Genomic DNA, 142,842 nt, shown 5'->3' with positions numbered 1-142,842 from the left:
TCTCGTTCCCAAGCATACAGTCTGAAGACCCTTGCACGAGGAGATACGAGAACCTTCCAGCAGCATGGTTCATAATAGAGAAAGCCTGGGAACGAAGCATGTGCCCCGCGGAGGCCGGATATATTAATGAATTGTGGTGTCTTTATACCATACATCGATGAGCGTAAACAAACTGTTGTGCCTCGAAGAACGTGGGTAAATCTCATAAAACACAATCATGAGGGAACAAAGAGAGTCATGAGGGAACTGTGTATATTCAGTTTAAAAATAAGCAAAACTAGGTAACTGCTTATTTCGGGCTAGCTGCGTTTGAGATAAAACATACAGAAAGCTAAGGGGACGAGGGTCACCCGTGGGGGCTAGGGGCGAAAACCCCAGTTGTCAAAACAACTGATTGGGACTTGAGTGTTTAGTTTATGATTGTAGGTACACGTTTTAAACTGTTTCTATATTCTATATACATTTGGGGGTGTGAATGATTTATTTCACGGTAAAGAATTAATGTCACCCAGGGGGCGCCTCGGTGGCTCGGTCGGTTAAGCGTCCGACTTCGGCTCAGGTCATTATTTCCCAGTTCCTGAGTTCGAGCCCCGCGTCGGGCTCTGTGCTGATGGCTCGGAGCCCAGAGCCTGCTTCCGATTCTGTGTCTCCCTCTCTCTCTGCCCCTCCCTCGCTCATTCTCTCTGTCTCTCAAAATAAAGAAAGAAACATTCAACTTTTTCTTTTAATATTTTTTTAAATTCAAATCCCAGTCAATAGGGATGCCTGGGTGGCTCAGTCGGTTAAGCCCCTGACTTCAGCTCAGGTCGTGATCTCACAGTTGGTGAGTTCGAGCCCCGCGTCAGGCTCTGTGCTGACAGCTCGGGGCCTGGAACCTGCTTTGGATTCTGTGCCTCCCTCTCTCTCTGCCCCTCCCCACTCACACTCTGTCTCTCTCTCTCTCTCTCTCTCTCTCTCTCTCTCTCTCTCTCAAAAATAAACAAACATTAAAAAATAGAAAATAATAAAAAAAGAACTAATGTCACCCAAATGAGCACGGGCCACTTGGGCAGCCCCCACTCTCATCCACACTGCCGTGAGCACAGCAGGGGCACCAGGGCGGCCTCTACAGAAGAGCCAATTCGACCAAAAGTCTGCGGCAGATGGAAACGATGTGCAAGATGAACTTTTTGTGCAACACACAGCAGAACTTGACCTCGGCCTATACTCGCTCCTCGGGCCTCCTTTTCTCTGCACGGCGCCTACATACGCTCTCTTTCTCCCATCTCCAGCTCCTCCGGAGCCTTCAGGAAGCCCCTCCGTCAACCCTGAGGATCCACTCTCCCACCTCGGGCGGCCCACCGACCTGCCCGCTCTCGCCCCCACACAGGACAGGCCGACACAGGCAGTGACACAGAATTTTATGTCTCATCCCCAAAATAAATAAATAAAAAACCCCAAACCGGTAAAGGTCACGACTAACACCTTCCAGAAAACAAAAGCACAGGTGCGTAGGGACCCACTGGGGTCAAAAAGAAGCAGACATCTGAGAAGCGCTGACACGTGAAGCCGCTGAGGATCTCAGGAACGAGCAAGCTCGTTCCAGTGTCACTGGAGAACAGAAGCCACCGCATCCTTCCCTGGTTAATGGTCTCACCTCGTTGTTCAGGAAGAAACCAGAACGGCTGGGTCTGCAGCCCTGCGTCTTCCTTGTAAACCCACCCGTTGAGCCTGTCTTTCTCCAAATCTCCCCAAATCAGTGCACGGCCATCCGATGACTCCAGTCGGACACGTGCCCGGTTCCCATTTTATCACCGTTCACACCCGCACACCGGATCACATCCGCCGGTCTGGTCGATCTGTATCTTTAGAACATCTCCAGCCCACATCCCATTATCCCCAGACAGCAGCGTCCCCCTCCCCGCCATGATGCCTCTGCTCTGGGCCAGCCCGCATCTCTGTCCACAACCTCACTGGCCTCCCCAGCCGTGGTCCCTCATGTGGCCCTTTGACCCCACCCCGTGGCTGGGGGACCCTGGTGCTCCTGCTGGAGAATTCCCAGTCCCCTCCCGCCTCACCAACTGGCAAAGACTTCCTGTTCATCCCAAACAGAGTGGGGACAGCTGTCAGTCTCTTTTTATTCCCTTCATAACACACTAATTACCAAGGCAGCCACCCCATTTCCTGTTTCTGCCGCTTTCCCGTCTGTCCTGTCAGTCTCTGCTACCTGCACACACGCCTCACGAGGGTCAGGACCTCGTGGGTCGTGGGGATCATTATTCTCCCGGTTGCTGGCACCGTGACTGGCATAAAGGGCTGCTAGAGGTGGTGACAAGCGAGAAAGTGACAGACCCGTCATAAGCCACAATAAAATCACTTCAGCCTCAATTAGTCCTTCGCATCTTCTGTGTCAGTCGTTGTGTGGGGGACGGAGAAATAGGGACACGCAATACCGCGCGGGGGACGCCATGTCAGGATCGCACAGGATGTGACGGAGGGAGGGCACCGGGTCCCCACGGGCCGGGTGGGGAGGGAAGGCGGGAAAGGTGACACAGAGGAGTCCGGAGTTCGGAGGATGTTTTAAGTCACCAGGTGCGGAAACGGAGGAAGGACATTCCAAGTGCCGAGAAGATAAAGTGTCCCGACCTGAGGAGACGTTGCCCCTCATGGCTCTTCTCATGGAACCCCACCCCAGCCGGACCTGTGTGCGCCAAGGACACAGATGCTGCCCTGGGGACGCTCTCCTGTCCTTAAGCCCAAAGCAGACACAGGTGCCACATCTCAGCCCTTTGCCACCAGGGGGTCCCGTCTTTATCTCAGACAAACCCAAATGTAAGAAACAGGCCACCCCCTATAAGACACGGGCCACCCCTGTAAGACACAGGCCACCCCCTGTAAGACACAGGCCACCCTTGTAAGATACAGGAGACCCCCTTTAAGACACAGGCCACCCCCTGTAACACACAGGCCACCCCCTGTAAGACACAGGTCACCCCTGTAAGACAGGTCACCCACCTGTAAGACACAGGCCACCCCCTGTAAGACACAGGCCACCCCCTGTAAGACACAGGTCACCCCCTGTAAGACACAGGCCACCCACCTGTAAGACACAGGCCACCCCCGGTAAGACACAGGCCACCCCCTGTAAGACACAGGCCACCCCGGTAAGACACAGGCACCCCCCAGTAAGACACAGGCCCCCCCCGGTAAGACACAGGCCACCCCCTGTAAGACACAGGTCACCCCTGTAAGACACAGGCCACCCCCTGTAAGACACAGGCCACCCCCGTAAGACACAGGCCACCCCTGTAAGACACAGGCCACCCCCGTAAGACACAGGTCACCCCCTGTAAGACACAGGCCACCCCCTGTAAGACACAGGCCACCCCCGTAAGACACAGGCCACCCCCTGTAAGACACAGGCCACCCCTGTAAGACACAGGCCCCCTGTAAGACACAGGTCACCCCCTGTAAGACACAGGCCACCCCCGGTAAGACACAGGCCACCCCTGTAAGACACAGGCCCCCTGTAAGACACAGGCCACCCCCTGTAAGACACAGGTCACCCCCTGTAAGACACAGGCCACCCCTGTAAGACATAGGCCACCCTCTGTAAGACACAGGCCACCCTCTGTAAGACACAGGCCACCCCCTGTAAGACACAGGCCACCCCCTGTAAGACACAGGTCACCCACCTGTAAGACATTTCTGAATTATACCATTTCTGAATTACACTCAGTTAAGATGTTTTCCACACCAAAGGCTTGGAATTCAGCTTTGAAAACAAGCAAAAACAAATTATAATTAGAAGGACCTTTAGAAATATTACTGTTCACCCTTCATTGAGACTCAGACCCATACATTAAGACTAAACACGTAATCAAGACGCTTGTGATGGTTAATTTTATGGGTCAACTTGACCGAGTCGTCGGTGCCCAGATATTTAGTCAAACATTATTCTGCTGTGTCTGGATGAGATTAACGTTTGAAAGGATGAGTTCAGGACAGCGGACCGCCCTCCCCAAGGTGGGCGGGCCTCACCGAATCCATCAAAGACCTAAGCAGGACAAAAGGCAGACTAAGGCAGAATTATTCTTCTCTGCCTGACAGTCTTGGGGTCGGGACATCAGTCCCCTGCCTTTTGAATTTCTACTTGGGCTGGAACTTCCATCACTGACTCTTGATTCTCACACTTTCGGACTCAGACTAGCATCATACTCTTGGCTCTCCTTGGTCTGAACTCGGTCTCTATCACGGTGTGAGTCAATTCCTTCTAGTAAATCTCTTCCCCTCCCCTCCCCCCCCTCTTTCCCTCCCTCTCCCTCTCCCCTCCCTTCTGTCTCTCCCCCCCCTCCCCTCCTGTCCTCTCTCCCTCTCTCCCTCTCTCAGGCACACACACACAACACACACACCCCACTGGTTCTGTCTCCCGAGAGAGCCTACCCTGTTGAACGGCCTCCCCAGGGAACCACCACACCAGCCTCCACAGCCTGCACCATCACCCAGCAGTTCTAGGGCTGGTCAGACAGCACGCCCTTGGCCGCCTTCTCCAGCCCGGCCCTGCCATTGTCCCGTGGGGCTCTGGGTCCGCCCGGGAGGCCTGTCCAGACTCCTGCCTTCTCCCTTCTTTGCCTTTGCCATCTCTCTCAACCTTCTCTTTCCTTCGGCTGCAACCAGGGTCTTTCTTCATGTGAAACGACGCAGCCCAATACCGTGCTCGGAGAATAACCGCGTATTATTACAGCTAGTTCTCCGAAGTAGCCAAGGGTTTTGTCGACTTCTGACCCAACCGTTCGCCCCTTCTGAGCTCACTTCCATGCACATCTGGCTTCACATCTACGGCCATCTATAGAAAACCACCACTCGCCCATGTCCTAACCCCCCTGAGCCTCTGCCCTTCCTTTGCATTCACGCCCCTCTCCCCAGATTGTAACTCAGACATGTCAACGGTCAGCGCTCCCCACTCTTGCCCAGGCTGCTGGAGAAGATCACACAGCTATCAGCTAATGACAGCAGACTCGCGCTGCACAAACACGCGTTTCCTCCTCGGCTGACTCCAGATGTCAGTAATAATTACGTCAAGATTTCTCCACTCTCCTCAGATATTTGATCCCTCTACATCTGAGTTCGGTCTCAGAAAATTATTTATATTCCTACTTCACGGAAGATACAGAATCTAATTTTCTAACTGCAGTGGGTCAAATAGTGGCCCCACAGTAGACACCCAGATCTTCAAACCTGGGAACCGTGACTTTTATTTGGAAAAAAAAAAAATCATCTTTGCAGGTGCAATTAAGATAAGGATCTCAAGGTGAGATCGTCCCGGATGTAGGGTGAGCCTTAAACCCAGTGGCGGGTGTCTCTGTAAGAGAAAGGCAGAGAGAGGTCTGGGACCCGGAGAAACCAGCCATGTGGAGACAGAGGCAGGGATTGGGGGTGTGCAGTCCCAAGCCAGGGAACTCCTTCGGGGAAAGCGACACCTTGATGATACGTTATCGACAGACTTCCAGCCTCCAAAACTGTGGGAGAATAAATCTCTGCGGTTCGTAAGCTATCCCATTTGGGGTAATTTGTTACGGCATTTCTAGGAAACTAGCAACACCGACCGACTTAACACCTGCCTCCAGGCCACCCTGTCCTCTCTCTCTTCAGTTACAAGGACAGAGGTGGAAACGTCCTGTTTAAGTCTCCAGCTGGGCTGCAGATCCCACAGCAAGACCTTGGGGTTAATGGCACAAGTCTCAAGACAGATGCCAGGCCCTGACTCCCAGCCCGCCACTTAACGCAGGACCTTGGTTCCTCCCACAGCCCACCCGTGCCTCAGTTTCCTCATCTCAGAAAATGGGACGCTAGCAGCAGTCCCTCTCAGCGAGGCTTTGTAAACGAGACGATGCTCTTAGAATGGTTCCTGCATACAGAAGGGCACAATAGCTTTCCTATTAATTCTGGCCGCCTCCTTAGGGACTCAACCACCTACTGACTACTCCCTCTTGATCCTTCTTTGCGCGAGAACTTCCACGAGCAGCGAAACGTTCTCAACCACCCCCGTTCCAAAACTGACACCTCACTCCCTCATCACACCCGCCCCTTCAGCTCCCACCGCCCACACCCCCAGACTCCAATTCGCGAGGGAGAACGTGGCTTTATAAACTCCCTGCGTCCACGTCCTCACCTTTCCCCACTGTGAACTCCCAGAACCCCTCTGCCTTGCCACTGGGACCGCACCCGACGAGGCCGCCTATCACTAAATCCCACAGAAAACACCAGTCCTCTTTTGAGCAACATTTGCACGGTGCCACAGGCACCCTTTCGAGAAGCTTCTCTCAGCCGGCTCCACAGCAGCCCTCCTGGTTTTCTTCCTCTCTGACGGGCCTCATTTGCTGGCTTCTGCCTCCTGTAACGATTCCTTAAGTGATGGGGTCTTCGGGGCTCCTTCTTGGCCGTTCTTCCTTGTTCGCTCTACATTCCGCGAGCCCTTGACCACACCCCGCACATCCATTTACTCTCGACAGGTGGGTGACTCCTAACTTGTGCCTCTGGCCCGATTTCTCTGCAGAGTGCCAGGTCCTCGCTGGCATACCTGCCCCCCTCCACGTGACAGGTCTCAAATTCAGCACATCCAAAGGGGGAACACTCGTCCCCCAGGCCCTTCTGAGAATCTGCGTCTCATCCTGTACTCCCTGTTTCACGAAGTGAAGCGTCCGTTCCCTCCTCTGCCCAACACAGAAAGCTGGGTGCCATCCTGGACCGTTCTCCTTCCCATCCCCCTCTCACAACCAATTTCCAGCAAGCTTTCTCCACCCATGCAACCTCTCTCAGATCCGTCAACTTCTCTCGGGCTCCACTGCCCTAATGTAAGCCTGGCCCACATCACACATACTTTCGAACTCATGTCTGATCAGGCCTCCCCTCCACCCTGCTCCAAATGTCAGCTAGAATAACCTTCCCAAAATAGAAATCTGAGTGTGGTCACCATCCCCTTACACATACACACTTAAAATCTTTCATTGGTTGGTATTTGCTCTATTTTTAAAAAAATTTTTTTAACATTTATTTGTTTTTTGAGAGACAGGAGAGACAGAGCATGGGCAGGAGAGGGGCAGAGAGAGAGAGGGAGACACAGAATCCGAAGCAGGCTCCAGGCTCTGAGCGGTCAGCACAGAGCCCGACCCGGGGCTGGAACCCGGGAACCACAAGATCATGATCTGAGCCGAAGTTGGACACCTGACAGAGGGAGCCACCCAGGCACTCCTGGTATTTGCTCTTAATATAAAATCTTGGAATAAAATCCAGAGGTGGGGGCCAGGGCGAGCGAAACGGGTGAAGGCAGTGCTGGGCATGTAATTTACAGCATGGTGAGTATAGTTAATAATTATTATATTGTGTATTTGAAAGTTGCTACGAGAGTAGCTCTTAAAAGTTCTCATCACAAGAAAATAAAAATCCTAAGTATGTGTAGAAATGGAGGTCAACTAGACTCATTGTTAAGGGAAAAAAATCCAAACACTTTAAAAAGGTTTATCAGCCTCTCCACAATCTGACTCTCAGGCTTCTGCCCCATAGCCCACCTGGCATCTCTGTGTTCTCGCCTTCAGTCACGGGTTAATACCTCTTCTTCCAGGAAGCCCTCCATAACTCTCTGGCTTCCAAGTAGTCCGTGACACCGTCTGGACTTCCCCTAGCAGAGAACTCAGCAGAAGTCTCGTCGGGATGATAATCAGTGTTTTCCACACTATACAGCAAGCTCCGTCTGCCAAGACCAGTCATGACCGCCTCGTTGCCCCCGAAGCCCCCACCGGCTTCCAAAACTTCTGTCACAGAGCAGGCACTTAATGGAGACCAGCTGAGCAAATGAACGAACACCGCTTTTCCTGTGAATGAGTCAGTACGTCGCTCTGACTGAATTCCCTATGAGTCATGACTGAATTTGTATATGTAAAATGACCATAATTAAGAGTTATTGACTGAATTAACGGAGAGGAAGCAATTAGAGCGATCTGTCCCAGAATTCTCCCATAGTGTCAGTTAATTTGAAGGAAAGGAATTACGGAATGAAAAGCTAGACACCAGGAGCAGTTTCGTCGTGGGACCTAAGCGCCCTGGAGAAAAAACGTTAACGGACACGGCATTCTGGGCCAGTTAGAATATAAAAAAGATCACTTACAGCCGACTAGAAGGGCCCTGAAGGGCCAGCTTGGACACCATGAAGAAATGCGCATCTAGTTAAGGAAACGAGGAAGGAAGTTGGGCATAGGAAGGGCTGGAGAACTAATCCCAGATCTGAGAAACTCCGAGAAGCACATCTCATAATCTGGACAAAGTTGGCCTCTGTAGCCTAGACTTCCCACACCTCTAACCAACACTCTTTTTCTTCCCCACGCTCTTTCCAGGTAAATCTGACATCTTACTTGTCGTCTTTCAAAGATGGATCACGGATGAGCTTTACAGACGACAAATGCCCTGAAACAGGGGACGTGTGGTCTTTGGCCAAAACCAAGGCAGAAAAGAACGCATTTTGGTGTTGCTGCTTTAACACAAAGGAGGAAGGTAAAGGGGCATCTACGAAAGGCCACTCCCGAATCAGAGGGTGCATGCCCCGGGCGAGAACGTGGACTTCCCAGAGAAGGAAGGCTGGAAAAACCCGGCTGGCGACGTTGCGAGCGCTTTCCAGCAGGTGGCACCCTGAAACAACTCATGCAAAACACAGGCGCCCACGCCCGTGAGTCACATCTACATTTGAAGCATTAAAATCACCTCCCTTTTGAGATCTATACATTCTGATCACACGCTCGGGAGATTGTGGAGTCTGTGGCCTCCGTAAAGCACACACACACACACGCGCGCGCGTAGACACATTCCCCCGCCAGGCAACAGAGTGGCAACGATACTATATTATGCAAGCAGATACTAACAAGCCCGACGTACAAATGTGCACATGGAGGTACGCGAACGAAGTCTGCTTCTCCGGGCCAATCCGTCTCCTCCAAATGAGCTCTTAAAACCGTCCAGTAAACACTCCACCTCCCTGCTGCGTTCTCACTCTCTGTTCACAATGACTAACCCGACACCGTTCCACGCTCTCTTCAAACATCCACCGTCCTCCTGGTCCCACCTTCTCTGACAACTCACTTTAAAAGAAGGAGGAGGACTTCGGGGAGGATGGCGTGGACTGGCTCCGCCATCAGGTGAAATCTCTTACCTTCCCGACGTCTGATCTGCACACACGTCCCTTTTCCACCCTCTGTCTGTGCTGGAGCCGTAATAAAGGGGCACCTGCCAGCTTCCCAGAGGGGACCCCTTCCCGCGTGCACGACATCCGTTCGCCTCCACCTTCTCACAGACCCTGGCGATCATCCGTGCCTCGCTTCTCTCTCTCTCCCGAATATTCAAACTCTCCCTCTCAACAGTTTCCTTCCCTGTGGATTTCAAGGGGCTCAAGTCTCTGCCACAAACTAAACGGGTGGAGGTCCAGATACAGGCTGGCCGTGAGCTGATCGCTGTCGAGATCAGGGACGGCCCCCTGATGCTCCATCCAGTTTACTTATGAAAGCGTCCGTAATCGGACACCTTAAAGTAGGAAAACAAGAAAGGTTTCCTTCTTTGGCTCCCCCCTGCCCTCCAGGTCACCAGCTTCTCGGCCAAACTTCTGAGAGTGGCCTGGACCTTCTGAGCTCGTCCCTGTCGCGGTCGGCTGCGGTCTGGTTTCTTGTCTTGATGTTTCACAGACGCCGAGACGGCTCCCACAACCAACTGCCACGCCACTTGACCCAACGGTGATGTTAGTTATGACCGCTCTGGACACGTCAGTAACACGTGGCACTCCCCCAGACGCCTCCGTGGGCGCTGCCTCCCCGGGCTTTGGGAGCCGTGCTGTTCCCGGTTCCTCTCCTCTCCTCTGTTCCTCTTCTCGATGCTGGAGTCGTCTTAGCTCGACCCCGGCCCCTCTCACGCGGCACCTTCCCCCAGCTGACCTCACTCGCGCTTTTGGCCCCAAGTCCATCAACATGCCGCCGACTCCCCAAATCAGATCAGCAGGTCAGACCCGACCTCATGCAGACCCGACATCTCTTGGTCATCTCAGAAGCACCTCAAAATGAGAAGCCCAAAACCGAGCTCACCGTTTTCTACCCCAACCTGGCCTTCTTGCCGTGTTTCTTATCCCGGTCGATGGGACGAAAGCCAGAAGTCGTAGAGCCTCCCCGGACAAGCCCTTCCTTTTTCTATCATTTCCAATATGTCACCAAATCCTGCACATTTCAGCTCACACGTACCTCTACAACCCCATCTTCTTGCCTCTCTCTCCACTGTCGTCCCCACCAGAGCTGCCCCAGCACTCGGCACTGCTCCTCGGTGCCACCCCGGTGGTGACTCTCATCAGCTCCCCCTCTCTCCTGGCACCTTCCACTCTGTTCTCTGACCTGCAGCCGGAGCCAGCTTCCTAAAATGCAAATCTAATCACGCAGTTCTTTAGCTTAAAACTTCCGGTGGTTTCCCCCTGTTTTTCAGAAAAGGACAAACCCCGCTGTAGTTCCTACCGGGTCCTGTGGGATCAGCCCCCTGCCTCTCTCTCCGGCTCTCCGACTCCGCTTCACGTCACCTTCCTTCCACCTGCCCCTCCACGGCGTGACCGCCCTCGCCTCTCTTCATCCGCTCTCCGTCACCGCAAGACCCTGCCACCCCCTGTTCCTCTGCCTGGGAAGCTCCTTCCTGCATTCTCTGCCTCATTGTTTCCTACTGATCTTTGGGACTCAACTCCAGAGTCACTGCCTGGAAGCGTTCCTGGCCTCCGGGAAGAGGTCAGCTCCTCGCTGCAGACTTGCTCTGCTCCAGGGATCACCCTTTCACTCACAGCCACAATTTTTAAAAAATTTTTTTCATTGTATTTATTTTAGAGAGAGAGAGAGCAGGGGAGAGGGGCAGGGGGAGAGAGAGACAGAGAGAGAGAGAGAGAAGGAATCCCAAGCAAGCTCAGTGCTCAGTGCAGAGCCCAACGTGGGGCTCGATCCCACAACCACGGGATTTTGACCTGAGCCAAAATCAAGACTCGGATGCTCAACTGACTGCGCCACCCAGATGCCCCCGTAGCCTCAACTTCATGTGTGACGATGTGTCTCTTCTGCCCGGCAGAGTATCCCAGCACCTGGCCCAATGCTTGGCACAAAGTAGTTACTAACTACACATTTTTTGAATGAGAAAATGGATTAGTGTTTATTCCCCGTCAGGTTTCCAGCTCCTTAACCTTTCTCTAGATTCTCTTGTCTCTAGATTCTCTTCCCCTTCATCTCTGAGTGGACGCTCAGTTCATAAGCTCATTTTTAATATGAACGTATTTCTTTGCTTTTATAACTCGGGCACGCCAGGCATCACTTTTACTGTCAGAGTTAAGACCGGCTAGTTATCTTTCGTTCTTAACAAGTGCAGATCTAAGAAAGTAGAACCCAAAGTTGGCACTAGAACGTAGCACAAAGCAGAAGACCTGAAGGAAATGCCAAACTTGGCCAAAGCCACCGGAGGCTCCGCTCCTGACCCCTGGGGGTAAGCCACCGCCCTCCTCCGCTGTCAGGAGCACACTTAGGGACAAGTGTTTTGAAAACACTGTTAGAAGTTTGCGCATCTGGGGCGCCTGGGTGGCGCAGTCGGTTAAGCGTCCGACTTCAGCCAGGTCACGATCTCGCGGTCTGTGAGTTCGAGCCCCGCGTCAGGCTCTGGGCTGATGGCTCGGAGCCTGGAGCCTGTTTCCGATTCTGTGTCTCCCTCTCTCTCTGCCCCTCCCCCGTTCATGCTCTGTCTCTCTCTGTCCCAAAAATAAATAAAAAACGTTGAAAAAAAAAATTAAAAAAAAAAAAAAAAAAGAAGTTTGCGCATCAATAGGAAAGAAAAAAAGTCTCGTATCCCTACAAGATACATGTACTTGGTTCCACGCCGTCCGCTATCCTGGACGGTACTATTTCTCTCCTCAAAAGCGGCCTGCAGATGTAGCCAAAGAAAGAAAAGATAACGAGGGGCTGTGAGCGATTCCCAGGTGACGCTCCTCGGAGACCAGAGGTGGGTCTTCCGCAGGGAACGATCCCAGGAAGGGCCCCGGCCAGGACCCCAGTGGCCACGTTCCGGTCTCTTCTCCCCGCACCGCGGGGACGGACACACCTGCCTCATCCCAGGCTTCAAGGCCGTGCATCGCTCACAAGAGAGGCTTCACAGGTCTGTTCCCCGTGCCGCACAATGACTGCTACAAGGCAGGGTCCCCACAGTGACCACAGGGGAAGACGTGCTCTCGGAGGGCAACTCTATGCATTTCTCCCCTCCCCCCCACCCAGCGATCCACTATGCCCGGGCATCTCCAAGGGACAGCAACAGGTGGCCCGTGGCCAACTCCCTCACATCCTCACCACGGTCTCCAGGAAACGAGGCTGATGGCTGTCCACAAATAAAGGAAGCCGGCATGTGTTTTGGCTCCTACCGTGTGCCTAATTATCCAGACACTTCTACATTTTCCCTCGTTTAATTCTAGGTGTTACTTGGCTGCTCTCCAAATGAGGAAGTCAGGGCTCGAGACGCCTGGTGCACGCCCAGGGTCACACAGACGGCAAGCAGCCAGACGTCAGACAGAGACCCAGGTCCGTCGACCTCAGGCGGTCACCTCTTCCCCTAAGCGCCTCTTCCAGCGCCTCCTATCACATCCCCATCCTCCCCCCGTTCTCTCCAGGGAGCCCTCCTCAGAGCTCTCCGTGGAACGGCATTATCATCACAGAGGCATAGAGATCCACCTGCTAAGGAGGACACTGAGAAGTTGAAAGACATCCTGTTCCATTGTAATTTACAGAAATCGCTAAGGACGTAAACACCGAAATAATGTTTGGGGGAGGAAGTTCCATTTGCTACGCCTTTTAAACACAAACAAAACGAACATTTTTGCTAGTAGGTGACAACCGTTGTAATGGCAATAAATAAAAGTAATTAGTTCTCAGGCAAAATGTAAGTGATCCAGGCCCGCTCGGCTCTCCAAAGCTGATAAATCACTTTTGTAGGTGGATATTGTTCCAAAACCCTCCTCCGCTGGTGCAACGGGCACCAGCACTTGGGAACCACAGCGCCACGCCTCCCCGCTTCCAGAAGGCTTTGCCTCCAGCAGACCTGCAAACACGCCCCTGTCCCCAACCACACTAGTCTCCACCAACAGCCAAAATTAGCCTTGTAACATGGAAACCAGATCCCTGCACTCAACTGCTCAACCCCACTGATGATTCTCATTAACACAAAGGAGAGCCTGACCTACAAGCCTGACGTGTGGAATTGCCCCGAGGAAGTGTCTTGAGAATCTGCTGTAACTTCTGGTAACAACCGGGCACCACAACTAGCTGTAGGGGAAAGGGCCCCTGGGGCCCCGCGTCCTGTGATGGGCAGGTGCACCTCACACAATGGAGATTCGCCTCCTGTGGCGAGGTTCTTCTGGAAGACCTGCTGGAAAGCTGGCTGATGGTATCTGGGCCTAGAATTTCACTTGCTTTTACATACAAATGCAGAGAGCTTTCTGCATGGTTTAAAGCGTCCTCAATTACGCCTGAATGCAAAATGCTGCAATCTTTGCGAGGAGATTGAATTTATCTTGATCACAAATTTATCAGCAGTGCTCACCAGTTTGAAAAGCCACAACACTGCTGGTACGTGACATCCCTCGTGATGCCTAAGTCAGCCACGAGGCGTGCCTGCATTGGTCTGCGAATACGTGATAGCTGTCGTACCACAGGCGATTCTTCGTGTAAGTGTAAGACTGCCAGTGTGCTGTACATATCACTTATTGTACATTTCTCTCCTTTCATTTTTGTCTTATATTATAAAGACATTAAACTGACTTAATATTGTGCGCAGGAAGGTTACGCTACCTATGAATTTCGTCCCAGGAAAGTAAAGAAGTGAGCAAATACCAGGCGTGCTATGCAAGGCAGAGTTGGGCGTGACAGGGCTGAGAACGTCACCCTCTATGACACGCCCCATAGGCAACCCTGAGCCAACCTCCCCATCTCTCCCTCCACTCCAGCCACTGACCTCGGTGCTTTCCTCCAAAGCCATCCAGCTGGCGCCCCACTAAGGGTCTCTGCTGTGGCTCTTTTCTCTGTTTGGACCGCCCATTCTCTGGTCTAGTTGATCTCTCTGGTTTCACTCATTCTTCATTCAATGTCACCTCCTGCGAAAGTCTTCCGTGGCCACCACGCCTCACATCACTCTACCTTCTATCATCAGTTAGGTTCTTCCAGCAGGTACATTGACCTACAATTCTATCATAGTAATATTCGCTCACCCAACCCTCATCTCTGCCATGGGAACACGCACTCCATGCGGGAAGCAGGCAGTGCTAATGTGGATCCTGGTGGGTCATGGGAAGTGGCACGACATGGGAGCTTGATGAATATTTGTAAAGTTAATGAATTCATGCATGAAGATACTGCTTGTGCCCCTGATCCCTGAAGCTACATTTCTTTCTCTCCCATCTACATAATTTATAGCCAATCTAAGTCAGCATTAATTCTTTAAATATATCCATCAAATGCCTACCATATTTCAGGCACTGAGAATACAATAATAAATAAGACACATCTTGCCCACATACTCTGTAATTAATGACCACCCCCAGCACCTCTGAAGCATTTGAGTCCTCCAGGAAAGTGACTTTCAAAGAAACCACCGATTTCTACTGTAGAGTCTGAGGCTCTTTACAATACAGCCATTATGATATTCATAAATCAGAAGTCATCCCCCACCTATTCAGAAGAAGCTATTATCACACATAAAGAAACTTCTACCAAAGTGAAAAGTCTTGCCCCCCAGTCCTTATGATACCCTTCTTCAAGTTCCCAGGATACCCCTTCCTCAGAGACTGAGGTAGCTGAAGGCTGGGTGATGTGTGAGTAAGTGGAAGCTTCTAGTTCCCTTGAGCAGTGGAGCTAGCAGGTACCTCTACCTACCCGACTGAGATGAAGCTCCCAGCTAAGGCACAGAGAGAACGGTTGCTCTCTGAGGGACCCCACCTGCACAAAGGTCCAATCTATCCTCTTTCTTGGGGAGCGAAAGTCAATGTCGGCCCCAGATGTGGCTCACCGCCACCCTGGATGTTCTGGACAGGGGCTGACCATTGAGACCCTGACCTTTCCCTACTCTGAAGCCAGGCACGCTTTCCGCACGCCAAGGGGAGACAGAAAGCAAGCCCAGAAGTGACATAGGCTATATATTTGTGCAGAGTCGTACCGTGGACTTTCTCATTCAGTTTGCCATCTGGAGGACACATAAAGCAACCTTGTCACTATAAATCAGCAGTTCAAGTTCAGAGAGGTGTTCTTCAACCAAGATCTTCTAATTCCCAGGTAGGAAATGGATGTGGCTGGCTAACATCATGTTTGGGGGCTGTCCACAGGCTTCAGTCCTCACTGGTATCGAGCCTCACCTGAGGGGCTGGGGCTACATTGCACCCTGATCAAACTTTTGAACAAATCTCAATCCAGTGCCCACTTGGGCACACGTCCCCTCCCCGTTTCCACCCCTAAGCCCTCACCCCCACAATTTCATGAAGCCTTTATTCCTAGAAAACCTCTAGAACGGAGCAAGCCTTGGAACCAGCCATAATGCATGTGCACCGTTGCCCCGACTTTGAACAGTGATAGAGCGACAACCTTCCTACTTCTTATGGTGGACCAGCCACGTTCCAACAGAACGATGAAGGGGACCCGGGGTGACATAATATTCTGGACGTGGGTGAAAAAGGTGACATGGGCCCCTTTGCCAAACTCCCTCCCCACCTCATCCCCCACGCAATAATTTTTCCCCTCAGAGCTTAAAGCAAAAATATCTAGGATGAGCAGGGCTAACAATAAAGAAAGACTCCAGAAGGGTCTGCCCAGGAATTTCTGGTCCACACTGGTATCCTCCGAAGGGCACATCCGTGGGGCTGTTGGAGGTAGTGAATACCTGAGCTGGTGTTCTTCCAAGAGGACTCAGAAGGGTAAAGCCTTGTGGGCTCTTCCTGCGAGAATTCTAAGTTCCTGTAAAGCACTATCCCACTTCAAATGAAGTTCAGGAGTTTCAATTTGCTGCAGACGTGCAGGTGTCCTAAAGGCTCCCGCCAGAGTCCTCCTATCTGCCCTATCAGCTCCCACCTCTTGGCATGGTTTGGCGGCACCCTGTGTGGACTGGCCCCCTCACCCCGCGCCAGCTTCCTGGAGCCTGAGTGCAGGGCTGCGTCCGCTGGATGCCCGTGCAGAGCCCCACGTAGGAGAGATACTGACTCCCCACCCCAGCAGAGGGAGGAGAGCTGTGTGGTGTGTCTCAGGTTTCCTGGGTTCAGCTGGGGTGGAGGTCACGTCCAAGCATGGGCGGCTCGCTCTAACTAACAGGCTGGAGCTGCAGTACGCCAGGGGGAGAGAGCCCGCCCAGCCCAGAGTAGAAACCCAAGCTCCCAGCCTTGCTGAATGTGGCCATGAGATGAGGCAGGGCAGGAGAGCAGAAGGGAAAGGAGGACGAGGAGGGCTGAGATGTCCTGATGGCGACGGGGAGTTCCGGAAATAACACCCACACGCCACCCTCAGAGTCTGCCCTGCAGACAGGAAAGGCTACCAACTTTTTCCCCAGGCACGGGAGACCTCGGAGTTTCCCGGAAAAGTCCATCTGCCACGGATAATCCGTGTGCTGGTGTGCAGTTTACTCCACGAAGACAGAGCGATGACCACATCTCACCTTGTAGACGAGAAAGTGGGTGAAGAGCTTTAGCACGGAAAGCTCCAGGAATGACAATGATGGTGAATAAATTGTCCTGTGCATGACCCCACCTGCCCCCTGAGCCACCCCGGTCAAGGGGACCCTTACCGTCGAGGACAGCTGGACGCTTCCTCAGGGGCATATGGGTCAGTCTGCCTGTTCGAGTTCTCAGACGAGAAGGAGGGAACCGCAGTGGTCCCCGAACCCGTGCCCTGGCACCCTGGTCCCTGCGTGCCAGCGGATGGTCCTAGGAGGCAAAGGATTCAACGGCTGTGTCAGTCGGGCCGAGCAGAGAGAAGCAGCAGACATCTGAGCCTCTGCTAGACAATGAAAATCCGTAAGGGAGGAACAGAGAAAGCATGAAGAGGGAGGGAAGGGAAAAGGAGAGGAGGTCCACGATTCCCAAGGAAAGAGGTTTCCTTTCTCTTCCCCAGAGCCTCCAGGGAGAGATAAATGTAATCATCAACCTAGCGTGACAGCACGCAAAATAAAAGAGGCACCTGCCAGGTGACCATCTCTGCCGGGACTCGAACCCGGAACCTCTGGATTAGAAGTCCAGCGCGCTCGTCCATTGCGCCACAGAGACCTCACCACACACACAGCATCAGCACCAGAACTGAAAAAGCACATACCTTCTGCATCACCAGCCATCTCGGGCATCCTGCTCTCTCGAGCGGTGGGGGGGCAGGGACAGCTGGAAAATCTGGAGTGGAGATCCACCCGCAGGCTCCGTCAAAGCTTTTCCCAGTACCGTGGGTCCTGGGTCCTCGGAGGACTGGAGGACCGGGGCGGCAGTCGTTTTCAGTCCCAGAAGCTCTGATGGGGCAGGATGGAGCTGGAGCCTGGGCCCCTTCCTCTCCATCCCCAGGGAGGAGGCAGGAAAGGCTCTCTATTCTCATGCTAATTAGGCAAAGCTCACCCAGCCCAGCCAGGGAACCAGGGACCAGGTCTACCGCCACCCCTCTCCCTCGCTGTGGTTTCATCCCACCCGGATGCTCTCAGACAGGGGCTGGGCAGAGCTGGGGGATCCAGGGAAGCCCTCCTTTCCCGAGACAAAGGACCTGCTCCCGTAAAGAGACAGCGTGAAGGCGGAGGCAGCACCAGGCGGGGAAGCCGGGCTCCGGGACACGGGTCCAGCTCTCAGCCCTCAGAGCCGCACCCGTCAACCCGTCAAGCCGGGGAAGAGATAGCCAGGGTCTGAGGTGCTATGCCTTCAGCATCTCCCCTGGAATTATGGATGAGGAAGAGACGGAAGTGTGGTGAGTGTGTGTGTGTGTGTGTGTGTGTGACAGAGAGAGAGAGGAGGGTGAGAGTGGCAGCTCCCTAATGAAATACAGATGGTCCTCACACAGCCCTCGGCGATCACCTACCTGCTCCCCTCCCCCACCTTCCCTAGCTCCCAGTCTGCCCTCCTCTCTTCCCAGGACCCCCAGATTTAAAGATTGGGGCTTTCTCAGCTGCTGGGCTTGCCAGAGGCATCCGAGGACAATCAAATGGGCCGGCCCTCCCTAACCACACACAAAGACCTCCACACCCAGCCCAGATCCAGGAAAACAGTTCCTAGTTTTAAAAGCCTCCTTGGGAGGCTACAGTTGCTAATCACTGTTGGTCACAGTGTCCCCCCCACCCCGGGGCTGGTTCTTCTGAATGTCTAATCCAAGTCGTTCCCACCTCAGCTTCTGCCCTTTTTCTCTCGTTTGACTGCCAGCCACATTCAGGGGACAGTTGCCCTCCGTGCTCCCAATGGCAATGCAATGATTTAAAGACCGACTCGGTGTTCCCCACCCCACTCCCACTTAAAAGGTTACAATACAAGCAGAGAGCTGACTCCCCCACCTTCCCTCTGTGTGTGCGTCTATTTCCAGCACTCGACACCATCGACTTGACTCCCATCACAGTCTAAGGCCATTCTTTCTAACCCGCGAGGCCGGCTGATGGTCAAGTGAAGGACGATGTGACAACACAACGTTCTTGGACTGGAAGATCTCGGAGGGCCCTGAGAACTCTAAGACTCACCCTCCCCTGGCCGTTCAGTTCACACAGCCCCAAGGAGGAGATCTGGGCAAGCATGGGACCAAGGTGAGTCAGTCAGGTCAGGGGGCCAGGAGAAGACCAACACCTGAGAAGAGCCAGCCACCCAACCAAGCTTGCCTTCCCCGCCCCCAGGACCTAGAGGCAGAGAACAGGCCTTTCTTAATACACCTGCCCTAGACTACTCCAAGAACATGACACGCAGAACTCAAAGCTGGCCAGCTATCACAATACTTGGGTTGACCAGTGACAAGATGCCAGTCAAAGGGCTAGTCAGGAAGCCTCGGGTGCCTGTAGAGGGAAGCTCAACCTCCCAAGCCAGCCAGGAACCACGCGAATGCAAAACAGGTCCTCAGGACATTTCCCATCAGGCTCCACCAAAGTTCTCTTAGGCGCAGACCCACACCCCCCACTCTTCATAAAGATGGCGTCCTATACCCTAATCTGCCCGTCCCGAGCTTTGCCCAAAGGTCCGTTGCCTCTGAAGAGGCCACGTGTTCTCCACACCCTGAATGAAGAGTCCCAGCTCCCCAGCACTTTCCAAGGGCCTCATTCATTGCGTGCAATGCTCTTGCTTGGTGCTGGGGATACGACGATGAGGGAAAATAATGGCACGGTCCCGCCCTCAAGGACCCTGTGGGCAAATTGCAGCATAGGAACTATTCTGAAGGATGTACAGGAGAAAAGCCAAAATCCGTCTTATGGCCCACCGAATAAGGTGTCAAGTTTTCCAAGATTCAGCTGCAGTAGCAAACTGCAGCTGACTTGCCCCGAATCCCTGTGGAAATGAACTTCACAGCCTTCCACTTCCCCAGGGTAAGTCGGGGGCAATGATAAGTGCCATGGATAAAGATTAGCGGTGACCTCATAGAGCAAGGTGTCGTCCCCTTCCTGCCTCAGTCCCATGAGTCACAAGTCTTGCCTCTGGTGCCTGAGTTGCCTGCTGCCTCTTGAATAACCTTCCTTTATCTTTCTTTCCCTCGCCCCCACAGCAATCTCCCCATTCTAGCAAAACCCCCTTCCCAGGACCCCTTCTCCTCACAATCTCTATCAACACAAATCCTCTGGACTGTCCAAGGTTTTTCTCAAATAAGGGACGTCTCTGACTTATCTAGCTTCACTTTATCATCCATAAATCAGATAAAGCTTCTTGATAAGGGTGAATAATGTCTCCAAACTGGATTTTTAATTTAAAAATGAGGAGGGAAACCATCCAAGAAAGCCGTGGTTGTAACGAGGCAGGAAAGGTGAAGTTAAGTCATTCCCAGTGATTGAGGACAGTACGTCTTCTTTTAACCTAGGTACACCATTTGTGTTCATGCAGACCCTGGAGAACATGAGTCCATTCCTTTTCCAAAAAATGTTTCGCACTGATTTAATTCTCCAAAGATCCATGACTCAAACATTACTCACGCCTCTAACTGAATACCACTCTTTGACCCCACAGACACACCGGTGATGCTCATACATTATTTCATTCATAAAGTGTTGCTGGGATACAATATGATAAATGCCAAAAGAAAAAAGAAAAAAATCTCCCGTTGGCCCAGGAACAAATACAATTAAATCCTACACCCTACTGTGGTCTTGCTCACAGCTTCCCTAGGGTGCCTGTACCCATCAGCCTGTGTTTTAAATGCTAAGGGATTCAGATGGAATGAGACAGTGAAATAGACGTTTGGACCATACAGCCCTTACCCATGATAGCCTCATCTTGCTGTGCCTGCTCTGTCCCAAACCTATTCCTTCACATCCACGGCGGGCACATCCTCTAAAAGTGGTATGTCCCTACTTCAGCAACCTCCCTATTTTAGCCCCCTTCACCCCTCTGCTAAGCACCTTCCAGGGAGGCCGCAAAGGAGCTCTGAGAAGTCAGAGCTTCCTCTAAGAGGGAAGAAGTGCAATGATCCAGGTAATTAGTGGGCCTGAGAATCAAGCCAAAAGAGGACAAATAAGGGCAAATTCTACCTGAATCATCACATCCTAGATTCCAAGTCTAGCCCAGCACAATGGGTTATTCTCAAGATTCCCCAGGGGGAGACCTGGACCCAGGCTGTCCGGACAATGGACTGTACCTCCAGGGACGAGTCAAGGTCAGAGGAGTCCACACAGAGGTCCACCCTCAAGGGAGTCTGGGGAATGGTGAAGAATCCGGAGATGGAATCCAGGAAACCGTAGAGAATTCTAGACAGTGTGTTCCAAGGATATAAATTCTCTCTTCGGTCAAGAAGCACGAGGAAGCCAGCAGCATTTAATGAACAGACAGGCAGCGGGCCGTCAGTTCCCACCAGCTCTTTCTGGGAATTTGGAGGGAGACGTTCCCTCTGCTTCGCCCCAATTTCCCAAAGGTGAGTTACTTCCCGGGGCTACCTACCCCTCGTTCCTCCTCTGCTCTCTCTACGCCTGCGGTTCTGACCCTAAGCTACGATTCTCACGTGTTCAGTACCAACTCCCCGGTCCTGTCTTCTTACGGTGTCTTCTTGCTGTCGCCTCCATTTCTCGTCTTCTTCAGGGCACATCACCCTTAGTCACGTCCTGACTTACATGCCCCTCCCACTCTGTCCGTACCTCTGCACACTCCTGTCCATGCCCTTTCTCCCCACTTGCCGTGTGCACTTGGCACTCTCCAATCTTTCCCCCACTGGGTCTACTCTGTGGCGTGCCCCGTTTCTTGGCCACACCCCCACCTGTTCTCATCTGGGGTCCATCTGTTCCAAACAGTACTGTCCACACTCCCCACTCCTGGCCTCCAGCACGCTCAGCCCGCTGCTGCTGTCCCTGTCACCGCGCCACCAGCCACGAGGCTGTCTGCTCCCCAGGCCTCCGAGCTCCTCCAATGTCACACTTGCTCACCGTGCTCTCGTCGCTTGCTCTGAAGTCTTGACACGTTCCCTCCTTCACCATCAGGCCCTCTCTTCCTTTCCTCTAGATTTCGGGCTCCAGGCTTCTTCCCTTTCCCCCACTGCCCAGATCTCTGCCGCTTCCTAAATCTTCGGTCTACGGTACCTGTTCTTCTGAGTCTCCTTACAGCCCATCCATACGGTGCCAGATTCCTGTCCAGAATGACCTGCTGGTCCTTCTCTCCACCATGACCACCTCCAGAAGTCCAAGGAGCTCCAGGCCGTCCCACACACCCGTGTCTGCTTTACCTGCCCGGGACTCCGTGCTCCATGCGCTACTGGCTTTAAAACTGGGGGCCCCGATTGGGCCTGTTGATCACCCGGCACTGAGTGGCCACGGGGACGGGCTGGCAACCAGCTTCCTTAACCTTCAGTTACCACAGTGACGTGGTCCCTAAGAGGGCAGATATCCTAGGCCAGAGGCCAAAGAGCCGGAAGATGGCCCCTTAAAGCATCAATGACTCTGGTCACAGGTCCAGGGGCGGGAGAACATCAGTTATGCCCACTGTTAGGAGTAAAGGGGCTTTCTTGGTCTCTGGCCTCTACCACAGCTCCTCTCCCCGTCCAGCCAGGAAGCAGCCTTGAGGGGAACATCAAGTTCACCTTGTAGAGTAGAGCAACTCCACAGCAGCAAGAGAAGAAAGGTGTTCTGCCACCACACATCAGTTTATACCAAACGTGTGACCGTGAGCGTTTCAATCCCAGGGACCAAACCCGCCCTCGCACAGGGGCCTCTGAGAAATCAGGAGGGTCTGCAGCTCGTCCTTACCCAGCAGCTAGTCACTGCCCACCTGCCACGCAGGACTGGCCCTTCTCAGAGCTGTCCCCACACCGAAGACGGGGTGCAGGGGAAGCATTTTGACTTTGAGTAACCCAGTCGGTTGCCCTCAGGCTCCTCCCAAAGGAGATAGTTGGATTCTCACGGTCCTCCCTCCTGCTGTCTGTCAAGAGTCTAAGAAACAGTGTTAGCAGGAGGCATAATGATGATAAAAGAATTTTTTTTAATTATTTATCTCATTTTATCATCAGCACTCTCCTAGATTGTGGAAAGAGTGACGACCGTGATCTTCCTTTTACAAAAAAAAAACCTTGATCAAGGACAGGCCGTGGCTGGCCCAAAGTCATCAGCCGGGAAGTAGCGGGGGCTGGGCTCTGCCACAGGCAGGCAGGTGTCCCTGGATGGTACCTGCTGAGAGACAGGGCACCCACGACACCAGTCCCGGACCTTCCCCGCAAGTCTCTTCCCTACCCTTACGATGGAGGGGAGGTGCCCCAGGGACAGGACAACAAGGAGGATGGGTGGGGGAAGGGCAGCACCCTAGATGGAGGGCAGCACCTAGTGAGGGTGAGCGAGCCCCCCAGCCCGTGGTCTCCCCCCAGTGGCTCATTCTCTCTTGAGTCACCAAAGGTCAAAGCGGAGGAAACCAACGTCTAGATAAATGAGATGCTTTCCCCAAGGACAGCCAGCTGGTCTTCCACAGCGCTGCACCCAGCCCCAGGCTTGCTGACCTCTACTTCAAGGCTCTCCTTTTGCTACCATGGGGTCACCCCAACGGGGTTTTCTATACAGAGTGTGGGGAAGGGGACGGTATGTTTAGCCTTCAGTCGTCCCCGGAAACGGGACAACCAAAAGGATCAAGGAGGCTCGTCCTGGAATCACTGAGTGCTAAAAATGGAAAAAGACTTTTAAATAATTAAGTTTCATTTTTGACCTTATGCCTTAGCTGAATTTTTACCACGCGATCGTATTACTTTTATAAATTAAAAAAAAAAAAAAACTGGTTTGGAGATTAAATTGATAATGCTAAGTGGGTGAATGTTTGCTCTTTATTTTGTGTATTTCTGTAGTCTATAATTTTTGTCAACCCTCTCCATCTGTAATTACATAGATTAGTAAACTCGTGCCCATAGAAATTAAATTACTTATCCAATATTACAAAAATAGACTAACTGCTGTGGTCCACTTGGAAAAACACAGACTTCAAAGGCAGGATTGAGCAAGGTTTGAGTCCCAGTGCGTCAGCTTACTGCGTGGTGAGGAGCACCTAAATGAACCTCTCTGAGACTCGGATTGCCTGTTTATTTCAAAATGTGCACAAGTAATGCCTGCCTTCGGAGGCCACTACAAGGAATAGATGAGGGGAGGTGGCGAGAACCCCAGGGAGCCTCACGCCTGCAGTCTCCGTTTTCACAGAGACCGGGCCGTAGGCTCAAGGTCTCCCTTCCTCCGCGACTTCAGCCTCGCTTGTGCCGAAATGTTCTTGCTCAGGTCCCTAACCGCTTCCTGGTCGTCAGGTTCAAGAGTGTCGCTTCACCTTTCTGCAGCATTTCGGGCCACACCCATCTGTGTTCTCGAGAATATTCACTTCCCTGCTTCCCAAGGGCTCTCCTCCTCTACCTTGGCTCCTCCTTCTCTGTCCCCTCACCGGGCCCTCCCCCTCCTTCTTAAATACCCGTGGCCCTAAGAGCAGAGGTTATCAGACCGCTGGCCCGACGGTCAGCAGCATTTTTATATTATTAAGTAGAAAAGAAGAGAAATGGCAGGACAGGATAGGGCAGAACAGAACAAGAAAGAGAACAGCAGAACATATCAGCCTCTAAGAAGAGCGTGCGTCATTTCCGGAATGTTCGTTCCAGTTACTCCTACAGGTGTTTGTGTAGACTCTTGTGTTCTAAGTCACAAGAAAATAAATGAATTGATTTCTTCTGTGGGTTGTGGTCGAAGGCACTGCCCTAAAGTATGCGTGGCCTCTCTTCTCTTCTCCTTTCTCCCCAAATGATCTGAAACAGCACTGGCTGTGATGAGCCAAACATGCCCATTTCCACACCTGCGGCCAGACTGGAATATTCTGCTGCCTAGACATAACACTCCCTACATGACTCACGGGCACTTCGACGGTAAAATGTACAAATCTGAACTTACATTTCCTCGTAAATCCTCTGCTCTTTATGACCTCCTAATTTACTTCATGGTAGCACCATCCACCTACTCGCTTATTAACTAATTTATTCTGCAAATCCACGAATGTGTGCTATAGGCCACGACACGTGCTAGGCACTGGGAACACAAAGACGCGGAGGAAGACGTCACATCTGTCCTCAATAAGGGCACGGTCAGAGACAGAAAACAAACAGAATCCCAAAACAAAGCTGCCCAACTGTGGAGACACGTCCAGCATGCTACGATACTGGAGAACGCGGGCCCGAAGGTCTGAGGAGGTTTGCCCGAGCCACGGACGTAAGCTGCACAAAGTCAGAACAGTTGTTCACCGGAGCCAGAGGAGAGGCGGGGCCAGGGCGTGTGTGCGAGCATGTGCATACGTGTGTGCGTGTGTGCACACATGTGTGTTGGGGACCCCGAGGAAGAAAGGAGCACCAAGAAGAGAGGACAGCGTGATAAAGCTACACCTCACGCCTCGTTCCTGTGTGAGAAACTACAAGAAATGCGAGTCACTGAAGCCCGGAGTCCCAGGCAGGGGGTGACAGCCCGTGGCCGGAAGACCAGATCGGAGAGACCTTCGTACGTCACGTTAAAGGACTTCAATTATAATCCCGCAGAAGCCAGAGGCCGTGAAGGGTTTTAAGGAAGCGAGAACTGTGTTTCGGTGTGCATTTCACATAGATCACTCTGGATGCATGGGGTAGGTAATTTCGAGAGGGCCCAGCCAGGAGGCTTCAAGGTAAGTTATCACAGAGGTCTGCACCCCAGCAAGAGAACTGGCTACACACAGCGAACTGAAGGGAGAAGACGAATTTGAGAGGAAACTATGAGGGAGACAGGCTGGTCATCCAGGGCGGGGTCCGCCATGACGCCTTCGCACAAGAGCACGCTCAGGATTTCAGCAGCGGCTGTGATCAGCCTGTTCCCTCTCTGCAGCCCTGAGATGCACACACCCCCACCCCCACCCCCCCACTCCCACCCGCACCCCCGTCTCCATTGCTGCTTCTGGCCCACTGCAGACAGCGCATCCTTCGAAGGCAGGGCTATTCGAGTATTTGATTATTTTTTTTTATTTCTTTAACATTTATTTAAAGACAGAGAGAGAGAGACAGAGTGCAAGTAGGGTAGGGGGAGAGAGGGGGACACACAGAATCCGAAGCAGGCTCCAGGCTCCGAGCTGTCAGCCCAGATTCCAACGCAGGGCTCGAACTCATGGACTTTGAGATCATGATCTGAGCAGAAGCTGGATGCTTAACTGACTGGGCTGCCCAGGCATCCCTGATTTTTAGTTTAATGTTTATTTATTTTTGAGAGAAAGAGACAGAGACAGAGCGTGAGCAGGGGAGGGGCAGAGAGAGAGGGAGACACAGAATCCGAAGCAGGCTCCGGGCTCTAAGCTGTCAGCACAGAGCCCGACGCGGGGCTTGAACTCACAGACCGTGAGATCATGACCTGAGCCAAAGTTGGAAGCTCAACCGACTGAGCCACCAAGGCACCCTAATGTTTTATTTATTTTTGAGAGAGAGAGGGAGACACAGAACCCGAAGCAGGCTCCAGGCTCCGAGCTGTCAGCACAGAGCCCAACTCGGGGCTCGAACCCACGAACTGCGAGATCATGACCTGAGCCAAAGTCAGTTGCTTAACCCACGGAGCCCCCCAGGCGCCCCTATGTGAGTATGTTAATAACCCCTCAGTTTTCTCTCTGCAAGTGGCCCCTTCCCCTTCCACCCATCTGACGCATGGCCGACAGAGCAATGGTGATCTTTCTGGAAGGCAAAACCCCTTGATGATCCTCTGGAGCCCCGAGAAGACCCTGACGGCCCATCTACAAGTCTGATTCCTGCCCCTCTTTCCAACCTCATTTATTACCATTCCCCACCCACCTCCAGCCTCATGTTGCACAATGCCAAAATACTTACAGTTCCGTAAAATTAAAAACACAAAAACCCCCAAACTGTTCTGGTTCCACACTGATAAGCCCAGGGATGTGCTGTTTCCTCTTTCTGGAATGCCCTTCCCTTCTCCCCACTCTCACATCTGCCTGGGGAGCCGCCCCTCCTCCTTGAAGAACCAGCCCAGTCACTTCCCTTTCTGTCTTCCCCATCTTCCCCGAGGTCCACCACTGCCCTAGCAGACTGGAGTGCACCCATCATCGCACCGTTCCCGCCCTTGCACACGGGGCTCTTAAAGCACGGAGCGCGAGGGGCTGTGTCCTGCCGGGGCAGGCAGGGTGGGGGGCAGGGGGCGGTGAGGAACTCCAGCCCCTTCTATCTTGTCAGTCTGAGCAGCATCTATCTGGCAGGTCCTAGCAGCTCAATATACGTTTGCTGGGGGAAAATAAACAATAGCTAGAACAGGTCTCTGTCCTCCTGGCCCGGAGACTGTTCCAGAATACCACACTTCTTTCTTTTTAATAGTGGAAGAATTAGAAGGGAAGTCTTAGAAGGGGACCTGAGAACTTGAGGCTTTTTCTGCTGCTCTGCCTCCGGGTGGTGTTGAAACAGTCCACTTTCTCCAGGGCTCCAGTCTCTACACGCAGGGTCCTGAATATTCCCCACGAGATGGGTCCCAGAAGCTTAACCTCAACACAGCTTCGGCAAAACTAATCTTCCTCCGTCCCCAAACACTGCACCCCATGAAGACTGTCCTTACTCCGCAACTGCTTTCCGTGGTTCAGCCTTTTCCAGGTCAGTCACTCACACCCCCAGACTGAGAGCAGGCCTTGCCCTTTCCCTCTCTCGTTCCCCACAACCAACACCAACCGCGGCACCTCCTTTCTGTCCCAGTGCCGCCAACCCAGCTCAGAGCTGCTGGATTTCGTTCCTGGATTTCTACTGACATCGTTCCACAGATTTCCTTAGAAGAAGCTTCCCAAATAAATTTTTTACAGTGCTGTTTACTTTCGTCATCTTTGCATCCTGCGTGGGGCTCGAACTCGCGACCCTGGGGTCAAGAGTTGCACACTCTTCTGAGTGAGCCAGCCGGGTGAGCCCCTAAAATCTGCTCACCACAGAAGCACATCCTCACTCTTAAAAAGTGAACTACATCACATAAATAATCATAGCCCCCCTCCCGTATGCCTTAAACCTCACGCCCACTGCCGAAATCATAGTTTTCCAAGCTGCATATGTATCTGAATAATAAAATCACTCATCAGATAGCTACCATGTGCCAGGCTCTAGACGAAGCACTTCAAATAGATTCATTTATTTAAGCCTCACATTACACAACCCTAAGGGAAATGTACTATTTTAATCCGCTCTACTCGCCACACACAGAAAATAAAGTACTGAGAGGTTAAGCACCTTGTCCAAAGTCACACAGCCAGTAGGTAGCAATTCATATCCTTAAACACACATTCACGCGTAGATGAAATGGACCAGAGGCACGTAGGTTGCTGTAGGCTTCTTTCCCGTTACACAAAAGGGGTAACAGCACGCGTATTTTCTTGGTATTTTCACCTAACAATACATCTTGGTTATCTTTCCATGTTGGTATGTATAAATTTACCTCATTCTTTTTAACTGTTATGTGTTATTACAGAGTACGGGCACAGTGTAATTTATTTAACCAATTCACTATTGATGGGTACTTAGGATGTTTGCCATTTTTCACTACTGGAAACGATGGCATGATTCACATCCAGGCACATAAATTACGGCGCTCGTGTGTGACTAGACGTACAGCACAGATTTGTGGAAACGACACCGCCGGTATTTTAATTTTTAATTTTGATACATTCTGCCAAAACATCTCCAAGACAACTGTACCAATTTACATTTTCACTGACAATAAATGAATTTGCCTATTTCCCCAAACACTTGCCAACACTGGATATGATCCATCATTTTAATTTTTAACAATCTGACGGGCCTTTGATACTTTTTTAACAATCTCAGATCTCTTTGTTACTTTAACTTGTATTTCTCCAAATCCAAATGCAGCTGACCATTGTTCAGATGTTTACTGGATGACTGTATTTCTTCGGAAAATTCCTACTCATATCCTTTGCTAATTTTCTATTGGATTGTTTGCTTTTTTATGGTATTTATTAGATACTTTGCATGTTACCACGTAATACTTTGCTGTATGTATTGTAAATAAAATGTTTCCAGTCTGTCATTTACTTTTAAATTTTGTTTATTGTATCTACAATTAATCTTTTTTTTTTTTAAGAAAAACTAAGCAGTAAAACTTGTCAGTCCTTTCTTTTTTTTTCAACGTTTTTTTTTTTTTTTTTTTTAATTTATTTTTGGGACAGAGAGAGACAGAGCATGAACGGGGGAGGGGCAGAGAGAGAGGGAGACACAGAATCAGAAACAGGCTCCAGGCTCTGAGCCATCAGCCCAGAGCCTGACGCGGGGCTCGAACTCACGGACCGCGAGATCGTGACCTGGCTGAAGTCGGACGCTTAACCGACTGCGCCACCCAGGCGCCCCAGTCCTTTCTTTTATGGAGTCTGGGTTCTTCGTCTGGCTTGGGCATGTCTTTGCCACTCCGAGAGTAAACATATTTTTCTTGTGTTTAGCAATGTCCTTTGGTTTGGTTTGTTTATAAAATTCAGTACTTCCATCCGCTGAAATTTATTTTTGTATACGGTGTGAGGGAGGGCTCGACCTACCCCATCCCAACTTGCAAACAGATAACTGATTATTCTAACTCATTAAATTATTTAACTCATTAAAACAGCCCAACCCTCAGTCATTGATTAGAAATGTAGTATATGATGTACTGTATGATTCTTCATACACTAAATTCCCACATTAGTTTGTGACCATGCTCCCTCTCCTATTCCATCAGACTATTTGTATATTCCTGGGAAATACTTCAATGTTTTCATTGCTGTAATTTTAAAGTCACTTAGCATAGCTGGAAAACCCTCTCCCCAACCCCCCCAACCTCCCCAACCTCCCGAACCCTATGTGTTTAAAAAAAAAAAATTGTGGTTATTCTTGATTTTTCTTTTCTAAAGGAATGTTAGGATCGATGGGGCAAGTCCCATAAAAATAAAATACTGGGACTTAGCATGGGACTGCGCTGAATTTACAGATGACGAGGGAGAAAAAAATCAACACCTTTGTTGTTTTGAATCTGAGGACTAATCTTTAAATACCGACTCAATCACATAACATCCTGCCACAAAATTTTTCTCACTGACATTGGGAGAAAGATAAGACTCTTCGGTATCTGGTATGCAAGTCCTACCCTCTCAAATCTAGTTTAGAGCCAGCTCACCAAATGCATTTCTCCCTTTGGTCTCACCCACAAAGTTTTTCAAACAGAACAGCGCACTTACTGTATCCTGGACCCTCCGTCCCTCTCGCCAGACAAGCTACGCGATTGGAAGGCGGTAGCCCACAGACCCTTTGTTTTCTTGTCTTCACGGCATAGTCCTGGCGCTCTGGGTCTATCCAAGGTCCCCCATTACCCTGGGCAACGCAAGAGTAGTTGTATTTTCCCTCACTGACTTAAAGAGATCCGAATTTAAGGGCAAAAAAGAGGGGAGATCTATGGTTAAACCCCCTCCGGCAACATACTGCTCTCTCAGCACCCGTGGGTCAGAGAACCTGCCGTCGTGCACGGTGACGAGGCCTTGCTGGCACACAAGCCCTCACCGCGGCCCCCCCAGAGCCTCTTACAGATGGGCCGCGTACTCGAAGGGATGTGGAAAGAACCGAGATAACATCACCCGACCACAGAGGGCTGAGATTAGCCTCGGATGTGCTTGATGCGTGCTTGATGCTTGATGCCACTTGGGGCCCAGACGCCGGGAAGAGGCTGCATTACGGCAAAGCGACCACACCGAGGGAGCAGAGGATCGGGAATGGCCGGGGGTCAGGGTGGCCACACGAGGGCAGCAGAGAGCTGGCGAGACAGCCGCGCGGGGCAAGCGCCATCAAGGAATCCGAAAGGGAAAATCCCGCTCCAGGTAGCACTTTGATGGAGTCAGCGGGCACCGACCAAGAATGTACGGTCCAGCCAGGCAGGTGGACAAAGCCCCTCACACGTCTGCTCCGGGGTGAAGGGGGCACAGGGAAAGGTAACTTACGTGTACTGAGTTCTTAGGAGCTTCACACGAATGTCCTCCCCCTTCGCCACAAGCCGGCAGGACAGTCCACGGTAGGTCTAACGCTTAGCAAATGAAAACCCTGGTCTCAGAGAAAGGAGGTGCCCGGCTGGTCCACCCTCAAGCACAGGCGAGCCCGGCTTCCAAACCCGTGCTTCTGCCCTTCCTGCACGGTCTCTTCAATGAGCCAGGGACGGCTCCTAGCACTTGCTTAACTCTCCTAGAGCAGGACACGCAGTCACTCCTGGCCCATGGTAGTCTGTCCCAACACTAGCCGGGGCTCCCAGGAACGGAGTGAGAATATACCCTAAGTGCATCTGCCCCCGTTTCTGGCTCAGCCACAGCAGCAGCAGCAGCAGCCGTGGTCAGCCTGACACATGTCCATATGTGCACCAGGGGACAGCCGCCCACAGGGCATCTGGGGGCAAATCTGGTGTCGCCTGGGGAGGCAACACTGCTCTAACCATAGCAAGCTCTGGATTTCGAGGGCTGACCAAGACATTAGGACCAAAAATGGACCACACGTGACCAGGAATGAGCCAAAGAGACAGTCTGAAACCAAGAACAGCAGAAAAAGCTACAAAACAGCTAGGAATAGCCTCTCGTGTTGAAATCGCAGCCATCAGGCATGGCCTCATTCACCTACGGGGACCTGTTCGGAACCCAAGTATCTAAGGAAAAAGGATCAGAGAAGAGGTTCCAATGAAAAAAGAACTGGCAGGAGGTGAGGAGTGAGGCCACGTTCATAGCTGACACCCAGGAGGTTGAGGGGCGGTTGACGGACGGTCTCCGGGCCTCCAGAGGCTGGTGAAGAGGGAGAGATACCTTCTTCTGCGAACCAGAAGGAAACACTTTAAGTGGCAGAGGGAGATCTACTCTGGGCCGAAGGAAAAAGTTCTTGATTGCAAAACTCAGAGCGTAAAACCAAAGACTCTCAGCGTGATGAGTGAGACCGTTCTCTTCCGTGCGTTTAGTCAAGCGTTTCTTAAGCACCTATTATGTGCCAGACATCGTCAAGTGCGATATCCTTTGGCCGCTGGCAACACAACTTTGCTCCAAGCTGACAGAGCCTCCTCCCTGCTTGGAGATTCTGTCCACAGAAGAAGCGGCACGGGGGACAGAGACAAACCAAAGATGCATTATTAAGATGGAAACCGAACACAATAGGTGGTCACGAGGCAGCGGGAAGGCCCCTCTGGGGAGGTAACACGGAGGCTAATGTGTGCAAGCAGGAGCAGTTTCACACGGCGCAGAGAGGCAAGGCTCCAGCTCGGGAGGGGGCGGCCAGCGCAGAGGTCGGGGGGTGTTAGAGACAGATACTCCGGCCGGGGGGAACCGGTGCGGCCAGGAGCCTACAGGGGGTCAGAAAGACAGGACAGGGCCAGGACAGGGGCTTTGTAAACACGGTTAGCGATCACTGCAGAGGAAGAGTCAAGAAGACCACTTATTGAAAAACCCAGGTATTTTCTGCTTTTTACACACCTGCATTCTAACGAGCCACTGACACGTAGGGTTCGCTCACGAGTCAGCGAGGAGACATGGGCTGTGGCGTGTGGTTTCTCGGGGCCGTCGGGGTCTAGGCACCATCTGGGGACACTCGTTAATAGCAAGGCGGGCAATCTTCGTTGTGAAGTTGCAGACCCAGAATCTCCCGGGCCCCTGCGGTATTTTTCACAGGCGGCTATACGGGCTTGCTGGAATGAGCGGGCACTTGGGAGCCACACCTGCATGAAGATCTCAGCTCTACCTGTTAATGTGTGGCTCAAAGGAGGTTACCACATTCCCCGAGCCTCCTCGTTCTCATCTGTAAACTGGGAATCATCACGACCGACAAGTCGTGCGTGCGAACGAAATGATCTAGCACATGCCAAGTGTTGGACACATAGGAAGCACTCCGTGAACGTCGAGTGAACAAGTGTGTGCATGAATATATGAACTCCATGCATGAATTAAAAGCTAAATATACATGTTCGCTCTTTGCAACGCTTGCTCTTTTGAGCCTGCAATGTTCTCTACCACCAGCAGAGAGCCCAGGATCTCAGGGAGCGGAGGTGGGGTCCTGGGCAGATACCGGCCTCCACACTCTGCCTCCTACTTAGCCTTTCTTCTCTCTTCTCTGTTCCACTGGCCTAGCTATTCTGAACCACCACTACCCCCGACTCCTTCCCCCCCTCCCCTCCCCTAAAATATAAAATAACTCACTCGGCTTTTCTTCCCCTCCAGTCGGCCCTGAAGATGACCCCCCCCCCCAGCTGGTTGCTAGGGAGACGGTCCGAGTAACAGGTGCCACTGAGGTTGGTCTGTTGACCAACCCTTCTCAGTTGGTCCAGGACTTTCCCATCTTGACACTGCAAGTTCCGGAAGGCGCCTCAGTCCCTGGCAGGCCAGGCCAGCTGGTCACCGTACTTACCCCTCCCTCTACACAACCGCAAGCTGCTGTGCTTCAGGGCACTGTCCACACAGCGTACGGACGGCTGGGTCCTACAGTAGTGTCCTGGGTGTTATCTCCAGCCTGCCCACAGCATCAGACAAGCCCACACTCAGCGGGTCCTACTCAATGTCACGGTGCTGTATCTGTGGTGCCCACAAGGGTCAGGCTTCTGAGTCCAACGATGTGCACCCTCCAGTCCATCCATCCACCACTGCCAGAGTTATCGCTCTAAAATGCAAATCCGGTGCTGACATTTCCCCGCTGAAAACCCTCCGATGGCTCCTCGTCTGCAGAATTAGGAACACTCTCTGGCATAAATTCCTTGAACGATCCAGCGACAGAGGGCCGTGCTGCTTCTGGCTTTCCTGCTTTCGCATCCACCGCCCCCTCTTTTGCTAATGCCTCCATCCTTTTTATACCTGGTCAACTCCTCGCCCTTCCTTAAGGTTTCCCACAGATGTACTCTCTGCCTCTCCTGGGGTTCTGCTGGGCCACATATGGAACGGCACCATAGTATTCATCCCAGGGTGTAGCAAGTATGTGTTTACACGCCGATCTTCCCTACTGGACTCTGAGTTCCTTAAAGGTTAGCTTCATACTTGCTCATCTCAAGAGCCCAGCACCAAACACTGACATTTTGTTATAGCATTTTTTAACATTCACTCCTATCTTATGATTCTAAAAAGCAAACCATTACTGTCAGACTGGTCTTAATTATCGAGTATTTTGCATCCCTGGATACGCTCCTTTCCCTGACTTTTGCATTTTTCCCCACCGTAAAATGAGGCTCAAAAATTGGGTGGAAATTGGACATGGGGTGAGAACATCTACCGATCATTCTATTTGGTGATTGAGAAAAATAAAACCTGGGGGTTTACAGATCTTTTTTTTTTTTATAGACTGCAGCAAAACAGCTGGGTCAAAACACCCGATTTCAACTAGCATTGCGCGTTGGACGTAAAAAACCCAAGAAACTACAAATGAATGAAGCAAGGAAGGATCAGGGAGTTCTCTCCTTGGACATATGGTTTTTTGTGTTCTTATATCCAAGCACCGCTGTCCACCAGGGGTGAGCAGAAATTGACAACACTCTTGTTTCATTTTGTTTGTATTAACAAATAGACCAGAGAGCCACTACTCAGAAATTTTCTAGAACTCCTCTTTGAGGAAGCAACATATTAGTCAACCTGGAAGTCATTTACTCTGACTTCCCAGCCAAGTCCTGTTTTCGTATTACCCGATGTGAACCTCCACTTATCCATAAGACTTGGATCCTAAGACATTCGGCTATTTTCAAAATTAAAAGCTATCCTCCAAGGATGAAAATTTTCCACAACTGAATATACCCAAAAGGATGAGGCAAGCTCTCAAGTCAATTCCAAGAATTACAAAAATGTATCTTGAAGAAGTGGATGGAAATATGTTGCATGCCTATTAGAATCCTTCACCTTCTTTTGGACACATTGTGTCTTCGTGAACACATACTGAACTGCAGGGGATATGCCAGCGAAATGTGGTTATATACATGTATACACGCCTGGAGAAAAGATGGTTTATCAAGCCTACGTGTTTATCAATACATCACTTCAGCTAAATTCAGTAGAATCAACAAAGGTTCTACTCTTTTCCTGTTTCTACACTAAGCACTGAGAGTAACAAGATTCATGAACTATCATCCCTGCCCTCAAAGAGCTCCCAGTTGGCGAAGGAAAACATACTGACAAACCATGGCAACCCACAACGTAACAGTGGGGGTTGGGACGGGACGGGAGGGGGGTGGCTTATATCGCACATACTGATAGCACCTAGCAAGGAGTGATTATCTCTGGCTAGAAAACTTCACAGAGATGGTGGCACCTAATCAAAGTTTGGATAGATAAACACCAGCACTTAATGAGATGGGCAATCCAGGTATAGGAAATAGTATGTGCAAAGGCACTGAGGCCTGAAACAACATAGCGTGTTTGGGAAATTACAAGCCATTTAATATTGCTGGGGCACAGAAAAAAAGGACAAGGAGGCTGAGACATTCGTTGCCGAAGCTGCAGATACCCATGTAACCGAAAATATGTATTTTTGTTCGCAGATGATTCTGTGTGTCTACTGTGTCTCTGAAATACATCAATCAGCCCGTCGCTGAAGCAATAGTGGCACACACATTTACGGCGTGATTTTATTTTGGCCTGAATTTATCACAGAAACCGTCCCCGGTTTCGGCTCCTACTTGCCCAGCCCGATTATGCATACCTTGCACTCATCCCCCTCTGTGTGCCAGTTGTCCTGCCCTGTCTCCCCTTGCACTGCCTCCTCCCAGATCCATCCGAGTCCTCCTACTGTCTCTCGGGTCAGCCTCGTCTCTAATACCAAGCAATGCCTCCTCCTTCCTGCAGGGAGGGAGCTCGCATGACCTCTTCTGAAACAAGCCTCCGGGCTAAGTCCAGGAGCTAAGCACAGAGGCTCTGGAGTAAGACAAATCAGGTTCCGAAACCCGGGTCTCTCAGCCAAGTCTCTGTGCTCTTGGGCCAGTCACTTGGCTTCTCCAGGCTTTATCTCCACCTGAGGCTCAGACACGACTGCACTTGTGCGTTCAGGGTAACGCACGCTGCCCAGAACGTTCGGGAACACCAAAAGGAATACTAAATAGAAAGAAGTTCGTGTAGCACCTGGAGCATGGTTGCCCTTTTAACAGTCGCTGTTAATCATAAATTCAAATTGTCTAGTGATTCTCATGCCTAAGTCATATGCATACACAGGGCGATTTCATGGGTAGGTATTGACCTTGACTTTGTCTGTTCTTCTGATATGCTGTGGGAGGCGGGGCTGCTGGACAAATTCAATGCCAACAATGTCCCCGCCGCCTGAGGTTGGGGGGTGGGGTGGAATTCAGCAAGTCTGGGAAGGAAAAGGAGGCTTTTCTTTTCAGTGTGTTTCTTTCTATAGTTTGATTATTTATTTTAACTTTATAAATACACTAATGTTTTAAGTGTTGGTGGGGTTTCTGGGCAGGGAGATTTGGACTTTTTGTTGCTTTATTTGGTTTCCATTTTGTATCGCTAAATACAAAAAACAAACAAACAACAACAAAAAAAAAAACAACCACCTCAACTAATAATCCAAGAAACGCAGTATTTTAGAAGTCATTTGAGAGGTGCCCAGGTGGCTCAGTCAGTTAAGTGTCCGACTTCGGCTCAGGTCATGATCTCACAGTTCGTGGGTTTGAGCCCCGCACGGGGCTCTGTGCTGACAGCTCGAAGCCTGGAGCCTGCTTCGGATTCCGTGTCCCCCTCTCTCTGCCCCTCCCCCACTGGCACTCCGTCTCTCTCAAAGATAAACATTTTTAAAAAGTCTTAAAAAGGAAGTGATTCGAGTCTGATTGTTTAGTCGGAACGTATTCGTTGGCAGAAAGGGGAATGAGCACAGGTTTTAAGGGCAAGAGGACCTTAAACAGTGGATTTGGACCCATTGTTAACAAATGACATAATCTCGTTACACCTTTGTTTCCTCATGTGTGTGAGGCAGCTAACAATTCCAACCACAGGAGGGTATTTCCAGAACCTCGATCAGCTACTGGGCGTGTAAAGGACCCAGTGCAAACTGTGGCAAACGACGGGTTCTCGAACGGTCCCTGTGATCATTATTATTATGTGCGTGTTGCTGTCCTCATCGCTGGGCTCTTAACAGGTTAGAATAAAGATGCTGGTTCAAATTGACAATTAACTTGGGGTTGGTATTGGGATTAATAGTTAGAGTCTGTAATAGATTAGGGTTAGGATTGAAATTAGAACTCAATTAAGGTTAGAAAGAAAACGTACACTGAGGTTATTATTGAGGATGGGGTTAATTAAAACTGGATAATGGAAGCAGAAAACAGTATGAGGAGCACTGGTTTAGCTGGGTGGAAAATTAAGAAGAAAAGCAACGCGGAAACCCACGTGGAGTTTACGGAAAAAGGAAAAGTCATAGCGACAAGGATTCGCAGAGCAGAACCGAGCCCGGTCTTCCGAGGGGCTTCCCACAGGTGCGGTCACCCCCTCTTGGTGAGTACCTAGTATTCACCCCACTCGGCTGAGGCCCCCTCCCATCCCATAGCAGGAGCACGAGCAGCGAGCAGCGTGGGGAGAGGAATGTCTGGGGCCCACGCAGCTGCGGCCAGCCCAGCACGGGTCCAGCCTCACATTCCACACCCCCAGCTCCCCAGGCCGTTGCTGAGTGGACGGGGCATCCAGGAGCCAGAACCCGCCTTCGCTCCACCCTCCTTCCCTGCTTCTCCCCCCCCCCCCCCCCCGGTGTCCGCTGTATCGACCAGCTCTTTAATCCCACAGACAACCCACTCCACACTTTGCGCAAGTCTCTTAGAAGTGCATGTTGTGTGTCACAGCGTCTCCGAGTGGAAAGTCACCGTACGATCACAGTCCAGCGTGGATACTTCGACTTTACCTATTTACGTGACGGGGATCGTCCTGGTAGGTCAGTCTTGCTCTGTGAAACTCTGCTCCTAGTGAAGGGGAGCCTGTGAGCTGCGGGGCTGTGCATTGCACAAAGGACATTAAAATGATTGCAGGCAAGGCGTGGTTCCCAACGGAGACATCCACATCTGCGGGAGAAACTACCCTTCCGCTCAGACGCACGGGACTGAACAACTCCTCAATTCGTACATGGCTCGGAAGGACTGACCATGAGTCTCCTCGTTCCTCCGGCCCCCGAGGGCCCTCTCTGCCTCCTCTGTCCAACATGGGTAGCCCCTTTTCTGCACAGCTGTGTGAATGCAGGAAGTCCCTAAACTTCTCCGGGCCTTCCCTTCCTCATCCGTTCACCAAGGGGCACGAAGTAGGTAATCTGGAAGGTCTCTTACAATTCTCACACTCTTTCATTCTACGATTCCAAAAGCCAATGACTGCTTCGTATTCCCAGGGCCGAAAGTGCTGCCACACTGATACCGATGATGCAGAAAAGGGGAAAAGAGCCAGTAGGAAAAGAGGGTTGCATTCTCATTCGCTACCTCTTCATACCGTCTCCAAAACGGCTCTCTTCCTACCCTTGGTCTTTATCCCACGCGGTTACGGTAGAGGGTGGGGCCAGACCAACAGCCGTTAGAGAATTAAGTGAGGACAGGCAGACGGGGATCGCGGTGGAGAACCAGATGGAAAAGACGATTAGTTGGAGGCGCTTGGGAACTAATCCCCTATCCTGCCGTCCCCATCCCGCACCCCTGTCACTCCTGCGACACTAACCTGTCCTCTCTTAAGCCCAGCCAGATGATCTCTAAGGCTTCTCCTAGCCGCAAAGATAATACTCTTTAGCCATCAAGACCCTTTAACCAGGAGAGCCTGATCCTTCCCTCTGAAGCCCCATTCTCTCTGAAAACACAGCCGCTCTTTCTTTCTCTCTACGACTCAACTCATGACAACCTGGTCCCACCACCATCTGAAAGGCCAGGCTCCCTTTCTGGCCTCTCCTCCTCTTGCATTCTGGTCTGCACAGGCTTCAACCACACTACTCTCTCCGTCGTCATCTCACAGAGACTTTTAAGATGTCAGGGAGTCACTGAAATAGGAAAGCAAGCAAGTCAGACAGCCCGTGATAGCCCCAAACTTCTGCAAGTAAGTCTAACTAACTCAGGAAACACGCAAGAGGCAGGCACAGCTCTTCCCCCAGATCACAGAGAGATTCTAGAAACAGAAAAACAGTGGGGCAGCGTTCTGACCACCTTGAAGGATCTTCCCAGAGAATATGCACTGGCCTCTCTATCATCGGCTAACATTTATATGGAGCTTTACCAGTTACAAAGCACTTCCCACATCCTTGTCCTTGAATTACTAGGTGACAGACATCTAAGTCCATCACAGAGGGCTGGGAATGCCCATCTGAGAGGAGGAAAGATTACCCAAACATTAAGGATTAGCATGGTGAGGCACAGTGACCAGTGCAGAAAAGGGACTGACATCGGAGTTAGAAGACATGTACTCATGGTCTCACGGGACCAGAAGACGCTTCAGAGATCCTATCGCCCCTTAACCTAACCACCACTGTGTTTTCTACTGATGACTGGCAGTATAGCCTTGGGAGGGTAGTTAATCCACCTTGGACCTCAGCTGCACCTGTACAAGAAGGGGTTGGACCAAATATTTTTACAGAACCCTAATATATCTAAAACTCTTTGATTCAGAGAGTCTAAAATTTAGGAATATCCCCAAAACTAAGGCTGAGCAACGCTGACTTCGAGGGGCCTCTCTCTGAGATGCACCAAGACCCTTCCAGAGACACTCAGGTCACAAAGAATACGGCCAACCCCAGAGACGTGGGACTCTCTTCACCAAGCATGAACCCCCTGCCTCTCCCACCCATTCTATATATTGGCCTCAGGGACAAGAGCCACACTAGCCACTGAGGCACTGCTCCTGAAGAGGGCATCTTCCTGAGGGTCTGCAGATCAGACCATTCACCCAGGAACCTGACTGACTAAAACTTGAGAAGGAAGGGCACGGTCCTCTGAAAGATTAAGAAAAAAGAACAAATATTGGGAGGAAGGGGAGGACAGAGAGGATGAAGCGGGGCGGGGAGGGGGGACCCTTCGGAGTTGCTTTGTAGATGGCTTGGCTGGGCAAGAGTCTGAAGTGAAATCAGGTGTCAGAGGGGGAGTCACTTCCTGGACAGGGGATTGAGGGACTGCTGATCCCCGTGGCCTGGAGGTTTGCAGGAAGAAGCCTTTCAAGGGAAATTGCCCGGGGCCGCACACTGTTGCTGGACAGAGGACTAGGGGCTCTCGGGTCAGAGGAACTAGGGACGTGTGTGTGTTTGGGAGAACGGTCAGGGTAACTGGCCACCCAAAGGGAGATGTCGCTGGGCACGCTGTTGATAGGGGATCCCCGGTCGCCAAAAGAGGGAGGGCGGGGCGGGAGGATCTCGGGCCGGTGGGCACGCCCTTGCCTGGGCCTGCAGTGGCCGCTCTCGCCAGCTGGCCCAAGGCCCTGCCCGGCTCCCCTCCCTCCGCCCCAAGCCTAAGAGGGGCGCGCGCAGGGTCCCACTGCTGAGCCAGCTCCCTCCCCGGGCTCCCCACCCGCGCCGGGCTGGCGGAGCTCCCGGGGGAGAAGGTGGAAGGCACCACGAGGGCGCGGAGGGGGTGCGGGAGGCGGGGGGAGTGGGGAATGCGGCAGCTTGGCCCCCCCGCGACCGGCCCAGCCCCCCGCCGCCCCCCCTCCACCTCCAACCGAATGGTTCGCTCCGAGCGCCCTATTTAATCCCCGCGACTGCAGCAGCGCCCGGCTCCCTCCCGGTCCCCGCCTCGGCCCCGGGCTCCGAAGCGGCTCGGGGGCGCCCGGTCGGCCAGCGTCGTCGCCCACCGCCTGCCCAGCCCCCCGCCCCCGGGGACCCAGGCTCGCCAGCGCGCGCAGCGGGGAGCCGGCCGGGACGCGCCATGGGGGGCCCCTCCGCCCTGCCCCTGCTACTGCTCCTCGCCAGCTGCGGGGCGCCCGGCGGGGCCAACCTCTCCCAGGACGGTGAGTTGGGGGTGGGGGCGCCGGGGCGGGGGCTCCGATCGCGGCGGGGCGGGGGCGGGGGGGGGGCGGGGGCCGCCTGTGGGCTTTGTCTGGAAGCGGGGGTTCGGGTCGCCGCCGCCGCCGCCGCCGCCGCCGCCGCCGCCGTTGTAGCCGGGCGGGTCCGTCCGGGCATCCGTGCCGCTGTGCACCTGCCGTCCGCCTCGCGTGTGCGTGTGCACCGGGCCCGGGCGGCTCGCGGCCGCCCCGGGTCTGGCCGTGCGGCTGTCCGTGTGCGTGTGTCTGGGTGTGCGCGTCTGTGTTGGTGTCTGCCTGTGCGTTTGTGTGTCAGTATCTGTGTGTATGTCTGTGTCAGTGTGTGTTGGGGGCGGAGTGAGATCTGTCGCCGTTTCGGTCCGGGCGTGTGTCGGGGTTTGTGTATGTCTGGAGGGGCTGGGGAGCCGGTGCAGCCCCCCCCCAACTGCTGTATGCAAACATCGCTGCCCCCCCCCGCCCGCCCCCACCCAAGGCGCAGCTCCGAGTGGGCAGGGAAGGGTCCTGGGTGAGGCTGCCGAGGGGGGCGTGGGCAAGGAAGGGGGGGGCTTCTCCTTGGAGCAAAACAACAACACAGGGCGGGGGGGTGGGGGGGGGGGTGCCAGGATGGCAGTGTCCCTAGCGGTGGCAGCAGCTGGGAAAAGAAGCCCAGACAGGAGCGGAGGAGGTGGGGGAAGGTTGGGCAAAAGGAAGCATCAAGATATTTGGGAAGGAGGATGCCCAGAAAACCCAAGGCTGTCCTGGGCTAAGCATGGATTTTCCCAGATTTGGGGTGGGGTAGCTCGCCCAGCCCACTTTGCCCCAGGTGGGAACTCCAGCCTGCTCGGGTTTGTAAGGGTAAGAGACAAGGGAGAGAGTGGGGGGGAGCAGGGAGGCGGGGCCAGGGTGAGGGGACTTGGGGAAGAGCCCCTCCCGCCCAGGACCCGGCTATGTAGGTCAGCGCTGTGGGGGCCCCCTCAGCTTTCTTAAAGGCTGCTGACGGCTCATGGGGTGGCAGGGGACAGTTTGTGGGGAGCCCAGGAAGGGAGCCACGGCTCACAGCCTCAGGTCCCCGGAGGTGGGAGGGCAGGCAGTGGAGGGACTAACGGAATGCATCCTCAGACCAGTCAGAGGAGGGCTGGGCTGCGGTAGGGGGGAGAGGGGACGGGACCTCTGCGGAGCACAGGGATGTGGGGAGAGTGAGGGGGAGGGTGGTGGCTATGCCCGGCCAGATGCCAACGAAAAACAGAAAGAACCGCAGGGGAGGAGAAAGGGGAGGCGGCTCCTGGGCTGTGGACCCAGTGGCCAGCAGGGATGGGCACAGGGCCAGGGCGGGGCGGGGGTGGAGAGGGGAGGGGTTGAAGCTGGGGAGGATGATGTAAAGAATTTCATCTGAAGAAAACAGGCGAGCAGCCTGGGTGCTGGAGGAATCACTCCGTCTCCCCTGACCTCCGCTCTCAGGCCTGTCTGGGTCATGATAAAGAAGCTTCGGCCGGCGTGAGCACCCTGGGGGTCCATTCCCTGGGGCTGGCTGACTCCTTCCACCAGGTACCCATCAACAGCCTGAAGGGAGTCACCACTGAGACAGCAGCCCCTCCCCTGGGCGGAATCCCCCTTCCCCAGAGGACCACACTGAGGACCCTGCTGGCTGAGGAGGTGAGGGGGGTGGTCCCAAGGGCCAGCCGGGTGCACGGCAAGGACAGGCTTCCGGGTGTATGTGCCCCAAGAAGGATCCTCTTCTAGGCCTTGACTTCCAGCTGCAGCCCCCGCCTTCTCATCTCGCTAGCTGCGTTCACCATAGACTGTGTGACCCAAACTGCACCTGCTGGGCAGTGGGGACTGACAGCCCCAGGCTGGGACCTAAACAGAAAGGAGTCACCCCAGAAAGCTGGGAGCACTCCAGCTCTGGATGTAAACACTGGAGAACAGAGTAAATCTATATCCTAGCCAAGTCTTTCTTCACCAACCACACGATTTCGTCTTGGCCCTCAATTTGGGGGCCCAGCCCTCACCCAGATGTAAGGTTGAGAGGAAGAGAAATCCTCTGTCCTCGTATTTATAAACACTTCCTAGCAGTGCTTGAGGGGGAAGAGGGGAAGGCACTAACTTTAGAATGGAGAATTTCCAGAGGAGAGGTTGGGAAGTCAGGGATGGGTGGGGAGGGAGGTCTGTTCCCGAGGCACAGTCAAATCGAGCCTCATTTTCCTCGTAGAGCATTATCTGTCTCGATAATGGACATCTGTTTGATGTGCAATGTCTCAGGACTTACTGATGTGGAAGACACACAGCCACACACGATCTTTATCTAAATGAATTCCACCTCTTAGTTTCCAGACCTAAGAAGGGCCTAAGAAGCTCTGATGTGGGAGGTGGGAGTACAGATTTGATGCCCATGGATGGTGGTCTGGATGGCCATTCTGACCAGGGTCACGCCAAAGATGTGCCCAGTGCCCCTGATGTGGCCTGGGTCCCCTGGCAGGGAGCCAGGCAGTACATAGCTTCCCGGATAATGTTTGCCCCAAACAAGGAGATGCGGTGTGAAAGTTTAAGGACAAGATACCCTAATACACTAATGTCTGAGTAGTCAAGGGTGCGTATGGAGTGGCTCTTTCTATGCAGAAAGAAAACAGACCTCATGTGCGGCTGGGGTATATAGCTCCCTAGGGTACAGCATCAGGTTTTTAGGGTTCCTAAAGCTGAACAGGGACTGAGAGGCTACAGAAGGGCAGCAGACGATCTCTGAACCTGACCGTGCATGCTGTGGCTAGAGGCCCAGGGCCACTTTGGACATTCGGTTTCCCACCTGCTCCTTCCTTCTCACATTCCTCCACTAGCACCGGTAGAGGCTGGCAATTCCAGGTTTGCTGGATACGACACCTGTGAACTTCATGTGTCCTGTGCTGAGCTCTGGTAAGCTCAACATTCAACACTGTGCACAGCCTTCCTTGGGTTCTTCCTTGTCAACTTATTTCCAGCACCCTGTGGGTTGACCTAGCACAGAGCCGATGGGTGGACAGCCTGCTTTGCTTCAGCTCATAGCAATTCAACCTTGTCCCGCACTGCCCCATACATGAATATCTTTCCCTTTCCAATGACCTTCCGTCCACTGCCATCCATTCTTCGGCCCCCTGGCCAGGTGCCCAGCGGAGAGCTCATGCCCAATGTGCCAAGAAGTCCAGCAGGCGTTCACTCTAGAGCTGCCCACGGGTCTGCCTGGCAGGCCTGTACCATCCTGCTTCTCCCTTCTTGCAGCTGTAACCGTTCTGTCCCCATGCTCTTCCTGGTTGCAACTCTAGCCCTTGGGAAGGACAGATGTGCTCTTCCCGGCACAGAGAAGTTGAGGCCTTCAGAGAGACCCCGGTACAGCAGAACTTAGCTAACTCCACGCAGAACCAGTCTGTCTGACCAGGGCCCCAAGCTGTGGCTCACTCACTGGCTACCCAGAGCCACACCCAGAACTCTGCCCTGAGCCTGAGCTCTCTCTGGGGCCAAGCAGCACTACTGTTTTACGGGGTTCCTTCCAGGACAGTGGTTTTCTCACTTTTATTTTTAAAGATGTGAAATTCCTTCATCACACAAGTAAACCAGACCAAAGGAGAATTACTCTTGCTGAAAGACAGAAGACAAACCTGTAGCCCTTTCACCCTTCTCCCTGCACCCCCCCCACCACGAACACTGCCTAAAATCCCTATGCCCTGGGGCTCTGCCACACCCAGCCTGGGGTCCTCCGCTCTAACCTGACAGCAAGGGAGCCAGCTCGCTGGCCTCAGGCTCTCTCTCTCCCTCTCTCTCTCTCTCTCTCTCTCTCCTTCCTCTCCCAACTGAGGAAGACTGGAGACCCAAGTCTAATTTCAAGAGTGCCTTGTTGGAGATATTCCCTGCTCAGCTGGAGAGTGACTCACAGTTCTGCAGCCATAAAATTCCACAGATGGCATCTTTTTGGTGTTCTGGTCACTTTGAAACAGCAGACTGGGTAGCTGTGTGATTGCTCTGTAAACCCCTAGATTTGATTTGGGGACTCCTTGCTCATACACCTTGCTTGGAGTCCACATGATATGCAGAACGGGACCAAAGGCTGCTTGTCCTTCCTTAAGTCATATGCTAGGAATAATATCTTCATAGTCATCGCCAGAGAGCCCTGGGGGGCTGTGAGTAGTCACATTCTTTGTTGTTTCCTGCTCCGGTAGACTGCACCCTGGCTCTACAATCTCTGTTTTGTCATCTGCTTCTGAGTAACAGAATGTCACCCAAGGACAGTAACCTGGGTTCCAGATTCTCCAGGAAAGCAACTGGTGGCCTGGACTACCTCCTTACTGACTACTGAGTGAAAAATCCCCAGGGCGTTAGAAAGTTTGGGTAATTGTATCTTCGCCTTCCATCCCTCATGTTAAAATTTAGCATTTCCTGATTCACCATTGGCTATAGGCCCATATACTGGAACATTTTGTTTCCTGGATGAAGTCATGTCCTAAAGGTCTATCCATAAACTCTGACAATAGCAATCCCCATGGGAATGCTTATGAGCGATCAAGAGAAACAGACCATCAGAAAAAGAGCCTGGAGAGGCAAGCCATCAGAGAAAGATTCGGGTCTCTAAAAACTCCATCAAATTAACAATAAACACTCCATATGTAACTGTAAAGCAAAAAAAAGAATAAGTCTCAGAGCCAAAGGCCAGCCTCCTCCTCTAGGATCAGCAGTAGTGATGAGTCTTTACAAAGTCAGAACCAGCTGATGTTCAGTGTTCCTATAACCCGAGAAAAACCCAACCCAATCCTGTTATAACTAGCCCTGAGAAACCAAGATTTCCAGAGTCTTGAACACATGAAACCGTTGAGATTTTTGCAAAATAGAGGCTTAGTAAAGCTACATATTCTTCATTGAAGGAACAAGTACTGAAGAGAGAACCATTTGCCCCTTTACCAAAATTCCTCTAAGTGTGAAGAGACTGACCAAATGTCCCAACGACAAATGCCTTCTTAAGAGGACTGATCCACCCCTCTTTTCCATGCACGATGAAGACTGGACTATTCACAGCAATTGTGGGTGCTTCAAGGCACACTGACTTTGATACACCTCATACCCCATCTGGTGATAAGCACACTTTGATTTTCTCATGCCCTAGTGTCTCTGAGGAGACACAGACTTTGTGGCACTATTTCCCTAATTAGAAGAGATACTGGTTAAAGCAAATGAAAACCCCCTCCACCACCACTAATACCTACGTAATTGCCGTAATTACTAAGGTACGTGTTGACAAACTCAGCCTCGTGGCAGTCTTCACTGTTTATATAATTTTGGGTGTATATGTGACAGGTTCAAACAAAGCACTTAAGGAGGCCTTTTAGAGCAAGTGATGGGTATAGCATGATCCTAACAGTAGTCCTGATGTCTGTTCTTTCAGTTTGACTCCTGGAGAGCTAGTGCCTTAACCCATGATCCCTGTTCCCCTGCTCTTTGCAGAACAAACTGGAGCTTTGAGCTCTCCATGGTGCTAACCCCCCACAAGCCACCCCAGGCCCTTCTTGCTGCTCTCCGTGGTCCTGCTCTCCCTCCACCCATCATGATCTCCACTCTCTAAGGTGCAGCTCCTTCCCTCCCCCACCAGAAGCACACACGTGAACCTGGCTATGATCCCTGACCTGCTCGACTAGAAAGAGGGGAACAAGCCTTGAGATATAGATATGAAAGGTCCTCACAACCATCTATACAGCTGTAGGAAGGGGACAGAACGAGCAAGTAATACTGAGGTTGAAAAGATGTGCTGTTTGAAATGCTCAGGAGACCAGGGCCTACAGTGACCTCAGATGGCCTCTGAAGAACTGGATGTTCCGCCATAAATGGAGTCACAAATTAAAAACAGAACTACACATAGTTATGTTTGAGATTGACATGGTATTGCTCATAATCTGGTGTACCACATATACCCTATAAATGTGGAATGCAAACTGAGCCCTACTCAATTTGTTAAGTACGCCCTTCTTAGCCTGATGACCAACACAAACTGTCCTTTCATGGTGCTAATGTTCTCTTTTCCTTCAACCTTAGCAGTAAATATAAAGATAATACACACTCATGGGTTATCTGAGTAGATAACAGAGGACTTTAATATATGAGACACATCGGAAACAAATATCAAAACCCTGACTCACGCCCCCCATCTTTACAACCATCTTGTACAGAACTAAATGGCTTTAAATACAACCATCCTACCCCAGAGTCCAAGTCCTTGGCCGAATCTCAGGAAGCGCATCTTTAAACCGGACTCGGCTACTCTTTCGGGGTATCTGCCAATAAGCTGATGACGTCAAATGCGGCAAGGAGCCGAGAATGCTCAGCCCCTGCCAGTCTGAGACTAGATAGCCTGTTCCTCCAATAACATCAGAACTACACACGCTGATCTTCCCCTAAATGTTGATTTCCCCGTATCAATTTCTTAGTCATAGTTCGTATAAGAGTTAACACTTGTGAATGACCTCCAGCAGAATCCAGTTGGGGGGCAGGCTTCCAAGATGAATCTCCAGGGCCCTTCTTCCATTTCCTCCTGTGAAACAAGGAGAAACTTCATTCCTCAAGGACAGGTAATGGAAGTGATTTATCTCCATGAGCGAGCCTTCAGGAAGACAGACTTTGGGTTACAGTAACAGCTGGAGTATCTCCTATCTACTCTTCTCCCTGAGCCCCCTGTTCTCATGAACAGCAGACGTGTTTCAGAAAGGATTCTAACGCAGGTCTTCCAACATTTTGTTTCAAAATGCGTATCATTCTTCTACGTGAGCTCTTACCTCTGGGATTCCTTAACCCTCTCATCTCTCTGTCTCCTGGAGATCTCCAGGAGAATGATAAGAAGCTAAATAATACAAGGAACTAAAACGTAGTCTTCTCTAAGGGTTTATTTTCCCTTACCCCAGCTAGACCTGCACTAATTGTGTATTGATTGCTAATTATAAGCACCTTTGGCTCATCTACTTCCAGTTCAGGGTCAGAAGGGTCAGAAGCATCACCTTGCCCTAGGGAAAAAAAGAAAAAGAAATGAAGGCTGCTATCTCAGCCATTCATCTCCAAGCTAACCACTACCTAGCTCTGTACTTCCTTCATGTAATCCCGGATATTAGCAAGGCAGGCTGGAGAACGAGTACTTCCAATGCCAGATTTCCTTGTGAATATGCAGATCCTAGCTTCCTACATTTATTTGTCTTCTTGTGTTGCCCAGATTCTTTGCTTCCAATCCTGACTCTAGAATTCCAGCCAAACCCTCAGACAGGGTACAAAAGCTCCAGAGGGTGAACAGGTTTCTTGAGTCTCTGACTTAAATACCTGAGACTTCTTAGAAACCCAGCAAGACTCTAATAAATACATCGGTGACAAGTAACCTGAGACTTAGCATGGCCTAGATCAACCTCTGAAGAGCCCAGGGCCAAGTTCTCCTGTTATTATGAAACGATGGGCCAGTTTGGCCATCTGCTCCTAATCATTTGTCCTTCGGCAAATGCAAAAACGACAGGACAATTGTACTCATTCTTACTCTTACTCTAATTCCTCAAGATGATGAAATCTTTCCAAAGATGTATTATATGTTTTCTCCTCTCATCCCTATCCTATCATCTCAAACAAATATAAAAACCACCACCACTAAGCCCCTGGGCCTCACATATTCTCATTTATCCTCCACGGCTGCTTCATGCCAACTCTCTTCTGGTTTCCAAGCCCTGGAGTCCAGTGTCAGTGACAGATGGCCTGAGCCTCAGCCCTGGGGAGAAAAGGATTCTGTCCCTCTCCTGGGGAGTCTGAGCAGAAGAGGGAGCTTGAATTCTGCTTTGGGGAGAATCTCTGAGTTTAAGCCATATGGTTTTCTGGAAGTCAGGGGTTCTGACTAATAATGGGCTTGTGAAAAGGGCTCTGTATCTGGGTCATAAGAAAGGCTGTGTATTTGTGTCAGAAAAAAAAAATAAAAACAGATATGAATAGTGAAAGCTGTAGCCTGTCATGTGTGTTGAGGGGCACAGGCTGAATGAGAAAGAGGGTAACTAGGTTGGGATGTATACACATCTTGGAGAACAAAGTTGAGTACATACCCTCGTCAGAGAGAAGATACTCAGTGAAGGCTTAAGAAAAGAACAGGAGATCGGTGGGTCCCCATTCTGGGGACTGTGAGGTCTGCAGACTCAGAAGAAAGTGTCTGTTTCACAGAAGTGTTAGAATCCCCCAGGAAGGCACAAAGTAAGGCTAATCGGACAATGTGCCACCCTCTGGAAAATACATTTTTTAGGTGAGAAACGGGAAAGGGAAGAGACTAAATCTGTTAGGATGAGGGAGGGGGCTGGAGCGGTGTAGGCGTGTGGTGCAGAGCACGGTTTTCTTTATGTCACGCTCCTCACCGCTGCCCTGAACCTGCCATCCACACCTCGACTCTGATCACCCAGTGAAGGGAAACGGTAAAAACAAGTCCGTAAAACCAGATCCAGCAGAGATGAATCCTTTCTTGCCTGACTTCTAACAAATTAAACTTTTTCACAGCATTGTTTCCCCCCACACACACCAAGCCATCAGCCTGAAATATCTAAAGTAGGACATAACGAGCAAAGCAGATAAGTAAGTTGAGCCTGTTGAGAAAGGGGGTCCATCCACGCCCTTGAGCAGGCACAGAGGGTCTGCGGCCGGGACTGCGGTCTTTCCTCCCCAGGGCGCCCACTCTTTCTCCCCCACGCCCCTGCCCTACTTTGCCCCTTCCCAGTTTACGGGAAAGCCCCTTACCTTCCCGTAAACATATTTTCCCATGAGCTAGACAGAATTCTGCCTTCACTTACCCCACACTGCCTCTGTTACATTTCCTTTCCCAAGCATTTTCTAAGATGGGAGAATGTTTCCCAGTTCTACGCCAGCAAGGTAAATTTAGGGAAGGAGCGTGAAGTGTCTGCGCTTGGTTCAGGGGGACGTGTAAGAGTTCAGACCAAGTCCGGCTTCCTGACTGCTGCATTAGCATGCAGACCCCGGGTCGCACCTGTCCTGATGTCTGTGTGTGTGAGCGGGAATGAGGAGGTGGGGTCAAAGGGCGCTCCGAAAACGGCTCAGAGCTACCATCCACGGGAATGATGTCATGCCCCGCCTTCCGAGCTGCACAGACCCCGGCCCCCTGCACAGACCCCGGCCACTCTCCCCCAAGCTCTTCCTGAGCCATCCTCTTTGCTCTGCCCCATCCCCTCCCAGCCTCTTAGTGCAGAACACTAGACGCTTGTCCAGAGAACACAGCCTAGTCCCGGAAGGACAAGAGCTAAGGCTGGGAAGGGGCTCTTTGGGGATCAGATCCCCTTCCTCTCTGTCTCCCAACTGCAGTTCTTGCTACAACACAGTATTGGCTACAGAGGGGCTTGTTTTGGTTGGGGGCCAGCCCAGGGCTCCCTCCCAGTGCTAATGCACCGAGAACACTGACTCAATAGCAAATCAAAGCAACAGCTGTCCCCACCTCCTTCTCTGCCACCCACTTCTCAGTCTCCGCTCCTCGGAATCTTAACTAAGCCTCTGAGGGGCCCCCTCAGCCTACCACAAGCCCACTTCTGCCTCCAGATTATTCTCTCTCCTCAGCTCCAGAATAGGACACGCTCCTCTGCTTTCTCCTCTCTTGGAGCCGGTTCCCTCCGCACGGTCAGCTCAGCATCCCGCAGCCGGCCCCACCAGATGCCAGCACACGCATGCGCACACAGCCTGTCCTCAGTCAGCCTTTTTAACAGCCCCGGGCATGGCAGTGCCTTCTGCCCCTTGCTGCCCTCTTTTGTGAGAGCCGGAAGCGGCCAGTCAGGCCCTGAGTCTGTGAAGACGCCCTTCTTCACAGCTGCAGGAGCCCCCACCCCACCTCACTCCGCCTCTAACCTGCCTGGCACTTAGGAGCATTTCCCTCCCTTGAGGTCTGGGGTCCTGGGGGGCCTCACTGCAATACACAGAGCCCTGGGGAGCGGGGGGTGCGGGGTGTATGTCACTGAAAGTAAAATCATACTAGCTGACAACTTAGCCTCTGAATTCATTGGCCCACAAGGCTGCTATCAAATGACAGGAACCACGGGAGATGGGCTTCTAACCACGGCTCCCAGACACTGCCTGTGTGACCTTGCATGAGTTCCCTAACCTCTCTGAGCCGTGGTTTTCCTTCTTTATTTCTTTTTAAGTTTATTTATTTATTTTGAGAGAGAGAGGGTGGGGGAAGAGCAGAGAGAGGAGGACAGAGAGAAAGAATCCCAAGCAGGCTCCCCGCTGTCAGGGCAGATTTCAACGTGGGGCTGGGTCTCACATACCGTGAGATCATGACCTGAGCCGAAATCAAGAGTCAGGCGCTCAACCCCTTGAAGTGTCCCTGATTTTTCTTCTTTAAAATGAGATTTGCGGGGCACCTGGGTGGCTCAGTCAGTTAAGTATCTGACTTCAGCTCAGATCATGATCTCACAGTTCGTGGGTTCAAGCCCCACATCGGGCTCTCTGCTGTCAGTGTCGAGCTCTCTTGGGATCTTCTGTCTCCTTCTCTTTGCCCCTCCCTTGCTTTCTCTCCCTCCCTCTCTTTCTCTCTCTCTTTCTCAAAAATAAATAGACATTTAAAAAATGAGATTTGCCCTGGATGCTACCTCGCATTCTTATCGGCTATAAAAGTCTATGCTTCTAAGAATGATAGAGGGGAAATATTTGGGGGAAAATTAGGCATAACAGGAGGAGGAGAGGAATAACTGAAGTGTGGCAGTAGGGAATCAGAAAGGATATCAGTTCCGTCCTCCGTCTGATGGAATCAAAAAGATCTTAGGATTACCCACCTCTGGCCATTAGGGGTCAGTAGAAAATGACCAGACATGCAAATTGATGGCTGGGTTTTCGGAAATAGACAAAATATATTTATTCATGACATATCGAAGCTCGCTACTTTTTTTCTAACATTCGGATACAGCAAAACATTTGGAATAACTAAATTTGTTTGGGGTGGGGTTTTGTTTGTTTCTTTTGGGGGGCTTTTTTGGTTTTAGTGAAAAGAGGGTTAACACACAGATAAGCTTTTTGTTTTAACCCCACCCTTACGCCCACCGCAGGCCAGCTAGCCAACTAACCCAAAGATTCCCTCCTCCTCATTCAGCCTGGAAAAGCTTAGCCACACACCATTCCAAGCCCAGGAAACAAAAGCCTTTCATTTTCAACGACCTGGTTAGGAATGAACCAAAAGGCATCTATCTGCCAACATTCAGCAATAAACCTACTGGAGCCTGGATCAGCCCCTTCCAAGCCCGAATCTCTTGGATTATCCAATAGTGCAGGATTCCTGGTTCTGTATGTCTGAACCTCGTGGCCACGCTTCACCAAGCCACGGGGCAAATCAGCCCGACAGGCCCCACTTCTAGTGAAGGCTCTGTTCCCCACCTCTAGTTACCATCTATTTTCACACAGATCCCGCGTGCCTCCCGGGACAGTAAAGCAAAGCTGAGAGAATAGTGCCTTCCAGGCCCGGGAGGCTGCCAGGAGCCAGAGGGAACGGAGATAAACAAGGCTCCAGGAGGAAAAGCCAGACAGCAACAGAAAGTACGGAGGGAGGCAACAAGGAGAGAGGTCCCAGGGGCCCAGCCAGAGAGAGGGTGGAGGGAAGGCCTAGGTGAGGGAGGCCGCGGGTCGCTGCAGCGGGGCCGAGCTCTGAAGCTCTGAAGCAAGCCTGAGCTCCAGCACATGTGAGCTGAGCTGGGACACCCCTCAGGAGATCCTGCAGCCTGTGAGGGGCCAGAGGCCCCTCCCCAAGGAGCAACAGAACGAGCAGGAAATACACCTGGAAAGACAGACAGTCCCAATTGACAGAGTAACTCCCACCGCTTGCGGCCCCAGCTTCTGCCCGACTGCGCCGTGGCACGCTCGTGGCACACTCGGGGCACACTCGGGGCAGGACAGTTAGAAAGGGATGGAAGGCAGAAGCGAGAGAGCAGAATCCCCAGCAGCCGCGAGAGCAACTTGCGAGTCGAGTAAAAGTTAAGAACGAAAAGAGTGCCTTGTCTGATCAGGGTATCGTGTTCGAAAGTGACGCTCCCCAGATCTTGGAGTGAGCACCTAAGTCAGGGCTCCGCCGGGATTGGCCCACCGTCCTCCCAGTGCAGAATCAGACGCTCACAGTTAAGGAAAACGTGGCTCTGGGCAAAGAGAAAAGCTCCAGGGGCCGAGTTCCGTGATTTGGCCACGCCCGTTCTCTTCTGCGTGTGAACCAAATGTACACAGGGATTCACCACGTAGCTCAGGTCAGGGACGAATGAGAGCAAGATCACCCGGCCCGGGGGGGAGGAGGGGGCGGTGGGGGGCAGCGAAGGGTGTAGGAAAACGATCCTAAAAGTGGGTCCCCTCAGTATTTTGGGCCACAGCCCCCAGCGTGTTTTTCCCTTGGAGATAACACTCCTCCACCCACCTGTCATGGTAGTCGTGAGGAATAACAAGTAGGCTGGGACGCAGAGTATTTTTAACTCTGGAGTTACAGAAATGCTGAGTCACCATCACCATCATCATCACCATCACCATCATCAACTCCTACTCGGGGAGCTGGCTTTCTCTCATCAGGGAAGTGGCGCTCTGGACCCAGGCACCAGCAAGGCCAGCAGCGGTCACACGAGAGAGCTCCGTCCCTGTCCCAGCACCCCGCACGTGCACCTGTGACCATGTCACAGGCCAAAGGGCAATGCACCGTAGGTTCCCACAGCAGACGTGCAGGGGAGACATGAACCAAGCAATCAGGGGGTAGCTACGCTGGCACCTTTTCAAAGACTTCCCTCCCAGCATCACTTAGAGTGGAGACACGCTACGTTTTCATTCATTCGTGTCGCTCGTCTATTTATTCAACAAATATTTCTTGAGCACTTACTATATGCGAGGCATGTGCTATGAGCACAACACGAGTCACGGGTGTTTTCAAGGGCATATCAGTAAGTCTCCAACAGCCGCCTCGGCGGCTCTTAATGGGAACAATCAATCAGAAGGACATGGAGGGGGGGATGAAAGGGCTACTTTGTCCTTTAAAATACCACGAGTCCTAAAGATACTGGAACGCTTGGGTAAATAAACCAAGAATTAAGGAACCCCCAAGGCAACTGAGGGCAAACAAGACACTCTTTTTGTCTTCAGCCCAGACATCAGACTGCTAGGAAAACGTGAGGGGATTCCGTTAGCTTTAACTAAACACATCTGCTGCTGGGTTAACTGAGAAGTCCCCCGTTGTAAGGCTCTTAGGGGTGAAGGAAGGATCCCCCAGAGGTATAGATGAAGACACATGAAGAAACCCGATTAACAATGACATTCAGTGGGCACAAATCATCCTATCACCACACAAGCGTCCGTGCCCATCTCGCTACACTTATTCTGCTCGATCGCAGGCGAGCAGTGTGAATACTGCTTAGGTGACCCGCCCCTGGCCAGCGATGGCAGAAAGGAACCTTGACCCCATAACTCCTGCACCACCAGGACCACACACGCGAAATGCACGCTTCTGCAGAGGGCGGTGGTGCAGCAAAGCTGTGCAGAGAGTCTGGGCTTTGCAGTCGGAGGGGTCTAAGGTGGACAGCCATCCCATCCCCACGCTCTCCGGCTCCATCATATGGACGAGTTACTGAACTTTTCGAGTCTTAGTCAACTCATCCTTCACATGTGCATAATAACACCTGTTAAAAGGGTTGTTCTGGATAATGAATATAGAGCCCTAACTTGGATCTTGAAACACACAAGGTGATCAGTAAATATCGATTCGCCCCAGAGCACAACATTAAAGTTTTCTAGGGCTTCAGCCTCTGGATGATCCACCCTCTTCCTTGTCCTGTTTCTTCCTATCCTGTTTGGTTTTTCTGTTTCCTCTCCACTGGCAGATGTTGAGCCTAGTTCTTACAATAGAAGATGCCAATCACCTCTGATTCATTTAGTAACGATGTATTTATTAAGCACCTTCTATGTGCAGCATGCTGCATTAGGGGCAGTTCTGAACGCAGAGACGAACGGATGTCAACCCTACCTGCAGAATCTTTATCACTTAAGAGGGAAGCCAAACTTGGAGCACAACACAGAGTGATGCATAATTTAAGACGAGTACATAAAGTGTTGTAAGTCAGAGGAACCAGAAAGTGTTTCCATCTGGGACAATCAGGGAAGACTTCTCAAAGGAGATGCCACACAGAGTAGGTTTTAAGCACGGGAAGAGCTTAACGCAAGGAAGGGTGGGGAGCATTATCAGCAGGGCTATGGCAAGAAAGGAATGTAGGCAGGAAAGCCAAGGGTTTCTAGAAAGACCTCAGAATGGCATCATGCCTGGGATACGGGTGGGGTAAAGGAAAGACAAAGCTGAAGGGCATGGTCACATCAGACTGTCCAGGATCTTGAAGGCCAGGCTAACACATCTGGATGTGACCTGCAGACAACGGGAAGGCTTGTAAGCAGGAAAACAATAAGGCACATTTGGCTGGAATTCTCCTCACTGCTTTTCCCTGCGAGGAGCCTGGGCGCCCCTCACTGGTGGCTCTGTGGTCCAGGGTCTGCATTTCCTTCCAATGACCCTGCCTGAGCAGAACGTTCGCAAATTCCACTGCAAAGGCCATGCCACCCTTTCAGATTGCTCCAGAGTTCTGCCTTCCAGTCGGGAGTCCATTGGAGGAATTTATGCTGATGTCATAAATGGCCGGCACAGTCTGAACCCAGAGGCCCAAGACTTGCGCAGCCCAGGTCGTAACTTCTGCTAGTTACCCATGTTTCTGTTAATAGCATTGCAATCGCTCGTCCACCGCCAGGAGAGTGGCCATTCAGAATTTATCATTACAGGTGTACAATCTTATAAACCCAGTGAGAAAACTTTCAGGCATACCACCCGATAGGTTTCAAGAGGAGACGTGAGATCATAAGTCCCTTTCAGAATTAGAGGGAGAAATATCATCCCAGCAGGGAAAGAAAAGAAAAAAGAAAAAAGAAAAGAAAAGAAAAGACAAAACACCTAAAACAGCTCTCTCTTCATCAAGTTCTTAAAACACGCTACAAACCAGACTGGAGTGAATTCCACGGACATCTGGATGATAGATGCCATTTATCGGAGCCTATTCCTTTTAGTGATCAGTCCCCTCACCTGAACAATGGAGTCTGCTCTGAATGCCCCACCTGACCACTTCAGGTGTTCATCCTATACAGGGGAGAAGATGCCGGCAAAATGTAGGAGGAGGGGAGAGATGAGAAAAATATATGCAGGGAGAAAAGCAACTGAGGAGAAGGCAGCCAGAGAGTATAGACGAAAGAAGGAACGCGGAGTGGGGACTGAGTCCACACTGTGGGCAGCCCCTCCTCTGCCTGAGGGGGAACAGCGGAGCACAGCCCCAGGAGTGACAGATGAGCCACCAGGCCAGAGCCCATCGAAGGCGCTGAGAGGCCTAAGGTCACTAAGAGCTGAAGACACAAAGGTGAATAAGGTCGGTGGGTCGGTGGGTCGGGCCCCAGCTGTTAACCAGCTGGAAGTTTAGACCAGGTTTAGCCTGATAGGTAAACAAGTGACGGCAACACAATGGGTGGAAATGCCACACGAAGAAAAGAGAGCTGTTGAAAAGGCTTTGAGAGCCCCAAGGGAGGCAGAGCATTCTTGAGGGGTGTGCTGATCCAGTCCCCGGATCCCTCAAGACCTCCTCTCCACGAAGCGATTCTGTCGAGTTGCCTGGGCCTCAGGGTTGTTTTGACATTAAATGAACTCGGGGCTGAAGACCCATCCTGCAGACTGAAGGTCCTGTGCCAAAGTAGGAGATGCCTATGCGCCCCCGCCCCTGCCACCGTTCACGTGCGCAGAGGCCTGGCTAGCGCTTCCTTTGTGCCCAGAGAACCGGTCCTGGGGGGCTGAGCACTGAGCCCTCCCCGGCTTCTCCCAATCCACTCCACCATCCCAAGCTTTAGTGCAGCCAGTCTGGCTCTCCACCGTGTGTCCACGCGCCCCCAAACACGCAACCTGGAAAATAAAGAGGCAACACTCACCAGCGTCAGGGTGCCTGCAGCCTCGATGTCCACGCAAGGCGGCGGAGTCGCTGCTGCTTCTCAGGGCCCCTGAGCGGCCACCTCTCCTTCGGGCACCCTCAGCCTTCTAGCCTCTCTTCACCAGCACTTCGCGCGCCCCCTTTGCTGCCTGCTTCTCGCTAAGGGTCCCCGGTTTCCTGTCTTCTGTACTCCCCCCTCCCAATCCTGAACGCTTCTCCTGCTGGAGGAGAGTCTTTTCTCAAATCTCCTGGAGGATGTGTGTGGGGTCCAGGGAGGCCGGCGGTGACCCTCTGAAGCTCTCTCTCGGGGTCCTAGCCCAGTTTCTCCCCCTAGCCTCCCCTTCCCTCCCCTCCCCTCCCCTCCTCCTCCTCCCGCCCCAGTCCCTTCTCCCCTTTCCTTCGGACCTCGCAGTTCCCCACCTCGTCCTGTCCCCTTTCTTCAGGCCTCTTTCTCGGGCTGGGCCCCCACCCCCGCCCCGCATCCCCGGGCTGCGGTGCCCCGTCTGGTGGCCGGGCGCCCGCGCCGCCGGAGAAGTTCCCGCGACTCCCGGCCCGGGACGCGCCGCCGCTCCCGACTCTGCTCGGCAGCCGATGACGTCACCGCGCTTTGCGTCCCTGATTGGCTGCTTGTGGCTTGTGGCGGGAGACTCGGGGCCGGTTCGCGTGGCGGGTTCCTTTGTCCCTCCGCCTCTTCAGGCGGCGCCGGGGACGCAGGCCCCGCGGGCTCTGTGCAGCGCTCGTGCGGCGGGTCCAAGGGCCGCCGGCCGGGAAGAGAGGCGGTGACTCGGGCCCTGGGGTTTGTGCCGGGGCGGGCAGGGAGCAGGGTCCGGGAGACCCAGCGGGCAGGGGGCGGGGCGGGAGGAACACCGCGAGGGGCGCCCCTGATACCGCAGGTGGCGGCCTCCAGCCCAGCGCGGCCCCGTCTGCACTGGGAGGGGCCTCAGCTGGAAAGTAACCGAGCTTTGGGCTTGGGATCCGGCATTTCATTTCCAGTCTGCGTCCTTCGGCTCGTGTGACCTTGGGCAAATCACTGCACTCTGCGTCCGCGCTGCGTTACAGGAATGATAAGACCAGCGGGTGTGTTTCACAGGTTTATTAAAAGGATGAAGGGTGAAAGTATTTCCTGATTATTAAACCTGCTGTTATTTTAGTACATGACATGGTGTAGCAGAAAGAATCCCGGCTAAGGAAGGAACAGACTTTCATTTGCTGGCATGGCCCTCACCGAGTGACTTTTCACCGCTGTAGGCTCCTTTGCCCTCACCTGCAGAGTGGGAGAACCGGACCAGAGGATCTTTCAGATCTCCTTGGGCTCTGACATTATATGGCTGACTGGTGACCCTTAGCACCCTCCTTGCAAGTGCCCCGCCTCCCGGAGGAAGACCTCACTGGCTTCCTCAGAAGGGATCCCGGGGAGAGCCCGCTTTCCAGAGGGGCCTGTCCTCTCCCCACCCCCAGCAACCAAAGTGTCCCGAGGGCAGCAGCCAGTATGTAGGGCTCATCCTTGATGGAGATTCTCTCCCCAGGCTACTGGCAGGAGCAGGATTTGGAGCTGGGAACTCTGGCTCCACTCGGCGAGGCAATCAGCTCCACAGTCTGGAGCAGCCCTGACCTGCTGGCCAGTCAAGGTGAGAATCCAGGCCCCTCGTGACGATGTCCCTCGGTTCCCCCCGCCACATCCTCACATCATCTCCCACTCGTGCTGCCTCTGCCCTCTGTCCCCACTCCCCTCATTACCGCACAGCGCCTTCTCCCCTCCATCTGACATTTTAGCTCTAGTTCCACACCACCGACCCCTCTCGCGCCTACGCCTCTTCCCCGACTCCAGTACAGAGACCTCTGCATCTCTACACCTTTTTCCAGAAATAAAATGACGCCAGGAGGCGTGTATTACTCAGGACAAACAGGTTCTGGAAGACACAACTGAGGTAGAATTCTTCAAAGGGACCCAGGGAGAACAGGATTACACGTCAACACTTGGTATATGGCTGGCAGTAAATGAAAGGTCTCCCAGCCCTTTTCGTTCAGATATTTCAGGGATAAATCACGTCCCAGTTTACTCCGCCAGCTCCGTCTCTGGCTCACTGATCTTAAAAATCGTAGTTTTAAGATTCAAGTTAGGTGGTTACCGGAGGAGCATTCCAACGGAAGGGCCACTTGCACTGAGAGAGTCAGACCGAGTTCCAGTCCCACCTGGAATCACTGATTCTAGAACGATCGTAGGCAATCACCCCACCTCCATTGCCTCATTGTCTACATCCGTAAAATGAGGGAATCGGATTCCGTGATCCCGTAAGATCCCCCTCGGTCCCGTTATGATTCCAAACACGAAAACCAGCGGCCAGACTTTGTGCTCCCGTGTGTAGACAGCCCCCCCTGGAGCAGGATTCCTGTTGTCAACCCCAGCACAGGCCACCTGGACTCCTCAGGGGCCCCTTCTCTGCGAGGAGCATTCATTATGCATTTCTTGGAAATGGAGCTCCGGTAGCCAAAAAAGAAAGGAATACCAGACAGGGCAGGGGTAAGGTCAGCGCCGTAGGGAACATGGGGATTGTTTAAAATTACTCAGTTAGGGACTGGAGGAAGTAAGTCTCTTGGCCTCCTAGTCAGAGAAGAATGGTGCTGGTTCACTAGGTGAGTGCCACAGAGGAGATGCTACAGAGGCTTGGGAATCAGAGCTGGAAGGCGTTGTTTATTTTAGTTCTGTGGGGGTCACTGCCATGGGGGGTCACAGAAAGTCCCGGAGACGAGGGAATCGACCCTGGGAGCAGAATCCACGCCGAGGGAAATACGGAACCACGGTGGTGGAGGAGGAAGCGAGTGTCACACGGGAAGGGGGCCCGGCTAAGCCAACTAGAAGGCACATTTGGGAGTCAAATGGCCCATCCATCCAATACCTTATTCGTCCTTTCTGTTGTTGTTTAATTTGACTAGAGAGGGGTGAGAAAGCGTTGCCATCGCACGGAAGGGAAAATCTTAATCCTTTACTCTTTAAAATAACACGGGGTGGGGGGTGATTCGGGTTTGTGTGTTGAGAGGCGGGTTGTCCTGATCCTGGAAGAAATGTGAGTTACCGATGCAAGGAAGCTACCGTGGGAGGAGTGGCAAAGTCTGTGCCAAAATGTTTCGGTTCTTCTGTTTTGTTGAATCTTTCTTGTTACTTCTTGCACAGTTTTCTCAGCTCCCTCTTATGTCAACGAATGGGGGACCCGAGGCTGGCTTGGCCCCTCCTCACTTTTAGTTTCGGGGTTATTCGTCCCAAGCGCCTCTCCTGTCCTCGCTCTCACCTGCAGCCGGAGGCAGGAAGGGAGAGCCTGGAAGGCAGGTGCGTGTGCGTGCTTTCAAAGTGCCGTCTCTCAGGAAAGAGACGCGCACAGTGCTATGTGTAGATTTGGGCACCTCTATTCCTCTAAATGCCGTGGCCCTGTCCGTTCACTCAGCAAACATCCGACAGGTGACTGTTTCTCTGTGGATTGCAAGCAAGAGGAAATAAGGTCTGTCTCCCCTTCCCCGCCACCTCTGTTCCTTCCCCCCACCGCCCCACAACGACGCCTTCAGAGAACGCAGACGCCTGGGCCTTGGACGGTCTGGGTTAGAGGAGGTGGTACTTTGGCCCAGAAGTGGGTGGCGGGGCAGGGCTTCCCCACGAGGCTAACCCTCTGGTGCTCCTGCAGATAGCCAGCCCTGGACGTCCGATGAGACAGTGGTGGCCGGTGGCACCGTCGTGCTCAAGTGCCAAGTGAAGGATCATGAGGACTCATCCCTGCAGTGGTCTAACCCGGCCCAGCAGACTCTCTACTTTGGGGAGAAGAGAGGTAGTGTCCCAAGTTTCCTGTCTCCGGGGAAGGCGGGGTGGGGGGGGGGAGGGGGGGAGGGGTACTGTGGGCTGGGGCAGGTGCACCTGCGGTCCGGAGGCTGAGCGCCAGGAAAGCACACTGGGCTCTCCAACTGACTCCAGAGAAATCTCGGCGTCCCAGCTCTGACCTGAGCCGTGCACGGTCCTACAGGGTCCCGGCGTGCCTACACCCCAGAGGAGCCCTAAGATTTAGCCTGTGTCAGTGTTGCCCCCACGGACTTGACGAGGAAGCCCACAAGATCCAACTCTGCTGTTCTGAGCGTCCCTGAGGCCGCTGTCCCCGGCGGCTCAGCAAAGTGGCTGGGACAAAAAGGCGGCTCCGTCTCTGGAGCCGTGTCCCCTGCCCTCGACCACACTAGACCCCTTCTCCCCGAGACGCTAGCCTGGGACTGGGAGGTGAGCATGACAGGTGCCGGTGAAAGCCCCGCCCCCTTTCTGCCAATTTCCCCAGCCCTTCGTGACAATCGGATCCAGCTGGTCAGATCTACTCCGCACGAGCTCAGCATCAGCATCAGCAACGTGGCGCTGGCGGATGAGGGCGAGTACACCTGCTCCATCTTTACCATGCCCGTGAGGACCGCCAAGTCCCTCGTCACCGTGCTCGGTGAGGCTCCCCACCCCAGGGGCTCCGCAGCACGCTGCCTGGCAAACCCAGCTCCTAGGTGAGCCCCTGAGGCAGCCAGGGGCCAGGCCAGGTCTCCAAGCATCGGGGAGAAGTTCAGTCCGTGCTTCCTTTGCCACGGAAGGAAGTGCAAAGCGCTCTGGGTTCTATCTAACCCTTTTTCCTCTACTTACTGTTTGCTCTGGGGGAAACCCCTTACCCTCTCTGAGCCTGAATCTCCTAACCTACGACAGACAGATGCTAACATCCATTCCACGTGCCTCCCAAGACCGGAGGAGGGAAACACGGGAAGTGCTTGCTGCGCATGACTATAATGTCCAAGTAACCGCAGCTGCTTACGTGCTCTTCTCCGGGTCCTATATTTCCATCTCCTTCTCTCCCCCCTGGAGCTTCCCACCAATTCTTTAGCCACCCAGCCGCGCGGTGGAGTGTCAGGTCACGCATCGGACCTTCCCTACTGGTCCTTAGGGAGGAGGTCAAAGACAAAGATGATTTCTCTAGTCTTCTACCCACTCTAAACCAAAGCAGGACCCAGGTATCCTGACCCTCAGAGAGGCCATCTCTGCAGGGAGAGCTGAGGTCACCTGAGGGTGCCTCTCCTTCCTATCTTGGCCATCCCCCCCCCCTCCCGCTCCATGGCAGGAATCCCGCAGAAGCCCATAATCTCTGGCTATAAGTCATCATTACGGGAAAAAGAAACAACCACCCTAAACTGTCAGTCTTCTGGAAGCAAGCCTGCAGCCCAGCTGACCTGGAGGAAAGGTGACCAAGAGCTCCATGGTAAGACCCCCCTGCTTTGGGGTTCAGGAGGAGGTGGCCGGGTGGGGGAGGAAGAGAGGCGGGCGTGTCTCCGTGTCTGTGTATGTGCACGTCCTCAGAAGGAGAAGGACAGATATTCCGTGCACACTCGTGTGTGTGTATGTGTGTGTTAGGGCTACGTTCTCCCTGTGTGTCCATAACCATTTCACAACTCTCTAAGTGTGTCTAAGTTGAGACTCACCATCCGTACGTCTGCCGTGGGGCCCACACTGTATCTGTGCGTTAGGGCTCACTCTGCGCCCGTGTGTGCGCGTGTGCGTGTCTGTTCTGCACTCCAGGGGAACCAACCCGCGTCCAGGAGGATCCCAACGGTAAAACCTTCACCGTGAGCAGCTCAGTGACCTTCCAGGTTTCCCGGGACGATGACGGGGCCGACATCGTATGCTCTGTGAACCATGAATCTCTAAAGGGGGCTGACAGATCCACCTCTCAGCGCATCGAGGTTCTATGTATGTTGTGGGCTTGTGGGTGGAGCGGGGTCAGGTATGAGCTGGGGGCGGGGAAAGGAAAGTGAGGTGGGCACAGGTAAGTGAGGAGATGACAGCACGAGGTGACAGCACGAGGCCAAGGGCGGGCAAGCTGTCCCGTAAAGGGCCCAAGAGCAAACATGTTAGGCTCTGGGGGCCGCGCGGTCTTAACTAATTCACTCTGCCGTTGCTGCAGGAAAACAGCCGTAAATGGTATGTAAACAAATTAGCGTGGGTGTGTTCCAATAAAACTTTATTTACAAAAACACGGAGCTGGCAGGATTTGGCCCAAAGGGCAAGTTTACCAAGCCCCGATCTAGGCCAGGCGTATGCAGCCAGATTGTAAACTGTGGTGTACGTGTGACAAGTCAGGAGTCAGAAGATGCAGGTTCTAGTCTGCCCTCCCCCACTTACAGGTCATGGGGGTTGAGGAAATAGCCTTACCCCATTGAGCTTGACTCTTTATTTGTAACATGAGAAAATGAACATGGCGGTCACTGAGGCCCCTTCTGAGACCAACATACTGTGATTTCCCAGATTTTCCTGGCGGTCCTTCCCGTCTGCCCCAGCTGTGGTGTTCTTGGGATTCACAGTCACTACCCTGAGCCTTTCCAAGGGTCCCCGTCTCTCTGTGGAATCTGCCTTGAGTACGGACGGGGCACATCCACCCTCACCTCAGGAGATTTGGAACTTTTCCGAGTGGGAGGAACTAAGATGAAAGAAAGTACAAAAGCAGAAGATAGTTACTCTTGTCCTAGGCATTTCTTGTCCTAACTTATCTAGAGGCGGGCCATTTTCCTAAAATAATCCCAGTGCTTCATCTTTTTTATGGAAGATCCAGGACCGACATCGGTGCTCTTCAAACTAATTGCTAGACCCATTGCTGAAGCCCATTGCTGAACGTGAGGCAGGTTTGGGGTGACGTCACTTCCGTTGGGCAGACTCGCAAGCTGGAGGCAGCTGGCCCGGATCCCAGCTGTGGTGCCACCAGTGACTAGCTGTGTGTCTTTCACCAAAGCTCGCCACCTCTCAGTGGCTTTTCCCCTTACTTCACGGAATTAACGTGAGGATCGAGGGGAAAATATATGAAACAACTTTGTGAACTTCTATATCGCTGTGAAGTGCCTCTCTGCTCATTAGTTATGAGCGTGGGGACCCCTGGCCTTGGGGTCGTTTCCCCCAGGCCCTGGTCTCTGTCCAGGGCTCCGAGGGCCCTCCCCTGTCTGAACCCCAAAGACTTCTCTATTAGGTAGCAGACCATCTGGCCTCTAGGCCCAACTGCGATCAGCAGTCAGTCAACAAATACTATACCCCAGGCACTGTGCTAGACTTTTCTGTGGTTGTGGGACCCTGGAACCCCCATTCTCTCATCTGGCCTGATTCTTTTTGTCCTGTTTGATCTGATGGAAACACGTCCATTAACTGGGTGTTAAGATTGGCTCTGTCCTCAGGGGAAGCTTGGCCTCTTTATCTGTTGTTCTAAACCAGCATCTGGTTGCATTGTTCTGTGAGGCCATCTGGACCTAGCATGCTAGCAGCCCGATGGTGCCAGTGGCAGATGCCATTATTCCGTCACAGAGCCCATCTATATCGTGTCAGTGCCTTTTTGCAGCCAAAATATGACCCCTGTCTCTTGTTGTTGCAAAGCTCTTCCTTCACTTTTGGGCTGACCACTAAAAATGATGCTCTGTGTGCAAGTGTCACTCCCGGCTTAAACTCCCGTGCAGAGCAGAGAGGATTGAGCGATTGTGAGCTCAATAAATGATCAAGTTCAAGTTCACTGGTTCTGTCAGAAATGTGGATTACGTCCCATTTATGTGCTGGGCACAGGTGCACCCGTGAACCCTCCTCAGCTCCCTGTTAGGATGCCCCTTCGGGTCCCACCAAGCACAGACCTTCAGAAATCCTACCTCTACGAGTTTGCAGTGCGAATCTCACACACGTTCAGTAGCGACGGTGGACTTGGCTTGCAAGAGGCAAAGGGCGGAGGCCCCATCCCTGGTCCCGTAGGCGCCTGAGGGGTAAAGCCTGTAATACACGGCTTGGTGACGGTGACATGGTGGCCCTCTCCTGGACGCTGGGACAGTTTTGCCCTGACATCACTTCCTTCTCCACAGACACACCAACGGCGAAGATTAGGCCAGACCCTCCGCATCCCCGCGAGGGCCAGAAGCTGTTGCTTCACTGTGAGGGTCGCGGAAATCCCGTGTAAGAAGATCCACTTTCTTCCTGCCCCTGCCACCCCTCTGTACCTCAGACTGTGATCTGCCCTTAGAGTGTCCCCGTCTCCCTCCTACCGTTGCTCCCCTGTCCAGCACCATCCATCCTCTGACTGTTTCTCTTACAAAGCAGCAGAAAAGGTCACCCCCTGGCTGTCCCCGAGGTCCCCAGGGGCACCAAGCCACAGTCAGACACAAGTTAGAAAATCTCCTTCATCCTCAAATCGAACCCTCCCTCCGAGCAGCTCGTGTCTGTGGCTCCTGTAACTCCTTGAGCCTTCGTCAAACTGTCCTTGACTTCCTTTGCCCAGTTATTGTTTTTGTTCCCCTTCCGTCCCCCCGGCCTGCTCTCCCCCTAACACGTGTGATTTCTCTGCCTCCACAGCCCCCAGCAGTACCTGTGGGAGAAGGAAGGCAGTGTGCCCCCGCTAAAGATGACCCAGGAGAGTGCCCTGATCTTCCCCTTCCTCAACAAGAGCGACAGCGGGACCTACGGCTGCACGGCCACCAGCAACATGGGCAGCTACAAGGCCTACTACACGCTCAACGTGAACGGTGAGCCCCCCTCCGTCCACCCTGCACTCTGCCTCTCCATCTCCTGAGAGCGCCCCTCGCCATGCACGGGGCCAAGTGAGTGGACAGGAGCCCGCCATGGGAGGGCCTGGGCCTCGGCCTCTGGGTCCACTCTGGAATGTGTAATACGGGACGATCAACACAATAGCGGGCTCTGGTCTGCCTCTGGTTAGCACTGGCGGCCCACATGATGCCGTCATTGCACCCCTGCACTCCCCCTCCCCGCACCCCTACACCCACTCTGGCAGAGGCCCCAGAGTCTCTCCGGGGCAGCTGTGGGGGTTTCCCTGTCCAGTGGGCTGCCTCTCCCGTGACCAGGATGGGAGGCGTGCCGCTGCACTCCTTCCTGCCTTCCTTGGCCACAGCAGAGTGGGTCGAGGCAGAACACAGAGATCCGCTTGTACTCGGCTGAGGCACAGGGCATTTCCTCTGACGCCCTGTCTTCCCGAGACGCTAGTGACGCTTCTTCTCTGAAGTTCTCCCCGAAGGTGTGACCACAAAACCCAGCTTCAGGAGGAGTGACAGGCTAGCATGGAGGTCCCTTTACTGGAGAGTTGGCAGAAGTCTGGAAGAACCCGATGGCAGTGGGGTCCCGCCAGAAAACCTCACAAGCCTTTCCTGAGAATAGGGGAGATCCGCTGTCGGGGGAACAGCAGGGACTCCCTTATTGGAAATGCCCGTTAAATCAGCGAGGTGATGGCAGTTGAGGCTCCCATAGATAAGAGACCTGAGACCTTGGGACGAGGATGTTTGTGTAGATGGGGTGATTCTGGCTCCACGGGCAGACCTCAGCATGTGGGAGCTGCCTCCGCACGACAGAGCTCTTGTAGGATGCCAGCAGCAAGGCTGAGGTCCAGTGTTGGCCCCCAGAGCTCCCGCAGCCAACTCTGATGGCACTGGCAGTGAGAGAAAGTTCTGGCGCCCCTGTGGTTGGTCTCCTGCCGGTCCCACCCCCACCAGCGGTCGGTCTGACATGACTGCTTCGGTGCTGACACCTGGTGGTAGGAGGGGGTCCTGCATTTTCCTCCAGGAGGATCCTAAGCAGTCCTGACGCCACCAGCCTGGAAGGAAGAAATGGAGTTCTACCTAGAGACAGGGATCCGTAACTGATGGCCGTGGGAAGCTGTGTTTTTCTAAGAGATTTCCACTTCCATAGCCCCTGGAACAATGATCCAGGATTATTTTTTTTTTAATGTGGACCGTATCACCTACTGCTTGGGAGAAAGACGGGGGTAACCTCCCTCCTTTTCTTCCGCTTTAACACCCTCACAACCACCCCATCATGTCATGAATTCCCAAGGCCCATCCTCTCCCTCCCTCCCAAGCAGAGCAGAAAAAAAACACCAAAAAACCAGAGCGTAAATGTGTTCTTTTCAAATTAGGCGTAGACAGGCAAGGAACCAAAAAGCTGCCCAGTCAAGCCTGAGGAGACAGGGTAGGAAAGACAAAATATATAAGGAGTCAGTGAGGCCTCAAGACTCCAGCAGAGTCTGTGGGAAAACAGTGGCTCTCCCATGGGTGGAGGAGTTATATCTACGGCTAATGCAATTTTGGACACATCCAGCCTATGCCCTGGGCCTGGGCGCCGTCTCCTCAGATATTTGGGACTTGGACTAAGCTGGTGCTGTCCTTGGCATGCCTGTGGCCCAGGCTGTGCTCTGAGGATCTGTCCCCTGTAAATGCTGCAGTGGAGGGCGGTTTCTCTAATCTGATGGCGGAGACAGGGGCCACCGTGGGAGGAAAGCACCGGGGCCATCCATGAAGGAAGTCTCTTTGCCTTTCCCATAAGCCTCTGGATGCTGGGATGTCCCAGATCTCCCAGATGAGACACGCTGCAGGACTGGGATGTAGCTGGAACCCTGAACTTCTCCCTCTGCAAAGAGGGAGCACTGGTTATTACACAGCATCGCCTTCTGTAAGGTGCTGCCAGAGTTCCCAATTCTTGGCTTTGTCCACCAGACAGACCTCCTCGATCTGGTCTCAGGGCAATAGGTGAACAGACTGGGAAGCCCCCCGACAGAAGCCAGGTCTGGACATCAAGCAGGCAGGAGGGGAAGAGGGCATGATGACAGGGAAGGAATACTCTGATACCCGCTGAAAGTCGAAGCAAGAGAGAGAACAAGAAATGATGGAAATCTTAAAGCTACTTGGACCAAAGCTTCGGTGCCACGGACACAATTTAAAGGGTTGAGTGTGAGCAGATTCATCAGCTTATTCGTGAAGACATAATCTGTTTTATAATTACTGCGTTCCAGACAAGGGTACAAAATAAGGCTTATCCCCTCTGCCGTGTGACGCGCTCCATTCTCCTGATGTCGGCCCGCGTCCTGTGCTGTGTACGATACCCATGGCCGGAGATGCTCTAAGACAAGGGCTCTTCCCAGGTCTGACTGTGTGCGTCCCCTCCCTGCAGACCCCAGCCCAGTGCCCTCGTCGTCCAGCACCTACCACGCCATCATTGGTGGGATCGTGGCTTTCATCGTCTTCCTGCTTCTCATCCTGCTTATCTTCCTGGGCCACTACTTGATCCGGCACAAAGGTCAGAGGCAGCAGGGGGCTGGGGGGCAGGTGGGGAGGCAGCCGGGGGCTGGGGGCAGGCCTTTGGAGACTCAGTGGCCCCTTGGAGTGTGAGAGGAAGAAAGGAGGCAGCCAGCCCTGCGATGACTGAGCGCCACGAACCCCGCAGTAGAGCCCGATCCCTCGGTGATCTTCCCACTCAGCCAGCTGCTGCTCCCACGCCGCTCTGCCTCCAGGGTCTCCTGCTTGAAGGCAGAGACCAGCCCGAACTGCCTCTCTGTCCCATCCTGTCCTGCACTTTCTTGCCTTCTCATCTACCTGTCCTCTGATTCCCTGGCCCCTTGTCCCCACACCATCTCTTCCCGCCTCCCCTTATCCGTGCCCGCAGACCCTCCTCTCAGGCGCTCCCCTCTGCAACTGCTTTAGCCAGCAGCCCAGTGCTTGGGCGGACCCGGATCTCGGCTGCCTGCTGAGGGGTTGAGCTGCAGTTTCCCTGTCCCCATCTAGGGTGTGTGTGTGCACACGCGTGTCCTCACAGGTACACACATACACATGCACATATACACATACAGGTACACATTCCACATGCAGGTGCACACACACGTATACACACAGGTACACACATACACATGCACACAGGATGTGCACACATACATGCTTATGCACACATGTGCGCACGCACGCATGCGCACACACACACATGCGCACATACACATACAGGTACACGTTCCACATGAAGGTGCACACACACATATACACAGGTACACACACATGCACACAGGATGTGCACACATACATGATTGTGCACACATGCAGACACACACATACAGGTACATGTTCCACATGCAGATGCACACACACACATACACACAGGTACACACACACATGCACACAGGATGTGCACATATACATGATTATGCACACATGTGCAGACACATGCACACATACACATACAGGTACGCATTCCACATGCAGGTACACACACGCATATACACACAGGTACACACATACACATGCACACAGGATGTGCACACATACATGCTTATGCACACATGTGCACACACACATGCACACACACACATGCGCACATACACATACAGGTACACATTCCACATGAAGGTGCACACACACATATACACAGGTACACACATACACATGCACACAGGATGTGCACACATACATGATTGTGCACACATGCAGACACACACATACAGGTACATGTTCCACATGCAGATGCACACACACACATACACACAGGTACACACACACATGCACACAGGATGTGCACATATACATGATTATGCACACATGTGCAGACACATGCACACATACACATACAGGTACGCATTCCACATGCAGGTACACACGCATATACACACAGGTACACACATACACATGCACACAGGATGTGCACACATACATGATTGTGCACACATGCAGACACACACATACAGGTACACGTTCCACATGCTGGTGCACACACACACATATACACACAGGTACACACACATGCACACAGGATGTGCACACATACATGATATGCACACATGCAGACACACACATACAGGTACACGTTCCACATGCAGGTGCACACACACATGCACACAGGATGTGCACACATACATGCTTATGCACACATGTGCATACACACACATGCACACATACACATACAGGTACATATTCCACACGCAGGTGCACACACATGCACACATACACACAGGTACACAATACACATGCGGGTGCACACACACACATGTACACATACACATACACAGGCACGCACGTGTACATACATGCATACTCATATACACAGGTGCATGCACGCTTGAGCACACATGTGCAGACAGGCATGCACATGCATACACGCATACACACGTGCACACATATACTCGCGTGCACACGCATGCATGCAGGCACACATACACACGCACCTATACACACACGTACTCACATGCGCACACACGCATGTGTACATACGTACACGTACATGCACTAACACGCACGCTTTTTTGCCTGTATTATAAATGAGATTCTAATTAAGGTTAGCATTCATTAATTCGTGGGGGCGTGGTCAGGTGATGGATGTTGACAGCAAGATGCAAACTGGGTTGGGCGGGGAAGAAGGCTCTAGGAGCAGGTGCGGTGGGTGGGCGAGGCCGGGGCAGGGGGCTTCAGAGGTGTGGAAACTGCCTCTCCCCAGGAACCTACCTGACACACGAGGCCAAAGGCTCGGATGACGCCCCAGATGCAGACACAGCCATCATCAACGCAGAAGGCGGGCAGTCGGGCGGGGATGACAAGAAGGAGTATTTCATCTAGAGGCGCCCAGCCACCTCCTACGCCCCCAGGGGCCCCGCGGGGACTGCCGGGGCCACCGCCAACCTGGACTTGTACAGAGCGACCCCAGGGCCGCCCCTCCCGCTTGCTCCCCGGCCCCCCCACCCCCCTGTACAGAATGTCTGCTTTGGGTGCGGTTTTGTACTCGGTTTGGAATGGGGAGGGAGGAGGGCGGGGGGGAGGGAGGGTTGCCCTCAGCCCTTTCCGTGGCTTCTCTGCGTTTGGGTTATTATTATTTTTATAACAATCCCAAATCAAATCCGTCTCCAGGCTGGAGGGGCAGGGGCCCCGGGGTGAGGAAAGCTAAAGCCCCTGGAGTGTTAGGAGGAGGGCGAAGGCGCAGGGGTCAGGACAGGGCTCTGAGCCGGGCTGGTGGGGGGGCGGGTGCCCTCTCCAGCCCCGCGTCCTCCACCTGGCTTTCTCCGGGGAGGGGATGGGGAGGTGGTGGGCGGAAGCCGCAGGGGCCCTCCCTCTGCTGGCCGGCCGGCCGCACACCTCCAGCTGGGGACAGGGAACCAGGCGCCGCCCCGTCGTCACCCCCCTCCCCCACCACCGCGGGAGAGGGGCGAGCGGGAGGGTCCCGAGGAGGCGTGACCTGCAGGTGGCAGGCAGCCAGGCAGGGACCCGGGGCCTCGACACGGGGAGGATGCAGGCCCCCGCGAGGAGGCGTGGGTCCTGGCAGAGGACCTCGCAGAGGCAGAGGAAGGATCGCAGAGATGGCGGTGGACCCCTGGGCCCCCTCCACGGCCAGGGAAGCCGGGCCCCTCGGGGGCGGCGCAGAGGAAGGCTGTCCCCTCCCGGCTCCGGCAGCTGTGGGAGCGGCGCCGCTCCGGGCCCCTCGCTCTGACCCGAGCCCCGAGCCCCGAGCCCCGACTGTCGCTCGGCAACCACTCCTCCATGGCATCGCTCGGCAACCACTCCTCCCCGTCTTGTGCCGCCTGCACCCCTTCCCGTTCCCTCAGCAGCCAGGCAGACATAACAACAAAAATACTAAAAGGAGCTTCACTGCACTGAGCTGTTTCCTGCCCAGACGAGGGGAGTAATGTGAACTCTGCGGGTGTGTGGTTGTCGTGTCTGTGCTTGTGTCTGTGTGTGTGCACGTGTGTGTGTGTGTGTGTGTGTGTGTGCACGCGCGCATGTGAAAGAAAGAGAGAGGGCCCCGGGGCAGGTGGGCAGGTGGGAGGCGGCAGGACGCACGAAGGAAGGGCTTCGGGGGCAGGGGAGCCCTGGTCGGGCTGTGTCCCTCGCCTGGGCTGCCGCTGCATCCCCGCACGTCCCAGGCCACCCTCGGTGCCCGCCCGTCGCGGAGAGAACAGTCCCAGAATGTGTTTTGCTCGGCTGTCCGTCTCGTCTCTCCCTCAGACACAGAGCATCCAAACCCTGCCTCGATTTCCCTTCTCAGAGCCATGGAGTCAGTGCCACAGCCTCTGCTATGCAGCCCGCAGGCCTGTCCCCGGCACTGACCCTGGAATGACCACGGTCACTTCTCTCCCCGCCCCGTGCGTAGTCGCTACCCTGCTCAGCGGGCGCTGGGGCTGAAGCCCGTCTCCTTCCCATCTCCGCCCCTGCCTTCGATTTTCTGTCTTCCTCTGTTGCCGTGGAGATGAGGTTGCTCGCCCTCCCTGTCCTGCTGGGGGCGCCCTGCCTCAGAGCCAGAGCCCCTTGGCCCCGCTCCCCGCTCCAGCACGTCCTCCCTGAGGCCTGCCCACACCCCCCTCAGTTCAGGTAACGCCCTCGCGAATCTTCCAGCCGCTGGTCAGGGCCCTCGGGCACCACAGCCACCCCCGCCTGAGCCAGGGCGCCCCCGACCTCACAGCAGCAAGGCGGCCCGGGGCCCCAGGCCCGTGGGCTCCCCGTCTCCCAGCACCCGCTTTTGGGAAAATGACCTTTCCTCTTTGAGCTGAACCACTCTGTCCATATTACACAGAAGCCATATTTGTACGGGGGGGCGGGGGGAGGGGCCGTCGTGCTGTGTGTGTCTGTCTGTGGGGTGGGGGGACGGGAGCAGGGAGGGGATCGTGTATCTTTATAATCTTTCTAACTCTCCTGTGCTGATCTCAGAGGGGCCACCCTCAATATATCTGGATTATCCGTGTCGTCCGGCTGCCTCCTTCTTCCTGCCCTTGCCCCCGTGGGGATATGTGCGTGTAAGGGCTTCTGCCGGCGTCCCCTGCACCTGCCGGGCCGCTGCGTCTCTGATGGACACAACAGAACTCTCCAAGGGAGAGAAGGGTGTTCACCCCCCTTGGGCTGGGTCCGTGCCTTCCAGAGTGTGCGGGGTGGGGCCCTGGACTGCTCCCCGCTGCCCTCTGCCCGGCGGTGCTGGAGGAGATGGAATCGGAGGCACCGTCAACCCCACTGCAGGAGAGACCCCCCCTCGGAGGCACCGTCAACCCCACTGCAGGGGAGACCCCCCCCAGCCCCCGCCAGGGCCACTGTCCAACCCGCTCACGTTGAACCTGAACTGAGCTGGCACCCTGGGGGGAAAGGGGACCATCTGTGTGAGGCACCCCCCCCGTGTGTCTTTGCTTCCCCCCTCTGGCCGCACGCACCCCAATATAGATGAGAAAGAGCTACCCGGTGAAACGGAGTAAAAACATCCCATGCTTTCTTGGAATGAAACGGTGTCACCTAACGGGCCCCTATCTCATCCTTCTGACTCCGATGCTCCGGGACTCCCCCCTCCCAACGTCCGGGCCCTCTCCCCACCCAAGAGAGAGTAAAATGCAGGGGTGGGGAACGAAAGAGCAGAGACCGTGAGAAGCGGCGGAGGGGAAGGGGCCGCGGAAGAACAGAGGCGTTGGCTCAGGGGGACGCGTCCGCGGGGCGAATGCTTTCCCTCTGCCGGCCCGAGAGCCGTCGAAGCCCCCAGCCCTGTGAGGAACTTCACAGTTGGTAGGACGCCCACCCAGTGTAGCAGCTCCAGAGGCGTTCCGGCCCCCGACAGAAGTATGGACAGAGATTACCCCACAGGCAGCATTTTAAAATCTGCTGTCCCATCCTCCGCCAGGGGCTGCTCTGACTCGTCACACTGTGTGTGGTGCTTGCATGGCGAATGCATTCACCACGCCCACCGGTGGCCAGACAGACACCCAGTCACTCCCCGAAGCAGCTTCATTGTGCAGCCTGGGCAACTGCCCCCCGGCCCTTCCCCTACTCGCACCGGACCGGCCAGACGCCTGCCTGACGCCCAGCCCTCAGATCCGTGCGCATGGCACCCAGCACGCAGCCACCCACACAGACAGGTGCACGGGCCCCTCAGGCCGCGAACGCCCCCAGGATCCAACCCCAGGCCCCACTGACACGCCCCCCCCCACAAACATGTCGCCCTGGATCCAGTTCAAGGGGATGGAGAAGCAGCGAGAGTCATCGACTGTCCTTTCCCTCCACTTTCCCAGCACGCCTCTTATCGCTGTCTTGCGCGTAACCCCTGGCCCTCTCTTCCTTCCTTGTGCCTGAAGGATCCGTCCTGGCTGGAAAGCCCCCTGGCTTCTCAGCCTCCCTTTCCACCTGTGGGAAAATACCCACTATCTGGTCGCCACCTTTTTCCTTTCCCGAGTGCAGGTCCCACTGGCGGAATCCAGCCTCAAAACAGGAAGTCCTGGGCTGGTGCCCCCCGCGGGCCTGAGGCCGAGACAGGCAATGGGCGTGGGGCAAAGGCTTCCTGACTTTCCCGCTCCCCCCCGCCGCCTGGCCCATGGCCCTGCCCAGAACTGATGGCCTTCATTAGTCCCTGGCACTTATCTTGGAGCCACAGTCACCGACAGGACGTCCCCGGCCCTTGCCTCTGCCTGCTCTGAGCTCAGCGGCACCATGGGGAACTGTCTGCGGCACCGGGTGAGTGTGGGGCCAGGCCCGCGGCCCCCCACCTCTTGGCCCGTGGTCTTTCTGTCTGCCCCTCGGTGGTCTTCATACGCCTTTCCTTCTCTCCTCGTCTCTCGCCCTCCCTCTTCTTCCTTTTTCTCCCTCCCACTCTGGTCTCCCGGGCCCCCCCCCCCCACCATCATCGTCCTCACTTCCAGCCGGGTCCCGGGCGCCCCGGCCCTGACGTCGTCCGACTCTTACGGTGCTCTCCGGTCCCTCCCCTGCCCCTCCCTCCCAGGCTCCGGGGCTCCCTGTGCCGGCCTCTCCCACTGTCCCCCCTGCTTCCACTCCACCTGTCCCCCTCTCCCTGCCCTCATTCCCCCGGACTCTTCAGTGGGGTAAGCCAATGATCTGACTGTCCCCTTTGGGGATGCCCTCCAGGTGGCGGATGAGGACGCTACAAAGTTCACCTTGGGAGAAGATATTTGGGATGAGTTTAATGACTCCTATGACATGAACTACAACTACAGCATTGTGGAAGCCGCCGCCCCCTGCCGCTCCTGCCCCCTGCTCGACGACTCCTCTCTGCCCTTCTTCGTCCTCGCCAGCGTCCTGGGCATCCTTGCGGGGGGAGCCGTGCTCTTTGCGCTTCTCAGGCCTCTCTTCCACTGGCGGGTCTGCCCTGAGCGGCCGGTCCTCGTACAGCTGGCCGTGGGCAGCACCCTCTTCAGTATCGTGGTGCCCATCCTGGCCCCGGGCCTCAACGGGATCCAGAGCACGGCCCTGTGCCGCCTGGCACACTTGTTCTGGTACGGCTCAGCCTTTGCCCAGGCTCTGCTGATTGGGTGCCACGCCTGCCTGGGCCCCAAACTGGATGTGGGCCACGTCGCGGGCATCACCCTGTGGCTCACTGTGGGACTCTGGGGAGCGGCTCTTCTCCTGGGGCTGCCCGTCACGCTGGCCAGTGACACTTCCCGTGGACTCTGCTCCCTGAGCTTCAACAGGAGCCCCAGGTTTCTGCCGCTTTTGCACGTGGTGGCCAGCTTTACCGCCTTCACCTTGTTGCCACTGGGCTTGTTAGGTACCAAGGCGCTGACGAAAGCGTGGGGCAGGTGGCCAGGTCCCTGCGTTAGTGTCCTGTGGGTCTGGTTTGTTTTCTGGTGGCCTCACGGGCTGGCTCTGGGGTTGGACTTCCTTGTGAGGTCCAAGTCCTTGGTACTGTCGACGTGTCTGGCCCAGCAGGCTCTGGACCTGCTCCTGCACCTGGCAGAGGCCCTGGCGATACTCCACGGTGTGGCCACGCCCCTGCTCCTGGCCCTGTTCTACCACCAGACCACCCGCACGCCCCTGCCCTCCCTGCCTCTCTCGGCAAGACGGCCTTCTCATCTGGACCCCCCGGGAGGCAAGTCCCAGCTCCCTTCGCACCTGTCAACCTGAATTAAAGTCTACGCTACTGTTACCGAGCTGCTGGTTTCTCGTTTTATCCGGGGACGCAGAGGAGAGGAAGGAGAATGGAGAGGGAGAGGGAGAGAGGGAGGGATTTCACACCAGACTTCCCGGCCAGCGTCTGTTTCTCTAGCTGGCCTGGGGAGAAAGTGTACAAACACCCTCAGGGCGCACAGATGTTCTCTCTAGAGGCTACCGCTATCTCAAAGGCAAGGGGAAGAGGCACCAGAGAATGAGGGGAGCCGCTGCCCCGGAAAAACTCGAAGAGATGGCTTAGCAGATGAGGAAGGAAGAGAAACTGTTGCGGAAAAGCAGGGATAGAGACCACGGGCCCCAGAGAGAGAAAAACAGAGAAGAGTGAAAACGAGCCAAGAACGGGACTCCCCACCCTGGCTGGCTCGTCCCGCCTTCCTCTCCGCCTTCTATCCGACACCTGTTGGCTTTGCTTAGAGATCAGGGTGGTGGGCAAGGAGGAGAGAAGCATCCTGGGGGACCTCACTTAGTCCGGGAACATTCATTCGAGAGAATTCCCAAAGCCACTTCCCAGGAATCATCTCTCTGAAGTTTATTTCTCGGCAGGACCCTAATCCCCGTGCGTGTACACGCGTGCATGTGTGTGTGTGTGTGTGTGTGCTCACGTGGGTGTGCATCTGTCTCTATCTGTAGGGACCCATCCATGCTGGGTGCAGGCATGAGATACCACTCGTCCGCGTGCGGCTCGCCTGCCCGTCAGTGTCCGCACCACACACACCTGTGTGCCAGCTCTGACCTCTCTCAGACCCTTCCTTCCACTTTGTCCCCTTCTCCGTCCTGGTTTTCAGGACGTGGAATCAGGATTTATGACTCAGTCCTTGCCCAAATGAGTTTTCTTTCCCCCGGCTTCTGTGCTGAGTCTTTTCTGTGTGGGATGCGTAGCGGGAACGAAACATCAAGAAGTCCAGAAGGTTGAGACACTTCAAAGGGAGGGGCCTGATCTGACTCATCTTCTGCTTAGAATCCCCCAAATTTCCCTTTCAAACCCCGGCTCCTGAAATGAACCTTTCTCGCCCCACAAATCTTTCCCTCCACCTTCTACACCACACCCCGCTGCTGCTCTGGGAGCTTCTCCCCCAGATACCACCCCCCCCCCACTCCCTGGCTGCATGATCCTGACCCTGGGGGCTTTTTCCTCCAAGTTTGGGCCATGGTCGGAAGGCCACTGGATAAGCAGAACAACTTCTGCCACCAACAAATTCACCCTCTACCCGAGATGCCACACACAAAAACGAGTTTCTCCCTCCAAGCCAATTCAAAGCTGGGGAAACTTGAGAGGGTACCTTCCCCACCTGTCTGAATCCGGATACCGCCTCTCCGCTTCCTAAAGATGCAGGCTAACCCGGTTTTCCCCTACACCGTTTCTGCTGGACTCTCCGGGCTCGGAGATAAATAGGAGAGTGCAGGAGAGGAGCAGGCGGGAGCTAGAACAGCCCAGGCAGGCGGCAGACAGGCTCCGGAATTTTCCTGGGTGGGTGCGTGACAAAGCCTCGAAATCCGCCCGCCCCCCACCCGACAACCTCCTGTCTCCTAGCAACCCCCAGGATAGCTGCGGATTGGTACATCCTAAATGGAAAGGCGGGACTTAGGGCCGGTGGAGCCGCGGGAGGCCCGTTCTGAGACAGAAAGGAGAGAGGAGAAAAATGCAGGAAAACCAGAGAATTTACAAACCTAAATTATAATAAGGCCTCCAACCACCGGTCGTGAAGACGTCACAGGCTTTTCTCTCTTACCCCCTTTGCAGCGGCTCCTGGGGACCCGCCAGCCCTGCCCTCTCCCCATCTTCCTGGACATCACCCAGCCCCTCGCGGGGCCCTGGATGCCAGGCTGACCTAGTTGAGAGGCAGGGGAGGGTGTTTGCCTTCGCTGAGCCTTCCAGGGTAATCTGATGCACGTGGAGGCTGTCTTTAAGCCCCCGGGGCTGTGCCCTCCAGCCCCGGCCGGGCCTCTAGACAGAAACCGCTCCCGCTGGGTCTGGCTGGAGAGAAACCCAGACAGGCCCCCCCTATCACATCTCTCACCAAGCAAAGGCGGAGGCAGAAGCCGGTGGCTGATAAGAGGTCTGGGAGGTTGGAGCGGCCTCCCCACACTTATCTCCGGCCCATCCCACCCCAGTCCCTCTGGGCGGCCCTTCCGGTACCGTGTACTGCCCTGGGATACGCCTTCCGTGAGCCTGATCCTGACCGTGGCCATTTCTTCAAGGCTCTCCTGGAGTCCTGCCACCCCAGGCCATTGGACCCACCTCATGCTGCCAACCTCCCCCAAACTGGTCTGAATGTGGCATCTTTTCAGCGACCCCTCAAGCATCCAGATCCTGTTTCCTTAGAACCCTTCAGAATTTAATCTTAGGGTTGGCAGGGACATGAGCTGTGTATGAGTTACTGGGCCCCTGGGCTAAAGGAACAATCCTCTCAGAAATACGAGAGCAGGAGGCAAGCTCTGGGAGCAGGCCAGGCCCTGGGGAGGATCCCTCCGCACTGCCTCAGGAAAGAACACTGAGGAACACTGAGGCCCACGGTTCATACATTCCGGGCTGGGGCCCCTCCCAGAAGATGCAGGAAACAGATACCTGACCTCACACCCTTTTTCCCAACCCCGAACCCCACAGCCCCATCATCATCATCGCCTTCCCCCAGGGGCGGCCCTCGGAGGAATTCTGATGGAAGACTTCCCTGGGATCTCCAACCCAATTCCTCGCCAGCTCTAATTGCCAGGGATTTGCATGAAAACCATCGCATGCTATCTAATTATTCTGACAACAGCAGCCGCCGTCTGGGCACAAGGAGAATCTCAGCTTTAATTAACAAAATGCACCTTGCAGACCAATGTGACTGTTCAGGTTAATTAACAAGTCCAAGTCCTTCCAAATGGAACGCGCGCATCTTTGGGGTGATTTGGGGGGGAGGGCTGTGGGGCACGCAGGGGGCGGGGCCGGCTGAGAAAGGAGCTCCCCGCAAAAGTGGGCGTCGCCTCTGGGGCCCGGGGCCTACGTGGACAGAGGGGATCCCCAGGACACAGAGCCCCTTGCAAAACTGGTTTAGGGGAAGTGGGGGCACAGTTGTAGGGGATTTCAGCCGTCTGTGTGGAACACTTAGATTTCGGAGACCTCAGACACGTTTGTATAAACGAGAGGAAGAAGTCCTCACAATTCTTAAGCATGTCTCACTGGCCGCCCAGGTGTTTGGGAACTGGGTTTTGTAGCATGAGAGCCCCGACTGTCCCAACGCCGACGTGTCTCTCCACGTTTCTTTGTTTTTGTTTGTACCGTATTTGGGGGGCACTTAATGTTGCCTACTACTCCCGAAGATTCCCAGAGAATGTTCTGAGCCCTGCAAACTGCGTCTTTCTGAAGGGCCCGAGGCTTGTCTTCTCCCTCGAAGTCGGGTGTTACTAGTGTTTGGGGAAGAGGGAATCATAGGTCTCTTGGGAAATCTGATGAAAGTTACCAAATCTCTCTTTGGGACAACAGAATATTACATCCACAGTTTGTCATGGAGTCCTTCCCCACTGCCCTTGGAGTTTAACTCTGGGCTTTCACACGAGCACGACTTCTGTGATGGATTGTGGCTTCACCTCGCCCTTGCTCCCCAAGCTGGAGGCCCAGTGACCTAAAGAATGTGCTGTTCCTTGGATGGGCAAATCCCATTTCTATTCTGGGCTTTGCGCAGGACATCCCTTCTGCCTGGACTGTTCCCTGTGCACTTTATGGGACTGGTCCCTTCTCATCCCTGGGGTCTCGATGCAAATATCTCCTCTTCCCAGGCTGACTTTTCCTGACATGCAGTGTGATGTAGCCCCACCGCCACCCCCACGCACCCAATTATTCTCCACCGATTCGCCAGGAGGTTTCCAGTGTGTATGCGTCGTACACTGCCATGTCCCTTTTCTTCATTTGTTTGCTACCACTTTACTGCTGATCTGCACCCCCCCCCCACCCTCACCACCACAGAAAAGCAAGTATCAAGAGTACAGGAGCTTTTTCTCTGTTGTGACTGGAACATAGAGCTCAGCAAATGTGTGCTAAATATGTGAATGAATTAATTTCATATGAATCAAGTGTGGACTCCCACCCTGGAGGGTTTCCAAGCTCCTAGGAAAGAGGAGCAAGTAAACAGCCCCAGAGCCCCCAGCTCCTCTCCAGAAGCCCCCCAGGGTACCTCTCTGGGCCTCCAAGGGCTACACACGGCCAGGGTTGGGGGCTGAAGAGACTGGGGGACTGTCGCACAAGATTTCTGGCCTGGGAACCTGTTATCTCTGTCAACTTTGGGCCAGGGGCAGCCAGGGGACTCACCACAGTCCCTGAACCTCAGGTTGGAGTGATGCTTGTTTTCCTTCGGGACAGTGCAGCTTTGGACAGCAGGGGCGAGCCAGGAGGACTGTCATCCTTCATATTTACCTAAGGAAAAGGGAGTCCCCAGAGAGGCCCCCAAGTTCAAGGAGCCTGTCTTCCACTGGCTCAGAATCAAATTTGGAGCCTGGCCACCTCTTCAGATTTGATCACACTCATGGAGGGAACCCACACTTTTTGTGGGCCTCAGAGACATTTTGGCCTTCCTGCCATTTGTTCCTTATCATTCCTTCTCCTCAGCTTCAGTTCCAGCCCAGCTCCCCCCACCCCCATTCCCTTCCTGACCTCTGAACTCTGGTTCCTTCTCTCACCTCCGATAGCCCCACCCCCACCCACTGTGGCAATTCATTTTCTTGAAACTCTGGGCATTTAGTCAGGTTAACCGTTTAAGGCACTTAGGGGTGTGTAACTCATTTCATTTCAAAGATGTATTTTTTTTCAACGTTTTATTTATTTTTGAGACAAAGAGAGAGAGAGAGAGAGAGAGACAGAGTGTGGGCAGAGGAGGGGCAGAGAATGAGGGAGACACACAATCCAAAGCAGGCTCCAGGCTCCAAGCTGTCAGCACAGAGCCTGACACGGGGCTTGAACCCACTAACCATGAGGTCATGACCTGAGCCGAAGCTGGACGCTTAACCGACTGAGCCACCCAGGCGCCCCTAAAGGATGTATCATTGAGTGCCTACTAAGTTCAGGACCCTGGGACAGGTACCAGCAGACATAGAAATGACTCACACAACTCTAGACATCCACATCTCCCTGGACCCTTCCTGTCCCCTTCCTTCCTTGGTTCTCAGGATTTCCCAGCCCTCTCCTTAATAATCTTTTTTTTTTTTTAATTTTTTTTTTAACCTTTATTTATTTTTGAGACAGAGAGAGACAGAGCATGAACGGGGGAGGGTCAGAGAGAGGGAGACATTGAATCGGAAACAGGCTCCAGGCTCCGAGCTGTCAGCACAGAGCCTGACGCGGGGCTCGAACTCACGGACCGTGAGATCACGACCTGAGCCGAAGTCGGCCGCTTAACCGACTGAGCCACCCAGGCGCCCCTAAAGGATGTATCATTGAGTGCCTACTAAGTTCAGGACCCTGGGACAGGTACCAGCAGACATAGAAATGACTCACACAACTCTAGACATCTACATCTCCCTGGACCCATCTGGTCCCTTCCTGTCCCCTTCCTTCCTTGGTTCTCAGGATTTCCCAGCCCTCTCCTTAATAATCTTAATGGACACACAGAAACCCCACGAGACCTTGGTCACCTTGATTGCTCAGTCCAGGCTTCTATTTCACAACTAAAGACCCTTAACAAATCCCAAAGCCCCTCATCAGCACGTGGTCCTGCCTCACTGTCACGGCCAGGAATGCTCTTTATGTACAGATGCAGAGAAGATACAAGAATGAAGGGCATTTTCCCCTTATATGCCCCGGGGGGTTGGGGGGGGGCGGTGGATTGTGGAAGGGCAATTACCCAGAGGGGAGGGAACGGGTATGGAGCGGCGGGGGAAGAGAGTGTTTTACAAATCAGTTGCCCTTTCCTGTCAGTGACCTGACGAAGGGGTGAGGAAGAGTGGAAGGTCTGTGCTTGCAGCCTGGAGGCTCCAAAGGCCTTCTCGTGTGCCTCCTCCCTACATCCACTCCTTCGCTCTCCGGGATGGAGCCACACACCCCACGTTCCTGACTGACTGACAGAGGGAGATCCCTGGCAGTGTCGGGAGTGCAAGTGGGTTGGAGGGGAGGCCACCGGGATAGCAAAAACTGCAGAGATTAAACACAATGTAATAGAAATTAAGGCAAAACTGCGTTTTAAAAAAATTACTTGCACAAAAACAGGATGTAAGAGACCTGACTCAACAGAAGTTCTTATATATTTAAAAAAAAAACAAAAAACAAAAAAAACCTTGCAGGTTTCCTTGGCCACAGGCTTGAGATGATTCAATAGTGTGTGTGGCGGCCAAAAAGCGAATGAGACTCAAGCTGCACTGAGAACCGCAACGTACAGGACAAGGCAGGGCACCCCAACGTGCCTTCCTGCCCTGGCCAGGCCAGCTTTGCCATGGAGGGCTCAGCTCTGGGGGCCATGCTAACAAATCAGAGCTCTTTAAAGGGGCGTGGGGACGCCTGGGTGGCTCAGTGCATCAAGCGTCCGACTCTTGGTTTCAGCCCGGGTCGTGATCTCGCACTTGGTGGGTTCAAGTGCCGCGTCGGGCTCTGTGCTGGTGGGCTCACTGGTGGTGAGCCTGCTTGGGATCCTCTCTCTCTTCCTCTCTCTCGAAATAAATAAATAAATAAACTTAAAAAAATAAAGGGGAGTGGATAAAATGACAGCAATGTGGAGACAAGGCTACTTCTCCACGGAGGGGCTGAAGGAGCAGGGGAGGTGGGTGGGACCCCCAACTCTGGGAAAATGTCGAAAACACACAGCTACCTTCACGTAACCGGATGGCTGTCCTGCGAAAGGAGCTTGAGGTCAGAGTGCAGCTGCAGATGTAGAACTGGGAACACCGGACGGGGAGAAGTAACCCAGACTGCTCTTGACTGAATGTTAAGAAACGTTTTCCACAAGCGATGACAGCTTACAGGGGTCGGCTGTGGCATTCCTGTTATTGTAAATAATGCACGCGCACACACACACACACACACACACACACAGAGAACTCTGCACCGCTCTGTGCTCTTGTGTTACAGGGGTGAACATATCCGAGCTCCGCTTTGCCCTTGTGGGGTCTGGAGACAAATGGGAGAGGTAGAGATTATGCACCTACACACACACAGATACATCGTGCATGCTGTTCAGTGCTGTTACAGGAAGACAGAGCCGCTACCCTGTGAGAATAAGAGGACAGATCTGATTTGAGTTATGGGCTCACAGTTCCAGAAAGGATTCGGGCTGAGGCCGAACAGGAACGAATCCTCAGACATAGCGGAGGGGTTTCCCATGCACTGGGACAGAGCCAGAACCAGTGCAGCAGCTTTCCTCCAAATGGACAGGGCAACAGGGCTGTCTGGGGAGAGGCGTTCAGTAGTCCTTGACTCGATTCGAGATATTCTGAACCAGAATATCTGGTAGCAGAAGACTCTGTGAGAATCCGTGATGATAGGTTAAATGAGAGAGCTAGACCAGAATCCCTCTTCTTTGATGCCGGTGGCTGTGTTCCCCCCTGGTGATGATTTTAATCTCTATGCTTGGATCCTTGAATTAAAGTCCCCTGGCTCAGAGCCGGGATACTTTGGTCTCTTGCAAACCTGGTCTGTAGAACAATGAAGGGATTCTTAACCAGATATGCGCCTGACCTGAATCTTTCCAAGCAGTGGGTACCATTCCAAGCACTGATTGCTGCAAAAAAAAAACAAAACAAAAAACAAACAAAAAAAAACAAAAAACAAAAAACAAAAAACAAAAACAAAAAAAAAAACCCAAAAGCAAAAAAAAAAAAAACCTGTAGCTGGTGCCTGGGGTCCCTCTAGTGGTCAGAAGTTGTCACTTCGGCTCCCCTTTCTGTCCAGACCCTGATTTGGCCCTGAATTCTTAGATGGTATCTGCTCTATAAGGTCGAAGGGGCACTTTGAAAGGAAAGCAGAGAAGTTGAAATACAGATTTTAGAAAGCTCTTCCCTAGAATTGGCACTAAGAAATAGAGCTAAGAACAAAGTAGAACTTAGAACTAAGGAAATGCTTACCAATTACTTGCCCCCTGCCCCTTGTTGCCATGTTTGGATGGTCTTTTTTTTTTTTTTTTTTTTTTTTTTTTTAAGTTTATTCAGGGGTGCCTGGGTGGCTCAGTCGGTTAAGCCTCCAACTTCGGCTCAGGTCATGATCTCACAGTTCATGAGTTCCAGCCCCGCGTCAGCTCTGTGCTGACAGCTCAGAGCCTGGAGCCTGCTTTGGATTGTGTCTCCCTCTCTCTCTGCCCCTCTCCTGCTCGCATGCTCTCTCTCTCAATCTCTCTCTCTCTCTCTCAAAAATAAACATTTAAAAAAATTAAGAAAATAAAATAAAGTCTTATTTATTTATTTTGAGAGAGAGAGAGCACAGGCAGAAGAGGGACAAAGATGGAGAGAGAGAATCCCAAGCAGGCTCCACACTGTCAGCGCAGAGCCCGATGCCCAGTTTGAACTCCACGAACCGTGAGATCATGACCTGAGCTGAAGTCAAGAGCCAGACGCTTAATAGACTGAGCCACCCAGATGCTCCTGGATGATCTTAATTTAGGTACCTCCTGCTAACCAGAGTAGACAGCTCCACAGGACGCCCAGCCATCGGCCAGGGATTCCAAGGTCGTCTCTGTTCCCTGAGGAAGTACACGGGGTATGTGTATGAGGACTGGGCGTTTGGACAGAGCACTGGGTGGAGCTGGGACAGCTGGGTCGTGGCGTTCTGAGCTCAGCCGCTCGGCTTTCTGAGCCTCCGTGTTCCCACTTGAGAAGAAGCAGGTAAGGGCGCCAGTCCTGCCTGGCTCACAGATCTGACTTCAAGATTCAACGAACTGACAGATGCAGAAGCTGTAAAATGAGCCACGGCGAGGAGAAGAGCGCCACGATTAGCATTAAAGGAGAGTCCGTCCCCGCAGGCAGCTGGCAAAGTGTCCACGCCTTCTGGGCCGTCCACTCCCCCCACGTGTAAATTCCGGCAAAGGCAGTGATGCGCCAGCTCCCCGGACGGGCGTCCTCCCTCCAGCTCCATTCCTGTGTCTCCACTCAGCCCTGGGACCCAAAGGCTAACGGAATGTGCCAGAGACAGAGTAACAGGGAGCTCCAAGGAAGCGCTCCTTTAAAAGAGGCTGGCCCGGGGAGGGTGATAACGGGGGCTGGTGCAGGCATTTTGCTGGCATTTGAACTGGCTTTGGCTGCAGTACAGGATTATTTAGGGCAGAGCCTAAAATGTTCTTGGACTGCCAAAGAGCACCGATGCCTCCGCCATGCTGTTTGTTGTACTGAACCTCGCCCCAGCGACCCTAAAACGACCATATTCCAGCTCTTTTCACAGGGCCACCTAGGGTGTCGGTCCCTCGGAAGACGGCGTCCCTCGGAGGCTCCTTGTGGTGGGAGGCGGAGTGGTGGGGAGAACTTGTCTGCTCGGCAGGCAGGCACTGAGCTTCCCCCAGCCGTTTGGGGACAAATTAATGTCGCATAGTCTACACCCTTGCCACTCAAAATATGGGCTACGGATCACAGTACTGGGATGCCCTGGGAGCTCACAGGAAATACAGACTCTCAGGCCCCACCCCAGACCTGTTGCTCCATCAGAAACAGCACTTTATTTTTTTTAATATAGTTTTTCAATGTTTATTCATTTTTGAGAGAGAGAGAGAGAGACAGAGCACGAGCAGGGTAGGGGCAGAGAGAGAGGGAGACACAGAATCAGAAGAAGGCTCCAGGCTCTGAGCTGTCAGCACAGAGCCCGACACGGGGCTCGAACCCACGGACCGTGAGATCGTGACCTGAGCTGGAGTCAGACGCTTAACTGAGCCACCCAGGAGCCCCATGCACTTTATTTTTTTAAAGCTTATTTATTTATTTTAAGAGTGACAAGAGGAGGGGCAGAGGGGGGGGGAGAGAGAATCCCAAGCAGGTTCCACGCTGTCAGCGCAGAGCCCGATGTGGGGCTTGGACTCACAAACAGCGAGATCATGACCTGAGCCGCAATCAAGAGTTGGACGCTTACCCGACTGAGCCCCCCAGGTGCCCCCAGGAACTGCACTTTAACAGGATCCCAGGAATTCACTTGAGCACTGAAGTCTGAGAGGCACTGCACAGTCTGGTGGACACCCACCCCTGCGGTCACCCAGGGCCTCCAGCAGCACCCCGCCCCCAGCAGATGAAGCCTGGCTTCCTGAACCTTTCCCTTCTCCAGTCTCCTTGCCTTCCAGACTCTACTTCAACATTCAGGGCTCACCATGCATTGTGGGGGGAGGGGGGTTCCCATGCTTTAGATAAACTGAGAAAAAAACCAAGAACACCACATTCCCGTTCCTTCCCTGGTCCCCTCAGCCCCAGGGGCATAGACCTTCCTCCAGTCTTCTCCCCCAGGGCACAAGCCTGAGGGCAGAGTGATGGGGAACACAACCTTTCTCCCTTTCTGTCCTTCTCTTGCTCGGGCGGAGCGGGGTCCCTAGGAAGGCGGCCGTGGGAAACGGTCAGGAGGTCAGGTGAGAGGCGAACGCAGGACCAGGCACAACTGAGTGTCCAGGGCTTGCCCCGAGCCACAGGAAGGAAATGCATCTCTCCCTCTAGGTAGCAAAGAGATCTCGGAGCAGCACAGGGTACAAGGGTCTCACGCTGTGCACGACACACACGAGGCAGGCGGGCACACTCACGTGCGTGCGTGTGTGTGCACAGCCGCACGCAGCGTCCAGCTTCTAGACCCTGAGTCTGGGCCCCGGGTCCTTTACGCAGAGGCCATGGCGCCTTCTTCCCAAGGGCCAGGCCTTGGCTGCGTTTGGTGGCCCAGACCCAACCCCGGCAGCCTGTCTCAGGGCCGCAGGAGGCGACCCCGCCCTGTGGTCCGAGTGCGGGTGGGGGCTGCAGGAAGGCCTCGTAGCCCACTCTCTGCTACCCATCCCCCCCTCCACAGATTCCTGAAATGCCTGCCATTAGACATCTGCCTCTCGTTGGCAAACATTGCCCTCACCCTGTGTTCCTCTTTTAATACAGAATTCCTCTAAGAGGGGCCATGAATTAAATAACAGACCGTAAGTGCAAGTTCATTTATCAGAGATATTGCTGCAAGGACATCAAGGGTCATAGAAGACAATCAGGCAGCTGAGGAGGAACAAGGAATCAAGTGGGAAAAGGAGCAGAGACGGGAGGGCGGGGGCGGGGGGGCGGGGGGAGGGCAAGCCAGCCTTTCCCTGCCTCTCTGTGCCGAGGAGTAGCTCTGGCTCACAGCGCAGGCTGTTGGCTGGGATGGCACAGATTCACTTCTCTGGGGCTCGAGAGGGGGAGCCAGCATTTCCAGCCTCCCGACGGGCCCCTCAGGCTCCAGCCTGGCTCACCCCGAGACAACGCCACCTGCAGCCAGAAAGATTCCGAAAACGTGCCGGTCTGTCCACACCCATCCTCTGAGAGTCACTGGCTTCCCATCATCCCAGAGTAGCATGGCGCATAAGGAGCTCCCTACCTTCCCCTGAACCTGCCTCTCCGGCCGTGCCGATCCCGCTCAGTTCCAGACACGATTCGCGACAAGATGTTCCCCAAAGCAAGCCGCCTCCTGTCAGGCCTCCGTCCCTTTGCCTGGGGTGGCTCCGCTGGGCTAGGATGTTCTCGGCACCTGCCCTTCGTCTGGCCGAGGCTTACTTGTTCTCCCAGACTTGGCTCGGGTGTCCCCTCAGCTGCAGGCGTCCCCTGTGTCTCTACCGGGCCGGGTTGCTGAGTTAGAAACACCTGCTCTGTGCCCTCAAAGCATCTTGGGCACAATAGTCGTCGCCCTTGTTATTCTACCTCTGTCCTTGCGTGTCTGGGCTAGATGTCTTCAGGAGCCCAGGGCTTCCTTATCTTTCGGTTGCTAGAACCTAGCCCAGAGCTGGGCACAGAGTTTGCATTTGAAACGTCTGTTGGGTCTATTAACGCACGTATGCAGGACAGAGGTCGAGTACCAAAAGGGAAAAGACGGGGCCCTGTAATCAGAAACGAGGCACTTTGTCCAAGTATGAATTGCTAGGATCCAGCAAAATCTAAGACTTGAACCCAGGCCTGTGTTCCAGAATGACTTCAAAGTGTGCTCTCCCCTCCCTGGCATCCAGCTGGCGGTGAGTCATAGCCGCTCAGCCTTGTGGCTATATTTTCCATCAGAGATTCCAGACATTCAGATCTGAGCTTCTGGGCGGGACCTAGAAGCGAATCGGGCTCGGCCCTCTTGTTTCCCAGCTGGTGGCTGAGCCTCAGGGATGTGGGGGCTTCCCCGGTCCTTGGGTCCTTGTGACCCTCCAGGAATGTGACGGGACCATCGTGTTACCGCCTCACAGACTGGGCTGGGGATGAGGAAGGGGACAGGGAACACAGAGCCCACCTTGTCCAGGTCAGATCCAGCTGACTCAAAGCAACAGATATTTGTTGCACATGAGGCTGCCCCCCAAACTGCAGCTACGGGGGTGGGGGGGAAGGTGGCCGGCAGCACGAAGATGTTTCTCCAGCCACCCCCTCAGCCCGCAGGGAGAACTGGACAGAATCCAACTCTTGGAGCCCACTGCCTCTGGCCTCGCCGCAGGGGCCACATCCAGATGGAGAAAGTAGTTAGGAGGGTCGCACATTTACATACATTTGCATGTGTTTGCATAGCCACACAAGAACATGCGGTTCATTCGCAGGCAATTTTCAAGTAGATGTGATTACTGTCACCTTCAGGTTGTCACGGAGACACTTTGCTCTTCTCTCCTGCCTTCTCACCCGCAGCCCACAGGCCCCGAGCCCCGACTCTGCACGCGTGTGTGCGAGTGTCCTGTGGTGTGCAGGGCAGTGTGGCAGCAGCCAGGGGTGGGTGGCGAGAGAGGGGAGGTGAGGGCAGCTCCTGAGCCTCCGGGCCGGCCCCCGCGGGCTGCGTCGTCACGTCTGCGGGGCTCACACCAAGTGACAACCTCGCCGCGGGGACGCTCGGCCCCTGTTGCTGTAGCAGCGCAATACTTCAGCCCCCTGGGCACACAGGACAGTGGCCAGGGATGTGCACTGTGTGCGCAGAAGCTGGGAAGTCAAGCCCAGGGGGTCAGTCCCCCAGAATCTTGCCCTCTCACTTTCTCAGAACTGGTTTTTCCTGTTGTTTGGCTCACGTTACACTACTCCCCTCCCCACCCCCCACCACTTTTAATGGTGCCAAGGCTCCAAGAGACCCGGGGGTGGGGTGGGGTGGGGGAGCCCGTTTGGTCTTTCAGGCTGTAAAACCGGTGGCAGGCCTGGCTGGGTGGATGGAGAACGCAGGAAAGAAAGGGCAGGCTGGGTCCTCGCTGTGCTCCCTGGCACCGAGAGGAGTCTGAGAAGCAATAAAACATCAGGACTTTTCTTCTTTGGGTTGTTAAGTCAGAGAAAAGACCGAGTTTGCTGCTGAATCTGAAGACTCGGCATGTAAATTAAACGCGAGTACTGTTCCACCAATCCCATAGATGCATCACTCTCCCGTGCAAATTTGCTGATCAACCGATCGACAAATATCTTCCGGGTGTCTTCTGTTAAGTCCCGAGCTCACTGGCTGACCCAGAGCGGGGGTTCAATGAATACTTGCTGATTCTGTTGATCGCGATGGACGCACCACACTAATGGCTTCCATGGGACTCAGAAATCAACGACGTGCAGACCCTGCCGTCCAGGAACTTGGGGTCTACGGAAACACTTGGGGTATCGTGTGAGTATTTAATAATGGAAGGGGTCCAGTACAGTCGCTGACAGTACAGTTCCTGAAGGCAGAGACCAAAGCTGGATTCCCAGTGGCGTGACCTGGGACAAGCCCCAGAGCGTCTCCAAGTCTCCATTTCCCCTGAAAGCAGACTAGCGAGTACCTGTCACAGAGGGTTATTTGGAGGAGTAGACTGGTTGGCACGTAAAGGACTTAACGTATCGCTTGGCACCAAGTGCACTTTCTAGACGTTTGATGAAACAGAAGAAAGGCGTAATTAGGTGCCGACAAAAGCAATTTGCAGTTGGGCCATTTTTAGAATTAGAAAGAACCTTAAAAACCCCCGAAGCCAGTGTTTCCCAAATAACGGTCTATGGATTCTTGCCAGTTGGTGACACAATTTTTACCAGTCTGTGGTAAAGCGTAAAAGCAAAAGGCAACGTCGTAGCGGACGGTCTTCCGTTGGCGTTGTTTTCTTCTATCCGTGGGCTGATGCCGGGCAGAGGGTAGGGTTGTTCCTCCCACATCAGCCCTCCATGTACTATCATTGTTGCTGTTAGTGTTCTCTTCAGGGCGTGTAAATCCGAAAGCCGTTGCCTATCAGACCAGCCTGGAAGCAGGAGGGTGACGGCACACGACGGTGCCTCCGCTGCACCTGAACATTCCCAGCGTCAGGCGCTGCGTCTGCTGGGACGTCCCGGCCCTGAGCAGAGCCACCAGGACACGTCCGCCTCCTCGTCCGCACCACCGCCCTTCCGATGGTTGAAACAGCAGAGCCCACGGTTCAACTCCGTTCCGGGTCTGGAAGCATGCTGGGTTCTTCCTCCAAACTTCTGTTGGAGAAGCTAGGAGCATCAACTGAGGAACGATGTCATGGGGACCGAGGAAGGTGACCCGTGTGGGGGCGTGAAGTGCCACGTGAGTGGCAGTAGCTACGGGGGGGCCTGGCGGCCATCGGGAGACCTTCACAAGGCGTCCACTGAAGACTGGGTCATCCATCAGCTTTTACCCTTCTGGACGTGGGTGGAATAATGGTGGTGAACGCTTCCTGCAAAATTTCATACCCAGAACGGAGCCTGAGGTAACCAACCACGTGGAGTAAAGCGAGACAACAGCAGCACAGGGCAGTCTTCCGGATCTTGCCTTCTGTGTTCTGTGACCGTCCATCTTTGCGCCTCCCGAGGGGGGCACTTTTAGGCTGTGACCACAGCACGAGTGGGTCTGGTTTCCTTTCTGGTCAACTAACATCCCCAGAATCCTAGGACAGCTATTCTTTTGGAGGAACTGGAAGCTTTTCTTTTTCCCCCTTTTTACTCTGGCTTCAATGTTATGGCACGGTTTCATCTACCTTCTCCAACTTAAAAATCTTTCGTTTTGGAGAAAACGGCAACAAAATAAGCATGTAACAGGACTGCCTTTCTTCTGATATCTGTTCCCACTGTATCACCTCCATTAAGACCATTTTTTTTCTTTTTTACCCCATTACGTGGAACATCCCCTTTCAAAGCCATACGAAATTACTCCTTTGCCAAAGACCTACGCATCTGGTCCGTTTGCCTGCCCACAGCGTCCTGAGAAATGCTGTGAAGCAGAAGCGGCAAGAGTGAACCCTTGCTCGGGTTGTCATCCCAACTCTGCTCCGTCTTGGTGTTTGACCTTGGGCCAGGGACTTAACCGCTTTGTTCCTTAGATTCCTCATCTGTGAAAACAAGATAAAAGTGACACCTACTTCATCCATCAGGTGCTTCTGAGGAATCGGTGACTTAATACACGTAAAGTGCTGAGAACAGCACACAGGAAATCCTCAACAAATATTGGGCATTAATGTTCTTCCTGCCCTTACAGACCATGTGAACTTGTGGATTTGTTAGGCGTCAGGCTTTCCTTCTTACATCTTTTGTGCAGGTCTGTGTTCAATCTGAGCTCATCAAAGAGCTCTTTATGAGGCCCCGTGGGTTTTGTTAGCTGCCTTCTCCCTTTTTTATCAGGATGACTCATGACTATTTTATTTGAATTTCATGCCTTAGGAATGCCCATCCCATTAACGAACGGAGCTCCATTACTATTTTGCATCACAGGTCACAAGATCATAATCCTTTGCTCTGAACTTTTAGAAATCTGCTCTCCTGGTGTCTGGGGTACACTGATCTGAATATTTTAATTAATTTATTCATCCATTGCCTGTTTCCCAAAACGAATTGAGGTGGTTGCCATATTTTACTGTAAGAGGCCATCCTTCCACTTATTATTAGTTTTTGGAAATGCCAGTCACTTTCTTCCCAGTTTCCTGTAACAGGCACATCTTTATCCACATCTTCCTTACTGGTCATAATTAAGTCCTGAGTACCCGTTCCCCCTCATTGCTTTTTCTAACTAAAGAGAGATGGAATTATCAGCAGGGCAAGGCAAGGATTCATCAGATGTTCTGCATGAGACTTTCAGCAGATGTCCTGCTCGTCGAAGTCCCTCATCACCCCTAGATCTTGCCTCTCTGCCAAATTTTTGCCATTCGGAGAAAAGGGATTAGAGCGATATCTATATGCCAATTGCACATGCACCTGCCTCTCTCCTCTGTAAGAATGGAAGCTCCTGACAGGCTCCCTTTTCTTAACCAAACTCCATGCATTCTTTACACACAGCTAGACTTATTTATTTATTTTGTTAAATCGATTCTTTTCTAGACCTTAGGATTTTGCCTCGACGTGGAGCTGCTTTGAAAGGAGCATCTGTTAAACACCCCTTTGGTGTCTGACCCTGCTCTGTGCGTCAGAGTACTTCCCGCCCCTCCACAGCGTGGACCCCATCTGGAACCCTGGAGAGAACGCAAAACACCTGGGCTCCCGCTGGACTTACATAAGCCCGACTCACTGACGCTGGGTCATCACAGATGGCCGTTCAGCTGATCCGAGCTATTAGTTGGTGGTCAGCTAGATATATTTCTGTGTGTCCCCCATCTGCGGAGGAATTCTTGGCGTGTCATCTACCCCTCCTATCGGGAAGGGTCATTATTTAGAGTAGCGATGATTCTGAACGTTAAACGGGGTGGAAGATCGCTGAGGGCAGGGGCCCAGCGCTCTCCTGAATCCCAGGTATCAGACGAGGTCAGTAGACTGCAGTAACACAACAACAATCATTCATTGAACGTCTGCCATGTGTCGGGTGCTGTTGTTGGGACACCGAAGTGAACGAGGCACAGCCCCTGCTCTCAAAAACTCAAAGGCACATTAACAGGCCCTGCAATACAGCGTGGTGAGTGCAGGCACGGGGCTGTTGCTCTGCCAACCACAGGGCACAGAGGAGAGGTGCCCCCCCCCAGTGGGGGTTGGGGAGGGGGAGGGGGAGGCTGCTAGTCAGCGGCGCTTCTGGTCAGTGGTGACGCAGAACGAAGTCTTCAAGCTCAGCGAAATGCCCTGTTGTAGATAAGTGTCGTCAGCTCCTGTTTAACTAGAGAGCTAGCACTGTGGCACAAAACTCACCGCGTCTTCCCCTCATTGGGAAGATGATCAATCTTTGGGTTTGAAGGCTGGACAGGAGAAATTGCCCAGGAGCTGTGGGTGGCCCAGACCATAACCTCCTTAATAGGCTTTTAGGCAAATGTATGGGCCCTGACGGGCCAACAGCCCTCTGCGTAAGGAGCGTGGAATCAGTCCTGGAGACGTGGAAAAGGCAGGAGGGCCTGAGGGAGACATGAGAGAGAGAAGTGCCAGGGCCCCGAGTCCCTGAGAAAGCAGTTTATAGATCCGGGATACGGGGCCAGGAGAGGCCAGGGCTGGGGGACAAAAGTGCAGGCTGCCTAGAAGTAGCACCTATGCTAGAGAACAATTCCAGCAGGGCCTGCTCGGGTCAATCCTCCCGAAGGTCGGTGAGCCAGACCGCATCTGGAACCTCGACCATTCTTGTCATCTGGGGACACAGAGTCACTGCATGCAATCTGGCCTCTGCCTCTGGCATGCCATCACAATATTTCGGTCAATGCAATGGATTCAGCAATATTGCAGAGTCTCTAATTTGACTCACCCAGCAAATGCCTCTGGTCACCTAAAAAAGTCACGGAAGGATTGCTTTCACTTTTCTTCTATGACCACCCCTGGGGTAAGGAGCTCAAGACCCTGTACTTGGGATGGACTGAAGGAACCTGGAGGCAGAGCAAAGTGGACCTCTGTTACCAAGGGCAGACAGGCACTGGCCAGGTGAGGGCGAGCTGCTCTGGGCCGAGGGGGGCATGCAGGACCTCGCGGTGTGAGCACAGTGTGGCCAGCAGGTGTGCAGTGCATCGGCACAAGGTGACAGGCAGGAGACGGGAGGAAGGGAGGAGTCAGATCACGGAGAAGTTTGCAGCGCGACGTTAGGGAGCGTGCATTTTATCCGGGAGGTGACGCAGACTCGTGGGAAGATTTTAGGCAGAAAAATAAAAAATGAGATGATCTGGATTGTTTTTCAGAAGCTGTCGATAAATCACTTTGGAGGTTGTACAGGAAGCTGCTACATCGGCCAGATGAGGAAGACACGGCCTGAACTGGGAACGTGATGGTGGGGGCGGGGAGGAGGTGCCGAATCTGAGGACCACCTATGCGGTGAGACCAGCAAGACGTGATCAGAGCAGGGGGCAGCGGAGGAGGTGAGGCGCTCAAGGAGGATGCCTGGGTCTGCGCTTGCATGAAAAGGCACGTTCACAGAGTCCAGCATGAGACGGGCGTGCGACCAGTGTTTCCGTAAACACAGTTCACTGTCACGACGGCTGCCTTTTCTCTCATTAGTACCCTTACGACAATGCACACTTCATAGGGGGTCAAGAGATTCAGATTCCAGGCTCAGGTCACTTCCTGCCATCTTGAGAAAGTCACACTGTGTGTAATCACGTTAGACCAGATAAATTCTGAAGTCCTTTTCATCTTTGACTTTTCTGGCAAAATACTTTGGCTGAATAATGATACCAGACCACAATTTATGACAATGTCTCCATAGGTAAATGAACTCCAAGTTTCAAACAACTAACTTAAAATGCATTTTTGGAAGAGCCCTCTAATTCAAGGACTGTCGGTACTCTTCTATCAACTCTCTTTCCCCCCTCAGGTATAATTTCTTCAAGAATACAGGTCTTGCCTGTCCAAAAATTTTTTAAAGACTATAACATATGTTCTGGATCCCTTAAAATATCTGGGACGGTGCCGGGGACATTTTCACCACTCAGAATTGACTTGAGCTGAATTAAGTGTTGTCTCTGTGCAGGGGCCTGATTCTGACCTTAAATATTTCAACACTTCAGGTATGCATCCGTGGATCCATCCATCCATCCATCCAAGCAGCAAATGTTTTACAGTACGTGATGAGGTATGAAGAGAGTAAGACAGTTTACTCAAGGAGCGAACAGTGTAGCTGAGCAGGTTGGACTTGTATGTAGGACTCAGCACTCTGTGTTGGGGGGGGTGGTTCACGTTGCCTACTGAAGAGTACAGCTGAAGTGACGTGGCCTCTCTCAAATAAGGGGATGTTTCCTTCCATACTGGAAGGAACCATAAGGACAGCGTAAAGGCAACCTTTGGAACTACGACCCTGGTTTGTACCCCCCATGACCATAGAGCTCACTAGTGCTGCCTACGGGTTCTTAAGCTGAGAACTTCAAGATAGCTGATAGGATACTGGGGTGTGCTGTCTGGCCGGGGGACAGATTCTGATGGCGTGAAGTTCGTCCGACCTGCCGATGGCCAAAGCCCAGCCCTTGGTTTCACAGGGGAAGCCCGGTGTGCAGAGAGATGGCCCCTGGAAACGAAACTCCTCACCGGCAGACACTCTGGCTTGGGTGATGTCTGGCAATTAGTCTGACTTGTCTTTTCCTCTAGTTCCTGCATCTGAAGGGTCACCGGGAACGTCTGTTTGGTCTCGTGACGATCAATGGACGTGACGATCACGATCCACATGGTAGCTGGCGGTCCCCGAATGCTTACCACGTGCCGTGTGGCTGTCCGAAGCACTTCAATGTATTAATCCGTTTAATCCTCACAAAGTAGGTAGTCTTGTATTCCCTTTTGCTTGGGGGACACCACAGAGGCACCGCTAACTGTCCCAAGATCATGCGTCAAGGAAGCGGTGAAGCTATCAAATCCAGGCAATGTGGCTCCCGAGCCCACACCTTTTGATCATTATGCCGTATCGGTGTCTCTTCCAGTACGCTATGCAAACAGTAAATGAAATTTATTGTGAGCCATAATATTGTTCTCATGAAGCAGGCCAATCAGTCCAGACTAAAGCAAATAGATGGAGTAGCAACACAGCTGAACAGGAAGAGCTACCCATGGCATGAATCTCAGGAATTAGAACGAATCCTTTCATACCAGCTTTGTAGTGGGTTGCTCTGCTCAGGAGATAACGGTACAAACGATATTAATTTATTCAAACTCTTAACACTTGAAAGTCACATAGGGATGATCTAGCCCAGCCTTTTCACTGAGTATTGAAAGCTAGGTCCAGGGGCGCCTGGGTGGCTCAGTCGGTTAAGGGTCCGACTTCAGCTCAGGATCATGATCTCACAGTTCGTGAGTTCGAGCCCCGCGTCGGGCTCTGTTGCTGACAGCTGAGAGCCTGGAGCCTGCTTTGGATTCTGTGTCTCCCTCTCTCTCTCTCTGCCCCTTGCCCCTGCCTCTCTCTCTCAGAAATAAATTTATAAAAAACATTAAAAAAATTAAGATAGGTCCAGAATTTAAGTGGCTTGACTAATGTCACACAGTCGGCCAAGCAGAGAACACAAAACCATCTGGTGATTGTAGAATTTAGAAGTAAAAGAGTGAGATGCTCGTCAGAACTAACGCTACAAAGTTTCTGCCGATTGGTGAACTGATACCGTCTTGTCAAGCTGTACGTCTCAGTAAGTGAATAAGCGAACCGCTTCTCTAAGTTGATGCTGGAGGCACACATTCTTCGTGCGCAACGCTTCTCGGAGGAGATAACTTGGTAGAGCCTGATTGCTCTCTTTGTATTAGATCACTTGCCTCATGACATAGACAGTCTATGAATTCATCTTCTTTGACAGTGATGGCATTTCAAGGTGGCTACCTCCTCTAAGTGTATGAGAAGAAACTTCATCCACTGTGGGTGGGTTGCTGTTTTCCTGTTACCGTCATTCAACGCATTTGTCTTTTTTCTTGGACTGGGGAAGTTGAGCCCCTTCTGAGCTTTGGCTCTGAGTGGGCTTCACTTTGGGAACCAGGGAGACTCTGCTGACCAGTTTCTAAGGTTCTCCAACTTAGGTTTCTGGTAAGTGACTGAAGCCAGTCTGATAAACTAAGCCGTGTTCCCAGCTGATAACCGCTTTCTGTGTAATTCAGTTGTGCGTCTGTTGAGTGACGACAGACACTCCCACAAAAGGACTTCAGGGTTCTAGGACAGCACCCCAGTAGTTGGGGGGGCATGGGGAACAGGTTGTAAAATAAAAAATAAATGAAAACTAATAACAAAAATGTAAGTGAAATGAAATGCTTTATGAAATGCTTTGCCTGTGGATTCTGAATGGGATTTCCTTAAATGTTCTTTGAGAGAATCAGATAAAGATCAGATGATTTTTTTTCTGAGTTTATTTTCTCTTTTTTTAGGGTGTCTTTAAACGCAACCTGGAGATAAGACTGGATTACATAAGGGCCCGAGCTTTATATATATTATATTCTATTTCCTCAAGGAGTTTGAGTTTGGGAGGAAGGAGGACTTTATCTTTGTGTGTGCCAGGGCAAACATAGTCCTAAATCTTTCTTGCAGAAGCCAAAAATTAAGTTTTGAAGGGATTTTTAAATTTTTTTTCATGTTTATTTACTTATTTTGAGAGAGAGAGAGAGAGAGAGAGAGAGAGAGAGAGGGAGAGAGGGAGAGAGAGAGAGAGGAGAGAGAAACCCAAGCAGGCTCTGCACTGACAACATGGGGCTCGATCTCAGGAACCGTCCGATCATGACCTGAGCCGAAATCAAGAGCCAGATGCTTAACCGACTGAGCCACCCAGGCACCCTTAAGAAGCAATGTTTTCGTTAATTAATCCATCAGTGAATCAACTCTTTGTACAAGTAATGATTGCACACTTAAAGACCCCACGCTCTGAAAAGGGTTTGTTGGGAAGCAGACAGAGCCCCTTTTCTGCCCCAGGGGCCATCCTGCTCCCTGCCAGGAACCCCGCAGAGCAGGGGGGAGCTCTGGTTCCTCACCAGAGCGGCTGGGCTGTGGGGCTTTTCCACCCAGAAAGCAGAATCAAGGGCACGAAACAATGTTCTCAGCTCAGTGGCCGGGCTCGGGCACCCAGCTACGATGTAGTCAGGACATGACCCTCTGGCTGCTGGTCAGTGCCCACGAGTTCGGGATGTTGGTGCAGAAACAGGTGGCGTCCATCTGGGCTGGAGAGAGCACATGATCTTCCGTGAACATGTGATCAAGCAGGTGCCCAGGGCAGCCCCAAACAGAAGGCTCCGTGGCCACTTTTGCCACTGAGTCCCTTTCCACCGCTGTCACACAAGGGGAAAGGAATGGCCTCTCCAAAGATCACGCCCCAGACCCCGCATCCTTCCCCCTCCACTCCTGCTCCGCCCTTCCCCCACAGCTGTTTTCAGAGGACAAGGACGCTTTGCCACCATGTGCAAAGCTCTCAGGGTACAAACTCTCTCTGGGTGAATAATTATAAGCACAGTTTTATTACTTCAGTTCAGCATTTGCTGACACATAAAGCTGGTCTCTGCTGTCATCTTGAGCCCGCTTTCTGGTGTTAACTTTGTTCTCCCTCCCACCTGCCCCCAGCCCCAAATCCAGAGCTGTTTTCTTTGCTTCCCCGGGTCACAGAGGAGATGGTGTCTTTCCTCTCTTGTCTTCAGGCCCACACCTCATTCTGAAGCCAAAGTCATCACCTTAACTGTTAGATTCCAACCTGGTGAGTCCATCAATTCTACCCCCATATTTCCCTGGAAACGCGGATAAATGGCACGTTCAAAAAGCTGAAGCTATCTGGCGAGCACAATAGCGGTCAACCCCTGATGGGATGAGAGAGATAACCATGCAAAAGGGAGGTGGCCGTCAGTCACCTACCAAACTGGTACATAGGGAGAAGTTAGGGACAGGAACAGCAGGGGGCTGGAGCCTCCTAACGAATTCATTTAAGAACACTGAGTATCTCTATATTAATAACACTAGCAACAGGCATTTTTGAGGGCCTTACTATGTGCTAGTCATTATGCTAAACACTTTCCATGGATTATCTAATTTGATTGAAAAATACTAAGAGTTGGGGCACCCGTGGGCTCAGTTGGTTGAGGGTCTGACTTCGGCTCGGGTCATGATCTTGTGGTCTGTGAGTTCGAGCCCCGCGTCGGGCTCTCTGCAGACAGCTCAGAGCCCAGAGCCTGCTTCGGATTCTGTGTCTCCCTCTCTCTCTGCCCCTCTCCTGCTCATGCTCTGTCTCTCTCTCTCTTTCCAAAATAAATAAACATTGGGGTGCCTGGGTAGCTCAGTCGGTTGAGCGACCGACCTCGGCTCAGGTCATGATCTCAGGGTCTGTGAGTTTGAGCCACGAGTAGGGCTCTGTGCTGACAGCTCGGAGCCTGGAGCTTGCTTTGGATTCTGTGTCTCCCTCTCTCTCTCTGCCCCTCCCTCACTTGTGCTCTGTCTCTCTCTGTCTCTCAAAAATGAATAGATATAAAAAAATAAATTAAAAAAATAAACACTAAAAAATTTTTAAAATGCTAAGTGGCAGGAAAGGCAAATATGCGAACTGTTAATTATTTTTTTAACGTTTATTTTCGAGAAAGAGTATGGGCGGGGGAGGGGAAAAGAGAGAGGGAGACAGGGGATCCAAAATGGGCTCTGCGATGACAACAGTGAGCATGATGCAGGGTTCGAACTCATGAACTGCAAGACTGTGACCTGAGCGTAAGCCAGATGCTCAACTGAGCCACTCAAGCACCCCGCAAACTATTCATTATTAAACCAGCTAGGAAAACATCACTGATCTCCTGGAGAGGAGTGGGGAGACGTGGGGAACAGGGTCATAGAACCGTGAGGAGAAGGGCCACTGAGAAATCACTGGATCTAAGGCATCCAAACAAATAATGTTTTTGGGTTTTGTTTTAATTTTTGTTTGGAGACTGAGCAAGGGGAGTGTGGAAGGGGTGGGTTTTGGAGTCAGTGTTTCCAGGCTCCAAATCTTGTCTTGGCTGCCCACTAGCTGTGTGATCTTAGACAAGATGCTCAAACCTTGTGAATAGATGTTTCCATGCTTGTAACCGTGAGAATAACACACATCTCATAGAACTTAATTAAACAGTGGAAGGTCTGATAAATGCTTCCATATATGGGGGGCGGGGGGAGAGTAAGTCATTGTTAGCTCCATTCACTCTTTTGTTCAACATCACAAACATCTGAATGGGGAAGTCACATCGGAAACGCTACAGTGAAGTACGTGAAGAACAAAATCAGAAGCCAGATGGAAGGAAGGTTGTGTATTATTTTGAACACGTTGGTTAGAAATGCAAACATTTAACCTGGGTTAGATAAGAAAAAAAGACAAGAGGGGCACCTGGGTGGCTCAGTCGGTTAAGCATCCGACTTCGGCTCAGGTCGTGATCTCGCGGTCCGTGAGTTCGAGCCCCGCATCGGGCTCTGTGCTGACAGCTCAGAGCCTGAGGCCTGTTTCAGATTCTGTGTCTCCCTCTCTCTGACCCTCCCCTGTTCATGCTCTGTCTCTCTCTGTCTCAAAAATAAATAAAATGTTAAAAAAAAAAAGAAAAAAGAAAAAAGAAAAAAAGACAAGAGTAAAAGAATGTACTGATCATATAACTCCAGTAGGTGAGGCTGGGTCCAGGGGCGCAAATGACGTCACCGGTTGTCTTTCTCTTAATCTCTTGACTCTTCATCTTCTGGGTTGGTTTATTCTCGGGTAGGCATTCTCCAGTTGCAGGAAAAACATCTGATGGCGTCTCCAGGCTTACATGGTCCTTAGTGCTTACAATTTTGAAGTAGAGAAATCTCAGAGACCATGTTGACCTCTGAAAAACCCTGTCCCTGCTGGGATCTCGTACCCATCTCTGAACTAATCCTCATGTCTGGGGTATAGAAGGCAACTGTGATGGACCAATGTGGATCACACGTCTAGCATGGTTGTGGGATCCCATCTCTCCCAAGACCATCCTGAGCAGATAACCCAGGTTTGCTGATTAGAAAACTCCATCTCCTTGAACACAGCCCAGAGCTGGGGAGGTACAGAGGCTGGAAAAGCAGACTTTTATTACCCAAGCAGAAGAAAACGAAAAAGGGAAAAGAGTTACAACCAACGTACACACTGGATAAGGGACTGAAATTCAAGGTGTATAAGGCTGTTGATGTTACAGCTGACAGTGGAGGTAAAGTCAAACGGAGACTATGGCTGCTCGTCTCCTGGTAAAGATGCTCAACTAAATATAAAAGACAACTGCTAGGGTCAGTAACACTTTGATTCTGGCGAAGGGATCCTGCCCAAGGTCCCATGTTTTAGAGGGACTCATATCATGAACACGGCCAAGAGCGAATTTATTAAACAACATACCTGTGCTTCTTCCCTGGGGATCCAGTGTCCAACAACGGCCAAAGGACGGATAATCCCAACATCTGCTCTTGTAACTAACACCTTTTACTCCCCCGGAGAAGCACTTCTCCACATCTCTTGTCCTTTGTCCTCAAAATAAAAAGCGATTGTGTCTAAATACCACTAAGTCGGTAGGTTGCGGGGCTGAGCGATGAATACTTGCAGCGTGAAAAGAGGTTTGAATGGTGGCAGCTCTTAGGACAGAACAAAACAAATTAACTTGTCACATTAGTGCTCTCCGATAACACGAATGCCACGAGTTCTTGTATAAAAGATGATCATTTCCCCGTAGTGCCAATTGTCCATTTTCTTGCTTCTCTTTGCATTTCAATTTGCAGCTTCCACAGAGACTCACTAACCAGCACAGGTGATGCGTGGCACATGAAAGGTGTTTTGCAATGTTAAATGGTCCACATTACTCTGAAGTTGAGACCTTTGCAGCCACCACGATATTCAAAAAGCATGGCACCGATTCTTGACATTGGCAAGTGAACAGACATTGACTGCTTTGACATCTTTGTTTTTATAAACATACTCAATATGATTCTAATAAAGTTTCAAATATTGACTAAACTTTCAGCTTGAAATGATTTTTAGTTTTATATTTATTAATTATGATTCACATTTGCCTTTTAACACACAGAAATTTTTTTGAGTGACCAAGCAAACAGTTGTAACTTTTTAAAAAATATAATTTATTGTCAAGTTGGCTAACATATGCTGTATACTGTGTGCTCTTGGTTTTGGGGGGTAGATTCCCACCCAGAAATATTTTAGAAGGAAAATAACTCTCTTGAAAACAGAAATTATTTTGTTTGTAAAATCTTTTACATTTACTTTAATTTGAATTTCTAATGAGCATATGTTCAAATTTTATACAGTCTTAAGGAATACATTTTTAAAATTCTTAGGTCAATAAGTCAAGAATATGATAGAAGAAATTAAGAAATTTGCAAGTGTCTGTCAATGGATAAAGAATATGTTGATGTTTGTGCGCACACACACACACACACACACACACAGAATATTATTCAGCCATAAGAAGAAGGGAATCCTGCCATTTTCAACAACATGGATGAACCTTGAGGTTCAGTGAAATAAGTCACATAGAGAAAGACAAATGCTGTATGATATCACCTATATGTGGAATATTAAAAAAAAAAAACCACCTCAGAAAACAGCTTATTGGTTGCCAGGGGCTGGGGGTGGGGGAAATGGGGAGATATTGGTCCAAGAGTACAAGCTTCTAGTTATAATGTTATTCACATTATTAGTTCTGGGGATCTAATGTACAGCATGGTGATTATAGCTAATAATACTGTATTCTATATTTAAAAGTCGCTAATAGAGTAGATCTTAAGTGTTCTCACCACAAAAAAAGAAATGGTAATTATGTGACGGTTGGAGCTGGTTGCTAAAGCTAGGCTGGTGATCATTTTGCAACATGTCAATGCATCAAATCAACATGGTGCACACCTGAAATTTACACAATGTTATATGTCAATTATATCTCAACAAAGCTAGAGGAAAGGGGGAAATTCGAGCTCATAAATAAAAAAGAAAAAGCTGAAAAAAAAAGATACTGAACTATTTAGAACCGTAGCCAATGAAGGTGAACACATTTCTGACATGTGTGACCAACATAAGATTTGTGATTTTGACATTACGTTTCCTAAAGAAAGACTGAGTTATTTATGAAACAACATACATGAGTAAGAGAACTATTTTCATCCAATCTGCAACTTGAACAGGTGAAATGAAAGGCCCACAACTTTATACCCCTTACTAAGTGAAAATCAAATTACTGATAAAAACAATGATAATGAAAAAGAGAATTACTCAAACCTAACAATTTGGAAACATCAAATGTAATTTTGACCTGCCCATCTGAAGATGAAGGAAATTACATTAATGACATTGGCAAATTTCATAGCTGAGGAAAAGACTAAACCTCTTGCACTTTATTGGGTGAAGATTTTAGAAGATGGCCATTGCATTATTTTGACCTGCTGGGAATATTTTGAGCAAAACAAAATCCAATTCAAATTCATGTACCTACGATATAATTTTAGGCAGAAATTCAGAAGATTTCCTTGGTGACATACAAATTGCATAGTGTGAATTTGTCGCTGTAAGACATGCACCCAACTGTGCCAAAAGAAATGACATTCTTCGGAACAAATCCAAGATTACATGCAATATTTTCCGGATCTATCAAAAATGAAAGATTTTGACAAAATGCCTAACAAACTGATCTTAAAACCGCCGTGGGACACATGATGGGAATGTTACTAATCATTGTAAAAATAATTACATTTAGGTTAAAGTGAGGACCTGGAAGAATGAAGGGAAACAAAAGAAGATCCTGAAATAAATAGTAAATCCCAAAGTGATATTCCAACAACGTAAAAAAAAATAGAAAAAGAAAATAAAAGCGTTTCCATAACTCTGACGGAAAAGATATATAAAAAATTCTGCTATTAGTTTCTACAGAGACAATTTTAAGTCCATTAGTGATAATGGTATAGTTTCAACTAAACAGAAATAACTACATATTGCCATTTTTGTTTTTTTAAATAATATTCCAGCACTAACATTTTTGAAAGAACTAAGGACTGTATGGATCTAGCTATTGTTTTAAAGGTTAGCAAAAAAGAAAAAAAATATGGTGTGATAGTAATTTATATGATAAAATCTAAACATTTGGTAACATACTCTGCAGTAATTTATTATATTTGACCTCATTACAATGTTCAAGCATAATATATAAAATTTATAGTTCATTTCCAGTGAAATACTGCTTTACACATTTTCTTGTCGGTTCCAGCTGCAAATTTTCTACAGGTCAAAATTAATAAAAAGTATCTATGAACACAACAGCTCAAGAAAAATGATCTAATTTGACATTGCTTTGAACAAGACAAATATTATATGAAAATATTGATAAAAGAACATAATTGATGACTTTTCTGAACTAAGGGCAAGACAACAACGTTTCCTGAAATAAACATATATTTTATTAATTCTGTGTCTTTTTCATTTCTTACCCAGCCTTATACATATTTTTAGTTTTAACAGTATGAATATATGCTTGTCTAGGTAAAAGTTTAGAATATTTTGGGGCACCTGGGGGCTCAGCTGGTTGAGTGACCGACTCTTGGTTTCAGCTCTGGTCATGATCTCAGGGTTGTGCCATCGAGCCCCGAGATGGGCTCCACACCGGGTATGGAGTCTGCCTGGGATTCTCTCTCTCTCCTGCCCTTTCCCTGCTCACATGCACACCTGCTCTCTCTCTCTTTTTTAATTAAAAAAAAAATAGAACATTTTATTTACCATTTTTTCCACTTGATTTATAAGAGATCTATTTAGATTATGTGGGACTCCCTCTGTACCTTTCCACAGCTCGCTCACATGTTAGGGTCAGTCATGGATAGGATAATGAAGTTTTTAACCGGGGTCATCCTTGTTTTTAAAAAGTTTTCTCAGCCCCTGATTCATAATTTATGGAAGGTGCGATGCCTGCCCCATCATTGCTGTGAATTCGCGGAGGTTTTTGTTCTCATATTTACCTCTGGTCCCCAGTGCGTTGGTTTCGTCTACAGGTGACTTCCTGTCTACAGCATCCTGCGTCATTCGTGTGCTCACCTTCGTGCGGAATCCCCTTTACTTCCACTCACAGCTCCTCACATACGATGTGTATCAGGCTTTACTGAGAAGCTGGGGATGATGGGGGAGGGCTCTGGTTCACAGAAGTCACCGCACAGATGTGCACCTACACGCGGATGCTGGTCATCCCTGCCCTGAACGTGTCAGCCGCGCCCCCACGGAAAAGAGCGCTCAGGTTTGTGCATTTGTGTGGGTTTCCTGGCTTCTCAGCAACTATTGACTCCCTCTCCCTCCCATCTTCCCGTCTTTTCCTCAGCCACTTCTCCCATATCCACATTGCCTCCTAGGAACTCTGAATTATTTTCCTACAGAATGCAGAACAAAGCTCTCTCTAATCTTCACTCTTAAAGTTAGTTCCGGGCACATATTTCTTGCATCAAAACCCATTAAGGTGCTTGGCAAAGGGGCCGTCTATGACATCGGGGGCACAAAAGACCAGCAGTCCCTGGGATTATTTTTAACAAAATCCATCACCCTCCCAAAGGCAGCTGTTGTTTAAAATAGGAGTACTCTTTCTTTTCCCTTCCTCTCTTTTTTTTTTCTTTTTTAGTTCACCAGAAATAATTTCATAATAGCTCAAGAATATACGCCTGTAACCCATCAGGACATAAACACAACAGCATGGGTGCTACTGGTGGGTGTTGTATTCATTCAGAATCACACAGTAATTAGACTGATAGCACAGCGTTATTTTGAGTGAAACCTCCTTGCGGAGAAGAATGAACAAGGTGAAAATCAGATCCAAGATTGTGGATCTGAAAGTCAGCTTTCAAGGATCAGTCCTAATGAGGAATCACCCCAGAATGAGGGCCACTCACTTAAGTGTAGGGATGTCCTGGTCTGGAGAGAGCCATGTGACTCTCGTGTCCTCCCAGGGAGCTGCTAGAGGTTAGAACTTGGGACAGTGGGAAGCTAACTACCTCGGTTTACCAAGTGGTTCTCCATGAAGGAACACCTGCCTGCTGGTGGACAAGAGCATTAGATCTTCCCCGCTCATCCGTACTATCTTTAGAAAAGGCAAGAATTAACTACTTTGGCTTCCATCCTCAACAAGACTCTTACCCGGTCTCCTATTAAAATCCTCCCTTGCTCTTGGTTCCTTGTTTCGATGGATCAAGCAATCCTTGTCCTGATTGCTTCCCACCCTCAAGAACTAGAAGTCAGGGGCTACTCGGCAGAGATGAGGAGGCACAGAATGGCACTGTCTTGTGGGCCTCCAACTCCCCACCCTGAGCGAGCTGCCCGGCCCCCAGAAATGGTGTGCTGAGGCAAACATGACATCGAAAGGCTGGCCAGTCCCCTCTGAGGCTTCATGTAGGAAGTCCTGGGCCTCACCATTCTACTTCCTAAATATTTCTCCCTCCCTTCTGCTCATGTCTGTCTCATCACACCCATCGTCTCTTCCTCAGATGATGGGAAAAGCTCAGTAACTAGTCTCTTTGTGTCAAGCCTGGCCCGGCTTTTTCCAACAGTTAACAGAATGGTATTTCCAAAATGCCATTTGGATTGTGTCATTTTTGTGGCTGAAAGTCGCCAGTGTCTTCCCTCCAGGGGCATTTAGGATAAAGAGTTCACACTTATTGACACGATGAAAGTGTCCTAATAATCTGGCCCTGCGTATCTTTAGGACACTATCTTTTTATATTCCCACCGCATCCTGCCCTGCTCCCCATCCCATCCTCCACTCTGCAGTCATTCTAAACAGCTTTCTGTCTCCCAAACACCCCGGTATTTCCCCAGGTCTTCGTGCACAGTGCCCCCTTTGCCTGTAATAAGGACTCACCACAATCACCCAGCTGGTAAATCCCCTCTGCATTTCCTTCTCCCTTTGGGTGGCACTTGCTACAAGAAGGTCTTCTTGACCCCCTCGACTGGAGAAATGCTCCTTCTACGAGCCCCCATGATATGCCCAGGGTCCCCATCACAGCACTCATGGCGCTACAATGACCAGTCTACTTGACCTCTCTGGGCTGTATGTTCTGTGCACAGGAACTGTATGTTTCTTCTCCTTATTATATCCAAAGCCTTGCAGGGTTCCTGGCACACAGAGAGGGCCGAGAGGGTCTTCCTTAAATCAGTCAATCGGTGACACGTATGGACAGAGTAGGAGAAGGGGCCGTCAACCAGAACGTGGGCAGAGAGGGGGAAGCAGATGTACAGGGCTTGTCCCCACATGGGTGACTGCTCTTGGGTCACTGCCCCTGCTCTGAAATGAACTCATTTCTGGTAATGACCGATGTGCCAGTCACTTGTGGGGTCTGCCTGTTGGGCTGTTTTGTCCTCTCCTTCTTACCCTCCCATCTATCCTGACAATAAGCCTCTATTAACTGTAGGGACCTGCACATATTTCTGTTCTGGAAGTCTGAAGAAGCCTCACCACCAGCAGAATCGAAGAGAAGTAAGCAACCCCCATGCTGCCCTAAACACTTAATTCAGTATTTCTCATATGCCTAATATACACTTATGGCAGGTACACCTAGGAGTATAAACAGTTGCATAAAAGATTGTTCCTCCCATAAAAGAGCTGAAGAGGCCGTTCATTGTCCAAAATCAAGCATCACTAAGTAGTATGGAGTTAAGTGCAAATCAATATAAAAAAACAAGAAACAAAGGAATTTAAACTCAGATGAAGGTGAGTTCAGTGTGAGATGAAGGCTTCACAGAGAGCTTCAAGGAAGAGGTGATATTAAGAGAAAACTCCAGCATAATGGTGCTACTTGTAGAGATCTAATATTTCCATCTGGAGTTCAGCCTGAGAATAAGCCAGGGGGTGCCCTTAAGAACAAAATCCAGCCTTTAAAATTAGGTTAGATGCTTCTCCATTCCGACATGTGAAGAACTTGGAAGTCACTCCCATTCGTGCAACTACAAGAAAGACGAGAGAGACACAACATCAACACATTTTCATGGATGCCTCAAGAAACCCAAGTTGCGGAGTGAAGCGTCCTTGCCACACTGGGGACACGGGTAAATCCAGAGAGCCACGGACACATCTGCTGGAGGGGCTGCTGGAGCCATAAACTGGAACACTTAAAAGATGGCTTTCATGAACTGCTGTAGGCTGAGTGTGGAGTGTCCTGAGAGTGACAAACTCCTGGGGGATGTTGTCTTCAGGGGCCCCCCGTGCCTTCCTGAGTCTTGCCTCGGGATGCCCCCCAGGGCTCTCACGGCGAGGAGACAAGAAGGAACCACAGGACTCTGGTAGGGGTGTGGGAAGCGTAGCTGTAGTGAAGTACAATGTGAGTATTCTCCCTAAAAAGACCTCCTCTCGTGGGGCAAGTGTTTACCGAGAGCCTTATCCCACCTGGGGAAGAACATTTCTGTCACTCTGGCCCATTTAGCATGGCTCTCTCACCCAGGGGTGGGGAGGGAGGGTAAGATACACTCGCGAAGGTCACGTCCCATGGACACAGGCCCATTAAAGGACTGAGAATTAATTATAAAATTATAGAATTACCCCTGCCCCTACCACATCAACAGGGTTCCCACATAATGACCGTGGTTCACAATTAAGAGTTGTAAGATTTAAACTCTCCCTAAGGAGAGAATCCCTAAGTCAATAGACAAGACAAAAACAAGGACACCAGAGGAATTTGAAGTCTCCGGTCCCTGCAGATACAGCAAATATTAAACACAGGCCAACTCCTAGCCAGGTTAATACAAAGCCTCACCTTAAATGCACATTGGCCCCAGTTTTTATTCTAACACAGAGTGTCCAAATTTCAGTGAAAATTACAAAGGACGCAATAAAGCAAGAAAAAAAGCACAATCTGAAAAGACAAAGAATGAAGAGAGAGACACCAGACCGGAACTGTGGACAACTTACAAAAAGTATAATATATGGGTAATTGGAATATGAGAAGAAGAAGGATAAAGAGACAGGGCAGAAGAAATATTTGAAATAAGAATGGAGAGAATTTTTCAAAATTCATGAAAGACAGCAAACCACTGATTCATTAGGTTCAGTGAACCCCAAACAAAATAAATATCAGAAAGTCTACAACCAGGTGTATCATCTGAACTCCAGAAAATCAAAGACAAAGACAAAATCTTGAAAAAAAAAAATAGAGAAGGGGAAAAAAGCGCCTTATCTTTAGAGGAGCACTGATCAAAATTAAAGCAGACTACTCATCAGAAACCATGCAAGCAAGAACAAAGTAGAAGTGAAATATTTAAAGCTTTGAAAGAAAAAAGCTACCTACCTAGAATTTTGCATTCAGAAAATTCTCTTCATAGATGAAGGAGAAATACTTTTTTCAAACAAATGAAAACGGAAGGAATTCATTACCAAGAGCTTGGCCTTGCAAGTCATTTTAAGAGATGTTTTTCGGGCATAAGAAAAATGGTATAGGTCAGGATTGGGATCTGCACCAAGAAAGGACGAGTATCAGAGAGGGAATAAAGAAAGCTAAAATAAAATCTTTTATTTTATTATTTTTAAAGTATCTAAAAAATAACTATTTAAAGTAATAATAGTCACAATGTATTGGGTGATTATGGTATACGGAAAACTGAAATAAATGACTCAGAATCATAAGAGATGGGAAGGAGGAGTTGAGTATACTCAATCATAGGGTACCGTACCACACGTGAAGCAAATAATGTTATTTGCTCACGGACTTCGATGAGGTAAAAGTGTATATTGCAAACTCCATTAGCAAACTCTATTTTTAATAGATATACTAAGAGGAGAGATAAAATAGAACCACACAAAATGCTGTTGAAACCAGAAAAGCTAGACATACAGGGGAAAAAACAGAAACAAAACAAATGCAGCGAGTGGAAAACAGACACAAACATCGTAGATGCAAACTTAACTTTATCATTAATCACTTTAATTGTGAATGGTCTAAATACACCAATGAAAAGACAGAGATTGTCTTTCAATATTGGTAAGATATCAGTTCTTCCCACCTTACTCTACAGATTGATCTCAATCCCAGTCAAAATTCCAGCAGGGCGTTTTGTAGCAGACTGACTTTTGACAAAGGAGCAAAGGCAAATCAAAAGAGAAAGGATAGTCTTTTCAACAAATGGTGCTGGGAATACTGGGCGTCCATAATGACAAAATGAACCTAAGCCAAGACCTTACATCTTTCATCAAAAGTTATTCAAAGTGTATCATGACCTAAATGTAAAATGCAAAACTAGAAAACTTCTAAAAGAAAACATAGGAGAAAACCAACAAGACCTTGGGTTTAGTGATGAGTTTACAGATACAATACCCAAAGCATGACCATTGAAAGAAACAATTGATAAATTGGACTTCATTAACATTAAAAACTGCTCTTTGAGAGGCTTTATTACAGGAATAGAGGGAAGAGTCACCGACTGGGAGAAAATATTTGTGAAGAACATGTCTGATAAAAGAATTGTATGCAAAATACACAAAGAATCCTTAAAACTCAAAAATAATTGAAAAAACAACAATACAATTACAAAATGGACAAAAATATCTGAACATATCCTTCACCAAAGGAGGTGGAGCATACCTCCCCAGTTGTTAAGTATGGGCTATGCATGGTGACATCCCTCTGAAGGTTAGCATTATAGCACAATGGGTCAAAGGGGAACCTTGCAGTGGAGAAACCTGACGAACGCTCCCTCATCCACGTGGTCAAGGTCAACACCAACAGTAATAGTGTGTACCCTTGATATAATGTGACGAGAAGGGGACTTTTCCTTGGTGGTCTTCCTCTCCAAAACTCACAACCTTAGTCTAAGCGTCAGACAAATCCAAATTTAGAGACAGACATGTATTTGTGAAATACATGACCCATAGTCCTCGCAACTGTCAAGGTCATCAAAAACAAGAATCTGAGAACATGTCATAGCCAAAAGGAACCTAAGGAGACATGACATCTAATTACCATGAGGTGTCCTGTATGGGATCCTGGAAAAGAAAAAGGACAGTAGGTAAAATCCAAGGAAATCTGAATGAATATGGCCTTTGTTAATCACAGTGGATCACTGTCGGTTCATCAGTTGTGACAAATGTACCATACCAAAGTAGGGTGCTCATAATAGGAGAAACTGGTTTCAGGGTATACGGAAACCCTTTGCACTGTCTTTCCAATTTTTCTGTAAATGTAAAACTGCCCCCAAAATTTTTAATTACTGAAAAAAAAAAAAAGAAAGAAAAAGCAGAAGAACCAGAGTGGCTTTGAGGTTGGGAGTTTATTAGGGTGAAATTTACCATAGTGTTAATTCCATAGGATTAGCTTCATGGTGTGCCTATCACTGGGAAATTTCCGGCTGGCACCAGGGCTCGGGGCCTGGCATTCTTGTGGAGAAGTGGGAACATTAAAAGTCTAAGCAGCCAAACCTGCAGATAAGATCAAGCCATTTGAGGCCCATCTTAGACAAGTCTCTCTGGAAATACCTATGTTATTGAAAAATCTCACAATTAATATTATGGCCCTCGTTTTCTCAGAAATCTCTGCATGGAGCCCTTTAAGTTTGGCTGGTGTCTCTCAATTGTGCTGAGAAAGGTATGGGGAGAGTCATGGCCGGAAAATAATGGTGTCAGCCAACCTTGTCCAGCTCCCTGTACATCCCAATCCAAGAAGAAACCCTCCCCTGATCCTTTATGTTTGGAATCAGATCCAGCCAACCTCAACTCCTCAATGAAGTTCTGGATTTCTTAGTCCTATTTTTCCCGGTTCACTGCCCTCTAAGCTCTTGCTAGAATATTCCAACAAGGTAATTATATCAGTTTTCTAAATCTGTTGTAATAAATTACCACAATCTTGGTGGCTTAAAACAACAGAGAGTCTGAAATCAACGTGTCTGCAATGCCACGTTCCACAGAAGGCTCTGGCTTCTGGTGGCTCTGGGTATTCCTTGATTTGTGGCTGCATAAATCTCACTTTTGTCCTCATATGGCCTTCTGCTTCTATGCCTATGACTTCTCCTTTCCTGTCTCTTGTAAGGACACTTGTCATTAGATTTAGAGCCTGCCTTAATGTAGGATAAATCTCATTCTGAGATCCTTACCTTAATTATATCTGCAAAAACCTTTATTCCAAATAAGGCACATTCTGAAGTTCGGGGTGGACATATTTTTTTGGGTGAACACCATTCAGCCCTCTAGTTCTGGCTCTGACATAGTATCCAAAGGTTGTGCCTGGTGAAGACCAATACATTGTTTCCTGTATCTTAAATGTCCTACAAAAATTGTTGCTTTACCTTCTGTAAGGTAGTATAGGTTAACCACATGCCAACTTTTGTTGCTTTTGCTTGAATTACTTCAATTAACTTTGGTAGCACTTGTTCCAAAGCCTTTGAATTTCAGAAGTCTTTTTTTTTTAATGAGAATGTGAGTTATTTAGGAAACACAATTTATGTGGCAAAAAACCCCAAAACCTTGAAAAAATATGCAGGTCTAGCAGTAAATAATAAAAAGGGCTCCTTCCAAAGGTAATAAGCTTAAGGTCCTAATCTGATAAGCATGCTATCTGTATTACATGACCAGCACTTAATGCCTGACTATTTATAAGCATGCTGTCTATAGTATACTCTTCTGATAAGCATTAATTAATGTATTCTTCTTATAAGCATGCTACCGATATTATATTCTTCTGGTAATTCTTCCGATAAGCATGCTATATTATACTGCCAACACTTAGTATCTAACTCTTTTGATCAATACACACAAAGAGAAGGGAACTCCCACTAAAATAAAACCAGTCAACTCACACAATTGAAACTGCTCTATCTTAACAGCACTGGAAAATGTTTGTTTCATCAACACTTCCTGTGGGTTTTGTTCTAACAGATAGGAAGCCATCAGTGGTGTGTATGCCAGCCTCCACCAACCTCATTTTGAAGAGCTCCTGATCTCTACCCCCTCAAAAGCCAATAAACGCATCTGGAATGGAAAAAGAAAATGGTGGGAGTTTCTGGACAATCGAGAGAAGTAGTTATCTCTGAAGTTTGGGATGACTCTGCCAGTAGGAGTTAGTGGCAACAGGCATCACTGATTGGGACTTAATTAGGGTGAAGAATCAGGAAGAAAGACTCTGAAGAATGACTATCCTGTCTGGATAGAGGGGAAAGTCATACTAAGGAGAATTCCTTAGGGGAAGGGAAAAAAGGCAATACGTTGTGAATGACCCTGGAAACCCAGGGTATTAGGTGTAGTCATAGCTATCATCAAAAGCATTCGCTGATGACTGAGGGAATAGGCCACCTGCCCAAAGCAAGATGAAACCAAACTGGGCATCTCGTAAGAAAGAGAACTTGGAAGATTCAGTCCTAAAACACTGATCTGCGTTTGAGAGACAGTGGTTTGAACGGCTGGTGTGTAAAGAAATTAAAAAGTGACCCGTTAGCCCAGAGTCACGGAGAAGTCACTGCAGAGGTGGCCTGTGAACCCACAGCTGTGAGTACGGCATGCCCTCCACTGCCCATTCTGTTTCTTCATTCTGCAGGTCTGCTTCTGTCTTTCTCAAGGGGACAACCAATTGGAGGCACACACGGATTAAGGCTTACAATCTCCCCCTCCCACTAATGGCCACTGGTCCTCCCCAAAGCCCCGGTACCCAGGAGAGGTAATCTCAAGATTTACTAGACGTATTAGTAAGTCAAATGTTTGCCAGCTCGTCCACATACACAGTTATCCCAGACGTCTGGGCCAATCTGGCCTTTGACATGCACATATAATTGCTTAAAATCGACTCAAGCCTACCATTCTACGTCTGATGGGAAGTCCAACACCCTGTTTTAATTTCTGCAAATTCACCAGGGTTCTTATTTTTAGGCTTGCTCTTAACTCTAGTTTCTTGATTCCATTTCTGCCTTGCCCTTCCTTCCTCTAGCTCCTGTCTTTTCTTGATCCCGTACCAACACAGAAAAGGAATCCAGCCCATTTCTCTAATTTGCCACAAACGTGCAAGTCTGCCAGATACTTGTTCCTCTAGCAGAAGAAGAACTAACAGAAGGAGAGGATAGAGAACCATTCCATTATATATATATAGCACCACATGGCAAACTGTGTCAGTGTTGATATCTGATCATTCTTCTTTAAATTCTTCAGCAATCCCCTCTCCTCATCACGGTACCCCTGCACACTGCTTTATAGGTCACCGTCTAGGGCACCTTGCTCACCCTGTCTCCACCTTCTCCATTCTCTTCTATTTCCAGAGGGCCACCCACATTCAGGGCATAAGAAATGCACAGCAGCTTTGAATCTCTTTGCTTATGTGTCCCTCAGCAAGCCATCTCCTGGGGCGTCCAAGAGAAGAGAAAGTGGGAACTCGACCTTGTGATGCAAATGGTCTAAAGAGGCATTTTGTTATTGAATAGAAGCTGTGCTCCAGAGACAAGGGAAAAGTTGTATGTCACACCACGAAATTCTGAAATTCTGATGCAAGAGGCTGAGATGAGATCGTAAAACCAAGATTTTTCCTGTCCAGTGAAACAGATGGCCAGAACTTGACCCCAGTTCTGTGAATAGGCATGTAACTAGGGGAGGGTTCAGGCTCTGAATCCATGAAAATGAATGTTTATTTTCTGTGCAAATGAGGGCGAAGCTTAAGTTTCATTAGCTTCTCAGTAAATCCACCCTTGAGTCTAAACAGAACCTTAATGCCATGAGCTCTTTTCTGTTCATCTGGAGCTCAGGCAGGTACACAAACATGATCATAATAGAAATCAGACTTCTCCCAAACTGGCCTGACATAAGGCACCCAGGTGCCCGGTTACACATATAGAAAACCATTGTGTATGCAACCTTGACATTCATGAATGAAAAATAAAAATTAAAAACTGACATATTGAAATACTAGTTAATAGACTTAGTGCAAGCTTCCTCACACTGACCTTGCTTTGAAAAGCCTTGTTTAGTGAACAATCTTCTAGAAAAATAATAAGTTACGTGAATAGCGTTTTCTTAAAACATATAATAATCCATAATTATTCAGCTAGACACTAAGCTAAATGCTTCTTTCATGCATTACTACATTTAATTTTTACAATAGCTCTTTAAGTATGTATTATTTTTATTCTCCATTTTTCAGATGAGAATAGTGAAGTTGATAGAATTTTTATTTGTTCAAGGCATAGAGACCAGCTCAATACTCAAAAAAGGGGGGGTCTGTCATGGCAGAGGTCAAATGCTGACCCTTGACTCATAGGAAAGTCCTTTGAATCATAGGAAACTAAGTTTCTCCCTGAGAAACCCACTTCATCTCTAATACTGTGTGTGTGTGTGTGTGTGTGTGTGTGTGTGCGCGCGCGCGCGCAAGCATGTGTATGAGAGAGAGTGTGTGTTCTTTAGGTTGGAAATAAATCTGTTTCCTACAGACTTTGCTCAATCAAATGGGCTGTAAAGAGCAAGGCTAGTCTGTTCCAGTGTTACCCCTAAGCTTTTTCTCCCATGGGCAATCCTTTCTCAGTGCTTAGTAAACTCCCGTCTAGAATGTCAGCTACATGAGCAATACCTTGTTCTCTGCTATATGTCCAGTGCCTAGAATAGTGTTTTACTCTGAAGGGCAAGATGGAAAAAGGGCACATGATGAACACATCACTTCTGTGGTGTTCCTGATGAAATGTAAAAACAGAACAGCATAAAATTTATAGATTATTGTATCAATGTTAATTTCCTGATTTTGAGAATTGTTGTGTGACAACTCTTAACTTTTTCTTATTATTGGACAGCCAAAGGAGAAATATTAATTAATTAAGTGATAGTTAAATGAATCTCTCCCTCATAAGGTACATTAAATACTAAGAAATATGATTTTGTTGGGTAGGGCTGAGCTTTGGATAGCCACAGGTCATTCATAATATCTAAAAACTTTTTGCCCATATAATCAGTTTTTCCCCCTTGAGGGTGGTGTTACCCCTACTAAGAATGTATGATATAAGAGAATATCCTTGCTTTTAGGAAATTCACACTAAAGTATTTAGGGGTAAAGGAGCATCATGTCTGCAACTAACTCTCAGCAGTTCAAAAAAAAAAGTAGATAAAAAATACACATGTATATCTATGCACACATTCACGTGTGTGTGTGTGTGTGTGTGTGTGTGTGTGTGTGTACAGAAGAGCTAGAAAGCAAAAATGGTAAAATATTAACATCTGGTAAATCCCAGTGAAAAGTATATGGGGCATAAGGACAAAAGTGGAGCCCAATGAAATAGACCAGAGAGCCCAGTTGATTTTCAATAAGGGTACAAGGTCATTCAAAGGGGAAAGGACACTCTTTTCAACACATGGTGCTGGGAAAACTGGATATGCACATGCAAAAGAGTGAAGATGAACCCTTACTATACACCACATGCAAAAATTTTGACCTGGTCCCTGGTCAAAATGAATTAAAGACCTAATGCAAAAGCTCAAACTATAAAACTCTTAGAAGGGGCACCTGGGTGGGTGGCTTAGTTGGTTAAGTGTCTGACTCTTGATCTCAGCTCAGGTCTTGATCTCAGGGTCATAAATTCAGTCCCCATGTTGGGCTCCACGCTAGGTGTGAAGTCTACTTAAAAAAAAAAAACTCTTAGAAGACATAGGAAAAATCTTTGTGACATTGGATTTGGCAATGACTGCCTGGATATGCATCAAAGCACAGGCAACAGAAGACAAAATAGATAAATTGAACTTCATCAAAATTAAAAACTTTTGGGCATCAAAAACACTATCAAAAAAGTGAAAAGGCAACCCACATAATGGGAGAAAATATTTGCAAATCATGTATCTGATTGGGGATTGGTATTGTGAATATATAAAGAACTCCTACAACTAAAAAAAAAGGCAATTCAAAACTGGGTGAAGAATTTGAAGTCATTTCTCCAAAAAAGATAAACAAATGGCCAATATAAGTACACGAAAAGATGTTCAACATCACTGGCTAACCATCAGGGAGATGAAAATCAAAACCATCATGAGATACCAGCTCACACCCATTAGGAGGGTCACTAAAATTAAAAAAAAAAAAAAAAGGAAAATAACAAGGGTTGGCAAGGACGTGGAGAAATTGGAGCCCTTGTTTACTGCTGATAGGAATGTGAAATATTGCAGGGACTGTGGAAAACAGTTCAGTGGCTCCTCACAAAGTTAAACACGGATCAAGCAATTCCACTCCTAAGTATATACCCAAAAGATTACAAACGGGGACCCTCACAGATACTTGTACACCGATGGTCATAACATAGTCAATAACCAAAAGGTGGAAATAACCCAAATGTCCATCAACAGAGGCATGGATAAACAAAAGGTGGCATGTACGTACAATGTTACTCATCCTTAAAAAGAAACGAAATTCTGATCCACACTACAACATGGATAAACCTTTAAAACGCTGCACCAAGTGTAATAAGTCAGACACAAAAGGACACATATTAAATGATTCCACTTATACGAGGTACCTAGAATAGACAATTTTACAGAGATAGAAAGCAAAGAGAGGTTACCAGGGGCTGGGAAAGAGGGGGAAATAGAGAGTTACTGTTTAAGGGGGGACAGAGTTCCTGCTTGGAATGAGGAAAAGACTCTGGAAATACACAGTGATGACGGTTACACAACATTGTGAATGTACATAATACCCCTGATGTACACTCAAAAATGGCAAAAATGGTAAGTTTTCTACTAGGTGTATTTTACCACCATATTTTTAAGTACATGGAAACTTTTTTTTGGTATGATTCCTGAAACTTTTCTGTGGGTCCAAAATTATGCCCAAATACAAAGTTATAAGAATAAAAAGGAAACCTCAGAACCTGCCAGTTTAGGATGCCGTCATCACAACAGGTGGTACATATCTCCTCTGAGAAGAGCATGTAGACCTATAAAACTAATCCCAGATCTCCCCATCAAAGGGCTAGCTGTATGAAATCTGCACCCTAAGGAATCCAGCTCCTGGCCCAGGTGACCTTTCTCTCCATCCAACTGAGTATCTTTTTCTCACTTGGGGCTTCTCCTCTACTTAGGAGTTTCACGGTGCCAGAGGCTGACTCCAGATGGCGCAAATGGACTGAGGCCAGAAGGGCTTAGAGCAGCCTGACAACACCCTCTCTTTGTCCAATTGATAGATTATGCCCCCCAATTTTATGTGCATATACAAGAGCTTATTGCCTTGGGCTAGGTGCTGCGTCACAACAGGCTTTAGCCACAGGTGAGGTTGGTGTGTAGGATTTCTCTAGAATCGGGACATGGAAGCAATGTCTGTAGATAAGAGACAAGATAAAAATTATCCTACCAACTTCACGCTGACTTACGTTTACATGTTCTAGCTGCACATAGAGCTTACTGGAATTTACACAGGAGTTCCAAATATAAGTTATATTATTTGTATGTGAGAGATATTAAAGAGCTCATGGGGTAAGTTGTTTCTGCTAAGTCAATCGGCTGCTTCCATCAACTCAGTTCTGAGGGGGGGCGGGGTGGGGGGGGGGAGAAAACAAACAAAAAAAGAAGTTGATGTATTGAGAGTCGTGAATGAAAGCTGTGCTGCCCTGTCTGTCCCTTTCTCTCTTACCTGGTCCCTGGGCCTCAACATCCCCCTCAGAATGAGAGAATTTTCCATGTAGGATTTGGATTTGGCTGATGATAAACAAATGTGGTGTTAAATATTTCTTTGGGACGATGCCTTGATTTTCCTGAGTCTCTATCATACCTCCTCTTTGAGTAAGAAATAGAAAACTTGTATTGGTTGATGAAAAACACCTCCTTTGTGTCACACCCTTTCCAACCCCTAGTCACCTGGAGGGCCATACCTCCACTGGTTCAATGTCACTACAGCTGTCACCTCAGATGCTGAGATCCAAATCCTACGGACTTCCCTCCTTATAGGATGGAGATGGGAGTTTAGCCATTGTATATTCATCTCCCTCCCTGCCTCCCTCCCTTTCTCCCTCCCTCCCTTCTTTGTTCCTTCCTTCCTTGGTAGGAGGATATAAGGAATAAAAGCCTCTGGACAAGTATAACTGACAATACACATTCACCTGTAATCTACTAACTGTTACCTTTCAAAAAAAGCACATCCAGAAAAACTTGCTTTTCCTTTCCCCAAGATGAGATCATCGTCATAAGATTTTAAGGATATTCTTTCCTTATCTCCCAAGACCAGAGCGTCACAAATGGAATTTTCAGACTATCCTAATTCTTCTTCTACATTACCAATCGTTTCTCCATAGAGTTTGTGCCCTAGTCAGAACTCACATGTGAAGAGAAACCAGAACATGTGCCTGCTTTGGGAAACTTACTATGGGAGACAAGAGCTTTTATTTTTGCAGCTACTAATATTTTTACAACATTTTAAATATCTGACCTCATAATTACTCTCATCCAATCATTATACCAATTCTATGAGGTCGCTTGGCTGTCTTTAATTTCTATTTTATAATGAGGAAACTGAGGCACAAGGAGTATATAACTGAAGAGCACACAGAAAGAAGGGGGGGGGGCTGGATCTCTGAACAACGCTGGGGCTCTTTCCATGGTGGCTCTTTTCACGTGGAAGTAACATAACCCAGGCCATGAGGACAGTCCAGCTAGATACTCGGGCAGCATTTTCTCTTCTGGGGGAAGAAATGTTGGAGGAGGTCTTCAGGAAGAGGTGACGCCACTTGATCTGTGAGCAGGACTCAGGAAATCAGAGGCTCCTTGTGTCCCGAATGCTCTGCCTCCTGTTTGCACAGTGGGGGCTGTTCCAAGGGCACAGCCTGGACACAGATGTGGTGTTGAGAGCATATAGGCAGCACATGGGGCTGAGCCCAGTTAAGCATTCTCTGTACACTTTTCAGACTCTGGGAGGCAGGTGCAGGGATCTACTCATCTTGCTTCTGTCAGCCCTGGACAAGCCTCTCAGATGAGCTCCCTCATTCCCCTGCTTTAGGAAAACTGCCTGCCTCTTTCTTCAGTCACTCCCGCCCTTTGCGTACAGGAAACTGGTTTGTGAACCCACAAGACCGTTTCTCATTCTCTTGAACCAAAAGGAACAGTGTTCCCGTCCAGCCGGCCACACCAACTCTCCTTTCTCTGGCCCTGGTGCTCAGAAAACCACTTCTCCCATTTTCCACCACCTCTTCCTGGCTCCACGTACATGTCTCTCTCCCCCATCGACCAACAAACAAACAAGAGCAAAAAACTTCTAATGTCTCCCTGTTTTTCTAGCTTGGGAGCTTCCACCCAGGACTGGGTACCTACCTGAATGTGCCTCCCTCCCCTGGGAATACTCAGGGCCAAGGGGACCCTCCAGAGCTGCAGGGGTCTGAGCAAGGGGGAGATGCACACCACCCAGCCTCTGACCCTCTCCCTCCAACAACAGTCTTTTTTCTTTCTTTTTTTTTTAGCTTCTCTTTTGCTGTTTTCTCCTGAGTGTGTCAGACAAGGAGACAGGCTCTCTGTCTTCATGAGGGTACAGCCTCTGACATTTACTGTCAGTGTCTCCAGGTCTTGGTTCAATATGGAAATATGAAGGACTGGTACTTACCAGACGACTGACATCATTCACCAGGGTGTGTGTGTGTGTGGGTGGGTGGGTGCTTTGAAACGGAAGCCAGCAGGGAGGCCTTCCATTTCTTGGCCTGGTTCCTTTAAAATGGAGCCCGCTGGAGACCTCTGAGGGGGAAAGCATATGAGCAGGGCCGGAGGTTATTGGAGCTCAGAAATGCCTGCTCATGGCTCAACCACTCTGAGAGCTTATCACTGCAAGATGAGCTGGTGTTTTTGACCATTATCCCATTTTACGTAGTTGTTTTTTGTTTTTTTGCTTATGTATTTGTTTCATTTCCATCCACAGTAAGTCATGGGTGAAAGTTACGGTTCATAAGGAACGCTCATGTTGATATAGCACATGCTAGTGAGGAACATAAAAACGATCACTCAGGATTCACCTGAAGACTCTTTAAAAATAAAAGACAAGAACTGTGAAAAGTTTAAACTTACAAAGAAGTGGAGAAAAGTTACAAAATTACAGATCAAGTGTCATGTGTTCTCTATGCCATATTGGTCATAATTGTTCCCTATCTCTTTAAAAAAATTCTTTTTCAGGTTTATTTATTTATTTTGAGAGAGAGTGCTTGAGCAGGATGAGGGCAGAGAGAGATTTGGGAGAGAGAGAATCCCAACAGTGCAGAGCCCAATGCCGGGCTCAAACTCATGAGCCACGAGATCACAAACTGAGCTGAAATCAAGAGTCGAACACTTAACCGACTGAGCTACCCAGGCACCCCTTTCCTGTCTCTTTTTTTAAGGTTATAGCATTAATGGATATAATCAGGAACTCACCCATCCTTCCCTTCCTTCCTGTGTGCTGTGCCTGTTATTCCTTTGCCTGTTTATACATTAGCACATGTCTATATTTACAACTATATGGTATTATTCTAAATATACATCTGTATCCTAGTTTTGAAATTTATCCATATTGATCACCAAAAGGATCCTAATCTAATAAATATTCTATAGAACATCAAGATGTCTTCAGCAATTAAGTAAATCTTTGGAAAGTAAGTACTTGGAAACTAAGCATGAATATTATTTAAAAAAAAAAAAACAAAACAGTGTGTGGGGTTTTCTTAGACTCTAACCCTCAGAGCCATAAATCAAAACCATCAAAGGAATTGTGTGTTTCTGATCTAGCAAAAAGTAGTTAAATTTCAATCTTCATTTTAATGCATCTATTTTTATCCCTTAATGAAATAAGTATATAAAATGTCATTACAAATCCGTCCATAAATCATGTTCTTTCTCACATAATTATTTTAAAGTTAATTCAATAATATGGAGCACTTATTAAATGTGGACAAGTCAAATTTTTCTTTTTAGATATATATTAGATACATATCTAACATATATATAATAAAGACTTTCAGGGGTACTTGGGTGGCTCAGCTGATTGAGCATCCAACTCTTGATTTCAGCCCAGGTCATGATTTCACATTCTAGGGGATTGGGCCCTGCATCGGGCTCTAGGCTGAGTGTGAAGCCTGCTTAAAATTCTCTCTCTCCCTCTCTCTCTCAGCTCCTCCCCCACTCCCGCTCTCGCCCCCCCCAAACATAAATAAATAAACTTAAAAAAAATAAAGACTTTAAAGGATTAACTTACAATGTAACCTTTAGTTGTAATATATTGATCTAAAGTAACATGTTTTACGGAAAATATTTTATATTACGCAAAAATATACTGTGAAAAATGATTTTAAAAACTACTCAGGGAATTATTGATATTATATGTTACTACGAATGGAGTTTTAGAATTAAAAGAGAGAGACATCACAATTGATTTAGGCCAATCTAAAATTATACAAATAAGACAAAGATCTTAAAATGTGTTAATTCCCATCATCCCATTTGTGACTCAGATGATACTATCGTCTAAAACCCAGCTGACTTGCTGTTAATCACTAGTTGAGATTTCAGAAAAATAAACTCCCTAAACCTCCAAACCCATGGACTCATGTACTAAATAAATGATTATTGTTTCACAGAGTTTGGGGTGGTTTATTGCACGGCATGGTTAAGTCGAGGTGAACGGTCACGTTGCCACAGTAGCCACAGTGGCTCTTGTTGTTCACGACCAGGAGCCCTAACTCAGGCAACTTCCTGGACTTCTCATGACCCTGGATACACCCGGATTCCTCCATTCTGTAAGCAGTTGTACGGCTCTCATTATGAATTAATCAGAGGGATAGATGTTGGAGACGAAGCTGTGGGGGAAGCCACAGCCCCAGATGTTCTTGAACTTTCAAGTCTTACTTATAGTGTGTGATCAACAAAAAAGGGGAACTGATACAGCAGCACACGAAAAGTTTTTACTGGAGACAGAGGAACAAACACTAGGATGAAACGCTTATAAATAGGTTGGTGAATCACAGATTCCGGTCAACATAGCTAGCTTGTTCCCAGTGTCAAAGCCTACTCCCCGTCCTCTTGAGATGGGCTCAATCCATCCATCTTCACAGATACCTTCTTTGAGCTCCTAATTTCCCTAGCGGATGTCTTGATTCCAGGGGAAGGGCTTCATTCTAACACCCAACACCCAACATCCAGGACTTCCTTTGTTGACAACCTGGCAACTTCCTCAAGACCGGAGAACTGGATCTCCACTCTGCCACAGGCCAGAGTCTCCATCTCACACCGTTTCGAAATCCACAACCACTTGAACCACTGACTGTCCTTGGTCTGCTGGTGACACTCCAGCCCTAAGCCTGGAAGGGAACGGTTCCTCCAGCAGCTCCGCAACGATGCTCAGCTTACAGAACAAACAATCCAGTGCCACAATTCCTTACACACATCAGGCAACAGAATGTCCCTTTAGGAGGGTGTAGCTTCTCTTTCCTTGGAGGCATGAACAGGACAGCTCGGCGGGAAGGAGAACGGTTAAAAGAGAAAGGAAGGACTGTACGACTGAAACGACATAGCGAAGTAAACACATTTATTTCTGATCATATCCCGGTTCAGGTAATTAAACCAATAAAAACGCTGTCCTCTGTTGCTGGAACAAAGGCGGTGTCCCTAAACATATAACCTAGGGAGCCAGACGGGTGGGGGGCATTGCTCCTGAGACCCAAGGAGAGCTCGGTGGAGAAGCTTCCTGTGGGTGCCTTGCTCCTCACCAGGAGGAGATGTGACACAGTCAGGCAGGTGGTAAGCCTTGTTGGGAAGACATTTCCTGACATCCCCAGGGGGACAGGAGCATGGCACCTTGTGGTGTTGCCATTGCTGCTGCTGTTTTAAGGAAAATGCGAATGAAGGATGACTTAGAAGTTACCCACCGCTGCAGGCCAAGCACCTCAAAACCCCCCAGCTTTGAACACAAGCCCTTCGTATCTCACGCTTTCTGTGGGTCAAAAATCAGGGAGGATCTTCACCTCGGGCTTGACCAGGAAAAGACCCTGTGTCCACGCTGGCCCACGTGGTCATCGTCAGGGTCCATTCTGTTGGGTTGGGGGCCTCTGATCCTCACCGGCTACTTCACTCCTCACCACGTGGGCCTTTCTACACCACATGGCGCCTGCTTCCCCAACAGGGAGCGACCAGCGCAGAGGGGGAAAGGGCCTAGCATGGAAGTCAGTCTTCCTGCAGTCCGATCTTAGAAACCATACACCTCAGTTGGGCTGTATTCCCCTCAGTACAAGTGAGTTAACCCACAATCAAGGAGAGGAGAGTTATTTTGGGACATAGTTTTAAAACCACCACAGATGCTGGGGACTAAGGATGTGCCTGGCATAAGGAAGGCCCAGGATAGAGAAAGGAGAGTGGGGTGCTTACTGGGTGGGAACACCATTACCTCTGACCTGAGGGGACAAAAAGGGACGGGCAGCTTTTACTAGAAAAAGAGAAGTTACTGTGGGGTTGGGGCGTTCTGTCTGTGATCCTTCTCAATCCTTCAGTCTGGGTCACAGGGCAGGGAGGAAGGAATACAAAACCTTATAGGGAGCTTTGTGAGGTCACTGAACCCTGATCCTCAGTTTTTCCACCTATGAAATAGGGATTAAAAATTATATGAGTCTAGAAAGAGTCGGTTTGAAGGTTGGGTGAGGCCAGTTAAAAGCAAAATGGACTTTGTGACGGGCAAACATTACAGAAAGTTAGTTTCCGTTAGCGGCAAAAACAACGCGTTAGATGTTCTGGCACCCTTTGTTTTTTTTCCTATTCCTATTTCCTATTTCCTATTTCCTATTCCTATTCCTGTCTATTCCTGCCTCATCTTCTCAAGTTCGAGACGCTCACCCTCTCTATCATGTCACTACTGCTGATCAGATATTCAAAACACCACTCTTGGGCGAACCATGCTATTTTGCCCCAGGTTCGTACATTAGCAAGGTCACAAATCACACACAGGGGATAATTAGATCACAGGGACTATGTCATTCCCCTAATTCCTGCTGTACTGAGTGAAGGGCTCGCTCGCTCTCTCCCTTCCTTCCCTCTCCCCACCCCCCCCCTCCCGACAGGTGCTCTCCTTCTCTCTCTCAATATTAAAGTCTATAATCTCCCCCTAGCTCCCTCTCCCTAAATTCTCTCTTCCTATTCTTTGTCTAGGGTGAGAATTTTAAGAAACCTTTGTATCTAAGGAAACAAGAGTACATGCTGTTTTCCCATTTCCTACTATACAGCAAAACTCACTCACTTCAGGACTTCATAGAGCTTCTAGACTGTGCCTCCCTTGATTAAGTTAGCCGTTATTCTCTAATTTATTCCCAGGCCATAATATTTGCTAAATTTGCTTTCCTAAGCAAGAGAGAAAAACAGTTGATTTTATGATGATTAAGCCCTCTTCTCTCAGGAGGCTTAAGTGGAAATAAGTCTACGGTAAGTAATCCCGGGATCGTGACGTTGCAGCCATGGGGGACACGCGGTGGGAAGCTGGTCCTGGACCCAAGAGCTGCACAAGGGGAGTGCAGAGGAGGGGGTCTCGGGGCGTGCACACTGTTCCTCTCATCAGATGTGCTCTGGCTCAGAGCACGGGTCCAGCACAGCCGAGCCGTGGCTCCAGAAGAGCCATTGCGATGCCCTCACTGCAGACACAAGTGTCCCGTGGGAGACGTCGCAGAGTGTGATCGGCGGTGGGGGATGTGGGGTGCTCTGGGCTGTTATCAGTTACCCTGGATGAGTCAGCCGGGTTTCCTGTTCCACGACTGGTGTTTGCTGCCTGTACACGGATGAGATCTGCCGAGAAGATGGAAACGGGGGTTGATGTAGGACACTTCCTCTTCTAGCAGGACAGCTGTGCCGAAACCTGCGCCTTCACACAACATGTGCTTCTATAGTGACTGAGCTTGAGCTGGTCCCCTCATGCCCGATTCCATGTCTGTGCCAGCGAGGAGTCTGCTCCGGGATGGCTGAACTCTGGATGGGGAGGAGGAGGACGGGTGTGAGAAGGGGGGTTCTGTGTCTTTACAGAGGCAAAGAACATTCTGGAGCAAGAGAAGGATTCCTTTGAGGGATGTTCTGACACAAAACAATCCTTCGTTGGGGAGAGAAGGGATGGGTCCTTGGGATCAAGCTTTCTCCCTAAAGGAGTTGGGAGCCTGGTGTTACTGCCCTGACCTGGTAGGCGCTGACTTCTAAAGATAATGGCTATGTTGCAGTGACTAAGCCCAAGGTGTGGGCCTCAGCTTCACTCTGTTCAGACATGATTTGTGTTGGGCGAGAATTAGTCACACATTCTCTTTGAAATTAAATGTGTTGGCTTAATTTTTTTTCCGGCTCTGTTATAATGGTATAAACCACATTTTATTTTTCATTCAATTTTTTTTAAAGTTTATTTATTTGAGAGAGAGAGAGAGAGCGCGCAGGGGAGGGGCAGAGAGAGAGGGAAAGAGAGAGAATCCCCAGCATGCTCTGCACTGACAGCAAGGAGCCCAATGCAGGACTCAAGCCCATGAACTGTGAGATCATGACCTGAACTGAAATCAAGAGTTGGATGCTTAACCGACTGAGCCACTCAGGCACCCTTAAACTACATTTTTTTTTAAAAAAAGACAAAGGATGGGTATACCTTTCACACACATTCTTTATTGTTGCAAACATTACTTTGGGAAAATCACCCCATAATTTTCTGCAGCATCGAACTATAGGAACTCAGGGGGACCCACTGTTTTCAATATGGGCACCAATCTTATAAAGCCCTGGACAGTTGTGGAACGTCCTGGCAGGGAGAATATGTGCAAAAATTCAGAGATCTATAAAAATGAGTCGACTGTTGGGTACAGCTTTAGGGAATGGGCCTGCTACAGTGAGCAGGACCCCCAAAGAGAGGATCTCCAGTGGCGCTTTCTGAGAAGCAGGCCCATGAGAGTATTTTCCTTGAACCTCATGGCCCAGATGGGATTCCATGGTGTTATCAGGGAAGCCAGATAAGGCCAAAGATAAGGCAGCTGCAGCGAGGAGGCAAAGCTTTCACTCTTTCAGGTAATGCTCTGTAAATATGAGGATCTCCCTTCTTGGCTCCTCTACCATTAGGGTTCCCCGAGCTGCCTGTCGGACATACGCTCTCAATCCATCCTCAGTGGGGACACTTGGACTGCCCTTGGGACCGAATCCTAACCACTAGACCACCAGAGAGCCACCACTTGGACTGCCCTGGAGCGGGAGAAGGCTGGCAGGTGAATTGGCAGATTCCCCAGTCTGGTTAATGATGATCATTTAATGTCACCCTTTTACAGACAGGAAGACATCTGGCAAGTTCTGCCCCTTTTCCACGCGAGGCCAAATATCCCTAAAACCTTACACCTTTCTTACAAATCAGTACAATTTCCCCCTTCAGAAGGCCATAGTGATAGGAACTTGGAGGTGTCCAGACTGCATCTGGACAAGTGATCACACTGAGGAAGTAGGCACCCAACTGTTGACGGACAATGAATTCAGCCATGCAGAAATGAGGAAGGGAAGGCAAGACACATGTTTCTGCTCAGGCTTCACACACGCTAATTACCCAGATCCGAGATAGCCAAAGTGAGTTGGGAAGTGGAGCTGATACATTTAGTTCCCCAAAGAGGTCTTCAGAGAGCCCCACACTCGTGAATGCGCCACGTACGTGTCACTTCACAGGCGGTGGAATGCGGTGGCCGGATGGGTCAGCCTCCTTACGCACATGTGGATATACGAGACTCACCAAGGAGACAGCTCTAGTGCAAGCTTCAGTAGAACCGGAAGAAATCTCATGGGTCTCCAAGGCAGGTGAGCATGTTAAGGCAGAGGATATTTCTTCTGGAATGTCACGGTCTGTTACTCTCGTCGCTGTGCAGAGGAAAGGTGATGAGAAGTGGGAACGTAGTTTTGACTGTGTTTCCAGCACATCCTGTGCACCAGCCATGCTCTCTCGATGTTCCAGAGCTCAGGATCTGCCTGGCATTCAGGTGGCTCTCTCAACCCCTCACTCCAAATAGGTATTATACAGCCCAGCTTCCTGCCATCAGCAAACCGGTAATGATGAGCCACCCTCTACGTTGTCGTTCCCGACCAGCTCTCCATCTTCCGAGCAGTGCCTCTGGAGGTAACCTCCGAGATTAGTAGAAGGCATGGGACCATGATGATGAAAATGAACTTCAAGTCAGGGCAACTCTAGACTCCTCACTGAAGCCACCACCACATCCTGCAACTTTTTCTGGGTAGAGAGTAAATCCAATTTTTTTTTTTTGAGATTACGAAATACCCAGAAGACGACAGGCAAACTGCCATAGATCCTAAGCAAGAGGGTTTTTGCGAATAGCACGGTGAAGAGCATCCTTGACCTCCTTGTTCCTCAGGGCGTACACCACCGGGTTCAGCAGGGGGGTGATGACGGTGTAGGTCACCGAGATCAGCTGGTCCTGATCCCTGGCGTTCTCGGACTTGGGCTTGAGGTAGGCGACGGAGGCGCAGCCGTAGTGGACGACGACCACCGTGAGGTGAGAGGCGCAGGTGGCAAAGGCCTTCTTCCGGCCCCGGGCGGAGGGGATCTTGAGGACGGTGGAGACGATGAGGACGTAGGAGATGAAGACCAGGCCCATGGGAACCACAATAACGAGTGAGCTGATGATAAAATTAATTATGTCATGTAGAGTGGTATCAGCACAGGAGAGTTTCATAACTGGGCGGATGTCACAGAAATAATGGGCCACCTCTCTGTCACAAAAGGGCAGTCTGAATACAGAGGAAATCTGAATTATGGCCACAAACAGCCCAATGCTGCAAGCCCCTGATACGAGCAGGGCACACGCCCTCTTGTTCATGAGGACCGTGTACCTCAAGGGGTCGCAGATGGCCACGTAGCGGTCATACCCCATCGCCGTGAGCAGGAAGCAGTTGTTGATGGCCAAGGTGATGAAGAAGAACATCTGGGTGGCACAGCCAGCCAAGGAGATGGGCTGACTCAGGCCTGTGAGGCTGCAAAGCATCCGCGGTACAATGACCAGTGTGTAGACAGTCTCAGAAGTGGAAAGAACACCAAGGAAGAAGTACATGGGGGTGTGCAGGTGACGAGCAAAGCTGATGACTGTCACAATGATGACATTACCAGCCAGAGTTAAAAGGTACAAGGTAAGAAATATCACAAAGAGGATGATCTTGTGTTCACGAAAGCTGGAAAAACCCTGGAGAACAAATTCACGCACCGCGGTGTGGTTCTCTCTCTTCATCGATGAATGCTGTGTCTACGGGGTGGAGACTCAGTCAGTCAGACCGGGCCAGCACCCAGCGCCCGCTCAGGACTAGAAGAAGGGGCAACAAGGACCCGCCCGTCAGATGTGCCAGGTTAATGGGGCCTCCTGCGCCTGTAGGTGAGAGGCGGAAAACACCCAGGGCAAGTTTGGAAGAGGTGTCCTGGTTTGGTGTAAGGAGGGAGCTGGAGCTAAAGGAATAGAAAACTCATCAACTTGAGACGAACTTTCTCGTGAATTACAACCTCAGATTTTTGTTTACCTGAAACAAATCTGTCAACCTCTTCTACCTCGTTAAAGCCACAATTTCGACCATCTTCTTCAAGGTCTTACCTTCTGCATTGCCAAGTGGGACGTCGCTCTCTGCTCCGAGGGGTCCGAGCGTTTGCTTTGTCCCTGTTGCGCTTGTCTGCATCTTTTCACAAATCATTCAACAGCTTCAGACCTGACTGCCTCCCGACAGGAGTTTTCAACCAGACACATTCCCCTGTTTCTTCAGCACGGACGGAGCCGGGCCCTGCCGATGGGCACCCGCCCACTGTAGGTCAGTCGCTACGTGTTGTTCCCGAACTGGTTCTCGGGTCCCGTGTGTGTTTGCGTGTTTTCCGGCTTGTGCTTGGCTGTGAATTTTCACGGGTAGGCTGACTCACGAGTAGACGCCGAGCCTCTCTTTTCTAATTCCTTCGGAATTATAAACTGGGGACCTTTGAAGAAACCAGTTTGCATTCTCTCCCTATTCCCTATCTGGGGAATTTTAGAGACCAGTATTTTAAAAAAAGAGTAGTAAAATGCTAATAATAATAGAAGACAAGAATGGTCCCTTATGGCACTTTTTAGTTTATAAAGAGGTTTTGTATGTATTATTTAATGGCATATCAATCTCATATATTAGATAACTATTATTCCCATTTTGTAGATGGAGCATCTAAGACACTTAGGGTTCAGTGGTTTGTCCCAAATTAGCACATCATAGACGCAATCTTCCCATTTGAAAGACAACGTGATTTGTCCTATCCCACAACTGCCCAAAGTAGCCTCATGGCTACAAAACAGGTGAGAAAGAAGACCGTTTTTTTTTCCAGATTTCTTATTGGAAAGAGCAAATGCATGTTCCTCACTCTGGGAATGAGTTTGCATGGGGGAGAAAATGGAAAATCTGGAAAACATTGGGAAACCAGAAAAAACTTTAGGATGTTTTCCTTGGTAAGTAAATGGAATATTAGCATATTAGCGACAATGAGTGCCCATTCTCTTTGACTTAATACTTCTACTTCCAATTATTTATTTTAAAGAAATAATCACAGATACGTATCAGGATATGTGTATAAGAAGCTTTTAGGAGACTATTTATAATAATATGAAAAACAATACAAATAAATGAAGAATGAATTATAATATATCCATCTGATAGGAATTATGCAACAAATACATGTCTAATAAGTGCACACATAATATACATGTCTATACAATAGATAGATAGATAGATAGATAGATAGATAGAAAAAAAAAGAAAGATAGGCAGTCCATAATTTTTCAAAAAGAAAAAGAAAAGGAAAAAGAAGGAATAAAGAAAGGAAACCTATGGAATGGTACACACACCACTAAAAATGGGTTGGAAGTAAATATACCAAAATGCTAAAAATATTTTTTCTGGATAGTAAATGGAGAGAATCTCAAATTATTTTTCTTTTTATACTCTCCATTATAATCCAGATTTTCTTCTTAACAGTTTCTCTTCTAAACATACCAAAAAATTTGCTAATTGTTCAATTCTTCTTCCAGGGAGACTCTACAATGAGGTTGTGCAGAAGATTGAGGAGAAAAGGTAAAAGTGGGTTAACTGACCCTAGAGAAGAGAAAGCTGACAGTCTCACATGAGACTAAGTTGGTCTCTGAACAGGCACTTCATAGAAATTTGGGCACCCAACAGCCAGATCCAGAGGAGATTAACTTCATTAAAATCTTTTTTTATCTTTAATTATTTTTTTAAGTATATTTATTTATTTTGAGGGAGAGAGAGAATCCCAAGCAGGCTCCTTGCTGCCAGTGCAGAGCCAGACCCAGGGCTCAAACGCACAAAACCTTGAGATCATGACCTGAGCCGAAACCAAGAGTCACTTAACCGCTTAACCCACTGAGCCACCCAGGTGCCCAACTTCGGTTTTTAAAGAAAGATTGTAGTTGGTAAAAAAAAAAAAAAAAACAAAAAAAAAAAAAACCTTTTTGGACAGTGCTGGAAGTGAAATGTGGTACATGAGGCACTCATCTCGGGCACGAAATGTAAGGGAGAACCAAAAATACTCAGCAATCAAGATGAAGATAATTTAAAAAAAAATTTAGCATTTATTTATTTTGGAGCAAGACAGAGAGCGAGCGGGGAAGGAGCAGAAAGAGGGAGACACAGAATCTGAAGCAGGCTCCAGGCTCTGAGCTGTCAGCACAGAGCCCGATGCAGGGCTCGAGCTCACAAACGGCGAGATCGTGACCTGAACCAAAGTCAGACACTTAACTGACTGAGCCACCCAGGCGCCCCAAGATGAAGACAATTTTAATGCAATATTGTTTTAAAAAGCTAACTAAGCAAAAATCCATGATGATCAAAATATTGAAATTTTAAATAAAGGCAGGATCTGGGGTGCCTGGGTGGCGTAGTCAGTTAAGCGTCCAACCCTTGATCTCGGCTCAGGTCCCAATCTTACAGCTTATGAGTTTGAGCCCTCCATCAGGCTCTGTGCTGATGGCAGGGAACCTGCTTGGGATTCTGCCTCTCCTTCTCTCTGTCCCTCACCCGCTTGTGCTCTCATTCTCAGTCTAAAAATAAATAAACTTAAAAAAAATTTAAAACAGAGGGTAATGTTAAAAAAAAAAAAAAAAAGGCAGGATCAATTCTGACTATCACCACCGTGGGATGCAAGCAGCTAAGTAAGGGCAGATTTTGGAATTTCCTTACTACAGATTTTTGAAGAACAGGAAAATACAAAGTATTTGCAAAATATAGGGGAAAGTGGAGAGCAAAGTATGTGTTCATTTTCCTTTGAGAGGTAGTGCTAGGCTAGTCTTTAACCACTGCTATTTAACTGAAATTCATGATGTGTTACTGAACAAGGTGAAACCCCAATCTTAGGTAACTGGAAAGTCAATCCTACCTCCTCCGCTAAGGGGGATAAGAAGGTAAGTGAGGTAGAGAAGAGAAAAGACTGAATTGAGCTTGTGCATCCCTGGAATGTCATCTCTTCTCTCATTACCCCCTCAGGAAAACAAGGACTCATCCAGACGGTAAAGACCTGATGAGTGTTAACGAGGTTAGTAAGCTCATGACAGCAGAAACAAAATGGCAGCCTACCTCTGTGGAATCCAGAGAAGAGCAACACTTTACAGCACTTTCTGTTCTCTTGGATTCTGGATCTTTAGCCAAAAACATCCCTCCACGCTGAAAAAAGTCAAATATTTCCTTCCAGAGAAATCATATTCTGCTTCCACCTGACAAGCAATCCTGGACAATGGGTTAATCTTATCCATTTCATTCTTCAAGTCTTTCCAGGGGGAAGCAAGCTGGGAAAATGCATGTGCTTGGTGGCGTTAAGTCCTTTAATATAACGGAATCACGGGACCTTAGCACCAGGAGGTAATTTTAAAAGCAAGCATTCCTCACAAATATTCCCCCAAATTCTGCTTCAGTGCTTCCACTGATTGGAAATTCATTATCTTACAAGTTAGCATCCACTCTTTTTTTTTTAAGATACTAAATTTACTCAAAAAAATAAAACTAGGTTTTTTGTATTATAAAAATGCTTCAGGGGAAAAACTGCCATCTGTACAAAGGGTATAAACGAGAAAGTTAGTTTTCCCCTTCTGTGCTTTGCATTTTCTGGTCCAGGGGTATACATGATTCATGTTTGTTTCTTTTTAAAATTTCCATCTAGGGGCGCCTGGGTGGCTCAGTTGATTAAGCAGCCCAGCCGACTCTTGATTTCGGCTCAGGCCATGATCTCACGGTTCCTTGAGTTCGAGCCCCACGTTGGGCTCTGGGCTGACAGCACGGAGCCTGCTTGACAGTCTCTCTCTCCCTCTCTCTCTGACCCTCTCCTGCTTGTGGGTGCTCTCTCTCTCAAAAAAAAAAAATATTTATTTTAAAAAAGATTTTAAAAATAAAATAAATTTTGTCTAGAAATGTTTAAGTACCATTGTGCGTATTTCCATATCATTTCAATTTTACCCAAAGAAATTAAACTGTGCATACCAATTCTTTCACTTAATATTACACCTTGAATATTCTTCATAACAGTGGAGTCGATCTATCCCAATCTTCGTTACCAGCGGTGCACCCTCCCCGAGTATACAGATCCACGTAGATATACTATCATCAATTCTATTTTCGAGTGGCCTTAATTCTTAGATAATATCACTTTCTCTTGACTCGATGTCTGTCTCCCTGCAATGTGCCACCTCCCTACTATATCTCACCTTCTGTTTCCTTTTCAGCCCGATAGTGGAAGATTACTGTCATGTCCTCTCTCATGTCCTTGAATCCATCACCACAGCAAGATCAGCATGAAGAAAAGATAATATTTGTGGCATGAGAATCAATACAGTCAAAAAATAATGAAAAACTTGGAAAATAATAAAAAGTTAGAAAACACACATGGCACTCACTCCATTTTCACTGAAGTCCCACCCGCAGCCACTCACTGCTTCTGACCTCGGCGAAAGGAAGAAGGAATCACTTTCCAGACAGTGATTTTTTAAAAGTCATCGAAAGGGCTGAATCTATTCAAAGGAAGCCAGTAGAAACACCTTGTGTTCAAGAGCCATGTACCAGGGAAGCTAAAATGTACAAAGCAAGGACAATTCAGGCTTCTCTAGTATCAGAGAAAACCTCAAATGATTGCCATGTTGCTTGAAGCTGAGGACAGTGATTCCTTTGGCTTGGGAAATGGCCCAGGAAAAAAAATTCAACCTCATAAACTCCAGACTTTAGAGCTTTGGATATTTATCAGCCCCAAGAAAAGCAATTCCCTTGCCCCAAGTCTCCTGGGACCATCCTTTTGAAATTCTCTCTGAGGTACCAAGAGATAGGGATGGGAGAGCCCTAGGGCTTTGTCTCGAGAGCTTCGTTAGGAACTTGGGTAGCAGATGAGGGAGATGTTTTCATCTGTTGACTCATTGTTGGGGATTGTTGGGGTTTCAGGAACTAACAGTGCATTGAGTTCCATTAAGTAACCCATGGGAATACTGGATGAGCTTACAAAGCAAAGACCCTACATTCTAGTTTCTCAGGACTAGAGAACAGACAGCCTCTTGAAGCATATCCAAACACGACTGGGGCAAGCAGAGGGGTATGGCGGCCAGGTCTTGTCTTGTCCGGCTTCAGCCCATAGCCACTTTCCTTAAGGCTCACTGGACATACATCCCAGCCTAATTCCCATCGAGGGAGACCCAGCTCCCACACTTGGAAAGGGCAGAGGTTTCTGTCAGGCCCATTCCTTGTGCTCCCGTTGGTTCATTCTTGGATCCTGCTGGGGAGAGAATGACACAGCAGATCTATGCTCCGGTTCATTTAGTTTCTGGCTCAGCATGACCATCTCCATCAAGGTTCTCTGGAGGCACGGGAGATGTCTGAGGAGCCATTTCAGCTCTGCGCTGCAGAAAGGGATTGCTGTCTTTCCGTCCTTCAACCCAGACCAAGACCTTCCTTTCCAAAACAATCCTGTTTCCACTCTGATGAAAAAAGTCATGGATGTTCATCATAGAAAGCACGGAAAAGAGGAAAAAAACCGTATAAATCACTTACGATGATCTCCAACTTAGAAATACCAACACTATTAATATTTTGATGACTAACCCTCTAATTGCTTCTCTCTGCGTTCGTATGTGTGTATCTGTTTACACACACACCCTTCTGTTTACAGCAGAAGCAGAACGACTGTTATTTTTGTACCTCTTTCTCCCTTTCAATTCTATGAGGTCATGCTGTGCAAACTTCCTTCTATCTGGCTCGTTTTTTCTCTCAGTGATGTATTGTGAGCCTTTCCCACGTAAATAAGCATTAGTGTACCCTATCATTTTTTTAAATTTTTAAAAATTTTTTAATTTGTTTTTGATAGACACAGAGCACAAGTGGGGGAGGGCAGAAAGAGAAGGAGATACAGTATCGGAAGCAGTTCCAAGCTCTGAGCTGTCAGCACAGAGCCCGACGCAGGGCTCGAACCCCCGAACCCACAAAATCATGACCTGAGCCAAAGTCGGATGCTTAACCGACTGAGCCACCCAGGAGCCCCCTTAATTAAAAATTTTTTTAATGTTTATTTACTTTTGAGAGAGAGAAAGAGCGTGAATGGGGAAGGGGCAGAGAGAGAGAGGGAGACACAGAGTCCTAAGCAGGCCTCAGGCTCCGAGCTGTCAGCCCAGAGCCCAACGCGGGGCTTGAACTCACAAACCAAGAGATCATGACCTGAGCCGAAGCCAGACGCTTAAGCAACTGAGCCACCCAGGCGCCCCGATACCCTATCATTTTTAATTAGTTGCCTAATTTTTAATTAGATGGAAAATTTCTTTCCATCATTAGGCATGCTGTATGTGAAGTGCGGGGTCAAGATGCAGAAGGGCCTGTGCATGGCAATCAGTTGCAGAGTCTTCAAAGGCTCTTTTAGTCCAGATCGGGGTCTCTTTTAACAGTGGCACTGCTGTCATCTGGGGCCCGATATTTAGTGCGGTGTGGTGGGGGCGGGGGTGTCCCACGTGTTATGAGATGGTTAGCAGCTCTCCTGGCCTCTGCCCACTAGACGCCCGCAGCATCGTCTCCCCTCCCTGCAGCATACTGGGGGAGACCACAACACCTCTAAGTATTGCCAAATACCTGCTGAGGGGCAAAACCATTGCTCGTTGAGCATCTGTGGTCTAGAGCATTCCGTCATTCCCCACCCAGTTTTTTCCATTTCATTGACATGTTGAAAAAGCAGGTCAGGGGTGCCTGGGTGGCCCAGTCGTTAAATGTCTGACTCTTGATTTCAGCTTAAGTCAAGATCTCAAGATTCATGAGTTCAAGCCCCACGTCGGGCTCCCTGCTGACAGTGCAGAGCCTGCTTGGGATTGTCTCTCTTTTTCTCTCAAAATAAATAAACGTTTAAAAAAAAAAAAAACATTTCCTTTCATTAAAAAAAAATAAAAATAAAAATAAAAACCAGGTCACAATCTCACCTCCAGGATATCATTTACACATCATATCATTTGTTTCTCTATGCCCTGTATTGCCTGTAAATTGGAAGTCAGTTCTAAGGGCTGAATGGGGTGAACCTTATTAAACGACACAAACTGTATTAAAATATAGATACCATAAACTGCGTTATACTATATTACACTTTATATGTACATTATATGTCTATTAAACTATACACACACACGCACACAGCTTTGCATTACATCAAGTAGAGTTACCAGGTTAACGAATAAAAATAGAGGATACCTAGTTAAATTTGGATTTTAAATAAACAACAAATAGTTTTTTAGGATAAGTATGTCCCGAATATGACATGAGACATATCTACCCTGAAAATGATTCCTTCTTTATCTGATATTCAAATTGAGCGAGGCATCCTACATCTATCTGACTGCCCAACCACAAGGCACATACTATTTGGTATGCCACCGTAAGCAATGCAAAATTGATCAGCATTTCAGGGAGCAACAGCCCGCTGCTCTATTCAAATCGATCCCATCAATATTTTATCATTTCATCTTTTGATGACTTTTGTCTAAATCAATTTTTTATTAGAAGTTGCCAACAGTGCTTTCCTCGTCACGTCACTTCTCTTACATTTATTCTGTGAAACTGTTTGTGTACGGAAGTTTCTTTTCATCCATTAGGGCAGTGAGAGAGGTAGGACTGGGTAGAAATAGAATCCAAACTTGGACCCTCTAATCGGAGTCTAGTGTGTGTTCCGTTATATCCGGTGGGGGCGGGGGGGAGGTGGTAGGAGGGGAGGGATTCCCTTTTGACATGTGGGCGATGCAGGACCACACACAGTCCTAGCGCGGCCAACCCGTGTCACCTCAGCTGAGGCGTGAGATGGGGTATAGCTCGAAGGTAGGAGCGGTGTCTGCGAACGGAAGCAGACCCACAAACGATTCTCTGAGCAGAAGAAACAAAAGCTCTAGAAACAAGGGGTCGGTGATGGATCCAAGGGAGAAAAGGATGGTGTACACCCTCTCATTCACCCCAAGGTCTGAGTAGCACATTTCAGAATAATCCACGCACACGGCCATGGACGTGTCATAGAAGATCAAACTCCTCGTGGTTTCTGGAAAAGCTGGAGTTTCTGCCACAAAGACACCCTGAAAGGCAGGTCAGAGGAGACTCTTCTTCAGCGAGGTGATGTGTGCCCGGGGTGAAGGGCTCCTACAGGTCAGAGCCAGGCAGCACGACGAACGTCACCTTCCTTTTCGTTTATTGGCTTTTTTTTTTTTCAAAAAAATTTTTTAACGTTTATTTATTATTGAGAGACAGAGAGACACAGAGCATGATCAGGGGAGGGGCAGAGAGAGAGGGAGACGCAGAATCCGAAGCAGGTTCCAGGCTCCTAGCTGTCAGCACAGAGCCCGACGAGGGGCTCGAGCTCACAAACCGTGAGATCGTGACCTGAGCCGAAGTCGGTCGCCTAACCGACTGAGCCACCCAGGTGCCCCTCGCTTACTGACTTTCTTATCCTGTCTTTCCAGTTAGTTAAATGTGTAGTGAAGTACCCTGTGGTTTTAATAACAGAAGGGGAATCAGAGGCTGTATCTTGCCTACACTCCATCTATCTCAGCAGACCTGGCAAGCCATCAGTCATCAAAGAAAACACTTGACGGTATTACCATAGGAACGAATCAAAGAGGAAACTCTTGCGTGCTGGTTTTCCTTCGCACAGAGGCCAAGATGAGATTCACAGTTCCCACCAGGGATGGAGACACAGGGGTTGAGCATGCGCCCAATGCTCTTCGAGAGATTTTTTTTTTATTTTTTAGAAAATTGTCTCTAAGGAAGAGAAGGATAATTTCTTAGATTGCGATATCATGATCGAAGTAATCAATGAGCTAATTGCTCCTTTACGCCTCTAATAAATATTTACAGAAAACCTACACGTGCCCTGAGCTGTGCTGAACACCACGTAAAGAGAACGAATCAAACACACATGGTACGTGATGAGGAACCAGACACAAAAGATGTGCTGTTCATCTGTTGTGACGCGTTCTTTGATAGGGTAGGAACAGAGTCATATGGGAACGACAAGAAATCTTCTGGCATGCATTTTAATATACTAGTTACTTCTATCCACCAGGAAGCAAAAGCCACAAAGGTATGACTGGTCTGGTATATGTACCGCAAAGAATGGACGAATTCACATTCGGGGTCATCTAGTGAGTTTGAATGACGTCCCAGAGACTGGTCAGCTTTGTAGAGTTTGCCACTGAGATCTGAAGTTTGCGCGGCTGAGACACAAACCCCGGATGATGGGGGCGACACCAAGGTTTTCGAATGAGCGAATTCGCGGGGCTATTCTCGGTTCCCCTCCCTGAGCATTTGGATGCATTCAGGGCTGTGAATCACTGCCAGTGCTGGAACTCTCCTCAGCCCTGATTCAGTGACACTTCTACGTGCTGGGGTTTCTCCTAAAGAGAAGCTCGCCAGCCACGGTCGCGTAGGGAAAGGTACACATCTGCCAGTCTGTTTGGCAGGGCTGCGGGTGAGTGTCTTTTAATGTGGCGATTCACCGAACTGCAGATTGAGAGCCAACTGCCCCGCTATCATTTCGGTCTGTGATTAACCTAGATACACAAATTAGCCGCCCGTGCTCGCTTTATCACATCCCTCTGACTCCGTCTTGCTATTACCTGGGATGCTTTAGCTCATTTATTTGCTCACTTCTTCAGTATATTTCTCCCCACACTGGACGAGGACAGTCCTTAGGAGCACTGGGTCTCTCATACTTTCCTCAGTCTGAATCTTCGGCCAGAACAAACAAACAAACGAAGCCTCATAATTCTGTCCTGTGTTTGCCTCCGATTAATGTCTTAGATAGCCACACAAACTCACACAAACCACGTTCTGTGGCTCAGGTTTCTCGCTCCCTAACACGAGGACTTTAAATTGATTATCTCTAAGGTGCTTTCCTATTTTAAAGTCGTATGATATTTCCCCCTACCCTGGGACCTAGGATAAAACCGATCAGGAGCCCGAAGGTACCATCTGTCCCCCGAGTCACTTCTTCTACCAGACACCCCACGGTTACCATCAATCCTACCTTCCTTCTTGTACTGTGCTTTCAACCGCATCCTTCCAGTCACTTCCACTTTCAAATCTATCACCGCCTCCTGCTTTTTCCTTTCACCTCTGCCAGTGTGAGACAAGATCACAGAAGGTGAGGTTACGACACGTCCTGAACTACCACCTGGCGGACCGGAGAGGAGAACCGAGGACTCGTCAGCCAGGCAGCGGCAGCCACTGCCTTTTGCCAAACACCACAGGGCCACACCGTCCATGTAACTGAGCTGCCCGAACTCCTCCGGTCCCGACTGCCAGCAAATGCTTGGATGTTAGACCTGCAGAGGACCTTGCGGCTCATGGGGTCCAACCTTTCCACTTCCCGGACACAACTGTTTTGAAAGGAGTCTCAACTTGTGAGATACAAACATGAAATTGTTAACTTTTTTTTTTTTCCCCAATAACCACTCCTGTGGCTCGATTCCTGCTGGACAGCATGCTCCCTTAATGACATCTTACACCAATTCCATAAACTTTTCATCACCTTGCGTTACTAACACAGACTCATTGGAGTTACTACACACAATCCTGTGTTTTCAAATTTTAATTTTACCTTCTAACTGAAATTCCCTCCAGTTTCCATCATCCCTCCTCCTCTACCTAACCGTGCCCCACCCCCCACGCCTACCCTGCTGCCCGAGCACGGAACAGGGTTTGTGGCTTCAGTGGCTTGAGGTGTGTTGGGAGGTGAAGGATGGTGACCTCGCCACCCATGCCCCTTTCTCTTTCTAGCACCAGCCCCTCGTTGTTGGGGGAAGCGGGGAGAGGGCGGAATGAGACAACGGTCACCCACAGTGTAGGCGCGGTCGCTCCTGCCTTTGTCGTAACTGCTGTTCCTGCACACGACTACCGCCTCGTAAGTGGAGGGACGCTGGTGGTGAGGTCCTCTTTTTTGTTAGTTGTCACTATTTTGTCAACATCGATTGGTTCTTTCTTCTCTGTTGGTTAGCCAAATGCAGGTGCTCTCAGAGAAGGGCCTTCGTAGGGTTTTCAGAGGAGTCTCTGTCCCATCCGCCTGCCCATCTAAGGCTCCACCTCCTTTGGCTGTCATTGGAAGCAACCCACTCCACAGCGTCATGCCATTGGAGTCCCCATCACCCACCCAAACAATGGCCCGTGGGGCAAGATGGTTCAAGCCTCTATCACCTTCTGTTTGCCTGTCCGACCCATGGGACAGAGGCTTGGTCTTGCCACGTGAAATGGCGACCACACTAGCGCCCGGCACCTGCTCTGCCAGCTCCAATCACTTTTTCCCAGACTTTTCCTGCAGCCCCACCAGCTTTGGGTGCTCTTCCAGAATAGTGCTTCATCAGCTGTAAGGCAAAACGTGGCCATGAGTTCTCAACTTGTTGGAGACGGACTGAACGATTCAACGATCCCAAATGTTGTGGGGAAAATACCGGGACACCACACTGAATGCCTTCTTTCCCCCTACTTAAGAACCCAGCCGTTCAGGCCTCTGAGTTTCAAATCCTGGCTCTGCCGTTCGCTGCGGGTATGACCCCTCTACTTCGTGAAAAATAAGGATGTTACCAGTACCACTCCACGGGGTTCTTGTGGGTGTCAAATGGGAGAAACCACTGCCATGGAGCCAGTGCTCCGTAAGTGTCAACAATTATTATTGTTGCTGTTCCATGTTTATTATTTTTACTGCAACACATTCCAGTCTCTCCTTTATTATTTCTGCCTGCGGAAATCAGGAGTTTGACAAAGTCCAACATGGTGAGGGGACACTCCTTCTCTTGCACTTTTGAGCCCTACACAGTGCTTGGTGTTGCTATGCACACAGCAGCTGCTTAACGCGAAATGCCCTACAGTTTCGGTGCTGATGCAGCACATGTTTCTGGAATGCAAACGTTCCATATACTATGGAATCATGTCAATATGATGTGGAAGCTCGTTCTCAGGAGAATGTTCCCAGCGTGTTCACGTTTACTACCAAGGAAGAGCGGCCGGACAGAGATCTTACTAGCTCAGTGGAGCACAGCTGGGGCTGGAGGACCCTGGACGAAGACCATTTGCTTGAAGGGGGCTTAGTTTTACCGTGCGTCTGTCTTGAGCGTTTTATCGGACGGTCCGCTCCTATCGATGGCTTTTGTGTGTTTCCTCCTCGTCACCACCTTCCATCAACCTTCCTTTACCTTTGAAGAAGATGAAGCTCTACACCTACTGTGGATTGGACTCCTTTATTAGAGATTTAACATTTGCTTAAGACGGTTTAATTTATTTCACAGACATGCTAATGTTTATGTCAATGCTCTGGTTATAGGTTTTGCGTGACCTGCCACGATATTTTTTTTTCCCAAAAGACTTGTTATTTTTAGTGTGTGTTTTTGCAGAATGCAAGGACTGGTTAAAATAAATGCATATGACGCGATAACAGAAGCACCTGTGTTATGTTCAAGAACCAAGAACTCTTAAGTGAATTGAATGAATGGGAACCATTTCTCCCTTTTTTGCTGATTCAAGGACTTCACCCTTTCCACTACCTGACTCTGCCTTCCCTCATTGTCTGTCTCCACTTACTGGATTATTCCTATCTGCTAACAGTAGGATCTAGCATCTCCCATAAAATGCAAACCCTCTCTCGACCCGGTGTCTTCCTGCATCATTGGCACACGGCAAAACTCAGACAGGCATGCCGCTCCCAAGTCCCTTTCCAGCCCACTTCAAGCTGCCTTCCACACACACCAGTCCCCCTGAAACTGCCACTGTTAAGGCTCCAGAACTTTCCATATTGTTAAATCCAAAGAATAATTCTGTTGTCTTGCTTCCCCTCTCAATAAAATTCAATATAATCAACTCCTCACCTTTAGTGACATGGTTCTCTTCTCTGTGCTTCCTTACTGGCCATTTCTTACTGGTCTCTTTCTGGATCTTCCCCTTCTCTCCATCCTCTAAATATCAGATTTTCTCATGGCTCTGTCCTGGGACGTTCTCTTTTCCCAGCGGCTCCTTCTCCCTCTTTGGCTGATTTCATCTTGCTCCAGTGGCTTTAAACATATGCCAGCGATTTTCAACTTTGTGTCTCTAGTCCAGACATTTCTTCTGGTCTCCCAGCTCTTAGAACTGCCTGTTGAGCGTAAACACGTAGCTGTCACAGACACGCTTCAAACTAAAGCATCTCCAAACCAGAACACTTGACTTTCCTCCCTACATCTGGCACTTCGTCAGTCTTCACCATGTAATGAGTGGTATCACTGTCTACCCAGTGATTAAAAACAGAAACTTGGGAATGCTATTTTATGCTTCCCTCATGCTCCAATCTGTCAGCAAGTCCTGTTAATACCACTTCCAACATATGCCTGAACTCCGTCAACTCGTCTTCACCCGCACTGCTCCCTCTGCAGGCTGATCTGTCATCGTGTCCTACTGCGTCCTGACCATCTCCCAGCTGCCACTGGACAAATCTGCATCATGCACAGCTGCAGTGTGTATGTGCATGTGTGTGTGCATAGATGTGTGCATTCTCGTATTCGACGAAAAGCCATCAAACCGTTTATTTTTTTTAAGATTTTTTTTTTACTTTATTTATTTTTGAGATGGAGAAAGAGCACTAGCAAGGGAGGGGCAGAGAGAGAGAGAAGGAGAGAGAGACACAGAATCCGAAGCAGACTCCAGGTTCCGAACTGTCAGCACAGAGCCCGACGTGGGGCTCGAACTCATGAGCTGTGAGATCATGACCTGGGCTGAAGTCGGACGCTTAACCGACTGAGCCACCCGGGAGCCCTGCCATTACACTGTTTAAAGGTGGGGCGCCTGGGTGGCTCAGTCAGTTGAGGTTCCGACTTCGGCTCAGGTCATGATCTTGCCGTTTGTGAATTCGAGCCCCGCATCGGGCTCTGTGCTGACAGCTCGGAGCCTGGAGCCTGCTTCGGATTCTGTGTCCCTCTCCCTCTGCCCCGCCCCTGCTCATTCTCTGTCTCTGTCTCTCAAAAATAAATAAATGTTAAAAAAATTAGTTTTAGGGGCGCCTGGGTGGCTCAGTCAGTTGAGCTTCTGACTTCGGCTCAGGTCATGATCTTGCCATTTGTGAGTTCGAGCCCCATGTCGGGCTCTGTGCTGACAGCTTGGAGCCTGGAGCCTGCTTCGGAATCTGTGTCCCCCTCACTCTCTGCCCCTCCCCCATTCATGCTCTGTTTTTCTGTCAAATAAACATTAAAAAAATTTTTTTAAATTAGTTTTTAAAAACTGTTTAAAGGTGAACACACACACAAATGCCTCTGTGTGTGTGTGTGTGTGTGTGTGTGTGTGTGTTCCCTTGTTCAAATA

The 142,842-nt window shown here is 50.2% G+C and overlaps 3 protein-coding genes, 2 long non-coding RNA genes and 1 other non-coding gene across 8 annotated transcripts; 2 read left to right on the top strand and 4 right to left on the bottom strand.

The window, feature by feature from the left end:
* Positions 1-17,234: 17,234 nt before the first annotated feature.
* TRNAR-UCU lies at positions 17,235-17,308 on the bottom strand. The gene has a single exon. It is a non-coding gene; the product is annotated as a tRNA-Arg (tRNA).
* A 23,194-nt stretch (positions 17,309-40,502) lies between these two features.
* On the top strand, positions 40,503-70,090 carry CADM3 (cell adhesion molecule 3). Of its 3 annotated transcripts, XM_042976740.1 has the most exons (10): positions 40,503-40,588; positions 58,104-58,205; positions 60,252-60,392; positions 60,885-61,037; positions 61,698-61,835; positions 62,153-62,323; positions 64,459-64,549; positions 64,946-65,115; positions 67,547-67,672; positions 69,851-70,090. In XM_042976740.1, exons 1-10 carry the CDS (start codon positions 40,507-40,509, stop codon positions 69,967-69,969), a joined length of 1,293 nt encoding a protein of 430 aa, XP_042832674.1. In that variant the 5' UTR covers positions 40,503-40,506; the 3' UTR covers positions 69,970-70,090. The 3 variants fall into 3 exon arrangements, with proteins under 3 accessions (XP_042832674.1, XP_042832673.1, XP_042832672.1); XM_042976739.1 differs by lacking the exon at positions 58,104-58,205; XM_042976738.1 differs by lacking the exon at positions 40,503-40,588 and having other exon boundaries at positions 58,041-58,205.
* LOC122235976 lies at positions 46,727-56,902 on the bottom strand. Its single transcript, XR_006214156.1, has 3 exons — positions 56,579-56,902; positions 47,552-47,607; positions 46,727-47,141 (listed from the first exon to the last, which is right to left on the bottom strand). It is a non-coding gene; the product is annotated as an uncharacterized LOC122235976 (long non-coding RNA).
* Positions 70,091-73,473: 3,383 nt separating the features above from the next.
* On the top strand, positions 73,474-75,228 carry ACKR1 (atypical chemokine receptor 1 (Duffy blood group)). The gene is made up of 2 exons (XM_007084277.3): positions 73,474-73,824; positions 74,233-75,228. The coding sequence occupies exons 1-2, from the start codon at positions 73,801-73,803 to the stop codon at positions 75,226-75,228; spliced, it is 1,020 nt and encodes a 339-aa protein (XP_007084339.1). The 5' UTR covers positions 73,474-73,800.
* A 48,863-nt stretch (positions 75,229-124,091) lies between these two features.
* LOC122235745 lies at positions 124,092-141,712 on the bottom strand. Its single transcript, XR_006213769.1, has 3 exons — positions 141,381-141,712; positions 132,735-133,988; positions 124,092-124,977 (listed from the first exon to the last, which is right to left on the bottom strand). It is a non-coding gene; the product is annotated as an uncharacterized LOC122235745 (long non-coding RNA).
* On the bottom strand, positions 125,722-128,973 carry LOC102952163 (olfactory receptor 10J1-like). Its single transcript, XM_042975559.1, has one exon. The coding sequence runs from the start codon at positions 128,247-128,249 to the stop codon at positions 127,317-127,319; it is 933 nt and encodes a 310-aa protein (XP_042831493.1). The 5' UTR covers positions 128,250-128,973; the 3' UTR covers positions 125,722-127,316.
* Positions 141,713-142,842: the final 1,130 nt, after the last annotated feature.

Source organism: Panthera tigris, chromosome F3 (assembly GCF_018350195.1).
Source record: "Panthera tigris isolate Pti1 chromosome F3, P.tigris_Pti1_mat1.1, whole genome shotgun sequence".
In the NCBI taxonomy this organism is placed as follows: Eukaryota; Metazoa; Chordata; class Mammalia; order Carnivora; family Felidae; genus Panthera; species Panthera tigris.
Note: the sequence above shows the minus strand (reverse complement) of the source record. Positions and strands in the feature narration are given on the sequence as shown.

Excerpts from the sequence above, each read along its gene's own strand:
- CADM3 (XM_042976740.1), top strand. The coding sequence starts at position 40,507 with ATGGGGGGCCCCTCCGCCCTGCCCCTGCTACTGCTCCTCGCCAGCTGC. Across the intron at positions 58,206-60,251 it reads TGACCTGCTGGCCAGTCAAG|ATAGCCAGCCCTGGACGTCC; the intron begins GTGAGAATCCAG and ends GTGCTCCTGCAG. Across the intron at positions 61,038-61,697 it reads GTCCCTCGTCACCGTGCTCG|GAATCCCGCAGAAGCCCATA; the intron begins GTGAGGCTCCCC and ends GCTCCATGGCAG.
- ACKR1 (XM_007084277.3), top strand. The coding sequence starts at position 73,801 with ATGGGGAACTGTCTGCGGCACCGG. Across the intron at positions 73,825-74,232 it reads GGAACTGTCTGCGGCACCGG|GTGGCGGATGAGGACGCTAC; the intron begins GTGAGTGTGGGG and ends GATGCCCTCCAG.
- LOC102952163 (XM_042975559.1), bottom strand. The coding sequence starts at position 128,249 with ATGAAGAGAGAGAACCACACCGCGGTGCGTGAATTTGTTCTCCAGGGT.